The sequence below is a fragment of the Manis pentadactyla genome, chromosome 14 (genome assembly GCF_030020395.1).
Source record: "Manis pentadactyla isolate mManPen7 chromosome 14, mManPen7.hap1, whole genome shotgun sequence".
Taxonomy (NCBI): Eukaryota; Metazoa; Chordata; class Mammalia; order Pholidota; family Manidae; genus Manis; species Manis pentadactyla.
Genome location: NC_080032.1, coordinates 35,221,172 through 35,365,350, shown reverse-complemented (window position 1 = coordinate 35,365,350; position 144,179 = coordinate 35,221,172). Strand labels below are relative to the sequence as shown.

The window sequence follows — 144,179 nt, the reverse complement described above, 5'->3', positions numbered from 1 at the left end:
ATAAAGGCTGGGGTAGTGAAAGAAAAACTTGATGGGCAGCCCAATAGGATGTTGTTAGAACTTTGGCACCAATTAAAGCCAGAGCAGCAGGTCCAGCTGGTAAAGTCCAGGACATGGAAGCTGGAGGCAAAATATTGTGTCTGGCATTTGTCCCTGCAAGACTTCCTAGGGGACAGTACTCAGGCTGTGCATGGGCCCTCACCCCCACAGGATCATTGGGCATTGTGGTTTGACTGAGGGGGAGCCAAGGTCCCCACCTTGGGGGACATGGTGAGGAATGGAGGCCACATGTAGAATGAGCAATTCATTGGTCCACTGTGAATGTACAATGTGTCCTGGCACTGGTGGACACAGGAGCTGAGTGGTCTCTGATTTATGGCAGCCCTGAGCGTTTTCTTGGGACCCTTGCTGTGATAGATGGCTATGGGGGGAAGGCAATTAGAGTGAAGAAAGCCCAAATCCCATTGGGGATAGGATGTTTAGCCCCAAAGAAGTATACCATGTATATTTCTCCCATTCCTGAATATATTTTGGGGGTAGATATTGTGCAGGGCCTGATGTTACAGACCACTGCAGGTGAGTTCAGACTGAGGGTACATATGGTAAAGGCAGTTCTGAAGGGACATGATAAGCATCTGCCTGTAGCTCTGCCTGTACCTTGGCAGGTGACAAATACTAAACAGTATAAATTGCCTGGGGGTCACAAGGAAATTGCAGAAATGATAGTCCCTATCTTTATGTTTTGGACATTGCTAATGCTTTCTTCTCTATTGACATAGCACAGGAAAGTCAGAAACAGTTTGTTTTAATGTGGGAAGGTGGGTAGTGAATATTCACTGTCCTTTCACAGGGACACCTCCACAATCCTACCATTTGTCAAGGACTTGTAGCCCAGGACTTGAGCACATGGAAGAAACCTCAAACAGTTCGGCTCTATCACTACATTGATGATATCATGTTCATGTCTGATTCTCTTGCAGATTTAGAAGGGGCAGTTCCTGGACTGCTGCAACATCTATAGGAGAAAGGGTGGGCTGTGAACAGCACCAAGATTCAGGGACCTGCTTTGTCTATAAAGTTCTTGGGGGTTGTCTGGTCAGGTAAAACTAAAGTTATCCCAGAAGCAGTCATAGACAAGGTCCAGGCTTTCCCCACCCCTACCACTGTGGCAGTATTACAAGAGTTCTTGGGTCTTTTGGGCTACTGGAGAGTGTTTATCCCACACTTGGCACAAATTCTGAAGCCCTCATATTGGCTGTTATGAAAGAGTATTAGGTGGGACTGGGATGAGATATGTGTACCTGCTTTTACTGCTGCTAAATGAGCAGTCAAGGCCATACAGCCCTTGAGTGTAATGGACCCAACAAGGCCCTGTGAGCTAGATGTTCATGTAAGTGAAGATGGTTTTGGATGGGGCCTTTGGCAGTGGCTTGAATGGACACGCCAACCTACTGGATTCTGGTCACAACTACGGAAAGGAGCAGAGGTCTGGTATACTTAGAGAAGCAACTGGCTCCTGTGTACCATGCCTTGCTGGCTATGGGGCCCATCGCCCGAACAGCTCCGACCAACATAACAACCACAATATGAGCTGAAGCCCTTCAGTGGGAATTGCCATTGACCTTTGAAGAAGTCAGCAGAGCCCAGAAGGAATGCCTTGTGTGCTCTAAGAGGGACTTAGACCAAGTCCCGCAGCAACATGGGACCATACTAAAGGGGCCAATACCCCGTCAGGTGGCAGATAGACTATATTGGGCCTCTGCCCATTTCAAAAGGATATTGGTATGCCATGACTTGTGTGGACACAGCTACTGGACTGTTGATTGCTTTTCCTGCATGTCATACAGATCAGCAAACCACTAAGAGGTGCCTAGAGCATCTCTTTGTAGCCTATGGCAAGCTGCAGGTGATTGAGAGCGATCAAGGCACCCACTTTACTGGACATGTGTTACAAGGATAGGTGCAGCAATTAGGAATAAAGTGGAAGTTTCATGTACCATATAACCCTACCGGGACAGGCATGATAAAGAGGTACAATGGATTGTTGCACTCTAGCCTGAAGTCAGACACCAATAGGCTATGGGGCTGGTCACTTCCCTATGGACAGTGCTATGTTGTTTGTAAGAGAAACCCTGAAAGGGATACTTAAGCCCTGTGGATATGCTAACTCACATTGCTGCCTCTGCTATACAATATATGTACAAACTAAAGAGAAGTTATTGAAGCCAGGATATGGCCAGCAGAGCAACATCCTGCTGCCAGCCCCAAATGCGTTAAACCCTGGAGATTCTGTTGTATGGATGTGGCCCTGGAAATTTTGACACATGCACCAGTGATGGCTGGCCCTTCTTGCACCTTGGGGGAAAAGCCTGGAAGCTTGCCTCTTGTGTTTTCCTGGAGTAGCACCAGAGTGGCTCCCAAAGATAACAGTAGTGTACCCGAAACATCCAGGAGGTAAGAGCGTCTGACAGGGAAGTGGTGTTTTATCGTCATGACCAGTGCATGTACCTCCTGTAGCCCCATATATTGACCCATCTGTAATTCTCACAGGTAGGGCAGTAAAGTCTGGCATATTAGAACAGGATGAGATCCCATTCTTTCCACCGTCCTATCACAATACCACTCTCTTGCATGCATCTTACCTGATGGACAAGATTTGCCTTTGCTCGTGTCATTAAAACATGTACTTTATCACCCTTAAGGTTATTTTCTTCTACAGTCCCTGTGGCCTGGATCTGCCCCCTGGCTGCAGCTGCTGTGTAACGATTGCTCTGAACTCCCCACCCGTTATGCTACTGACCACCTGTGGAATGGCTGAGTTATGGATTAAGTCTGTGTTGGATTTTGAACCTAGCTTAATTCTCCAGTTTGAGGATTATCATGTTTGTATTGCTGTTGTTATTTTATGTTATTAGTGTGGTTACAGTGCTCCAGTTATCTCGCACAGGGGTCATTTGTGGAAAATGGGGAACAAGTAGACTGTGAGGTGAGATTTCTGGAGGGGTGGGCTGTGGGTAAAATTGCAGTATTTCCAGAATCTCTCACTTGACCTTAGTGCATCTCCATATCAATAGGTGTTTCCAAGGGGTGGAAAGTAGTCCATCTCCATATCAACAGGGATTACATGGGCGAGCAAGGGCATATCTGGACTGGAGAGACTGGGTGGGGCTTCTTTTTCTGCAGCTGGGTAGCAAGGGACATGGGAGAGCAGAAATGGATGACTCTTGTAAGTAATAAGTGGGTTTCTCCCACTTTACTTCTTCCTTTGAGTGATTTTGGTTCAAAGGTATTTTGCCCCAGTCTGGGAAATATTTTTCCCTCAGAGTTACATTCTGTTTGCTCTAACTTCATTTTTTTTTCGTCTTTGTCTTTCATGATAGACTGTTTCCTAAGTGTTTATTTAAAAGGAAGATAACAAAAATCTTTTGGAAGCTTTGCGACAATTTGAGTTTATGAGTCAGATTCCTAGGGGTGATCAGGCAAGAACCTAGATATTCGTGGCTTCACCAAATGTCAGTATCTACAGGCTTTTTTCTCTTGCTTAGTTTTCCCATAGTATAACTCTCATTCTCTTGCTTATGATGTGGTTATGGGTTGAATTGTGTTCCATAAAAATATATGTTGAAGTCCTCACCTCCAGTACCTCAAAATGTGATCTTGGAAATAAGGTCATTGCAGATGTAATCAGTTAATATAAGGCCATACTGGAATAGAGTGAGCCCTTGTCCAATATGATAGTGTCCTTATAAAGAGAGACAGAGCAACACACACAGGTGCACATACACATGTATACTTTAAATATGTATAGGTGATTGTATGTTATGTATACCTCAATAAATCTGTTACAAATTGAACTCTAGTTATTTTGGTGGGGTTTCAGGATGGAGCAGATAAATAGGTATGGTTCATCTGCTGTGTTTAACTGAAAATCCAATGACATTAAAAGAATCCTGTTCTTATTGCTAAAAGCACTTTAAAAACTTTTCCTTGATCTATTTCTCTCACTCATTGATACTCCCATTCATTTATGCTTCATCTTGTTCCCAACCCAACCAAGTTCTGGGCTGGATACTAAGGAAGGGCCCTAATGCAATGAATTACCTAAGGTAGCTGGAATGTTATGGCCTGAGGAATAATTCCTTAGTTAAATCAGGAGCAGTCTGCCCCTGAAGCAAGAGAGTATACTAAGCAATATTTCAGGTTCTTTTCTTCTCAGTAAACTCATTAAGTAGAATATTACAAGTGGTTAATCTAAAAAATGAAGGAGGCCAGTAAATTGGATAGTGGGTCTTGGCTTTTGCACTTTCAAAATGCCCTCTCCCTCCTCACTCCTTAGTCCAACTCTTATCTAAGTCTTAATAATATCTGAGAAAGACCTTGGCTCTACAGGCTCCTGAGATGGGTGGCGTGAGCATGAATGATGTACACATGTAAAGTATGTCCAGGACATGTACAGACATGTCAGAGGCACACCTAAACCTGAATGGTGGGTCTAGATTGGAATTCTTTTCCTTAGGACTGTTTTAATCATACATTACTTTGTTTAATAAAAGGAGCCTCTGGTTTTACCACTTACATTTTACTCACAACCCCAGTAGGCAAATAATGTTCTTGTTCTCATCGTGAATGGGAGAGTCCCAAAATAATCAGGAATTTTTCTTGAGTATAATTCAGAAACAGAAACTTTCAGATCTCAAAGATCTCTAAACTAGAAACCAGAAGGCTCCAGTCTGGAACAGCACCTTACAAATAAGGTAAAGCAATTTACCAAATTGTTAAAGGGGTCAGGAAGGAAAAAGGATAATGATTGTGTTTGGCAGAAGAATAGAAATGAGCGGGGTGGAGAGAGAGTTAAGGCCAGTAAAGCTCACTAAAAGGGACTCAAAGAGTTAACCAGTTAAAACTAGAGATTCAGAAAAGACTCAGAGTTAATGAGTTAATCAGTTGAAGCTACAAGGGCCAGGAGTAACTTGGAATGTCCAAATATTTCCCAGGTAAAGAAAAGTAGCTGCACACAGCCCATGTCTTCTTTGTGTCAATTAGACTGTGCCATTGTAAGATTTCCTTGAGCCTGCTAAAAGGCCCAGCTTATTCCTGAACTTAACCTATATGCTGTTTTTTCCTCCTCCAGCCTGATAAAGTAATCTGCAACCTGGGCAGGAGATAAGCACCATGATTAATTTAGCAAACAAGCCCAGGTATAAATGGAGTAGTAAAAAGAGGAAAGATTCCACCTTAAAGCTAAGATTGCATTTTGAAATCCAGGAAGTTAAGAAGATCCTTAACATATCCTTTAGCAAACAGACAGTAACTCAGCCCACCTTGGGGAAAAGGCAGGCAGTCTTGACTGATATGTTCCCAAAGGGAAGCTGCTTTCCGGGGAGAATGTGGGGAATGAGATCAGTAAATTTCTTGTGTTAGGCTAATTTTGAAGAATAACCTGGAGGACTGATAACAGAAGAAATGTAATGACTCTCATCAAAGATAAACATCTTGAGACCATTGAGAAGTCCATACCCCTAGCCCTTTGTCACATTCCTGAAAAATCCTTAAAAGGGGGACTCCCAATCTTTCACTGCACCTCTTTTCTGAGGTATCCCACACTCCCCTTTCTCTGAGTGTGCACCTTTTTGCCTTAAAACTTTTTCTCAACCTTTCGTGGCATGCCTCTCTCTGAGGTTGTCCTCACATTCTCTTTAAATAGAACTTAAACCTTTCGGGGTGCCCTCTTCCCTGAGGTCACCTGCACTTTTTATTTCTTTAAGTGTGTAACTTTAAAACTTTTACTCTGCTTCACTGCTGTGTCTCTGCCCTTCAATTCTTTGTTGTGGCAGGGACAAGAATTGAGGAAAATGAACAATGCACCTCTAACAAATGGGGAAAATGAGTCCCATGAGGGTAGCGTCCATGCTTTATTACCTCTATTCATATTGCCAAGCACAGTGGGTAGACATCTGTTGGCCATTTTGGGTGTGATTTAAGCATTCCTTTCCTCATCCTCTGATACCAGGCCACCTCTTTTCTGTGGGGCTCATTTCTTGTGGATCTGGTGTGATTCTTAATTTCACTTGCCCACAGGTGGCCAGATCTGGTCATTCATTTCCCTGGGAACAGTGATTGGTTCAGAAATAGGCATGGTAACTAAGCTGGGCCAATTAGAGTCCTCCCTGAGATTTTTTTCTTTGTTTGTTGGAGAGACTTTTCTGATATATAGATATAGCCTCTGACTGTAGGAGAACATGAGGCCCTGAAGATTGTGTTTGAGCTTCCCAAACCCAGCTGTGACTGAAAGTAGCCACAACTCTTTTCCATTTGAACTAACTTGAATTGGGTTTCTGTCATTTGCAACTAAAAAATTAACTAATGCAACCATAATGATTTAATGACATCCTTTAAAATATGATTTTAAAAATAGATATGAAGATCAGCTGTCTTTCAACTCAAAAAACAACATAGAAAAAAATAAAATTTAGCCACGTCTTGAGAGAGGATGGTTTGCAAATAGGAACAATTTTCAAATAGAAAAGTATTTTAGACAATGAATAGAGGTAGTGAGGGAGTCTAAAAATTTCTTCTTAAAATGTTTAGAGATGGTCTGCCATCAAAAGCGGTTTAGTTACACAGATCTGAACAAGTGGTGATGAGATCTGTGAGAACACAACTGTAGCCTATGTGTCTAAGTCGCAGTAAACGTGAGAATAAAATGAAGCTAGTTTCCTTGTATCTTAATTACAATGACTTGGAATCCTTGCCTACCCACGGAGGTACCCAGCCCCTGTTGGTATGTGCTCTGTGTTTTCTGAGTTCCCTAGGTGGTCTCTCAACGTGCTGGGGACAAAATTACTCTCTAACTCTTCTAATCCTGTCTTCATATCAGCTTTCTTGGCTGCCTGGGTTCTCCAAGCAAAGTCCGTGGTCAAGGAGCAGTACCCTCTCCTGACTCCTCTATGGCCTCCCACGGCTGCTAGGCCCATGTGAGTTCTCATATGCAGGAACAGAGGCTGTTTGCCCTGTACATGAATACTGCCCATTGTCAGCTGAGTCCCAAAGGAGCCCTATAGCCTCATAAAATAAAGTTGGTCATGAAAACTTGTTGGTCTTTCCTACATACCACACACACACACACACACACACACACACACACACACTGCTCTTTAGGCATAGAACACAACCATTTCTCTAAAATAAACAGTTTTTCTGCCTACAGCACAAACTACCTTTTTTCATTCTTAGTAATGTGGAACCTTTCATATTTCAAAAGTTCTTTAGTTTACTTTCTAAAATGGGACTTTGTTCTTTATAATTTTCTATACTATTATTTGAATTTTTATTTTATTTTACTTTTTTTGGTGTTGACAATTTCAGTTTGAGTGAAGTACAGAAACCCTATATCCTTTTCCCCTTTATAATTGTCTTAACTATTTATTCTACATATGCTGAGAATCATGTGACAATGTTATACTTTTTGCTTCAACCATCAAACATAATTTAGGATACTTGAGAAGAAAGGTGTTATACTTATCTATATTTTTACTCTTCCCATCATTCTTCCTTCCTTCCTAATGTTTCAAGATTCCTTCTTTATTACAAGTTTCTTTCTGCCATTCCTTTAAGCCTGGCCTGTTGGTGACAGACTTTTTTGTTTCTCTTCATGTGAGAATGTCTTATGTTCCCCTTCACTCCTGAAGGATATTTTCACTGGATAATATAATTCTGAGTTCACATTTCATGAAACACTTAAAAAATGTGCCACTTTCATTTGGCCTCCTTGGTTTCTGATGAGAAATCTGTTCTCATTCAAATTGCTTTTCCTCTAAGGTAAAGCATTGTCCTCTCTCCTGCTTTCAAGATTTTTCTCTGTCTAGTTTCACAAGTTTGATTATGATATACCTTGGCATGGATTTCTTTAGGCTTTATCCCATTTGGGGTTCAATAGCTTCTTGAATCTATAGATTTACATATTATGCCAGATTTAGGAAAGTTCTATTATTTTGCAGAACACTTTTTCAGTCTCACGTGGTTTCTCCTCTCTGCTAAGACAAGTGAAAAGGTTTTGTTATGGTCCCCCAGGTCACTGAGGCTGTGTTCATATTTTTCCTTCAGTCTTTTTTCTTCCTAGCTCAAACTGGGTAGGTTCTCTTGATCTAACTTCAAACTCACTGATTTATTCTTCGGTCCTCTTCAGTCAGCTATTGAGCCCATCCAGTGAATTTTTACATTTATTGTATTTTTCAGCTCTAAACTTTTTGTTTGGCTCTTCTTTGTAGTTTCTATTTCTTTGCTGGAACTTCCTATTTTTTTTCACTTGTTTCAAGCATGTTCAAAATTTCTCACTGAAGCATTTTTATGATGGCTGCTTTAAAATCCTTGTCAGACAGCTCCAGTGTTTGTGCCTTTTCCTTTGCCATCTGTTGATTGTCCTTCCTCATTCTAGTTGAGATTTTCCTTGTTCTTGGAACAATAACTGATTTTGAAAATTAGCTCCAGACATTTTGGTTCTTATGTTATGAGACTCTGGATCTTATTTGAATGTTCAGTCTTGGTAGGTTTCCTCTGACACTGCACCTGGGGGAAGAATGCTCCTGCCTTATCACTGCCAGGCGGGAGTGGAAGTCCAAGGTCTTTCTGTGGTCTCCACTGAAATCCAGAGGATGGGGCTTGTTCCTGACAGATTGGGGTGAAAGCGCTGGCTCCCGTGACACCTTGGACTTCTCTGACACCACCCTGGTGTGGGGTGGGGTAACGTCTCATTCCAGCTGGGTGAGGGTGGAAATCTAGGCTCCCTACTCAGCCTTCGTTGACGGGAGTAGGGTGGGGCCTCAGCGTTTCCTGTGACATTTGGCTGCAGTAGGGAGAGTATTGTCTAAAAGTTTTCAGTCTTGCTAGACTGCTACTCTCCTGTCCTTTGGCTAGAAAGAACAGGCTTTTCTTGGGCTTTTTTTCTTCTACTACATTTGTTGGCCTTTCTAGATCAGCATCTCCAGCAGCCCATTGAAAATATGAGGGAAAAGGAAAACCCTGGGAATGTAATGCATGTCCTCCCTTGGTTCCTGAGGTCCCAAGCCATTCTGTTTTCTTTGCTCCACCTTTCAGAGTCTTATGTTTGTTTTATATCATGTCCCGGGCATTAGTTGTGCTTAGTGGGAGAAATAAGGAGAAGTGTGTCTGTTTCTTCTCATCTACAACCAGAAGTCGTTTCAGTTTACTTTTCAGACCTCAAAGACCTGATTGGAAGTCATATTTCTTCTATTTAAATCCTAACTGCAATTTTAGGTAAGTCTTTACATATCTGCTTTCTCCTCTGTAAGATGGGAATTAATACTAACACTTGCCTCATGGGGTTGTAGTGAGGATTGAGTGAATATATATATTCAGATTATACTATATGTACCTCAGCTCAGTGCGAGTGACTGGCACATAGTATGTGCTCAGCAAAGCACTGAGCTATTATTATTCACAACACATCAATATACATATCTGTGGATAGACTGTCCCAACCCATGGGTTGGCAGGCTGTAGTTTCTCCCTTCTGTAACACAAGGTTTTGTGCTCTCTATTAAATTCCAGGAAACACTATCACAAATCCACCTCTGAATTAAGCTACCCTTTCAGGTCTCAATCTTCAGTACCAAAAATAGGCCCTTTTCTTCTGGTCATCATTTCCCATATCATAACTGCTCCATGGAGCAGAAGCTCTCCACTGCCTCGAGTGTTCACAGAGATCTTACCTTACTTTCCCCTAAAGCACCTTGTATATCAAGCTTACCAGAACTACCTAAGAGTATCAGTACTATGAAACTGAGATGTGAAACATAGTAAAACATCTGAGAGGCATACAAAGCAGTGTTTGGAGGAAAATGCAAAGTCCTAATACTTACATTAACTAAAAAAAAAAGGCAAGATTGACAATAAAAGAATTCAATGTTTAAATCAAGAAATTAGAAGCAGCATAAGAAGATAAGCCTAGTGATATAAAAATTAGTAAATTAACAAAGATAAAAGCAGAAATTTAAAACTGAAAAAACACACATCTGAGAAGTAAATCCAAAACCTGATTCTTTAAAGCAAGTTAAATAACCTTATTTAATTAAGGTTAAACCAGTGAAATCATAAATGCAGAAAATAAAAATGTATATGTGAGAATTAAATATAGATACAGTAGAAATTAAGAGATTCAGAAGAGACTACCTTGTATATCACTATAAAATAAATTTGAAAATGAGGTATTGAATGAGGGATTACCAAAACTGACCTCAGAATGGATAGAAAATATGGCTACTGATTACCATAGAAAAAACAGGGTAAATATTAAAGAGCTACTCCCCAAAAAGCACCCTGGCATAGACATTTTTGCTGAAGATGTCTACCAAATCTTTAAAAAATAATGACTCTGTGCTTCTATGTTCTAAAGCATACAGGGGTAAGACTTCTAAATTTCTGACAAAGTGAATATAACTGCAAAGATAATATAAAAAATTAAACAAAAAACTGTAGTTCAATGTCACTTACAAATATGTATATAAAAATCCTAAATAGCATATTAGCAACCAAAATCAAGGAGAACACTAAAAAAAATAATATGAACTAAGTGGTATTTACTCCAGGAATGCAAGGATTTTCCAATAATTCACCATTTATGAAAATCATATAATCATCTCCACAAGTGCTGTAAACCTTTTGATAAATTCAACATCCATTTTTATAGTAGCTATTAATAAAATAAAGTAATAAGATGGATTATTTAATATTGAGATGATCGGCTATTCATCTGAAAAAAGTTGGATTACTACTTCTCATTTTATACCAACAAATTACAGAAGTATTAGATTAAATGTAAAAAAGAAGAAAGAAGTAAACTCATAAAAGAATTAGAAGAAAATATGATAAAATTTCCAAAAATAATTGTGGACTGGAGAAAAATTTGCCCAGTATCATGCAAAAATCAAGAAACCATAGAACCACAGATTTATATATTCAACTACATACAAGCAAAACAGAATTGAAATTCCATAAACAAAGGAAAAGGACAAATGATCAACCTGTAAAAATATGTATAACACATCAAAGAGAGTTAATTTTCCTACACAGGGTGCCTACAAATTAATAATAAACATCCACAATCCAATATAAAAATTGGCAAATGTAAATAGTGCAGAGAAAAAAGGAAACACAAATGGCTATTAAACATACAAATACATGCATAATCCCATTCATTATGAGATTTTTTTTTATATTTCAAATATTTTATGATTAACTACAGAGAGCTTATCAATGTACATGTACATTATCATTAGGGGAAAAATATATAAAATATATATATATATTTTTAAATTTTGTTATCATTAATCTACAGTTACATGAAGAACATTATGTTCACTAGAGTACCCCCTTCACCAAGTTCCCCCCACAAACCCCATTACAGTCACTGTCCATCAGCGTAATAAGATGTTGTAGAATCACTACTTGACTTCTCTGTGTTGCACAGCCCTCCCCATGACCCCCCCACATTATACATGCTAATCATAATGCCCCCTTTCTTTTTCCCCTGCCCTTATCCCTCCCTTCCCTCCCATTCTCCCCAGTCCCTTTCGCTTTGGTAACTGTTAGTCCATTCTTGGGTTCTGTGAGTCTGCTGCTGTTTTGCTCCTTCAGTTTTTTTCTTTGTTCTTATACTCCACAGATGAGTGAAATCATTTGATACTTGTCTTTCTCCACCTGGCTTATTTCACTGAGCATAATACCCTCTAGATTCATCCATGTTGCTGCAAATGGCAGGCTTTCTCATCTTTTTATGTCTGAATAATATTCCATTGTCTATATGTACCACATCTTCTTTATATCTTCATCTATTGATGGACATTTAGGTTGCTTCCAAATGTTGGCTATTGTAAATAGTGCAGCACTAAACATAGGGGTGCACATGTCTTTTCAAATCAGGAATTTTATTTTCTTTGGGTAATTTCCTAGGTGTGGAATGACTGGGTCAAATGGTATTTCTATTAAAAAAAATTTTTTTTTTGAACATTCTAAAGCCTTTATTTAGCATCAGGTACACTGTTTCATTATAACACTTGTTAACTTCACAGCAATTAAAATAATTTACTGGCAGCTACCTAAGACTCCTTGGAGCAGCATCTCAGTCTGGGGTTGGGTGGATAAATACAAGATTAATGTGCCCCAATTAAAGGGGCAAAGCTACTGTACAGTAGGTCTCCATATATATTTTAAGTACACAGGTACCTTGCAAACTTGCAGTGCACAAGATGATCTCTTACATAGTTTGGTATTTATAATATATGAGTACAACTCAACCGCTCTGCTGGCATTTGCCACTGGAGGCATTTCAGAGGTTTGTCATGTCATGATGTTGATTAAAATCTGTATTTCTAGGACATTTTTGTGAATTGCTAGATTATATATGTATATTTTCAATTCAAACACCTTTTAGTACTAATGACATCACAAAAATTTTAAAGTAAATTCAGAGCATTAAAATAAGCAAAATATAGGTTGGTTTAGAATTTTCAAATAATGAAATATTCAGGCATTTGATTCTTTTTGGAAGTGCAGTAAAATTAAGATTAGCATGACAAAACCATCTTTTAATACAGTCTTTACAAAATGACAACCTCTCTACATTTGAGCACATAAACTTTATATAGGAGAACTATATAAACATTTCAAGGTTACATCTAAAACATTCAAGCATGACAGCATAAAAATATTCAAAATAACCTGATTTGGGATTACTATATAATTCCATAAAGCTAAAGTTACACTTAGGCATAAACCCTTGGTAAGTATGACAACAGCAGCTGTAAAAAGCATGTTCCCCAGCAGTTTCTCCTACCTCTATAAAACAGTATCCAAACAAGTATGTTGGGATGGCAAAATCACCCAAATTTACTAAGACTTTCATCACTAATACCACCTTACACCCTATTTTTAATTTTTTAATTTTTGAAGAACATCCATACTGCTTTCCACAGCAGCTGAATCAGTTTACATACCCACCAGTAGTGTAGGAGGGTTCCCTTTTCTCCGTATCCTCACCAGCATTTGTTGTTTCTTCAATTAAGTGACCTTTTAATATATTAGAACATTTTCTAATAGACTCACCTAAGAGTCATATACGTAAGGAACTGTAACTTTGTCTAGCAATTGATTAGGGCCTAGATGATTCACAACTCTGTGAAGTTAGATGTTAACTTGAGAAAATTGGTAAGGTATGATTTTTTTCTCCCGATCTGGTAAACAAGGTAACCCAAATATTATGGTTTTATTGTCTAGTAAGATATAAACCAGTTTCATATCTAACTCAATAATCTGATTTTGGCATTCCTTTTCCCATTGATATTCATATTGCAGTTTCTCTATTTTCTCTGTCTTCTGGTTCTTTCAGTAATGAGTTAAATAAAAATTTGCTTATTATAATTTATACAGGAGTCATGCTTTTAAAATAATTTGAGAAAGCATGCTTTTCAGTGTAAATTAATATAGTGTATATTAATGTCTTTAAATAACATACAATGTAGCTTGCTATAAAAACAATACATCAGTGACAGGTAATCCCAGTGGAATAAAACACTACCAGATTCAGTACACATTATTTTCTCTCTTGAGGGCAGGTTGTATATGTTCAAACCTGAGCTCGTGACTATGAGCCCAGCTGCTGAAATACGTGGCATACTGACATCAGTAGTGCTTTGAAAAATGGCTTCACCAGGAAAGAGAGTTAACATTACAAGTACGTATGTATTTTTCCTGTTTCATTTTCCCTTCAAGTCCCCTGTGTGGAGCCCTGGGGCTAGGATTTCCAAATTTAGCAAATAAAAATGTAGGCTGTCCAGTTAGATGTGAACTTCAGATAAACAACAATTTTTAGTTTAAGTATATCCTAAACATTGCAAATATTTTATCTGAAAATCCTACCTGGGGCATCTCAAAATTCAGATGGGGTTGTACGAAGCAGGTGGGGAAGCAAGGTGGGTGCCAGTAGTGCCAGCAAGGCCAAGGGTCTCAAGCAGATTTGAGTCCTGGGGACTGGGGGGATACCAAAGGCTAAAACCAAGAAATAGAATCCTGTTGTCAATTCAGGGAGTGAAAGTTGAAGTGCTGAGTCAGGAGCTGGGTAATAGAACAAACAGCTAGAGCCAGGATGGGAGAAGTCAAGGGAATTCACAGAGCTGCTCTGAAGGTTAAGGTGTTAAAGCAGGTTTTTATAGCCCAAGAACTCTGGAGAGTCTGTCCAGATGAATGAGTTGACTTGCCATTTAAAATGACAGAGTCAAAGAGGACATACTTTTTAAACTGTGGTAAAATACACATAACATAAAACTTACAACTTAACCATTTGTTGTTGTAAATTTAAGTTGTACATTTAAAAGTATACATTAAAAAAAAAGAGACACTTCCCAATTTAAATTCACCACAAAGCAACAGTAATCAAGACAGTACGGTGCAGGTGTTAAGGATAGAAATACAGGACAATGAAATAGAATTGAGATTCTAGAAATAAATCTATACATTATGGGCAACTGAAATTTGATAGGAATGCCAAGACCATTCAGTGGGGGAAGCAATAGTGTTCTCAACAATTGGTGCTGGGACAACTGGACATCGACATGCAAAAGAATGAAAGTGAACACCTATCTCACCTCACATACAAAAATTAACTCAAAGAGGATCAAGAACCTAAGTGTAAGAGTTAAAACTATAGTACTCATAGAAGAAAACAGTAGTAAATCTTCATGACCTCAGATTTGGCGGTGGCTTCTTAGATATGACAATTAAAGCATGAGCAACAAAAGAAAAAATAGGTAAATTGGATTCCATCAAAATAAAAAGCTTCTAGTATCATGTTTCAAAGACACTGTCAAGAAAGTGAAAAGACAACCCATGGAATGGGAGAATATATTTGCAAATCATATATCTGACTAGGGACTTATAGCTAGAATATATAAAGTACTCTTAAAGCTCAATAATAGAGGCATATAACTCAATTTTTAAAATGGGCAAAGGATCTGAATAGGTATTTCTACAAAGACAATATACACATGGTCAATAAGCACATAAAAAGATACTTAGTATCATTAGTCATCAGAAAATGTAAATCAAAACCACTAGATACCACTTCACATACACAAGGATGGTGATAAGAAAGTCAGGTAGTAACATGTTGGTGACAGAAAGTAGTCACAAGAGACCACATATTGTATGATTCTATTTATATGAAATGTCCTGAATAGGCAAATCTATGGAGACGGAACATAGATTCTTGGTTGCTTAGGGCTGGGAGGAATGGCAGGCTGGGGACAGCTAAAAGGTACAGAATTTCTTTTTGGGGTGATAAAAATGTTCTAAAATGAACGGTTATGATGGTTGAACATATCTGTAACTATACTAAAAACCATTGAATCGTACACTTTAAGTATGTGAATTATGTATTATTTCAATTATATGTCAATAAAACTGTTATTTTTTAAAGGTCACATATTGTATGATTCCATTTATATGAAATGTCCAGATAGGTAATCCATTGAGGTAGAAAATAGATTAGTGGTTGCCAAAGGAAAACGCAATCAGGAGCAACTGTTAAAAGGTATGGAGCTTCTTTTCAACGTGATTTAAGTATTCTGGAATTAGAGTTTGGTGATGGTTGCACATTGTAAATATACTAAAAACCACTGGACTATATACTTTATAAAATGGTGACTTTTATATTACAGGAATTTTATCTCAAAAAATAAATTGTAGCTTGTTTTGTTTGTTTTAGACATTGAAAAAGACTAAAATGGTTGCATATACTTCTATTTAAGGTAAGCCCATTAAGTAATCGATCCATTCATGAAATTGAAATGAATTATCGCAAAACATTTTTAAGTGTTCTAGTTTTTCTAGCTTTTCACTGCTCTGATTAGACTGACTATAATTTGCATCACTATATATTCTTTAAATGACCATGCTTACTTATGGGAAGAATAGGAAACCCAACCACTGTTCTAGGCTCATGTTTTAATTAATGTAATTATATCAATCTGAGACAGTTTTTAAAAAACATTTACTGGACACTGAAGTGGGCTTTGAATGGCTATAATTTTCATATTTAATTATTTGGCCTAAATACCTACTTATCTACCTATATACACAAACAAAGAAGAACAAATTAAGTCATTTTTGTTTTTGGAATCCTTTCCTGGGTTCACATTAAAACAAAGTTCTTTGGTATGTAGGACAAAGATCAATATGGAGTGATTCAATAACAAATTGATCTTGAATTACAAGTATGTCATAGTTCCACTACAGTTAAATTACAGGGTGATATATGGTGACAGTATCCATCTAAATGGATAATTGTCTTCTGCTTTGACTATGAGACATAATGCAACTAAAATTTCAATGTTACTTTTTCCTTAACTAAAGCTTATGGTCTCAGAATTGTGTCTATTAAAACTTCCATTGCTGAATATCTGATTATTACTATTTTATACATTAGAAAATCACTGCTATCGAGGGCTTAGAAGTTTTTAAAATTTTGGATAAGAAATGAATTTGTTGACTTATGAAAAGATAATGCCCAGAATTGATAAAGATGTGGAAAAATAGTGTTGATACTCTGCTGCTGGGGATATAAATTGGTATTAAACTTCTGGAGAACAATAATATATGTCAAAATTCTAAAATTTGACCCAACAATTCCAATTTTAGGATTATAGCCTAAGAAAATAATGTGCAGAGGTCTATGCTCATTGTATCACTATTTCTATATAAAAAACTGCACTGTAAGTAATCTACTTCTCTATCAGTAGGCCTTAAGTTTGACATATTTATGCAAGGAAATACTCTGTGGCCATAAGTTGATATTCTTTATCGTGGAAAGATGTCCAAAAAACATTATTGGTGAAAAAAGCAGGTTATCAATCAGTATCAATTAATCCCATTTAAATGCTATACAGAGTCTATACTTTTCTATATTTTCTGAATTTTTGCTATGAGCATGTGGTACATTTATAATCATAAAAATCAGTAAAATGATTTCCATCTGAAGAAAAAGATGCCTTTCTTTGCAGTAATCAATAGTTACCCCTCTCTGCCTTATCCTCTTTAACTTCTGTAGAGAATTCATATCCCGGGACTTTGAGCTTTCCCACTACACTGCCCTAAAAGGAAGGCAAAGTAGATAAGTATCTCCCTCCTCCATGATAGCTTAAGAGGTGCCAGAGTCAGACCAAAGGTCACACCAGAAAAGGGCAATGATGGCCAATTTCAGGGTCTTCAGCCAGTGGCCCTACTCAGGTTCCTAAGTAGATGGTTGCTACAGTGTTACAAGACCATCCCTATGATTTTGTTCTGTAGCCTTAAGGGTGGTATTTTTTAAAAGGTAGGATAGATATTCCCAAGTTTGACATTAGCTGTATTAGTCATAACTGTCCCTTCCTCCAACAATAATTTTTTTTAAAAATGAGGAGGGTATAGTAGGGAGCAGATTGGACTCAGAAATACCACTTGTCCAAGAATTGTGTGCAAATCTTATTATTACTGTTCTTATGCATTGTGGTACCCCTGCAGTTTACTTTCAATAAATGCCCATTAAATGTAAATGGAGGTGACATTGCACAGGGACTTCATATGTATCTTACATGTACAGTTGTGCACCACAGCTGATCTTGAAATGCTGAATGCTTGCAAGAAGGGCTCTATTATAACCAAATTAGATCCAAATCCATAAACAGATTGGAAAAATCTCTATTTATTAGGAGGAAAATTGCATCTTACAGAGAACAGTGAAGTCCCTAATTCTGCAAATGAAAGCAATATTTATATAAGAAAAAAAGTTTTAGTGATCAGGAGAAATGAAAAAAAGAGTAAAGTTCATTTGACTCAAAAAAGCCAAGCTGAGGCATATTTCACAAAGCTTCCACCAAGACAGGGTTTACAAAGCTGAAAATAATTGGAATTGAGACCTAGATTATGAAAGTGAGGCAAATCCCAGTTTTCACAATTATCTGTTATGAGCAGTGTCAGTGTGATTCTCACCTTTACTCTGGGGCTGGCTGCAGTTGGTCATGTCTCCCTTGGGCTCCTCTAGCTTGCCTGTCCAGATGCCTCATATTTTCTCAGGTGTCTTTAAAAATGAGGTTAGCCTCTCTGTTGGCAGACAGTGTAGAGAGTGCTGATCAGGGTACTGTTAGCTATGTTTGTTTGTAGGGGTAGCTCAGTGGACTACCATTCTTGTCAATTGTAAGATTGTCACCTTCTGTATTTTTCTGGACATGGGTTCCCTCTTGTGGTTCATAGGATATGAATTTGATGTACAAGATTTAGGAAATTATATCTGCATTTTGCAGTTCCAAATATTACTTGGGTACCAGTAGAAAGAAGAATATGGCTCCATATAGCTGAATGGATCAATAATTTTTAAGCAAACTTTGTAAAGACCTAAATTAATTAATTTAATTCAGAACAATACATATAAAAAGACCTAGTGTGTAAAAATCTGTACCATTTGAATAAAGAAAAATTTGACTTATTCATCCTTCCAAAAGCAATAACCAATATTTATTGAGTGTTACCCTGTTCCAGGTACTGTAGAAACTGCTATTTCATGTAAAGAGTTATGTTAACCTTTTGTTATGGAAAATTTCAACCTTAAGAAATAAAGCAAAGAGCATAAAAGAACCTCTGTGTATATATGCCTCACCCACTTTCAACCATTATCATCAACATATTAACAGTTTACCATATTTTAAAAATCTATTACCATCATCCTCCTCCCCCAATTTTTTTTTATTTGGAGTATTTAAAGCAAATGCCAGATGTCCTGCAATTCACTTATAAATATCTTAAATGTATTATAAACCTCTGAAATAATTAGCTACTTTAGTTCTCACAACCAAAGTAGATATTGTTATTATTTCCATTTTGCATATGATATGTGTCAACTGAGGCAAATGTTATTAAATCTGATGGCAGAACCTGTGTGTTAGCCAGCTTCAAAGATGATCCTGGTTCCTGCCTCCAGGTGTTCACACCTCATGGTGCTGTCACGCCTTATACCAGGGTTGGTCCGTGAGACCAATAGCGTATGGCAGGAGAGATGGTATGTCCTTCTGAAGTTAGACGAAGGTTTCTGTCTTCGGTGCCTGCTCTCTCTCTCTTGGATCATTCACACTGGGGGGAAGCTAGCTGCCAGGTCCAGCAGCTCCATGGACAGCACAACATCCTGAGAACGCAGGCCTCTAGCTACCAGCCAGGAGGAGCTGAGGTTTGCTAACTGCATGAGAGAGCTTGGAGGCATATTCTCAGCCCTCTGAGCCAGAGCTAACAGAAGCATCCAGCTAAGCTACTCCCAGATTTCTGACTCACAGAAATTATGAGACAATAAATATCTGTTGTTTAAGCTGCCGTATTTTGGACTAACTTGTTATGTAGCAATAGATGGCTAACACAGTGTATTTTCAATCACTGTTTTTTTCTGACCCCCAAATACCACAAGTCTGTTAACAGTTTTGCTTTGTCACTGATATGATACTTGATATGAATGCTGTGGTTGAGGCAGTTGGCAATGAACCGAAAACATTTATTTAGGGGTAATATTACACACACACTTCATTGTTACTCTAAGCTGTGAGTGGTGAATATGGCAACTCTTCTATAGTGGCGCTAGTTACTTAACCCAAATATCCCACTATTCATATCATTTCCATATCAGCACAAACTAAACTACCTCATATTTTTAAAAAATGACTGCAGAGTATTTTTATTTACTTTTTAAACATTTTATCAAATGTACATCACAGTGGTTCACAGTCCCCTCCCCCTTGGCAATCACTAGTCACTTCTCAGTGTCTGTGAGTCTAATGCTATTCTGTTCTTAATGTTTTGTTTTGTTTTTACATCCCACAAGTAAATAATATCATATGGTATTTGCTTTTTTCCACCTGGCTTATTTCCTGAGCATAATACCCTCTAGATCCATCCACATTGCTACAAATGGCAGGATTTCTTTTCTTTTCATGGCTGAATAATATTCCATTATGTATATGTACCGCTCCTTCTTTATCCACTCATCTACTGGTGGACACTTAGATTGCTTCCATATCTTGGCTATTGTAAATAGCTCTGTGATAAACATAGGGGTGCATATATCTTGTTGAATCAGGGATTTTGTTTTATTAGTGTAAAGTCCTATGAGTGGAATTACTGAGTCAAATGATATTTCTATTTTTAGTTTTTTTAGGAATCTTCATACTGTTTTCCACACCTATTGTACCAATTTGGACTGCACAGTATTTGATATTAGTTATTAAACCAATACCACTTTTGGTTTTTGCTATTAGAAATGATGTTTCACTGACCATCTTTATATATCCTATCTTGGTAAACGTTTGCAAGTATAGCCTTGGGGAGTATTTCTAGTAATGAACTTGACAGGCTATTGACAGTAATTGTAAAATCACCTACACAAAAGTCCTACTCATTCACAATACCACCAATCCTATGTGAGTTTCCCTGTCTTTCTATACTTTAACTAGAACTAGATAGCATTAAATTTCTAATTTTTGCCATCTAAAAGGTGAAAAAGTATGTTCCATTACTTGGATTTGCTTTACTTTAGATGAATTAAAACCTCTTTATAAGTTCATTGGTTTTTCAGATTTCTTTTTCCTCTGAACTGTTTGTGCTTATCCTTTGTCCAATTTTCATCTTCCTGGTTTATTAGAGTTCTTTGTAAAGGATGGAAATTGGCCTGCCAAATGTGTTGCTAATGTTTTTCTCAGTCGTTTGCACTATGACTTTATGATTTATGGGTTTGTGTACTACTCAGTTAGGCTTTCCCTATTCTTCAATCATAAATGTATGTTCCCATGTTTTCTTCGGGAAACATTTGTTTTCCACTTGTTACAGAACATTTTTGCTCCTTCTGGAACTTAGTTTGGTTTAAGGAGTAAGGTGGGGATCCAGATTTCTTTGTGGATACCTAGTTGATACCATAAATATGTAACACTCTCATTCCCGGTCAATTTGAGATGACACTGTTATCAGAAACTAACTTTCCACATATATTTGGGTCTATTTTGGATCCTTTAATCTGTTCTGTGGACTGCCTATTTCTTTGCAAGGGCTAAAGTGCTTGAATTATTATAGTTTCAATTTGTGGTAGGACAAGTCCCTGGCAACACTTTGTTTTAACTTTTCCTGCTTACCATGAATTATAGAATTATTTCCTAGTTATCATAAATTATAGAATTACTTTCAAGATAAAAAATTCCTGTTTGTATTTTAATTGGGATTAGATTGAATTTATAGGACAATTTAAGAGTAATTTATATACTTAACAAAGTTAGCCTCTTGATTCAAGAAATGGTGTGTCTTCCCATTTATTTGTCTCCTTTTATGTCCCCAAATAGAATTTTTAAGTTTTCTTCTCTTAAGTTTTATACATTTTTAAATTTGTGAATACTTAGATACTTGATACAGGTTTCAAAATAGAGTATTTATCTTCCACTAAATTTTCAAATAGTTACTGATTAGAGATATATTGCTGATTTTTATATATTAAGTTTATAAACTGCAATTTCACTGAATTCTATTATTGCTTCTAATAGTTTTTAGTAATTTTCTAGGCTTTTTTTCCTAGATACATATCATCCCCCCAGGCCCCCTATACCTGACCAGTGTGCCCATCCCCTGGTCACTGCGAATGTTGATTGGTAACAACCCACAGCTGCCTCCTCCTCTGGAGAGGTGCCTTGTTGGAATGGGAGCTGACCTGCCTGGGAGATAACATTCCCCTCCACCTGTCAAGAAGCTTATAGTCAATAATAGCTTACTGACTTGGATGTAATGAAAATATCTTGCCCCCTTGCTTCCAAGTGGTACCAACTCTGTAACTCCATTTATGCTCCAGAGCTCTCCAAGGGATCAGGCTGAGACTGGACTTCAACTGAGACCACATCCCTGTTCAGTGCCTCTGCCTTATCTTGCTTCTCTCATGCCCTTCTCCCAAGAGCTCTCCTTCCATAAGTCACATACTTTTGCATCCTTTCTCAGGCTTTGCTTCTAAGAAATCCAGCCTAAGATAATATATAATCCTATGGATTAAATGAACCTTTATTAAATAAATTATATTGGGCATCTGTAATGCGCTAGCACTTTCTACACACCGGGCATCTGACAGACCAAGTTCCCTCCCTACCTTGTGGAACTTAACTTTGTGATGGGAGACATTGACACTGAGTAAGCAAACACACACATCTATAAGAAGAAGGATAAGAGTAGTGTGTGATAGGTTTGGGGGAGTATTTGTGAAAAAGCTAAGAGAGAAGGGGTATCACTTTACTTTTGGCACAAGTGAACAGAAAACCCAACTTAATGTGGCTGAAGCAAAGAAGAAATTTATTATTTTATTTATATCATTTAACAAAAAGCCACAGGAGGGCTCCATAGTTAGGAAATAAAGATATCACCAAGGAACTAGGTTATTTCTCTTGTCCTGCTTTGTCATCCTTGCTGTATGAGTTCTGACCTCCAGACAAAAGAACCATAAAGAGTCTGAAGCAGAATAAGTGTTAAACTGCAAAGAATACTTTGGAGACAAATTCAGTGTAAAGTCTTGGGGATTTACTAATTTAAAGGTACATAAGAGAGAGTATAGCCTTCTGAAGACTGTCTTTGATCAAAGGCAGGGGTGGGACCTATAAAAAAGTAGAAGTCACAAGATTTCACAAGAAAAAATGGTTGCTTGGTTTAAACACGACCATGGAGAACTGGTTCAAAATGGGTGTGGAGCTTGATTGCTATGCCCCAAGACAGTTTGTTGAGTCCTTCACAGTCACTAGTTCACTATTAGGGAGCTTTTCTACTAGTTTTCTGAAAAGCAATTACTCTGGTTCCTTCCTCTGGAGAGTTGTTGCTCTGACTCCTTGCTATTTTATAGGCTCAGAGTCATGCAGTGAGCAAATCTGAATGCATATATTCAAGGCTTAGCAAAAATTTCTTTTAACATTTTCCTCATGGTCATAAGATGGCTACAGTAATTCCAGACACACAATACTAAAAGGCTGTCTTGTATCATTCTGTAGCATTAGTAATTTATTAAGCCTTCAATAATTCCTTTGAATAGTTAAGACTAGATATTACTAGATATAACATGCTGGATTCAAAATGTAGTACTCATTTCCCCCAAGCAGTGTAGCATTAAAATATCACTCAAGTGAAAATCACGGTGACTCGGTTTTAAAAAGAGCAGGTTGAATCATGAAAGGACAAGAGATTCTAAATAAATTGCCCAAAGAAACCAGTTCAATTTGGTTTTTTTTCTTGTCTAAAAAAATGTTGTTTAGGGGCTGATGATTACATATCTGATAATCCCTGAACTCAATGGATGTTTTATAATTACTAGACATCTTAAAGACTTGTACTTCCCTGTCCCACCTCCTTTAACCAATCCCTGTCAAATATTCTTTTAATTAAGTCATCATAGATATACAATATTATGAAGATTTCACATGAGCAACATTGTGGTTTCAACATTCATCTATACCATCAAGTCCCCTCCACCCCTTGGACTCACTGTTCATCAGCGTAGTAAGATGCTATAGAGAATTACTTGTCTTCTTGCTGTACTGCCTTCCCTGTGACCTACCTATATTGTGAGTGCTAATTATAATGCCACTTGATCTCCTTCTCCCTCCCTCCCTAACCCTTTCCCTTTGGTAACTGATAGTCCCTTCCTGGAGTCTGTGAGTCCGCTGCTGTTTTGTTCTTTCAGTTTTGCTTTGTTGTTACACTCCATAAATAAGTGAAATCATTTGGTACTTGTCTTTTTCCACCAGGCTTATTTCACTGGCATAATACCCTCTAGCTCCATCCATGTTGTTGCAAATGGTATTTGTTTTCTTCTTGTGGCTGAATAATATCCCACTGTATATATGTACCACTCCTTCTTTATCCATTCATCTACTGATGGACACTTAGGTTGCTTCCATTTCTTGGCTATTGTAGGTAGTGCTGCGATAAACATAGGGGTGCCTACATCTTTTTAAAACTGGGCTGCTGCATCCTTAGGGTAAATTTCTAGGAGTGGAATTCCTGGGTCAAATGGTATTTCTATTTTTAGTTTTTTGAGGAACCTCCATATTGTTTTTCACAATGGTTGAACTAATTTACATTCCCACCAAAAGTGTAGGAGGGTTCCCCTTTCTCCACATCCTCTCCAGCATTTGTTATTTCTTGTTTTTGGATGTTGGCCATCCTAACTGGTGTGAGATGGTATCTCATTGTGGTTTTTAATTTGTATTTCCCTGATAATTAGCGATGTGGAACATCTTTTCATGTGCCTGTTGGCCATTTGAATTTCTGCTTTGGAGAAGTGTCTGTTCAGATCCTCTGCCCATTTTTTAATCGGGCTATTTGTTTTTTAGGTGTTGAGGTGTATGAGCTCTTTATGTATGTTGGATGTTAACCTCTTATCTGATAAATTGTTTACAAATATATTCTTCCACACTGTAGGACACCTACAAAGTTCTACTGATGGTGTTCTTTGCTGTACAGAAGCTTTTTAGTTTGATGTAGTCCCACTTGTTCATTTTTGCTTTTGTTTCCCTTGCCCGAGGAGATGTGTTCAGGAAAAAGTTGCTCATGCTTACATTCAAGAGATTTTTGCCTATGTTTTCTTCTGTGAGTTTTATGGTTTCATGACTTACATTCAGGTTTTTTATTCATTTCCAGTTTACTTTGTGTACAGAGGTAGACAATAATCCAGTTTCATTCTCTTATGTGTAGCTGTCCAGTTTCCCCAATACCAGTTGTTAGGAGGCTGTCATTTCCCCATTGTATATCCATGGCTCCTTTATCGTATACTAATTGGCTATATATCTGAGGTTTATATCTGGGATCTCTATTCTGTTCCTTTGATCTATGGGTCTGTTCTTGTACCAGTACCAAATTGTTTTGATTACTTTGGCTTTGTAGTAGAGCTTGAAATTGGGAGCTTAATCCCCCCAGCTTTGTTCTTCTTTCTCAGGATTGCTTTGGCTATTCAGGGTCTTTTGTGGTTCCATATGAATTTCAGAACTATTTGCTCTAGTTTGTTGAAGAATGCTGTTGGTATTCTGATAGGGATTGCATTGAATCTGTAGATTGCTTTAGGCAGGATGGCCATTTTGACAATATTAATTCTTCCTATCCATGAGCATGAGATGTATTTCCATGTATTGGTGTCTTCTTTAATTTCTCTCAAGAGTGTCTTGTAGTTTTCAGGGTATAGCTCTTTCACCTCCTTGGTTAAGCTTATTCCAAGGTATTTTATTCTTTTTGATGCAATTGTAAATGGAGTTGTTTTCCTGATTTCTCTTTCTGCTAGTTCATCACTAGTATATAGGAATATATTTCTGTGTATTATTTTTGTATCCTGTAACTTTGCTGAATTCAGTTATTAGTTCTGGAAGTTTTTGGAATTCCTATCAAATTATAACTACAATACTTGAGGAGGAAGCTGGGTTTTCAACAAGCACACATCTGGAAGAAAGCACGAAACAAATTCCAGCCCTTTCTTCTAGGAAATAAATGGAGGCATTTATTTCAACTCAGCTGTGGTGTGCTATCTACAGTCTGAGAATTTTGCCCTGAGGCTTGGGCAATATACATATGAGGGGTATCTTGGAGATTATTTCAATCTACCACCACCATATTCTTCTTATAACATAAAAAAAGTTAGGGGGAGAGTAGAGAAAACATGAGGGGATCATTAGCTTAGAAATAGGTGAAAGAGAGAGGGAGGTCTAGGAACCACACAAACAGACTAAGCCAGTTTTGCAATTTTACCTTGGGCCGCTTGAAATGGCTTACTTCAAAGCTCCTGCAACTGGTTGAACCACATCTCTGTGCTAACTCAGTAACATCTTTGGCAATAAAGTTTATTCATTATTGCAGCGTGGCTTGTCATTAGTTAATTCTTCTTCCTAAATTAGTTTCTTGCTAAATATGCCTTCTTAGTTTGGTTCATGCTGGTCTCCTTTTCACACAAGCAACAATATATCTCTTTTAAGAGACTGAGAAGCTTCCTAGTTAAGTTTAAATTCTGGTTAACTGGTTATGAAGCTTGTACCACAGTAGCTGGTAATACAGCTGGCATAACATTTATACATTCAAGAAATGTTCTCTGAGTGTCTGCTGTGTGCCAGCAGGGCATGAGACAAGGAAGACAGTCCTTTCCTAAAGGAGTTTGGTGGCTATCCTTTATTGTTACAGGAGTTGATAAATGCTATATCATTTAGGAGACACCATTCCCATTCCTTAACAAACTGCATTATTTGGGGGCTAGAATTCCATAGAAGGAACATTGTGCCAGACTCTTCAGCTTTCCATGGAACCTCGTGCTTTCCCCACAAGGTATCCATTTCTTTCACAGACTGAGGACACAGTAGCAGGAAGCTGGGATCCTAATGGGATGCCATTATGCTGACACACTGAATAAGTCCATATTATGTAGCTTTGGTTGATTCAGTTTCCCACCAAATATTTTTAAAACCTCTATGTGGTTCACATGCTGGCACTGTAGGTCATTCATCTAAAAGTATTTACTGAGTGCCATCTGTGGAGCCCTGTCAGCATCATTCCCAGGATGGGGGCTTTTAGGAAACCCATCATTCCATTTCTGGTATCTCTGCAGGCTGACTGGCTTCCTCTTGGGATGCTTTTTGCAATAAGTATTATATCCATGAGGCTGAGATTTGGAATGGATCCCCCCAGCTTCTTGCAAATGATGACTGGGGTTGTAGAGAGGAAACAGAATGTTCCTTCTGAAATCTTGAAGGTATCCTCATCATGCATATATCACTGTTAAAAAGACATTTGTAAGGAAGAAAAGATGTGCTGGTTGCTTTATCTTTTCAGACATTATCTCTTGACTGATGTTCCAGGTCCTCTCCAAAGACCGTTTCCTTGGTTACTGTGCTCTAAGACCCAAGCTGCTAGGTGCTTTGGAGATACCATGCCCTGTCCTCCTCTATACCCCCTCAGCATGGAAGTCTAGAATGACTGGTTGTCTATTGTCCTAGGGGCCCAGATGTATAATCACCTTTCTCACTTCTGTTGACCACCTTCTCTAAAAGCAAAAATGGCCAAACCATGCAAGATAACCAATCCATGTGCAAGCTCATACCACAAAAAGGCAATGATTAATTTGCCTAATTGTTTTCTCTTTAGTTGGTAAGAATCAATCTTCATTCATTCAATAAATTGTTGAATGCCTTTATGTATATGTCAAAATACTCTTAGAATCCATTTCACTGTGAAAGGCAACGCTTCAGAATTACTCCTGTATCAGTGTGGGGTAGCCAGATTTCAGGATGTTCTCCCAGTGATGTCAACTCCCAGTATGTCCATTGTTCTGTTCCCCCCATATTGTATAGGGGCTGGTCTGTGAATATGGCAGAAGTGATGACACGTGACTTGCAAGGTGCAGTCATGAAAATGCATCACGGCTCTGCCTGGTCACCCACAGGAACTGTAATATAATTGGTGCTCACTGTTTTAAGCCACAACATTTGGGGTAATTTGCTACACAGCAATAGTTAACTACAACCTCAAAATGGTTTATGAGACCAGAATAATCCATTTAAAGCTTTAAATTGGGGTTTAATGCATCAAAATGATTTGTAACAATAAAAGCAAATTCATAGTTGTTATCATAAAATTGGTTTAGCAAGCTACATAGCTATTAAAACACGTATTTTCTCTAATAAGATACCATGAAAAAATTGTTTCTTCCTACAATAATCAACACACAGGAGGCTGTTTGGAAAATGGAAATTCCTATGGCCAGAAACTACTCACCCACTATGCACCTGTGATGATGTAATACTTAGCCTACTGTGCAGGCACATGCTTGCATACATGTAGGCAATAAGCCATAATTGCTTGTGTTGCTATATAAAGAACTCCACCCAGTTCTTGGAGCAGAAGCTGAAGGTGAAGGAAGAGTGGAGCAGAGGCAGAGCCTGGAGCAAGGCAGAGCCTGGAGTGGAATCAGAACCTGGGGCAGAGGCAGAGGAGACAGACTTGCAGACTGCCAGATGCAGATGTGATTCTAGCAATCAATCTGCCACCGTGAGAATAAAGCTTGGTATAAACTCTTTACCTCCACAATGTTCTGTTGCTCTTATTCAGTCTCATTGAATCCAGAGTGAACTTGCCTAGAGCTGGGAGTTGCCCTCCAGCCTGGAGCTACAGAAGTATGTTGTCGGTCCCTCCCTGCTTCTGACCCGCAGATACGGGAGGAGACACGATGAGATGTCGAAGATCTGAAAGGGCCAGCCAGGGGCACAAGAGTGGCGCTGAGAGGGCACTCCTCATGTTTATTGAGCAAATACAAATACATGTTAACAACAATCAAATTCTGTGTGGGGGACTTAATAGACAACCATTAACTAACTCTAAACTTAATCCTCAGCAGTCTCCAGGCTCCTGGGGCACTACGTCTTATATGGTATTGAAACAATAGCAAGGGCAATTAGGTCACAGAAACTGTTTTGGTCTTGTTTGTTCTGTTCTTGATCACTTACCAGGAATTACAGGAAAAATAATCAAATCATATATGATTATACATTTGATTTTTATACTTGATTTATATATTAATCCCACAGTATCTAATTAAGTATGGAAAATTACTTGAAGATTTTAGAAACTGTAATAAATGGAGCCTGGTTTAATGGATCTTAAGAAGCTTCTTAATATAATGACTTGTATTATGGTAAATACAAAGAATCTCAAAAAAGAAAACTGATCTTTAATTTTTCAAAATTTAAAAAATTTAGAAATCAATCTTCTTCTCTTAATTAATAGCTATCATATTAAATCCTTACAATAGCCCTGTGAGTATATTATTGTGCTCAAGTTTTAGCTGAGGACATAGAGGCCTGAATAACTGAAATAACTTATTTAAAGTCACCCAGATAGTAGGTGACTGTGTGTAAAATTGCAGTATTTCCAGAATCTCTCCTCTGGCTTTAGTCTATCTCCATATCAATAGGTGATTACATGGGTGAGCAGTGCTTATGTGGACCAGAGAGGTTGGGTGGAGCTCTCTCCTCTTCTGCAGCCAGGTCTGGAGAGATGAGGGACCACCAATTGTAATAAATAAGCAGGTTTCTCCCACTTTATTTCTCCCTTTGACTGATTTCGGTTTCAAAGGTATTTGGCCCTGGGATTTTCCCCCCAGAGTTACAGTCACCAAGCTGGAATTTTTTTTTTCTTTTTTTTTGTAGATAATTATATTTTATTGAAGGGTAGTTGACACACAGTATTACATTAGTTTCAGGTGTGCAACACAGTGATTCAACATTTATATACATGATAATTCTAGGTACCAGCTATCACCATACCAAGTTGTTACCATATTTTGACTATATTCCTTATGCTATACATTACATCCCGGTTATTTATTTATTTTACAATTGGAAGTGTGTACTTTTTTCTTTTTTCTGTGAGGGCATCTCTCATATTTATTGATCAAATGGTTGTTAACAACAATAAAATTCTGTATAGGGGAGTCAATGCTCAATGCACAATCATTAATCCACCCCAAGCCTAATTTTCATCAGTCTCCAATCTTCTGAAGCATAACGAACAAGTTCTTACATGGAGAACAAATTCTTACATAGTGAATAAGTTACATGGTGGGCAGTACAAGGGCAGTCATCACAGAAACTTTTGGTTTTGCTCATACATTATGAACTATAAACAGTTCAAATATGAATACTCATTTGATTTTTATACTTGATTTATATGTGGATACCACATTTCTCTCTTTATTATTATTATTTTTAATAAAATGCTGAAGTGGTAGGTAGATACAAGATAAAGGTAGAAAACATAGTTTAGTGTTGTAAGAGAGCAAATGTAGATGATCAGGTGTGTGCCTGTAGACTATGTGTTAATCCAAGCTAGACAAGGGCAATAAAACATCCACGTATGCAAAAGATTTCTCTCAGAACGGGGGTGGGGGTGGTGAGGTTCTAAGCCTCACCTCTGTTGATCCCCAATTTCTCACCTGATGGCCCCCCTGCAACTGTGCCTGTCTTAGGTTGTTCCTCCCTTGAGGAATCTTACCCGTCTCTGGCTAACCAGTCATCTTCCGGGGCCATACAGGGAGATGTAAAGTTGGTAAGTGAGAGAGAAGCCTTATTGTTTGAAAAGGTTAGCTTTTTACTTCTTTGCATATTTATGCCCTGTGGCTTCTATGCCCAGCATTTGTCTTGAGGTGTCTTTACCACTTGGAAGAATTATGATACTCGGTAAATTTGATATGAGGCACGAATTCTTTTTTTTTTTTTTTTTTTAAATAATTATTTTTTATTGAAGGGTAGTTGACGCACAGTATTACATTACATTAGTTTCAAGTGTACAACACAGTGGTAGAACATTTATATACATAATTCTAGGTTCCAGCTATCACCCTACCAAGCTGTTACAATATCTTGACTATATTCCTTAGGCTATACATTACATCCCGGTTACTTATTTATTTTACAATTGGAAGTGTGTACTTTTTTTTTTTGTTGTGAGGGCATCTCTCATATTTATTGATCAAATGGTTGTTAACAACAATAAAATTCTGTATAGGGGAGTCAATGCTCAATGCACAATCATTAATCCACCCCAAGCCTAATTTTCATCAGTCTCCAATCTTCTGAGGCATAACGAACAAGTTCTTACATGGAGAACAAATTCTTACATAGTGTATAAGTTACATGGTGAACAGTACAAGGGCAGTCATCACAGAAGCTTTCGGTTTTGCTCATGCATTATGAACTCTAAACAGTCAGTTCAAATATGAATACTCATTTGGTTTTTATACTTGATTTATATGTGGATACCACATTTCTCTCTTTATTATTATTATTTTTAATAAAATGCTGAAGTGGTAGGTAGATACAAGATAAAGGTAGAAAACATAGTTTAGTGTTGTAAGAGAGCAAATGTAGATGATCAGGTGTGTGCCTGTAGACTATGTGTTAATCCGAGCTAGACCAGGGCAATAAAACATCCACGTATGCAGAAGATTTCTCTCAGAACAGGGGGGGTGAGGTTCTAAGCCTCACCTCTGTTGATCCCCAATTTCTCACCTGATGGCCCCCCTGCGACTGTGCCTGTCTTAGGTTGTTCCTCCCTTGAGGAATCTTACCCGTCTCTGGCTAACCAGTCATCTTCCGGGGCCATACAGGGAAATGTGAAGTTGGTAAGTGAGAGGGAAGCCTTATTGTTTGAAAAGGTTAGCTTTTTACTTCTTTGCATATTTATGCCCTGTAGCTTCTATGCCCAGCATTTGTCTTGAGGTATCTTTACCTCTTGGAAGAATTATGATACTCGGTAAATTTGATATGAGGCACGAATTCTATTTAAGGGTTGTAATTAGGAAGGAAGAAGAAAAGCTATAGAAGTAGCAGGTGGAACAAAACATGGGAAGATTGATTATTTCTTTGACATATCTTCTTGTAGAGTAACTTCAGCATGTATAGGTTTTAAACTACTAATTAAATTGCACACACACATTAACATAATAGGAGTATAGTTACATAACCAAAGCATACCTGTAATTACCAGCCATCTCCAGTGAAACCAAGAAAACCAGTTAGGCACCTTAGGCATTTGTGAAAACTTATCTATGATATGGTGGATATTGTCCAACTGAACTTGAACAGTCTGAGAGAAATCAGACAAATTAAAACAACCCATTCCTGGGGACTTTTCACATCCCATATGTTCTTTTAACAGTAAATAGTCTGTAGTTGTAAGATTTTGGAGCACTACAATTTGCACTTCTCCTAATTCTTGGTTGAGTTCCAACAGTATAGATCCAGTCAAATTTGTTGTTTTACTGTATGCACAGGCCAGCTTAGATATCTCCTTCTTCATTCCCATTGCAAGTCCCAGAACTGGTGGGATGAGTGCATCTACAGCTGTAGCAGTGCACGGATCTTTGTTGGGGTTTTTTGATGATCATCTTCTGGCATGAGTCTTCCAGAGAGTGCTGATGTTGGTAGTTCTTTTTCATATCGTATCTTAGTTCATTTTCGGGGTAGCCCAATTAGGCTTTGATCCTCTGTATAAACACAAACAGGCCCTTTGCCTACACTTTTATATGCCCTTTATACCCTTGTGTAGAACTCACTGGAGGTCTCCACACAGGAACTGCCTTTTTTTTTTTTTGGTATCATGAATCTACACTTACATGACGAATATTATGTTTACTAGGCTCTCCCCTATACCAGGTCTCCCATATAAACCCCTAACAGTCACTGTCCATCAGCATAGCAAAATGTTGTAGAATCACTACTTGCCTTTTCTGTGTTGTACAGCCCTCCCCTTTCTCCCACCCCCCCCATGCATGCTAATCTTAATATCCCCCTTCTTCTTCCCCCCCTTATCCCTCCCTACCTACCCACCCATCCTCCCCAGTCCCTTTCCCTTTGGTACCTGTTAGTCCATTCTTGAGTTCTGTGATTCTGCTGCTGTTTTGTTCCTTCAGTTTTTTCTTTGTTCTTTTACTCCACAGATGAGTGAAATCATTTGGTACTTGTCTTTCTCCGCTTGGCTTGTTTCACTGAGCATAATACTCTCCAGCTCCATCCATGTTGCTGCAAATGGTAGGATTTGCCCTTTTCTTATGGCTGAGTAGTATTCCATTGTGTATATGTACCACATCTTCTTTATCCATTCATCTATCAATGAACATTTAGGTTGCTTCCAATTCTTGGCTATTGTAAATAGTGCTGCGAAAAACATAGGGGTGCATTTGTCTTTCTCAAAGTTGATTGCTGTATTCTTAGGGTAAATTCCTAGGAGTGCAATTCCTAGGTCAAATGGTAAGTCTGTTTTGAGCATTTTGATGTACCTCCATACTGCTTTCCACAATGGTTGAACTAATTTACATTCCCACCAGCAGTGTAGGAGGGTTCCCCTTTCTCCACAGCCTCACCAACATTTGTTTTTGTTTGTCTTTTGGATGGCAGCCATCCTTACAGGTGTGAGGTGATATCTCATTGTAGTTTTAATTTGCATTTCTCTGATAATTAGCAATGTGGAGCATCTTTTCATGTATCTTTTGGCCATCTGTATTTCTTTTTTGGAGAACTGCCTGTTCAGTTCCTCTGCCCATTTTTTGATTGGGTTATTTGTTTTTTGTTTGTTGAGGCATGTGAGCGCTTTATATATTTTTGACGTCAAGCCTTTATTGGATGTGTCATTTACAAATATATTCTCCCATACTGTAGGGTTCCTTTTTGTTCTATTGATGGTGTCTTTTGCTGTACAGAAGACATTCAGCTTAATATAGTCCCACTTGTTCATTTTTGCTGTTGTTTTCCTTCCCGGGGAGATATGTTCAAGAAGAGGTCACTCATGTTTATGTCTAAGAGGTTTTTGCCTATGTTTTCTTCCAAGAGTTTAATGGTTTCATGGCTTACATTCAGGTCTTTGATCCATTTTGAATTTACTTTTGTATATGGCGTTAGACAATGGTTCAGTTTCATTCTCCTACATGTAGCTGTCCAGTTTTGCCAGCACCATCTGCTGAAGAGACTGTCATTTTGCCATTGTATGTCCATGGCTCCTTTATCAAATATTAATTGACCATATATGTTTGGGTTAATGTCTGGAGTCTCTAGTCTGTTCCACTGGTCTGTGGCTCTGTTCTTGTGCCAGAACCAAATTGTCTTGATTACTATGGCTTTATAGTAGAGCTTGAATTTGGGGAGTGAGATCCCCCCTACTTTATTCTTCTTTCTCTGCATTGCTTTGGCTATTCGGGGTCTTTGGTGTTTCCATATGAATTTTTGAATTATTTGTTTCAGTTCATTAAAGAATGTTGCTGGTAATTTGATAGGGATTGCATCAAATCTGTATATTGCTTTGGGCAGGATGGCCATTTTGATGATATTAATTTTTCTTAGCCACGAGCATGGGATGAGTTTCCATTTGTTAGTGTCCCGTTTAATTTCTCTTAAGAGTGACTTGTAGTTTTCAGAGTATAGGTCATTCACTTCTTTGGTTAGATTTATTCCTAGGTATTTTATTCTTTTTGATGCAATTGTGAATGGAATTGTTTTCCCGATTTCTCTTTCTATTCACATACTGTATTCTTATAGTAAAGAAAATGTTTTTTCCAAACTGTCACAGATCTCCAAGAAGTTTTTCTACATATTTATGATAAAAATCCTCATGTAAGTGGACCCATGTTGTTCAAATTCATGTTGGTCAAGGTCAACTGTACCTGGAATTGAAATAAGAAGACAAGACTTTAGGGCAAGGGAAACAAAAGCAAAGATGAACAAGTGGGACTATATCAAGCTGAAAAGCTTCTGTACAGCAAAGGACATCATCAATAGAAGAAAAAGACATCCTACAGTATGGGAGAATATATTAATAAATGACATATCTGATAAAGGATTGACACCCAAAATATATAAAGAGCTCACACACCTCAACAAACAAAAAGCAAATAATCCAATTAAAAATGGGCAGAGGAGCTGAACAGACACTTCTACAAAGAAGAAATTCAGATGGCCAACAGACACATGAAAAGATGCTCCACATCGCTAATCAGCAGAGAAATGCAAATTAGTACCACAATGAGATATCACCTCACACCAGTAAGGATCGCCACCATCCAAAAGACAAACAACAACAAATGTTGGCGAGGATGTGGAGAAATGGGAACCCTCCTACACTCCTGGTGGGAATGTAAATTAGTTCAACCATTGTGGAAAGCAGTATGGAGGTTCCTCAAACATTTAAAAATAGAAATACCATTTGACCCAGGAATTCCACTCCTAGGAATTTACCCTAAGAATGCAGCAACCCAGTTTGAAAAAGACATATGCACCCTTATGTTTATTGCAGCACTATTTACAATAGCCAAGAATTGGAGGCAACCTAAGCGTTCATCAGTAGATGAATGGGTAAAGAAGATGTGGTACATATATACAATGGAATATTATTCAGCCATAAGAAGAAAACAAATCCTACCATTTGCAACAACATGGATGGAGCTAGAGGGTATTATACTCAGTAAAATAAGCCAGGCAGAGAAAGACAAGTATCAAATGATTTCACTCATCTGTGGAGTATAAGAACAAAGAAAAACTGAAGGAGCAAACCAGCAGCAGACTCAAAGAACCCAAGAATGGACTAACAGTTACCAAAGGGAAAGGGACTGGGGAGGATAGGTGGGAAGGGAGGGATAAGGGGAAAAAAGGAGCATTATGATGAGCACACATAATGTAGGTGGGGGGACACTGGAAAGGCAGTATAGCACAGAGAAGACAAGTAGTGATTCTATAGCATCTTACTATGCTGATGGACAGTGACTGTAATGGGTTATGTGGTGGGGACTTGATGATGGGGAGGGGTCTAGTGACCATAATGTTGCTCATGTAATTGTAGATTAATGATACCAAAAAAAAGAAGACAAGACTCTAGTCTACTCATGAAATTAAGTAGATGATACAGAAGTGGAACTGGGGCAAATAATCAGTTTCCCTATTTACTTAAATGAAGGTCTGTATTGGATGGCTCTTAGGGTCCCTTCCAACTAAGAAATTCAGTAAGTCCAAAGAAGCTTTTAATTAAGAAACAGATGTATTTGTTCACAAAGCAATACTCATTTTCAAATAAGGTAAAGCTGGCAGATGAATATCCACATGGGGGGAAATGGTAGACAACCTTGTCCCCCAAATTTACTACTCATTAATCCATACAACCACTACCATCACTATCACATCAAGTTTCCCAGAAGACATTGTTCACCCTTTAATCTTGGTCATGCAGAGACACACAATACTTGATTGGGAGGCATTTTTGAACTTTGTTAGTTTGGCTTGTATATAATAAAGTCAGGTCATTCATTCAATTAATAAATAGCTGAGCGAATGCTATTATTGGTCAAGTATTGTTCTGCATGCTAGGGATGCAAACATGAATCACAGAGACACAGTTCTGTTAGGCACAGAGGTAGACATAAATGGGTGGAGGGAGAATAAAGGCAGTAAAGCCCACTAAAAGGAACTCAAAGGGTTAACCAGATAAAATCAGAGAGCCAGAAAAGACTCCCAGAGTTAATTAGTTGAAGTTTCAAGGACCAGGAGTTACTTGAAATGTCCAAACACTCCCCAAATAAAGAAAATATCAGAAGACAAGCACAGTAACCATAGGAAGGCAGCCCATATCTTTTTTTTTTTTTTTTTACCAATTAGACCAGGCTTCCAAGGCCAAAGATCATCAATCAAGGACTTCTCTGTTCTGCGAAAAGCCCCATAAAAAGAAGCCTCACAGTAAGCAGCCTGTCTTTGTCTACCTTGACTCTGGCCTGTTCCTCCCTTGGAGTGTATTCAAATAAAACTTCCACTGTGCTTCGGTACTGTGTCTCTGCCTTTCAATTCTTTGTGTGGCAGGGACAAGAACACAGTAGAATAAACTCAACCCTGAACAGTTCCAGTATGTATGAAGTTCTGAGACTCCTTGAGTAGGAGACAGGATGCAGATACATGATTTAAGATCTGAATAATGCTATGACAATAACAGGGGGCTGTGTTAGAGAGGGGTGTGGGTGGGAGGTGAGATTGGACCCAAATGAGGAGGAGGAGCCTGGCAGGGAAGCCTGAAGGAAAAAGGCTCCAGAGGTAAAGTGCTTTCAGCTTTCAAATATCCATCATGCTTTAAAGGACCCATTGTGCCAGGGTCTAGCTCAGGATACTTGCTTCTCCAACCTACACTAGTTGCATTTTCTACCTAATGCTAACAATAGTAGCAGCTAACATTTATTGAGTGCTTACTATATGTTAGGCATGTTCTAAGCAATTCAAGTTGGGACCTCTTAGGTGGGTACCTCTCATTTTTGTGGCTGAATAGACTGAAACACTGAGACCTAAAAACTCTGGCCAAGGTAACAAAGTTAGTCAGTTACAGTAACCAGCAATTTATGATAAACTGTTATAGAGCGAAGAACCTATCCTTGAACTTTTGGTAACCACAAAACTAAAGTCAACAATAGATACACATACAGAGTAAAAAAATAAATAAATAAATAAAGAGAAATCCAATTACAATACTAAAGAGAACCATCAAAGAGCAAGAGCATAGTATAAGAAAGGAAGAAAGGAACAGAGAAGAACAATAAAAACATCTAGAAAACAATTAATAAAATGGCAATAAGTACCTATCTGTCAATAATCTCCTTAAATGTAAATGAATTGAATGCACCAATCAAAAGGCATAGAGTTACAGAATGGATAAAAAAAAACAAGCCCCATCTATATGCTGCCTATAAGAGACTTACTTTGAACCCAAAGACATACACATACTGAAAGTAAAAGGATGGAAAAAGATAGTTCATGCAATAGGGAGAAAAAAGCAGGAGTTGCAGTACTTGTGTCAGACAAAATAGACTTCAAAACAAAGAAAGTAAAAAGAGAAAAAGAAGAATATTACATATTGATAAAGGTGTTGGTCCAAAAAAGAGGATATAACCATTATAAATATCTGTGCACCCAACATAGGAACACTTACATATATGAAACAAATACTAGCAGAATTAAAGGGGAAAATAGAATGCAATGCATTCATTTTAGGAGACTTCAACACACTACTCACACCAAAAAACAGATCAACCAGACAGAAAGTAAGTAAGGAGACAGAGGCACTGAACAACACATTAGAACAGATGGACCTAAGAGATATGTACAGACCACTCAACCCCAAAACAGCAGGATACACATTCTTCTCAAATGCAAATGGAACATTCTCCAGAATAGACAACATACTAGGTCACAAGAAAAGTCTCAATAAATTCAAAAATATTGAAATTGTATCAAGCAGCTTCTCAGACCACAATGGTATGAAACTAGAAAAAAATTATGCAAAGAAAACAAAAAAGCCTACAAACATATGGAGGCTAAACAGTATGTTTCTAAATAATCAATGGATCAATGACCAAATTAAAACAAATCAAGCAATACATGGGAGACAAATGAAAATAAAAACTCATCAGCCCCAAATCTGTGGTATGCAATAAAGGCAGTTCTTCGAGGAAAGTATATAGCAGTACAGGCCTACCTCAAAAAAAAAACAAACCAAGAACAATCCCAAATAAAGAGTCTAAACTCACAATTAAAGAAACTAGAAAAAGAACAAATGAAGTCCAAAGTCAGTAGAAGGAGGGACATAATAAAGATCAGAGCAGAAATAAATAAAATCTAGAAGAATAAAATAGGAAAAAAAATCAGGAAACCATGAGCTTGCTCTTTGAGAAAATAAACAAAATAGATAAATCCCTAGGCAGACCTATCAAGAAAAAAAGAGAGTGTACATGCATAAACAAAACCAGAAATGAAGAAGGAATAATCACAACAGATACCACAGAAATACAAAGAATTATTAGCAAATACTATGAAAAATTGTATGCCAATAAATTGGACAACTAGAAGAAATGGACAACTTTCTTGAAAAACATAACTTTTTAAAGCTGACACAGGAAGAAACAGAAAAACTGAATAGACCAGTTATTAGCAATGAAACTGAATTGGTTATCAAAAAACTCCCAACAATCAAAATGCCAGGACCAGATGGCCTCTCAGCTGAATTGTACCAAACATTTAAAGAGGAGCTAATACCCATCCTTCTTAAAGTATTCCAAAAACTAGAAGAATAGGGAATACTTTCAAACTCATTCTATGAGGCCAGCATCACTCTAATCTAAATCAGACAAAGATACCACAAAAAAAGAAAATTACAGACCAATACCCCTGATGAATACAGGTGCAAAAATCCTCTTCAAAATATTAGCAAACTGAATCCAAAAATACATCAAAAAGATCATCCATCATGACCAAGTGGGATTTATGTCAGGGATGCAAGGATGGTACAACATTTGTAAATCAATTAATATTGTACAATAGATTAACAAAAAGAAGGATAAAAACCACATGATCTCAATAAATGCTGAAAAACATTTGACAAAATTCAACATTCATTCATGCTAAAAACTTTCAACAAAATGGGTATAGAGGGCAAGTACCTCAACATAATAAAGGCCATACATGACAAACCCACAGCCAACATCATACTTAACAGTGAAAAGCTAAAAGCTTTTCCTTTAAGATCAGGAACAAGAAAAGGATGCCCACTCTTCCCACTTTTATTCAACGTAGTTTTGGAGGTCCTGGCCATGGCAATAAGACAACACAAAGAAATGAGGCATCCAGACTGGTAAGGAAGAGGTTAAACTGGCACTGTTTGCATATGACATGATATTGTACATAAAAAACCCTAAGGAATCCACTCCAAAACTACTAGAATATCTGCATTCAGCAAAGTTGCAGAATACAAAATTAATACACAGAAACCTGTTACTTTCCTAGACACTAACGATGAACTAGCAGATAGAGAAATCAGGTAAACAATTCCATTCACAATTGCATCAAAAAGAATGAAATACCTAGGAATAAACCTAACCAAGGAAGTGAAAGACCTATACCCTGAAAACTGTAAGACACATGAGAGAAATTAAAGAAGATATCAATAAATGGAAATACATCCCATGCTCATGGATAGGAAGAACTAATATTGTCAAAATGGCCATCCTGCCTAAAGCAATCTACAGATTCAATGCAATCCCTGTGAAAATACCAACAGCATTCTTCAATGAACTAGAGCAAATCGTTCTAAAATTCATATGGAACCACAAAAGACCCCAAATAGCCAAAGCAATCCTGAGAATGAAGAATAAAGCTGGGGGATTATGCTCCCCATTTTCAAGCTCTACTACAAAACCACAGTAATCAAGACAGTTTGGTACTGGCACAAGAACATATCCATAGATCAATGGAATAGAATAGAGTGCCCAGATATAAACCCAAGCATATATGGCCAATTAATACATGATAAATGAGTCACGCATATACAGTGGGGAAATGACAGCCTCTACAACAACTGGTGTTGGCAAAACTGGATAGCTACATGTAAGGGAATGAAACTGGATTATTGTCTAACCCCATATACAAAAGTAAACTCAAAATGGACCAAAGACCTGAATGTAAGAGATGAAACCATAAAACTCTTAGAAGAAAACATAGGCAAAAATCTCTTGAATATGAGCATGAGCAACTTTTTCCTGAATGCATCTCCTTGGGCAAGGGAAACAAAAGCAAAAAATGAACAAATGGGACTACATCAAACTAAAAAACTTCTGTATAGCAAAGGACACCATTAGTAGAATAAAGAGGCATTCTACAGTATGCGAGAATATATTTGTAAATGACATATTTGACAAGGGGTTAACATCCAAAATATATAAAGAACTCACATGCCTCAACACCCAAAAAGCAAATAAGCTGATTAAAAAATGGGCAGAGGATATGAACAGATAATTCTCTAAAGAAGAAATTCAGATGGCCAACAGGCACATGAAAATATGCTCCACATCACTAATTATCAGAGAAACACAAATTAAAACCACAATGAGATAACACCTCGGACCATTTAGGAGGGCCACCATCCAAAAGATAAAAAATAACAAATGCTGGTGAGGATGAGGAGAAATGGGAACCCTCCTATACAGTTGGTGGATTTGCAAATTGGTGCAATCGCTGTGAAAAGCAGTATGGAGATTCCTTAAAAAAATAAAAATAGAAATACCATTTGACCCAGTAATTCTACTCCTAGGAATTTACCTGAAGAAAACAAAATCCCTGATTTGAAAAGATATATGCACCCCTATGCTTATCACAGGTATAACTATTTGCAATAGTAAGCATATGGAAGCACCTAAGTGTCCATCAATAGATGAATGGATAAAGATGATGTACATATACACAATGGAATATTGTTCAGCCATAAAAGGATGAGAAATCCTGGCATTTGCAACAGCATGGATTTATCTAGAGGTTATTATGCTCAGTGAAATAAGCCAGGTGGGGAAGGACAAATACCATATGATTTCATTTATTTGTGAAATATAAACACAAAGCAAAAGAGAAGGAACAAAATAGTAGTAGAATCATAGACACTGAGAAGTAACTAGTGGTTACCAAGGGGGAGGGTCTGACGTGGGTGGGGGGAAAGGTGATGGGGATAAAGGGGCACAATAATTTACTATCACTACATAAGCTGGTTACTGGGACAGTAGTACAACATGGGAAATATAGTCCATGATTCTGCAACATCTTTTTATGTTGATAGATAGTAACCACAGTAGAGGAAGTGAGGATTTAATAATGTGGGTTAACTGTGAACCACTGTGTTGTATTTTTGAAAGCAACATAAGATTGTATATCAATGATACTTAAAAAAAACCCAGAAAAACCCACAGCAATATATGTGGTAAAATCCCTTTTTTGTATATAAGAAGTTTCTAAGCAAGGTAGAATTTTTACATTTTTAGTAGCAGAGAGAGTACCGTTTAAAATTGATAGCTGCTCCTCTGGTAATGGAGATCCCCTGCTAACCCTCTGTTCCATAAGGGGGATTCCCTTTAATTAGGTGGAGGTAAGGCAAGCAGGGGGAGGGTGTAGCTGCACACTTTGGGAGTGGTCAGTGCTTCCCTTCTCTTTACGTCCTTTGATACAGTGTTTGAAGCTTGCTGGGAGAAAGTCAGCTCATTTTCTCAAAGACGGTCGAGCCCTCTGGGAAGGAAGTTACTAATCACTTCTTCCCGACAAGTCAGTGTTCCTTTGACCTCTGGTGCACCAAAGTGGGCCTGACCTGAGACTGGCCACAAAAGACTCCAGTCTACCCTGGAGACATTTACCACAAAGGAGAGGGAGCTGAGACTGCTTCCCTGGCTCAGCACTGCTGCCTGAGAGGACAGGTTTCTGACTCAGTCCTTGGAAATAGCACTCTGGTGTCATAGGTGTGTCCTGAGAAAAAGAACCCATGGTGTTTGTATCCTGGGATTGTAGATCTCGGAACACTGAAGTTTTAATAGCTCCATTTTATGAAGTCTTGAAATGGCAGATCTGTGTTTCAACAGTGACACCTTGTGGAGCAGAGGAAGGGAAGACGGAGGCCTGTGAGTTCTATAGCAATTTTCCACCTTTCATTCTTTCATATTTACAAGCTTTACTGAGGTATAACTGACAAATAAAATTGTTAACATATTTAAAGCATATAATGTGACAGTTGATATACACTGTGAAGGGATTCCCATCACTGACTTAACACATCCCATCACCCTTGCGTGTTTGTGCGTGAGAACACTTAAGTTCTACTCTCTTAGCAAATTTCAGTTACACAGTACAGCATTTTCAACTATAGTCACTGTATTATCATTGAGCCTCGGATCTTATTCATCTTCTCAGTCTGTACCCTTTGTTGAACTCTTCCTATTTTCCCTATTCCCTGACTTTAGGAACCACTATTCTACTCTGTTTCTATGAGTTTGACTTTTTCTTTTTCTTCCAGATTCTACATAATACCATTAAGTGTTTTTCTCTCTCACATAATATCATACAGTATTCGTTTTTCTCTCTCTGGCTTATTTCATTAGCATAAGGCCCTCTAGATTCATCCGTATTGCTGCAAATGGCAGGATTACCTTTCTATGGCCCAGTAATATTCCATTTTATTTATTAATTTATTTATGTGTGTATACACATACACATTTTCTTTATCCATTCATTCGTCAACACTTAGGTTGTTTCCCTATCTTGGCTTTTGTGAGTATGCTGCAATGAGCATGGGAACACAGGTATTTCTGAGAGAATAATTTCATTTACTTTGGGTTACCCACAGAAGTGGGATTGCTGGATCATATGATAGTTGTACTTTTAATTTCTTAAGAAATTTCCATACAGCTTTCCAAAGTGGCCATACCAGTTTATATTCCCATCCACCAGGCACAAGCATTCTCCTTTCCCCTCATGCTTACTGGCATTTGATTTCTAGAGCACTAGTTATTCCTGCATGGTTTCCCATCCAAGTACTAACTAGGTCCAACCCTGCTTATCTTCTGAGGTCAGGCTCACTCTGAGTGGTATAAGCAGTGACTCTCCTGTTTAATTTGAGTGTGAAAAACAGATATATACACCAAAAGACAAGTGACAAAATGGTAATACAAAATATATGACAAAAGAATGATTTTCTTAATAAACAAAGCACTTTGAAGTAAGGACAGAGCACTGAGTCCTTAGAAAAATGGAAAAGGATAAAAATAAGCAGCTAACAGAAAAAAGAAACATAAATAACACTTAAAAAGAGGTTTGATTTCATTCATAATTAATTTATTAAACCTGGAGATTAAAAGCATAGTACAATGCTACTTTTTACTTAACAGTTTAATAAATATTAAAAAGTAGCATAAAATTTAGTGTTAGTGAGGGTGTGAAGAAACTCGGTGGGAACATCACAAAATTTTGTAGGTAATTTACTAAGGTATATCCAAATTTAAAATACACATAATCCAATAATTATGCAAAATGCAATAATTATAAAAACGCAGTGATCCCTGTAATCCAGTAATTCCATTGTTAAGAATTTAGCAGTGTTTTCCAATTTTTAAAAAATATATTATTTAATTTGATGTTCTTTTCAGCTCTGGTTTGATTCAGCTTCTCAGAGATATCGTTGACCCAGTTTCCAGCTCTCATCTGTGCCTTCTGGCATGTCAGTTTTATCCAAAAGGTTCCCCATCAAGGGTACAAGATGGTTCTGATAACTCCCAAGATATAGTTGGCATATGTTTTCAAGGCACGTCTGAAAACCTTTGAAAGCCCTTCATCTTACCACTCCTTACTTCACCAATGTGGAATTCAGAAATTCTGTTTCCCAGCTGCCCTTGCAGCTCTGCCAATACCCTTCCTAGATATTCAAATGGAACTTGGGTAACATGAAGATGCAAGAAACATGCAGAAACCTGCTGGCAAGGCTGGCAGTACAATCTCTACAGGCTGCAGCTGCAGAGGTTCAGGTGGAAGCCCCCAGGGCCCAGCACCCTTTGCCAGGGGGACATGTGTGCTCAGTGAGCCAGCAGTGGTGTTTAGGATTCTGTAATAGGATATATTCTGTTGTATGCCCTGAATCCTGTTCACTGGCTTTCCCAGAGATTCTGTGAACTTCAATAAATTCTTTCTGCTTAAACCATCTACAGTTCATTTCTGTTGTGTATAAGAACTCTTGATATACAGAGGTATGTTTCCTCATGATATCTAGAGACAGAAAGGTCACATTCAGAAAATCTCTCAAAAGGAGCAAATAAGTTTGCTTCTCTGAGACCTCTGGCCAACTTCTTCTAAATCTCAATAGCCAGAATTGGGTCCTTTTTTTTTTTTTCTAACTACTGGGTTTGAGAATGGGGTTACACTAATAATCTAAGGCTTGAGCTACATCGTCAATCCTTAAGGCTTAACACAAAGAACAAAGGGAGAGAGAGGTGAGGATAGCCAGGTGAAGATCAGGATACTCAGAGAGGGAAGAATGGGTGAAAATATATGGAAGGCAGGAGGAACTACATATCTGCAAGATGGGGTAGTTATTTGTAACCCCGTGGTTGTACTCCCAACCTCACATGTATTCATCTTTGGTGCTCTCATCTCTGCCAAAACCACTGATCATGTTGATGCTCATCACCACCTGGAATTTCCGGACACAGTCACTGGGGTCACAGTCCTCCCCATGTGGTCAGCAGAGGTGTGAATGTGGGGCCAGTCACATTCTTTGCCTTGTTCCTTCATTCTCCTTTGAACCTACGCCTTCCAAATGGATTGGACCATACCCAGCAGTGCATTTCTCAAAATTTGGAGATTGTTCTGAACAGTACACTTCTCAAGAGTGAATCTCACCCTCGGTACTACTGATATTCTGGACCAGGGATGATTTTGTTGTGGGGGGCTGGCTTGTGCATTGTAGGTAGCATCTGTGGCCTTTACCAAATAGATGTCAGTAGCATCTCTCCCCTGATAACCACAAAATGTCTCCAGACATTGCTAAGTGTCCTCTTGGTGGGGGTGGGGGTAACTTTAACTATCCAGGTCCCACAAAAAGTGCAAGGTAGGTGAAGGAACTCACTTCTGTTGAGTTGTAGATAAGTCTCTTTGTTCTCCTAAAGATGCTGCTAGTGATACTGAATCATCATCTCCTGAAGACAAATACTATCAAAGAGTGCAGCCTAGCCACAAAGTGTAAGATATATATATACTTCTCCATCTGCCCTATAATTTGCAAGGCCATGTCTCTCATAATGAGGTTAGTGTTTCACATTATTATTTAGAGCAGACTTTACCTATGCTGCTTCCAAATATACCTTCTTGGGATAATCCCTGAGCAATATTCCTTTTAATTCCCATAGCTACTCATATTTTATACAAAATTTGAAATTTACTTGGAAATTTAATCTTGTTTCTTTTTTGGGATGGTGGTTGCTTTGTTATTTGGTACATAGATAGTTTGGGTTATCTGATTCATAGTTATTCAAAACTTTTAATCGTAGCTTTTAGTTGCAATTTTTTTCTGGATGATTGTATCCTTTAACATTGTCAAGTGTCCTCAGTCATATTTATGTCTTTGTGGCTTCAATTGTCTGATATGAAGATGACAACCTTTGCATTCTTACTGTTTCTGTTTGCTTGGTATATCTTTGTCTATTGCTATTTATCCTTTCTGAATCACTCTGTTTTAGGGGTATTGCTTATATGTATCACAATGTCAGTTTATTGGTTAGCTCTTGCTACCTTAACAAACCATAACAAAACTCAGTGGCTTAAAACAAGAGAGTTCATGATTCTGTTGGTTGGCTGGGCACTTGTGGTCTAGGCTGGCTCAGCTGATCCTCTGATGGGCTTGCTCATGTGTGTGACATCAGATGGGGGTTTGGTTGGTGGCTGGATGATCTAAGAGCCTCAGTCACATGTCGGACGAGCAGATGCTGGTTAGAGCTAGACTGTGAAAACAGAGATCACAGGGTTTCAAGTGCAGCAAGAAGGGACAAGTCCTGATGAATGAAGTGTCTACTTGTAACACAATTGCTAATGCCTCACTGGCTAAAGCAATCAATAGCCCAGACTTAAGGGGTAGAGAAACAGATTCCACTTCTTGATGGGAGGATCTACAAGGTCACATTGTAAAGTCACAGATGAAGGGAGGGAAAAAATGTGTACCAGTTTTATAATCTACCATATTTGGGTTTTTCTTGTCAATCTAAGTCTTTTTCTTTCAGTGGCTGATTTAAATTCAACTACATTTATTACATGATTGCTGTGCTTTGTCTCAATTTTGTCACATCATTCTGTGCTGTTTATTGAGGGTATTATTGTTTTTTAATGTTTTTCCCCATGTGGTCTGTTTGCTCTTTTTAATTTTCTTTTGGTGTTTAGAAAAGTTTACATTTTTTTTTAATGGTTAGCCTTTATACTAACGTCTTTTTCTTAATTATTTGGTCTTTTTTCTTACTTCCTTCTGCCATTTGTGTTACTTCCTTCTGCCATTTGATTTGTCAGCTTTAAATGACATTTGTTCATATCATTTAAACAATATCTTTTGACTCCGTTCTATTACTTATTCACCAAACTACTTATTCTATTTTCCTTTTCTGATGTTTGAGAAGTACTGTGAAATGGATTTTAAAAGCAAGATAAATTAATGGGTGGGAGGATAGAGGCATGATTAGAAAAGTACATGTGTGATAAAGCTAGGTATATGTGATAGTAACATGTTAATGTTAGAATCTAGGTGGGGTGCACAGATGTTCACTGTAAAATTCTATGCTGTGTTTGCAATTTTAAAAATTAAAATGTTGGGGGTAAAAGAACATAGGTGCCAGCCTGAAGGTGCTCCCATTGGCCAAATCTTGGACAAAACAGAGTACCAAAATAAGCAATGATAATAATAGATTGTAATACTGAATAAAATAAAAATCCATGAATTCGTGCTGATATTAAAAAAATATATACATGAACGAAAAATAAATGAGAAAATGGAAAACTTTTCCTTACAGAATAATGCCAACTAATAAATATAGGAGGAATGATGGATAACTAAGTTTCTATTTTGCAATCATCACAGCAATAATAGATTTAGACAAGAATCATCAAAGGATGCAAAATCTAGAGGAAAAATGTTTAATGAGAAGCAATATATTTATATAGTCTCAAAGTATATCCCTGTAAACTACTTGTTAATTACAAAGAGAAAGTAGCAATTTTTCCAGAAAGACACCTGGTGGACATGAACTTAAAAATTAGTATTTATGATGACTATCAATTTTGTTAACAGCGTATCAAGCTATGTACTACGGTTTTACTTTCTTGCTTGCTCAGTCTGTTTTTTCTTTGAGTGTCAGTGCTTCTTTTCTTCTTCCTTTTAATATTTGTTTCTGAGAGCTCCATCACGTCAGGTGTTCTATCTAATCCCTCCAAGCTTTCTTTTTTGACCTAAGGGACTATCTTCTGGAGCCCTTCATCCTCCTGCCTTAAGATGGGATGACTACTCTTTAGGCCTGCAGCTTTGCTGCCATTTTAGGACTTCCCGTGACTGCTCTCTTAGACCCGTTCTTCCCAACTATCTCCTGAACTATCTTCTAGGAGGGTAGATAAAGTCCTTTGTAAAAATATGCAACAGGTTGATAGATTGGTTATGGAATTTTCTTAATTTAAATTTTGCCTGGCATACAATGGAAGCTCAAGAGATATTTGCTGAATAAGTATGGTTGTCCAAATGTTATTGATTCTTTCCTTTGTACCATGAAGCTTACAGGGTTTGTTTTTTAATATATGGTCTTAAATATTAAAAGATAAATAAAACTACATATAATACGTGTCTATGCATAATTTTGTATTTTGTAAATTTATATTCCTTACAAGGAAGCTCAAGTGTGTTTAATATGAAGAGACATGAATAGCCATTTACTTACTGCTCCCTGAAACTGAAACAGAGCTAATGTATGCCTGAGGGAACAGACTAAAGAAACATATTTATATAGCTCTAAAAGCAAATAACAACAAAAGTCTGGATGAGAGGGTAAGGGTGCTCCTCCTTCAACTTGGAGTACTTAAACTTAAGTATTGGATTTTAGTGAAAACAGGAGTCTGACATGTGCCCTCAATATCAAGATACTCAAGAAAATTTCCAGCTCTCCAGAAATATTTGTACTCTATAAAGCAATTTTCTCACAACAATGCTGATATTTATTCTCAGAAGTTATATTATCCAAGTAAAATGACTCAACTAAGAGAACCAGTGCTGAAGGGCAGTAGTTACTCACATAGCTGTGAACGGCATTAGGGAACCGGCACCTGTTGGGAATATGACCAGCAGTACGCAGGATGAGAATGGGTTTACCTAGGGAGTAATTCTAAATAAAAGGCTTAATAATTTCCCTGTTTCCCTTTAAAAATTATGATACCATGTGGACAAAATTTACACACCTATTGTGAAAAATGGGTGGCTTTCTCTTTTTCTTTCATTTTTTATCTTTTTAAAAGCTAAATATGCAGACAGATTAAGGAGACAAGTAGTTCTCCATTTCATGTTGCAAATAACCCCACTGCCGTCACACACCATTTCTTCTTCCATTCCGTCCACAGACTGTGTATCCCCAGGTGACATAGGGTACCATCCTTGATAGTCTTTATTTGAAATCTATTTGTGTGTTTCTACTCCACACCTCCTTCCCTCCCCTGCCCATTACCCACACACACTTACCCTGAAAGTGCGGAGTAAGGAAGTGAGGACACCTCATCAATCTTTTGCTCTTCACTTTCACTCTCTTAGACGTTTGTTAGTAGTGGAAACTCATGTGTGGAATGTATTACTGGTGCTCCTTAATGTCCAATTCCCCCTTCCTTCCTGGGTGTACAGAAGTCTACCCTCCCCATCTGGAGAGGGGAGTCTTGTAGGATGGAGCCCTTACCCTGGGGAATCTGGTGCTACCTCTGGGGAGATAGCATCAGAATTGAGTTCTTGGATACCCTGCTGGTGTTCGAGAATTGCTTGGTGTTACATGTGGGAAGATCCCCTCCCACACATACACATGTATTGGAATCAGGTCTGGGAATGTGAAAGGAATTATGCTACTATTATTGCTGTGTATTGCTGTGTATAATATTATTATTGTTTTTCTATATGAATAAACAGCACAGCTTCTGACCTATTTATTTCTTTGCATTCCTTAATAGCCCCAGGGGCTTACAAATAACTTACATTCTGAAAGGGTATCTCGCCGCGACCCTCCTTACCCAGAACGACTCAGGAGACACGCGCCCACGCAAGAGACTTTATTATCTGAAGGAGAGAGTGGCTGCTCCAGAGGGAGTGGTGGGGGAGGGAGAGAGACAGAGGGAGGGAGAGAGAGCAGTGGGACAGAGAGACAGAGACAAAGAGAGGGCAGCAGAGATATGGACAGAGAGACAGACAGAGAGAGAGCAAAGAGAGACAGAGAGAGAGAGGGCAGCAGCGTGGTGCCTTTTATTGTGGATCTGCTCGGCCTGCTGCTTTGGGGGAGGGTTGGGATGTTTAGAGATAAGGCCGCGTAAGCCCAGCAAGCCCCAGGCAAGCCCAGGCATAATTCTCACCGGCTTGGGACCATGGGGCAAAAGGAGGATAAATTATATATTCTTACACATTCTGACTGTTGATCCTCAAGCTTCTCAGAGCTCTGATTATATACCGATTGTCAATTTAGTGACTTCCCTCGATGCTTGGGTGTAAACATTCCCCATTCCCTGCCTCCAGCAGTGGATTATCCAGCAATTTTCCTTAAATCAGTAAATGATTCCACTGACTACTCAGATGTTCAGGTCCCCAAACTGGGAGCCATCCTTGATCACTCTCTTTACTTCATCTTCCTATAGTGCTTATCAGTAAATGCTTCACTTTTTAACTCAAAAACTAATCACATGGCTCACTTGTGCTAACGTTAGCTTTCATGATCTCTTGCTTGGATTTCTAAAATGATCTCATGATTTACCTCCCTGCTTGTCTTGCTTTCCTCTAATGCATTCTCCATACAGCAGCAAGACTGGCTATTTTATTTATTTTAACCTAGAATATTTTAAAGTAAATTGAAAAAAATATAAATTGTTGTAAAATGAACTTTTATAACAAAAGTAGTATATATGCTGTAAAAAATCATGAAAAATGATAGACAAAAATAAAAAAATAGACATTTCTACTTCCAAAGAGTACAACTGTTAACACCTTAGGGTATAATTCTCCAGATCTTTTTTCATTGTATATAAATACACATATGTGCATTTTGTAATACAAATGAAATATAGTAACATACATACTGTTCTGTGATTTGCTGTTTTTGGTTAATGATCTCCACCTCTCCATGGCAATAAATTTTCATCTTATATTCAGTCCATCTATATGCAAATATATTCAACTGTCCTGAAAATGCATTTTATAGGTAGTCTGTTCAAACAGGATTCAATCCAGACTCTCATTTCCCTTAAATTTCTTTACACGGAGCAATGGCTTTTTGCATAACAATAAACTGTTGAAGCGATGGGTCCAGTTATCTCACAGAATGTTGTGCCTTTTGGATTTGTTTGGTCACTTACTCTGGTATCATTTCGTTTGCTCCTCTATCCCCTGTATTATAAATCGTGAGTTACATGCAAAAAATTTGATAGATACAAGTTAAACATTTTGCCTGGAATATAGCATATCCTTTGTACTCTGTACTAGATCCCTTCAAGAGACACAAAATCAGATTAATGCACACGGCCGCCTTATAAAATGTGAACCACATCATGGCGCTATTGCAAAAATGCCATTTATAGGTCCTTTTGCATTGATTCTATAATGCAAATTCTTTAACTTGGCCTACAAGATTCTGAATGATTGATGCCTGCTTACTCTTCCAACTCTATTTCATTCCCTTCCCTATTTCCTTTAAAAATTTTTGCAACAGTTTGCTTAGACTCCCTGAACATGGGAAGTGCTTGCCTCCTGGGACTTTTACACTTGCTGCCCTTCAGTCTGAGACAGGCAGAAAGAGGGCCTTGCGGCTCTTCCCTTCTAATGCATCTTCTCAAACTGCAGGTCATCTGAGTCCACTTTTGCAGAAAACCCTTCTCTAATTATCTGTTTAAATTAGGCCCTTCCAAGGGACCCTAACACCCAAGCACTCTGCTTTTTTTTTACTATGATACTTTTTTGGTTCTCCTTAGTATGTGTCCTTACCTGACCCTGTAGGCTGCTTGTGGCTTGAGGCAGGGGCCTGGGATACCAGGCTCACTGTGCACTCAGTAGTGCACACAGCCGCCCGCTAGGTCACAATACGCCTGAGACTGGTAAGGTCACCGCAAACTGGTGGGTGGCTGCAACGGGAGTACTTCACCGAGTTGTTCGAGTGGAGGAATAGTTACTTTTCATGAAAGCGCTCTGCCCACAGGCGCGGCGCCCCCGAGTAATGGCAAGTTACCACCTGTTGCGATAGCCAAGACCTGACCACACAGCGGAGGCTGATCTGGACCCAGGTGAGAGGAGCCACGGCCCCGACTCCGTCACGTGACCGCGGGCGGCACGGCAAGTGCGCCTGCGTGAGGCCTCCCGGAAGTGGCCGGACCCGAAGCACCGTAGAGCACGTCCGTCAGCCCGTTGGTCCGCCCGTTCACCAGCCCGGTCAGCCGCCCGCGTCGGCCCTTCTAGCTGTCCAGCCGTCTATTGGGCCCGAACGGCGGTTGAGGCTCTCGTCATGGCGACGTTTATCTCGGTGCAGCTGAAAAAGACCTCGGAGGTGGACCTGGCCAAGCCGCTGGTGAAGTTCATCCAGCAGATGTACCCGAGCGGTGGCGAGGAGCAGGCCCAGTACTGCCGCGCGGCGGAGGAGCTCAGCAAGCTGCGCCGCGCCGCGCTGGGCCGCCCGTTGGACAAGCACGAGGGCGCCCTTGAGACGCTTCTGAGGTGGGCTTGGGCCGGGCGGGGGAGGTCTGCAGCCCGCCGCCCCTCCCTCCCCCGCTCTGGCCGTTCCGCCCGGCCCCGGCCGCGCAGGTGTGGCCCGCATACCTTCCTGGTGAGCGGGAGAGGCCCAAGGGCCGCCGCCCACCCTGCGTCCGTGTCCTGCCGGCTCGCTCCAGCCTTTGGTCCGCCGGCCTCCGCAGACGGGATGCCTGGGGGCAACGGCGTGACACGCACCGACCTTTCCAGCCACATTAATCCAAAACTAGTTTCCTTCCCTGTTTTGGGGTCTCTGAGACTCGCCTCAACCCTTTCCCCGTTTTACATCACCTCAAAACTTTGTTGGCAAGATTTAGATTTTGTTGTTGAGGGAAGAGTAATAGAATTGGGACATTGGAACAAAAACGTATGTTATTAAATTGTCCACCCGAAATGAGCCATCTTCCTAAGTTCGTCATAATCAAATGACATGAGGAATTCCAAAGGTTAGGACCTGTAATTATTTGACATTAAATTTGAGTGACATGACAGAACGTTCTAGGTAGGTTGCTTAAGATAAGTTTGTTCTTAAGCAGGTTTACTCCATTCTTTACTTAATGGAGTAAATTTGTTAGCAAATGTTTATTGAGCTCATGCTGTAGTGAGTTTTTTTTGCGGTATATTACAGTTAGGGTGGCAGAACATTTTACTTTCTAGATAATGATCTTATTAATGATCTCCTTCCTTGTGTGTGATAGGTTTTCCTTATTTCACAGGATAAACACATGTGTTAGCGTGCAAGTAGAAGCCCAGGTTTAACTAGCTTATTCCAGGAGCTGAAGGGTCTATGAATATTGTTTCCTTAGCTTTAGGTGTCACTAGAGGTCATCTTGTCTCCATGATGATTCCTTCTTAGGTGAGTTTTGTTCCTGTACTGGGAGAGGGCCACTGGCGGCTCCACTGTAATCACAGTGGTCTGTAGCTCTCAGGAGCTTATATAAGAAGAGTGCCTTTCTCCTTATCTCTGGTGAAAGTCCATGGGAGAGGCCTCTGATTGGGTTGGCTTGTGCCCATTAAGGATGGTGGGAAATGGGCTGATTGCCCTTGTCTGAGTCACTCTGATGGCTTAACTTCTCCATCTCTCATGAATCAAAACAGTGTTAGTATGGACTAGGGAAGGAAATGAGGATACTGAATCCATAGCTCAGAGAGTGGCAGTTTTAAAGGTAAGACTGTTTGTTACCTTTAATAGTTGCAAAGATCATTAGTTTGGTACTTAGTATGAGCATTTTTTTCACTTAATTTAGGAATACTTAGCCATCCTTTAGAATTAACATAATTAAAAAAAAATCTCCAAAGCAATTTTTATGTAGACTGAAATCATTCAGTGAGGATTTTCCATTAGTGGTATTTAAAAAGCATGGGTGTGGTATAATGAACACTGTAATAACAATCTTGTTGAGTAGATTAGATGTGGTCCCAACACTTAGGGAGCTTGAAGTCTTAGAGATAAGACAGTTGGAGCTTGGGTTTAAGACTAAAAGAGGAGAGAATAGTGGATTCCTTTATTCTTTTCCCAGGCTTAAATGTGAGAACTGTTCTTAGGGTCCACAGCTGTTGCATAGATAGTCTCTTTGAAATTTACCATGTTTCTTTAGTTACCTTTGTGTTACCCTCTCTTAGCACATTGAACAGCTACATTTTTTCACTTTTTGCTGTTCTAGTGGGGTTAGGGTAAGCTAATAGAGATACTACAGTCTATTAAATTTTATAATGGAGTTGTGTACAAAAGCTCTTTGATTCTATATCCTGTAAAAATCAGTTTTGAGATGTTCATTCTATTAAGCAGAATATCTTTTTATTTATGTTTGGGTAATTGTGTAAACTGAACATTAATTTATATATTTTTACCATAACATTTTAAATAACACTTCTAAAAAAGTAGGTTTAAGCTAATTCCTAATAGAAGCTATCTTGACAAGTATTGATACACAGCCCCCTGTAGGGTCTAGTGATGAACTTCCTTTTCATTATTACTAACTTGTAGATGCGCTATTAAAATTTAAGATATATATTTATGTGTATGATACTGAGAAGGAATGTTATCCTTTATAAAGTGGCATTAACAAAAAATCAATTAGAAAAGCCTTGGTAAATGTTGAACTCTAGGGTTATCAGATGGGAAACCCAGCTATTTTTTTGGGGGGAACTCCAGATATCAGCATATGTGTCTTTTGTGGCAGTTTCTTTAGAGAGGAAACTTACGGTTTCCTTCCATGAAAATGCCCAGTTGTCAGTTTTCTGAAATTTAATAGGGGGAATGGAGGTTTGGGATATCAACAACCACAACAGTGGTGTATGCAGTCTTATAATCTGTTTTTAGCATGGCCCCTGCATTAGGCTTGGATTCAGCTGCATATAGTTGATCTCAAGTTAACAGTGAATTAAATTATGATTTTATTTCTGTGTAAAAAATTGCTAGGGAGATCTAGTAGTCTAGGACTGGTAGAGTGGTTCTGTGAAGTTGTTGGATTTAGGCTCCTTCCTGTCTGCTCTGTAAAACCAGTGTCCTTGTTCTAAAGGTCCAGATAGTCATTATACCCAGTGGTGACTTTTTTCCCCCCTACACAACAGTAATTGTTACTTCTACACTGCGGTAATAGTATACAGCAGTGTAACAGTAGTATAACTGCTTTTGGATCCCCAGATCCAATTTCAGTGTGTGTGTGAGTGAGTGTGAGGGTGTCTTACCCTTCCACACAACACCAAGCAATTCTCAACACCAGCAGGGTGTTAGAGAACTCAACTCAATTCTGACACTAACTACCTGGAGACAGCACCAGATTTCCCAGGGTAAGGGCTCCGTCTTACAAGACTGTACTCCACCCCCTGAACCCCCCAACTCCAGACACAGGTTGAAAGCCCCAAGCTGTTCCCTGTGTTTCTGACCTAATGGCTACAGATTGGAGGTTCCCATAACCTCTCCCTTAGATTTGATTAATGTGCTTCAGTGGCTCACAGAATTCAGGAACACTTAGGTTTACCAGTTTAATAAAGGATACAACAGCTAGATGAAGAGAGACATAGGGCAAGGTCCAAAATAAAGGAGCTTCTCTCTTTCTGGAGCTTGGGGCCTGGCTAGGTGGCATGTGAAAGGCGTTCTGGTTTCCCAAGTGTATAAACTCTTTCCTACTGAGAAGCAGGATCCAAGACAGTGTGATAAGTGCTTCTTAGGGGTTTTTGTGAGGGCTTCATTGTGTAGTCATGATTGACTAAATTATTGGCCATTGGCTGATTCAAACTCCAGCCCCTGCCCTTCGGTGGGGGGTCCAAAAGTCATTAACATGACAGAACACCTTTACTAAGACTGCAGTTGCCATACCTTAATTTGGCTCACTAATTTTATTCTGTGTAGATGAATAAACATGAGAATTTAAAGAAAGATTTAAAATCTGATCTGTTTTACTGTGTTCTGACTTTTCTAATGTGTAGTAAATGAAATACCTTGTTAGGACTATCTTTGGTCTGTGTATTCTTAAGAATCTGCGAGAATCTTCTGCATAAGGGAGGTTTAAGCCCCTACTGCTAACTTTGTGACGGAGTTAGACCAAGATGCTGACCTCTTGACTCCTTAACTAGTTACTTTCTGCTATACTCAGCTCAACAATGCATCATTTATGATTCTTCATGTGACAAATTAGGTGGAGAAAACTGTGTGAAAATAAGGTTCAAGAAGGCTCTGTTAACTCTGACCACTACCTGGCCCAGCTCTTCAATTCTCTCCTTTCTCTTTCTTGATTGATGGCTGGGAAGTTGCACAGCTCTAAATAGTGACTGGAGCTGTATTGTGAATTTGCATTGCAGTATCACTTTGGCTAATGTGGATTCATCATTCTTGAACTTCCCACATTCCCCCTAAAAAGATTTTTTTAAAACTACAATTTTTAATGGGAATTTGTCCTATGCCTACCTTTGGTATATTCAAAGAAATGTATTTCCTAGGTTTTTTTTTTCCAGGAGATTTTAAAAATTGAGTGATTTTATATTTGCTTCAAAGTGATCTAGCTTTATGAAATATTGGAGAACATAAAGGCACTTCTGAATATTTGCAAAAAATAATCTGTAGCTACCATTTATCCAATGTACTATGTGTCCAGGTGCTATTTTAAGCATTTAGTATATATTGTTATCATTTGTTCCTCATGTTTAAATGAGGTATTGTGCTCACATTAGGAAGGGTTTAGAGAGGTTGAATGACTTGCACAGTCACACAATTGAATTAGTGGAGTTGGGATTGAGACTCAGAGTTGTCTGACTTGAAAGCCTGAGCTCTGATGGCATCATACCTTCTTAAGTATGTTTAGGATTTTATAGTTGATAAAATTTTTTTTTACTTCTAAAGTAAAATCTTCAAAGGTACAGATTCTGTGCAGCATTATTTCCCACAGTGCACTCTTTTGGGCAGGGGGCAACTCTGGCATAGCATACTGGCTTTCCATCTTCCTACTTTTGGAAAATTTGCAGTCTACATTTGCTTTCTTAGAGTTTTATCCTGGGTTAGAATCTGCTGATAAAGTAAGGCATATTTAAGTGATAAAGAGAAGGGTGTAGTAGATTATCTTCTTTCTGCTCGTGTTCCCTCTCTAGAGAATTTTGGTACCTGAGATCTAGGCTTGACTCTGAAAGTATGTGTGGTAGAATTATAAGTAGTGGCTCATTTGGTACTGGAGGAACAGCATTTTCTCTGTGCAAACTGCAGTTAGCAATGGCTGCTTGCTTTCTTTTGAAAAGCTTGGTCTCTGTTGGAGTTTATTCCATTTACTCCATATTTGTTGGTATTTAATCCACATTGTTGATTTCCAGTGACTGCCCTCCCCTAATACTTACGTCAGATTGCATAACCTGTCCTAAGAGAGCTATTTTACTTGGAGGATAATGTCACATAGTTTCTAGTCATTTAAATATAGGATATAAATAACTTTCCTCACATAACTCAAGTTTTAAGAGTTGACCCCAAAAGCTTTGACCTGAAGAAAGTGGGTATAAAAAATTTAGTACACTTTGTTTAGCCTTTCTTTTTCTTCTGATCCATTTGCAAACCAAGTGGCTTCATCTACTACTTCCTTGCTTACTTAGAGCAAAGGTCAGCAAATGAAGTTCTCCCCAGCTACCTGTATTTGTATGGTCCAGGGGCAGCACTCTACTGGATTAGATCTAGCTGGGGCATTCTGTTCTGCCCCTTCCTTCTCTTTATTCCAAGTGCCCACCTCTCTGGCCAGTAGCCAGGCCTCCCTGCTGCCTAGGGCTCATTCTGGGGCCACCTACACATCAGTACCATGTTTGCCAATAGCTTGGCACCAAATGGTAGAATCTTAGACTGGGAATTGGTGACTCAGTAGATTGCCTTGCCTCCAGCCGGTTGTGCCAGTTGCCCAAGTTGAGATGGCTGGGCCCTGGGAGGAGAGCAGGGCATGCTAGAATTTGGGTGTCACTGAGGCAGAGAGTGAAACTGACACGTTGGCCATTACCCACCTCCCTTCCTCTGGGCCCATCTCCACCAGACTGTATACTCTTCCTTTGGAGTACATCTCCAGCTAATGGCAGTTGTCACTGTGTACTTAGTGTGCCCACCATCTTGAGATGGCCCAACTCAGGGAAAAAGGGTGCAGGGCAAACAGGCATTTTCTCTCATTAGATTATACCTTATATAATTCTTGGTATGGTAGGTATAATAATAATACCTATATATGGTTCGTGATTTTGCCTTTTGCTTGGCAAAGCCTGCAGCAGCCCTTTTCAGAAAAGATTTGTTGGTCCCTGCTGCTTCATAGCCATATTGGCCCCCTTGCAGTGCCATGCACACCCTTAGGCACACTGTTGTCTCTTACTTGCTGTTCTTTCCTCCTGGGCTGGTTTTTTGGTAGCTGCTGCTTATTCTCAAAACAGAGAATCTTAGGTTTTACTTTTCAGAGATAAGAAAAAAAGTTACTTTTTAAAAGCTTCTCATTTTATCGACTCATTTGTTTGGGGCTAGCAATAAAATGGTGGACCAACTCTGAAAATAGATTTAGTCATGTTACTTCTTTCAATCCAAACCCTGTGATGGTTCCCCATCTTACTGTATATAGTGGAAGCCAAAAGTCATACGGTTAGACTCAAGGCATCATTCCTTCTTTGGTTTCATCTCCTATTTTCTCCCGTGCTTGCTCCATGCTGGCCCTCTTGCTATGGCACGGACATTTAGGCACGCAGTTGATCTTCCCTTATTGGTAATGCTTATATCTCACATGTCTCCTTGGCCCATTCCAACACCTCCTTCATGCATACTCTATTATTCACAGTATTTTAAGCCTTCTTAACTTTTACTTTTATGTAGTTAAATGACTGTTAGTTATTTAAAGTTACATCTTCTCACCTCACTCCCTCCTCCCCACACTTTATCTCATCTTTGTTTTTCTCCACAGTACTTACCACTATCTACTATATTTTTACTTATTTATCTTGTCTTCCCCTCTTAAAGTAAGCTTTTACAAGTGTACAAATTTTTAAATGTTCATTTATTGTTGAATTCCTATGTCGTAGAACTGTTCGGTGCACAGTAAACAGTACATATTTGTTGAATGAATGAATAAGGAAAGGCTTCTTTGTGACATGTCAACCTAGACAAGAAAAGTGGGAAGTTGTGGTGGGAAAGGTTTCTAGGTACAGTGTTAAAAATGGGTAAAGACACTAGGCCAGGAGAGAACAGAGAATTCAATGACTAGAATGTGCAGTGAATATTCTGAGATGAGGCTGGAGAGTTGAGTAATGGCCAGGAAATGCCAGACCTTGTCAGAATTTTTGGGTGTAATTTTAAATGTAAAGGGAGTCCATTAAAGGTTTTGAGCACTTAATACTTCAGAGTTCATTTCCTTAGTACAAGAATACTCCTAGATAACCACAGCATCTTTTTTAAAACCAGGGTAACATTATTACCATTTAATCTATATAACTCATTAGGATTTTGCTTATTCTTCCTGGAGTTCACAGCTGAAGGATTTAATCCAGCATTGAATTTAATTGTCTCTCTAGTCTCCTTCAGTTTGGAAACAGTTTCTGTTTTCCCTTATCTTTCATGACTTGACATTTTGAAGAGTATAGGCTAGTTACTTTGTAGAATGCCCCTCAATAAGGGTTTATTTCATACTTTTTGTGATCTTTGCATTTTTGGAGCAGTAGTAACACAAAAGTGATGCTGTGTTCTTTTTCATGTGTACCAGGAAGAACTAGATGTTGATTTGTTTCATGCTGGTAACGTTTAACTTTTACCATTTGGTTATGGGGGTGTCTGCCAGGTTTCTTGACCTTACAATTTATAAAGTATGTTGTACTAATTAGTATTTTGTGGGGAGATACTTTGAGACTTTGTAATATCCTGTTTACATCAAACTTTTGTCTTTTAGCATCTATTGGTGGATCTTACCTAAGTCAGATATTATACTCTGAAAGGTGCCATTTGGTGGTTTTTCTAAGTCCTTCATTTCTTCTAAATTTGTTGTTTGTCATTGGAGAGTAGGGTAGACTTCCCTATTCACCTATTCATTTATAATCTCCAGAATGTTCTTATTTTCCTTAATTGGTTATGAGTTCTTTATTTCATATAAATTATTCTGGAGTTGGCTAGTGGGAGTCAAAGCTAGTTACTGTGCTCTTTTGACATATCCTCATTATTTTTTTTAGTACTTTCTTTACTTTCTGGCATAGGAAGATGTTTTAGGTTTTAGTCTTCAATTTTCTCAGTTTCAGCTGTGGAATCAGCTATTGCTCTTGGGGAGCTTTGGCTCCTTTTAATGCAGAGCATTATTTATCTGGGCAGTAGGTGTACTTATTGCTGGGGAGGTGTGAATGCTTCTTGGCCCTCTCAGCATATTATACACTTAGGAAATAGACACACACATATTTATACCTGTTTTTGTATCTCTCCAAAACTGATTAAAAAAAATCAGTTCACACTGATATCTCCACTTCCAATCCAAAGCAGCAGAGTTTATTCTAACCTCCTTTCTTTCCATATTTGTAACTCCTTTCTCTTATAGTTAGAAACCTGGCTTCCATTATATTTACTTAACTGCTTAAAGTCTGTTTGTAATGAAACTCATGGCCATGGCGATCAAAACTTGGTCTCAAACATGTTGCTCCTCCCCCTGAAGACTTGGCCTCTGAAATAACCATTGGAAAGATAGCCCTGATGAAGGGGTGGGGGCAGGTTGTAAGGGAAGGAGGACTGGTTAGAGACCCATCCCAGGTTCAAAGGTCAGCCTGCTGCAGCCTGCTGAAGGGGAAGACTGATGATCTTTCTGGCTGCTGTGTGGAGAATAGATAGAAAAGAATGAGAAAGGAGAACAGGAGACAGGGAGATTGGCTAGGAAACTTTTGGATTAATCTGCTTTAAAGGGAGGGTGATAGCTTTGATGAACTGTGTGGCAAGGTTGGGGATGGACAGAGGTGGACATGCCCAAAACATTTTTGAAAGTTAGTAAACCTGTTTTTAATCAGTAGTTTACCAGAGATAGTAGTTTGCCTGATGGATATAAAGTTACCTTAATGAGACATACTATATTAAATACACTGGTTTCCTGGGCAGAGGTTAGTTTGCTTTAAGTCAGTAATAGTCGATAAATATTTTTCTTTGGTGGTGAGTGTGAGTTTTTTGTTCACAGTTTTTGAAATTGCATGCATTTTAGCTCCTGTATACACGTTAAGAGGCTGTGTTAATTAACTGAAGTGGCTGCTTAAATTTTTATTTGTGGGCCACTCCAAGTAAGCATGAATAATTTTAGTATATTCTTAAACCAGTTGTGTTTACATAAATGTGTGTAATATTTAGCTTTGGTAATTTTTAATTTTGCTGTTTTTTAGATACTATGATCAGATTTGTTCCATTGAACCCAAATTCCCATTTTCTGAAAATCAGGTAAGTCATCAAGTTTAATTTGTTTCAAAGTTATATGATAATAGCAAATCACCCATTTCCTTTCACCCATGGTAGCATTTTATTAAAATAAATTGTGCCTTTTCACTATTTTTAGTCTTTTATGAGACTTTTTTATACAAATTGGAAGATTTTAAGCCCATCTGGTATGAATCTTATGTCTTTTTGAAGAGTCTCCTAGAATTCTGTTCATGTCATTCCTCAGTCACTTCTGGCTCATGGAGAACATTGGACTTCATATTTTTTTTCCTGGATTTATATCAGTATCTATTGACTGATTAATATAATCCACAGTATCCTTCCCTTTGGCTTTTACAGAATTAAGAAGGAAACTAATTCAGGAAGTATTAGTCCCAGTTTATATGCTTTAAAAATTATTGGTACAAGTTGTACTTACACATAAAGTTGCAAGTGCTGTTACGAATAGATGTTAACACTGTAAGAATGTCAGCTTTACTATCTTTTAAAGGCTAGATACTAAAAATGTCGATTTCTTACAGTTTTGTTTGGGAGACTTGTTAAAAGTTTTTGATTTGTATAACATTTCTAAATTTTAAAATAGTTATTGAAAAATATTTTAAATATTCTTGTACTAAAGTTTTTACAAGTGATTTGATACCTTGATCTGGGTGATGGTTACATGAGGGTATACACATATCAAAATTGATCAAGCTGCACACTAAGATTTCTGCATTTTATTGTATGTACCTCAGTAAAAAATGAAAAAAAGGAAATTGAAAAAAAAGGTTTACATGTGAAATAATGCACTGAGATTTACTTTAAAATACCCAGGGAAAAATGTGTGTGTGTGTGTGTTGGAGGCAGTGGAGATGGGCAGGGAAAGGGGGATGATAAATGAATCAAGAAGGATAGGAGGCTAAATGGGGATTTATTTAAATAGGGATTCATTATTATTCTCTCTAGTTTTGTGTATATTCAAAATTTCTCTAATCCAGAGTTAAAAGAACTTTTGTGTTGGATTGCAATACCCAATTTAAAAGAGGCTAAGTTCTTTTTAACCTTCATGTGTGGAGTATTACACAAGCAGTGTGAGATGCAGTTTTTTAATAAAGAAAGCTTTTTATTCATGTATAACATACATACAAAAAAGTGAATATGTGTGTATAGCTTGAGTCTTTACAAAGTGCATATACATATATAACCACCACCCAAATCAAGAAACAAAGTATTATCTCATCCCATCCCCCAAAAGGTAACCATTTTCCTCCTTTTGTCATCCTGGAATAGTTGTTAATTTTGTCTTCTGGGAAACCTGTGGCACTTACTTTGCTTCTCTTGGCTTATTTGACAGTTATTTATTAAGTGCCTTTTCTGTTCAAGCCATGTGTGTTTGTAAAGATGAGTTAAGACAGTGTTTTCTGGAGAAGACAATGATATATGTACAATTACTGAGGCAGAATGACCATTTGAAATATCCTAGTGCCAGTATTTTACTTTAGTAAATTTTATGGTTCAGGAAAAGGAAAAGGGGTTGGTTGGTTTGATAAAAATGTTTTAGGTAAGTTGTAGCTTTAGTCTCTTTCCTCATCGTGGATTTTTCTTCAAAAGTGACTTAATTTTAGTGAGATTTGGGAAGGTAACGTAATTTTCTATTTTATTTTTTATCAAGATCTGCTTGACATTCACCTGGAAGGATGCTTTTGATAAGGGTTCACTTTTTGGAGGATCTGTAAAATTGGGTATGTAATTTTTTAATAAAAATAGAAAATTTGGTCTGAACACTTTTTACTGTTTTAGGTTTTTGAAATTGGTCTCCTACTGACTCTTTGTAAATAATAAAAGTTACTACGTTTTCTTTTCTTTTTAACTTCAACTTCTAATGCAATTAAAAAATATATGTAGAGAGCCTATGCCTTGCCAGGCACTGTCCTAGTTATAAAAATGAGTAAGACATTTGTATATGTCTGAAGGATATATCACTTTATGAATAAACGAAAGGGAGCATAGATGAGGAAGAAGTTAATTCTGCCTGTTGAAAGCAAGCAATGTTTGAGTTAGGGCTTGACACATGAATATGTTTTTTTTCAGGTAGAAAATAACAGTACAGGTACAGCATTATAACCAAAGGTCAGAAGAGTGAATGCTTTTTGATCTACCAGCTTGGCAAGTTGATCTCTGTATGTGTTAAATTTTCTCATCTGTGAAATAGGGACTAGCACTGTGATACTTTTTATCTCACTGGGTGCTTGTGTGGACTGAGTGAATACATGCAGAGTCCTTATAGCAGTGTCCAATAATACTAGCTGCCATGAATAATATTAATATATGTAACTATCTGCATATATACTATATAATATTGCATAGCAATGTCAGCATGTAAATCACATATAATACATATTAATATAATTATTGTTAAGACTTGAAATCATAGGTTCATTTGGGGATTGTGGAGGGCAAAGACATTGGAAAGTAGATTGTGAAGAGTTCCAAATATACTATGAACTTGTATTCTTCCCTCATATGTTAATAGCTAACATTTACTAAGTACTTACTCCATCAAGCCACCGGGGAAGGGCTTTACATGTATCTTAGTGAATTATCTTAGTGAATTCCTCAGTAGCCAAGCCTCAGAATGCTAATTGAGCAAACTGGTTTGGGAAGATTAAGTGGCTTTCAAAGATCATATGGCAAGGATTTGGTAAAGTTGGTTATGACTCCAGAAAGCCTAACTCCAGAGACTAGAGGGAAACAGACTATGTAGGATACTGAGAATGAGAGAGAATGAGGTTAGAGGTGGTAGTGTGTGTGGGTCAGAGGAGAAAGTATGGATTTGAGAGACATTTTAGAGGTGAAACTGACTGGATCTCCTGACTACCTGTCAGAAGGAAGGGTAGGAATTGAGAATTGACTCTGAGATTTATAACTTGCTTTGACCTGTTGGATATTCCTTTCTATAGAGAGTTGAGTTCTCACTTTTCTGTGTTACATCTGGGTAGAAATTTCTCTTTGGAATTTGAAATAAAAATAACAGCTCTGAAGAAAAGAGAATTGGAAGCTTATTTTTAAAAATACTGATTTTTAGATTAGATGTAATAGAAGAAATTAAAAAAAAGGTATAATTACAAGAAAAAGTTTTGATAAAATCTCTTATACGTGAGAAATTATCAAAATAAAACGACAGTCTACAGTCTGGTGTGATAATGTTTATGGAAAATATAATAGATGGGGATATATATCTTGTATATATCTGTTTCATATTTCATTCTTCTTGAAACCCACTGATTTTCATATAGTGGATCAGTTGCTTCATATTTTAGACTACAACTTTCTTGTACTGTTCTGTGTGTGTGTGTGTGTAGAAGTTTTAGTTGCTCCACCAACATACACATCCTGTGCTTTTATCACATTCTGAAGATTTTCCAAACTCTCAGTGTTACTATTTATTTACCTTTCTTGAGAGACTCTTCTCTCCTATGGCTTCTTGTGTTTTCTTGCTTGAATCTGTGCTGTTTGCTATCTAAAGCTGCTGCTTAACTGCCATCCTGGACTGTGACTTCTCCCTTAGGTTAGAGCCATTGTTTCTGGATATTGTGTCTTCCTCTTTTGCTGGAATACATTCTTAAGTAACTTTTCTGTGTAAAGGTCAATTTCTGAATCCCTAGGAGTCATTCTTTTTTTTTTTTTTAATAATTATTTTTTATTGAAGGGTAGTTGACACACAGTATTACATTACATGAGTTTCAAGTGTACAACACACTGGTAGAACATTTATATACATAATTCTAGGTTCCAGCTATCACCCTACCAGGCTGTTACAATATCTTGACTATATTCCTTATGCTATACCTTACATCCCGGTTACTAATTTATTTTACCATTGGAAGTCTGTCCTTTTTTTTTTTTTTTTTTTTTGTGAGGGCATCTCTCATATTTATTGATCAAATGGTTGTTAACGACAATAAAATTCTGTATAGGGGAGTCAATGCTCAATGCACAATCATTATTCCACCCCAAGCCTAATTTTTGTCAGTCTCCAATCTTCTGAGGCATAACAAACAAGTTTTTACATGTAGAACAAATTCTTACATAATGAATGTTACATAGTGAACAGGACAAGGGCAGTCATCACAGAAACTTTCGGTTTTGCTCATGCATTATGAACTATAAACAGTCAGTTCAAATATGAATACTCATTTGGTTTTTATACTTGATTTATATGTGGATACCACATTTCTCTCTTTATTATTATTATTTTTAATAAAATGCTGAAGTGGTAGGTAGATACAAGATAAAGGTAGAAAACATAGTTTAGTGTTGTAAGAGAGCACATGTAGATGATCAGGTGTGTGCCTGTAGACTATGTGTTAATCGAAGCTAGACCAGGGCAATAAAACATCCACGTATGCAGAAGATTTCTCTCAGAACAGGGGGGGTGAGGTTCTAAGCCTCACCTCTGTTGATCCCCAATTTCTCACCTGATGGCCCCCCTGCGACTGTGCCTGTCTTAGGTTGTTCCTCCCTTGAGGAATCTTACCCGTCTCTGGCTAACCAGTCATCTTCCGGGGCCATACAGGGAAATGTGAAGTTGGTAAGTGAGAGAGAAGCCTTACTGTTTGAAAAAGTTAGCTTTTTACTTCTTTGCATATTTATGCCCTGTGGCTTCTATGCCCAGCATTTGTCTTGAGGTATCTTTACCACTTGGAAGAATTATGATACTCGGTAAATTTGATATGAGGCACGAATTCTATTTAAGGGTTGTAATTAGGAAGGAAGAAGAAAAGCTATAGAAGTAGCAGGCGGAAGAAAACATGGGAAGATTGATTATTTCTTTGATATATCTTCTTGTAGAGTAACTTCAGCATGTATAGGTTTTAAGCTACTACTTAAATTGCACACACACATTAACATAATAGGAGTATAGTTACATAACCAAAGCATATCTGTAATTACCAGCCATCTGCAGTGAAATCAAGAAAACCAGTTAGGCACCTTAGGCATTTGTGAAAACTTATCTATGATATGGTGGATATTGTCCAAATGAACTTGAACAGTCTGAGAGAAATCAGACAAATTAAAACAACCCATTCCTGGGGACTGTTCACATGCCATATGTTCTTTTAACAATAAATAGTTTGTAGTTGTAAGACTTTGGAGCGCTACAATTTGCACTTCTCCAAATTCTTGGTTGAGTTCCAACAGTATAGATCCAGTCCAATTTTGTTGTTTTACTGTATGCACAGGCCAGCTTAGATATCTCCTTCCTCATTCCCATGGCAGGTCCAGGAACTGGTGGGATGAGTGCATCTACAGCTGTAGCAGTGCGTGGATCTTTGTTGGGGTTTTTTGATGATCATCTTCTGGCATGAGTCTTCCAGAGGGTGCAGATGTTGGAAGTTCTTTTTCATATCGTATCTTAGTTCATTTTCGGGGTAGCCCAATTAGGCTTTGATCCTCTGTATAAACACAAACAGACCCTTTGCCTACACTTTTATATGCCCTTTATACCCTTGTGTAGAACTCGTTGGAGGTTACCACACAGGAACTGCCCTTTTTTTTTTTTTTTTTTTTTTTTTGCTATCACTAATCTACACTTACATGACGAATATTATGTTTACTAGGCTCTCCCCTATACCAGGTCTCCCCTATAAACCCCTTTACAGTCACTGTCCATCAGCATAGCAAAATGTTGTAGAATCACTACTTGCCTTCTCTGTGTTGTACAGCCCTCCCTTTTCTCCTACCCCCCCATGCATGTTAATCTTAATACCCCCCTACTTCTCCCCCCCTTATCCCTCCCTACCCACCCATCCTCCCCAGTCCCTTTCCCTTTGGTACCTGTTAGTCCATTCTTGAGTTCTGTGATTCTGCTGCTGTTTTGTTCCTTCAGTTTTTCCTTTGTTCTTATATTCCACAGATAAGTGAAATCATTTGGTATTTCTCTTTCTCCGCTTGGCTTGTTTCACTGAGCATAATACCCTCCAGCTCCATCCATGTTGCTGCAAATGATTGGATTTGCCCTTTTCTTATAGCTGAGTAGTATTCCATTGTGTATATGTACCACATCTTCTTTATCCATTCATCTATTGATGGACATTTAGGTTGCTTCCAATTCTTGGCTATTGTAAATAGTGCTGCAATAAACATAGGGGTGCATCTGTCTTTCTCAAACTTGATTGCTGCATTCTTAGGGTAAATTCCTAGGAGTGGAATTCCTGGGTCAAATGGTAAGTCTGTTTTGAGCATTTTGATGTACCTCCATACTGCTTTCCACAATGGTTGAACTAACTTACATTCCCACCAGCAGTGTAGGAGGGTTCCCCTTTCTCCACAGCCTCGCCAACATTTGTTGTTGTTTGTCTTTTGGATGGCAGCCATCCTTACTGGTGTGAGGTGATACCTCATTGTAGTTTTAATTTGCATTTCTCTGATAATTAGCGATGTGGAGCATCTTTTCATGTGTCTGTTGGCCATCTGTATTTCTTTTTTGGAGAACTGTCTGTTCAGTTCCTCTGCCCATTTTTTAATTGGGTTATTTGTTTTTTGTTTGTTGAGGCGTGAGAGCTCCTTATATATTCTGGACGTCAAGCCTTTATCGGATGTGTCATTTTCAAATATATTCTCCCATACTGTAGGGATCCTTCTTGTTCTATTGATGGTGTCTTTTGCTGTACAGAAGCTTTTCAGCTTAATATAGTCCCACTTACTCATTTTTGCTGTTGTTTTCCTTGCCCGGGGAGATATGTTCAAGAAGAGGTCACTCATGTTTATGTCTAAGAGGTTTTCGCCTATGTTTTCTTCCAAGAGTTTAATGGTTTCATGGCTTACATTCAGGTCTTTGATCCATTTTGAGTTTACTTTTGTATATGGGGTTAGACAATGGTCCAGTTTCATTCTCCTACATGTAGCTGTCCAGTTTTGCCAGCACCACCTGTTGAAGAGACTGTCATTTCGCCATTGTATGTCCATGGCTCCTTTATCAAATATTAATTGACCATATATGTCTGGGTTAATGTCTGGATTCTCTAGTCTGTTCCATTGGTCTGTGGCTCTGCTCTTGTGCCAGTACCAAATTGTCTTGATTACTATGGCTTTATAGTAGAGCTTGAAGTTGGGGAGTGAGATCCCCCCTACTTTATTCTTCTTTCTCAGGATTGCTTTGGCTATTCGGGGTCTTTGGTGTTTCCATATGAATTTTTGAATTATTTTTTCCAGTTCATTGAAGAATGTTGCTGGTAGTTTGATAGGGATTGCATCAAATCTGTATATTGCTTTGGGCAGGATGGCCATTTTAACGATATTAATTCTTCCTAGCCACGAGCATGGGATGAGTTTCCATCTGTTAGTGTCCCCTTTAATTTCTCTTAAGAGTGACTTGTAGTTTTCAGAGTATAAGTCTTTCACTTCTTTGGTTAGGTTTATTCCTAGATATTTTATTTTTTTTGATGCAATTGTGAATGGAGTTGTTTTCCTGATTTCTCTCTCTGTTGGTTCATTGTTAGTATATAGGAAAGCCACAGATTTCTGTGTGTTGATTTTGTATCCTGCAACTTTGCTGTATTCCGATATCAGTTCTAGTAGTTTTGGGGTGGAGTCTTTAGGGTTTTTTATGTACAGTATCATGTCATCTGCAAATAGTGACAGTTTAACTTCTTCTTTACCAATCTGGATTCCTTGTATTTCTTTATTTTGTCTGATTGCCGTGGCTAGGACCTCCAGTACTATGTTAAATAACAGTGGAGAGAGTGGGCATCCCTGTCTAGTTCCCGATCTCAGAGGAAATGCTTTCAGCTTCTCGCTGTTCAATATAATGTTGGCTGTGGGTTTATCATAGATGGCCTTTATTATGTTGAGGTACTTGCCCTCTATTCCCATTTTGCTGAGAGTTTTTAACATGAATGGATGTTGAACTTTGTCAAATGCTTTTTCAGCATCTATGGAGATGATCATGTGGTTTTTGTCTTTCTTTTTGTTGATGTGGTGGATGATGTTGATGGACTTTCGAATGTTGTACCATCCTTGCATCCCTGGAATGAATCCCACTTGGTCATGGTGTATGATCCTTTTGATGTATTTTTGAATTCGGTTTGCTAATATTTTGTTGAGTATTTTTGCATCTACGTTCATTAGGGATATTGGTCTGTAGTTTTCTTTTTTGGTGGGGTCTTTGCCTAGGAGTCATTCTTGACACTATTTCACTTCATTCTCCACGTTCATTTAATTCATCCATAAATCCTATCAGATTTTCATTAAAAAATATATTCAAAGCCCAATCACTTCTTCGCACCTCTGCCGCTGCCATCTGGTCAGAGCCACCGGCACCTCACTGCACCTCACTGCACCTCTCTGCACCTTACTGTGGCAGCTGCCTGTCTAGTCTGCTTCCATCTGTGTTGCTTCTCTATATGGCCTGTTTTCCACAATATGGACTCAGTGATTCTCTGTTCAAAACTTTTGACCCCTACGTCACTTAGAGTAAAAGCCAAGAGTTTTATAGCATAAGTTGACTGACTCTTTTTTACCTCCCTGACATTATTGCCTCCCATTTTTTCCCTTGCTTTCTTTTTTTCAGCCATATACTGGCTGTAATATGTATTTGTTGAATTCATTAGAGTTATGTTTCTTCAGAACTTGAGCCTTTTACTGTCTAGTGTTACTGATGACAAGTCTGTTTTTTGTTGTTTTGTAGGTGACCTGTTTTTTTTCTTGGGAAGATTTTTACAATTTTCTCTGTCCTTCATGGTTAGAAACCTCAAAAGATGCAGTTGGCTTTCATTCTTTATCACTTGTCCTTTCAGTTTGAAGACTCATATATCCTTTTAGCCCTGGGGAATTTTTTTGTATTTCTTTGATAATTTCCACTTCACTTTTTTTCTCTTTTCTCTTTGGAATGCTTTATTAGTCATATGTTTGAGCTGTTCTGAGCTACTCATAACTCTTACGTTTTTCATTTCTTTGACTTTATTGGCTGCCCTTGTGTTACTTGCTGTTTTGTTAAACCTTTTGCAGTTGTTTTTAATCCAGAATTTTTTAAATTCACAAATTGTTCTTTTTTAATAGCACCCTATTTTTGTCTGTGGATCTGTCATTTTTGAGTTTTTAAGGATGCTAATTAGGATCTTTGAAATATTGTTTTATGTTATTGAGATTGTCTTTGCTTACTCTGGGCTCAGTCTTCAGTTCACCTTAGTTTCCATTTTGCTGCAAGCTCTGCTCACATACTGGTTATTTTAGATTTTTCATGTATTTATTTAAGGAAGCAGGTTAGAGTGGCTGGTGCATATATCTGCCTCTCTTTTGGGTGAAGGGCCTAGAACTGGGTGGGAGGCAAAGTGAAAACTGGCCATTATTACAAGGGAGACTACTAGGATGCTGTAACAAGGAGGGTTTTACTTTATGGCACTGCTCTGTGCCACAGACATGTACCTGTAGTGTTCTTATTCTCCTAGGTGAGTTGTTGGGTGTTTTTTTGTAGGGAGCCTTCCGATTATTTTGTTTGGTGCTTCATGCCTGATGCATTATGTATAAGACCTTGAATGTCACTGTGATTGAATTTGTCTTTTTTTTTTTTAAATTGCGGTAAAAACACAGAGCATAACATTTACTATCTTAACCAGTTTTAGGTGTACAATTCAGTAATATTGAGCATATTCACATTGTTGAAACAGATCTTCAGAACTTCTTTACCTTATAAAACTGAAACACTACATCTGCTAAACAACAGCTCCCCTTTTCATTCTTCCCCCAGTTTCCAGTAACCACCAGTCTATTTCTATTTGGCTGAATGTGAGTGCCTTAGTTACCTCACATGAATGTGATCATATGGTTTCTTTCTGTGACTGGCTTATTTCAGTTAACGTTATGTCCCCAAGGTTCATACATGTAGAATCTGACAGGATTTCCTTCCTTTTTAAGGCTGAATAATTTTCCCTTACATGTATAGGCCAGACACTTGGGTTATTTCTGCATTTTGACTATTATGAATAATACTGCTATGGATATGGGTGTACAGATATCTCTTTGAGACCCTGCTTTCAGTTATTTTGGGTATATACCTAGATGTATAATGGTTGGATCATACGGTAATTTTATGTCTAATTTTTTGAAGTACTGCTATATTGTTTTCCACAGTGGCTGCAACATTTTACTTTCTTACCAATAGTGCACTGCAGTTCCTGTTTCTCCATATGCCTGCCAACAATTGCTGTTTTCCACTTTTTGATAGTAGTTATCCCAGTGGATGTGAGGTGTATAGATGCTTGATCAGAGTTATATTTTAACCAAATAGTCTGCTAGCCTTCTGAGAGATGTGTTGGCATAAGGCAGCAAGGCCAGCTAAGAGTACTTGCTTTGGCTTAGGTTTGCAATAGTGAGGAATTGTTTTAAATGTGGTGGGAAGACATAATTTTGAGAGAGGTGATGGAAAATGGAAAGAATTTATTTGAATTTAAGTGAGAAATGACATAAGGATGATTTTTTTAGTTTGAACCTCACTAATAGCAGTGTGGATGTAGAGGAAAGGAAAGAATAATTCACTGATCTTTGGAGTTTTAAGTGATGGGACTGTTGTGGAAATAAATGCCTGGCCTGGCAGCTGGAAATATGGGGATATATTATGGGTGAGAAAGCAGGTCTGGAAACTTGTTTTTGTGAGAATCAGTGGGATAGAGGTCATAGTATTTCTCTTCGAAACATTCATTTCCTTTACAAAAAATAATCTGATACATTTTTCCTTCTCGATTTTTTACAGCTCTTGCAAGCTTAGGATATGAAAAGAGCTGTGTGTTGTTCAATTGTGCAGCCTTAGCTAGCCAGATTGCAGCAGAACAGAACCTGGATAATGATGAAGGATTGAAAATCGCTGCTAAGCATTACCAGGTATGCAGAACAAGTAGTTACTACATAATGATCAACACTGAATTGGATTAAATTGAAGATAATTTGCATTTAGATTTATAGATGTTTCTTTACACACAGCTGTTTTCCTGAAAAGTAATGTTCTTTTAAATGAATTGATTCATATTTTTGAAGTCTTTAGGTATACTTACCTATAGACCAGCTCTGTTTGTATACCCAGCACCTAGCACAGTGCCTGGCACATAAAGGCTCAGTGAATTTTGGGAGAAAAAAATGATTAAATATTTGAGATGAAATTCTGGGTAAATCCCTTTTAAATAAATAACCACATTAAAAAAATGTATACATTATATATTTTTTTCTTAGAATGGGCACACCCAAAATTTCACCAGTATCACAAAAATTAAGACCTCTGGGCAAGAAAATTTTAACTGAGACTTGTGGAGAGGTCATATTTAAATGTCAGATATGTAATGTTCTTAAGTTAGTTAAATTTAGATTTTAGATACTGTCATTTACTAATATGGCAAATTATTTTGTGGCAATATATTATTTATTCAGCTTTTTTTTGGTTTCAACTTAGAGAGCAGTTAAGTACCATTAAGTGATAGCATTTGTAGCTGTGTTTTCAGGTTTTATATTTATGATTTACAGGGTGTGTTCATGTATATTATTTAACTCTCAGGTAAACCTTGTGATGCATGTTTTAGAATGTCATTCTCATTTTACAGACAAGGAGGCTAAAGGTCAGAAATGTTCATAAAGTGGTCCATTGGGTTTTCAGGTGTTCTGATTCCAAATTTTATGGAATTCCAAATGGTTCTTCCACTGTCTCCCATGGCTCTGGAATTTGCTTGTCTCAGAGGTGGGGGTCTGATTTTTCCCATTGTTTGATTTTAGGGGAGGGGTGAGGAATGATGTTCTAAGAAGCTGAGAGGAAAACATACTTTAGGCAAGCCGTGTGCTCCAAATTATCGTTTGCTATACAGTTGTGGATGGGCACAGATGACAGACATGATGCATTTAACTTTTCTTTTTGAGGCCATAAAAGGCATATATTTTAAAATGTGAAAATGAAGTAAAATTTTATTTAGTTTTCTATTAGCTATAATGCAGTTAGTTGGCATGGTTTCTTAGAGGGAATTCTGAATTTTTGAGGACACATTCTATTCTGTGAGTTACCTAGTGTGATGGAAAGAGAATTGGTGGTATAGAAAACCTAGATCCTTGTCTAGGCTGCTTGCCACCAAGAAGCCGTGTGCCCTTGGGTAAGTTCTACCTCTGTAGGCCTCCAGTTCCATATTTGTGAATGAGAGTCTACATCCCTTGTTGTTTTAGTCTGTGATTCTGTTAGTTTACCGAACAAGATCAGCTGATCACGCCTTGCAGGTATTCTAGTTTTGTGATAGATACTTCATGACTGCAGAAAACATGTTCACTTTAATACAGATAACCCAGAGTTATCTCTGGGTAGCTTCTCTGAATAACTCACACCTTTTAATCCCAGGATTTCTTTTCCCCAGGGTCATTTGTTTCATAAAAGCAGTTATGTTAGCATTAACCTCAGCAAAGTATAATTGGGAAGAAAAATTAGATGGGGAACATTTCATCAGGGAGCTCTAAAAGCCAAATAGGAACCCTTGGCAGTGGGTGGTCACCATGCTCCTCATAGGGGTAGGCATCTGCATGGTGTGAGATTTCCCCCCAGTATGGGGTGTTTAATTATTTGAGAGATGAATTTGTTTGGGACTCAAACAGCATTTTAATAATGTTTTATCCCTGTGTCAATTCTTAAGTTAGTCTTGAGGAAGTATATCTAAAAATAAGCCTAACCAGTTAGTCTCATTAACTTAGTTAGATTTTTGCTGCAGTTTACTTTTACTAGTTATTAAATCTCCTGTTACTTTATAGCATTTTAGAAAAACACCCTTATATTGTAGGTCAGATGTGTTAAAACCGTTTTGCGCACTATAGAAGTTAAAATATATCTACAGCTCATCGGAGTTAACATTTGAAATGAGTTGTGTGTAATTGGAAATTTAAGTCTTACTGAGTTCCTGTAGATTTTAAAGAAATCCTTTTTTTTCCTTTCTCTAGTTTGCTAGTGGTGCCTTTTTACATATTAAAGAGACAGTTTTATCTGCCTTAAATCGAGAACCTACTGTGGATATATCTCCGGATACTGTTGGGACCCTCAGTCTGATTATGCTGGCACAGGCCCAAGAAGTATTTTTTTTAAAAGCCACAAGAGGTAATTCTGATTTGTCTTCTGTTTTATTGCATATGAAAAAGAAGTGATAGGCTTTTAAAATAAGAAGGTCACTGGAATGTAATATGTTCAGTGTGGAGCTTTCCTCTTTGAAATTTTCAGGCTTCCTTTTCTGAACTTAGAGTGGTACAAATGCACATTTAAGAATGTAGGCTGATTTTGAAGTCCTTTATGGAATGGAGATTAGCTGTTATCTTAAAACACTGAACTCCAGAATAGTATTTATGTATGTTTGTAGTATGTCAACAGTTCTTTCATTCAGCAAGTACTATTGGTGGGCCAGTCACTGTTCTAGGCTCTAGATAAATAGAGCTTATTTTCAGGAAGCTTACATTTCAGTGTGAGGAGGTGATAAGCAAGATATTAAGTAGTCAAGGTAATTTTATACAGAGTCAGTTGCTGTAAAGAAAATAAGACAAGATATGTGATAATGGCTGGTGGCTGGCTGTGGGGTAAGGTGTAGGGGAGTCACACTAGTTTTAGATTCATTAGTGAAGGAGAGTTTTTCTGAGGCAGTCTCCTTTGAACCAGACCTAAGTGACAGGAAGGAGCCATTGCAGAGAGTCCTGGCCCTGTGAATAAAGAAATAAGAACAATTCTTACAAGTCATGTATGTTATACATGTTATTACTTACAAGTTAGTATGATGGGTGGGACTATGGGCTGAATGTGGAAGTGCCGGGAAATTGGAAATAAGGAAGCAATCCTCATGTGGAAGTGATCGGAACTGGGATAATTACTCCTTTTAAAATAACAGTTTTATTGAGATAAAATTCCTATGCAATAAAATTCACCATTTAAAAATAGATTCTTCTGTTTTTAGTATAGAGTTTTACAACCATCACCGCTTCCTAATTTCAGAACATTTCATCACCCCAAAAAGAAATCCCATACCCATTGGAAGTCACACCATATTTCCTCCCCCAGCCCACAACCATTAATCTGTTTTCTGACTCTTTGTATTTGCCTTTGGAATAATTAAATTTTATGCAGAGGAATTGACTTCATCAATGAGAATTTTTATAGATAAATGTACAAACTAGGATCTCAGTGTCTATACCGACTTATGATATATCAGATTATATTTATTTTATTATAATGGTCAATTTAATATTTTATTCCAGATAAAATGAAAGATGCCATCATAGTTAAATTGGCTAATCAGGCTGCAGATTATTTCGGTGATGCTTTTAAACAGTGTCAATACAAAGATACTCTCCCCAAGGTCAGTTATTATTTGTGTGAACACTTACTTATTTTGCATGTGAAGTATTTGGACATTGTTGTGGACAAGAAACAAGTTGAAAAAAATTATGTTTTATAAAGAAATCTGAAATTTTAGGAGAGGGATTTGAAGAATATATTTGTAGAAATAGTTTTCTGTTTAAGATGCATGAAAAATTCTGTTCTATTTAGGGGATGCATTTGCCGCTATTCTTTACTAAACTTGTTTTTCCAAGCTAAAACTCTTTCTGGAAATTTTTGGACATTTGTTTCCAATAATTTTATCAAATCTCAAGGCACTGTGTACCCGAGTCATTGGTAATTTGGTAAAAGCATGAATACTTGAGCATGTTGATTTTTCACACTTTTAATTACTGTCCTGTTTTCTTAAAGATGAGTCTTAAAGCGCAAAAACAGTCATAAAGACAAAAGGAAAAGAAAACTTAACAGATTCATCCAATACTTTGATTAGAATTAAGTTTTGCCAACAGAGATAGAAAATTGGGCTGCTATTGGACAGCTAAGGAAGGCCACCATCTTAAACCACATATCACAGGAAGTATTACTTGTTTTAACGTAAACTTTTCTGAAGTGGGATTTGAAAAGACTATGATGATCATTTGTAAGTGACAAAGCAGATGATTAGACTAAAAGTAAATTTGGAATGGTTAGAGAAGGAAATTTACAGATTGAGTGAAATGTAAGTTTCAACTATTCTTTCAGAAATGTTCAAGGAATTGGTTTCATCTGTATGATAGCATATAATTGTTACATATTTTTTTCTTGTAGGGGAATTTATTGATTTATCAGTTCAGGAATCTTTGTAAATTATGAAATTGCAGACAATTTTGTGATGAAGTAAAAGAGCATATAAGTACATCAACAATATACATTAGTCAGAAAATGAACATTAATGTGAAGCTTCCTGGAGATTGAAAATACACCAAGAGATCAGTAGAAATTTGCCCAGGACTCTTGGGTATTACTGTTACTCTTAAAAAGAGACTTGGTATCTCCTCTCACCTTTTTTCATCTGAAAGACCTCATGTTCAGCTGCACAGGGCACCAGTACGTCCTGTTGAGCCATTAGTTCGGTTCTGTCATGGAAAGAAGAATGTCGCCTACAAAGGCTTGGGAACTACCTCTGCAGCATTTCTGGTATTCCTTGAAAATGTCCTGTTTAAGTACCAAGTTGCTCCAGCCTCACCTTGAGAACCGACAATAAGTGCTGTTTGAGATTTAGATGTCTTTTATTTTTGCCTTTTTACTAATAAATTTTAAAAGGTATTTTCATATTATAATCATAAAACTGGAATAGCTGCAAAATAGGACATTATTCACTGGGACAGGGAAGCATGCAAGGTAGTGATCCAGTTTTTGATTCTTTAATTTTTTTGTCTAGACAGTGATTGTCTAGTATATTTCTTGATTTTTATATGGCATGTACTTCCTAAAAAACAAGCTTGCAGGGTAGGATTTGACATTTTGGAAGAGCTTTTTCTACCAGTAGAACAGCTGTTCTTGTTCATGTTTTTGGTTCTTTTAAAAATAATTTTGACTGGAATTTTTTCAAAATAAATTAGGGTAAAATAATACACTTTATCATAATAGTCATTAACTTAGTTCATTTATCTGTTTACTGTGTTTTTTTGAGTATATGGTACTGAAATGTTAGTGTTCTTACTAAATGATTTTTATATGGCTAAAAACCATCTTTATTAAGAAGTCTCTTAGGATATGAATTTAAGTGGGAACTTAATTTGCTGTCTTTTGTCTTTTGAACATGATGAAACAGTCAACTATAGAGCAATTTCATTAGTATATGTGAACAGTGGTGGTTCAGTTGCCTTTAAGGGCTGGGTAAGGGTTCATAAGAGTTTCCCAAGCTCTGTGCTTGGAGTTCCTCTGTGCTTGGAATGTCTACTCCACTTTTCTTTCTAATGCATGCTTTCCTTTTTCTCTTTGGTAAACAAAATGTTGACTTCATGGCTCTGTTGAAGAGAATTGTAAAAACTTAATTGGCTTCAGTTAACAGTTTTTAAAAAAACCTTAATTAGAGGAAAAACATTGAATTCATTGAATTCAATTCATGCAAAATCATGTGGTCTTCTCTGTTTACACCTAATAACTAACTCCCTCTAAGCCATTAATTGGGTGATTCTAATTTCTGTCTCCTTTTCCTTTTTCTTCCTGCATTCCATGTTGTCTGTGGTGGTTGTGTGGTTGGACTCTCCCCTGGTCAGTATTTTTATTTCCAGGAGGTGTTCCCTGTCTTGGCTGCAAAGCACTGTATCATGCAGGCCAATGCTGAGTACCACCAGTCTATCCTGGTAAAACAGCTGAAGAGATTTGGTGAAGAGATTGCAAGGTTACAGGTGAGTCTTTTGGGAATAAATATATAAGTAACTTGTATCTCCCTTTTTTTTTTTTTAAGTGAGATTCCCAAGTTTGCTCATGAAAACCTTCCCCACTCACCCTACTCATTGTCCCCATCAACAGAGACAAGTGATTGCTCTTATCTTTAGGCTTCACCTACTGAGTTCTCTTTGAAGCCTCATATTTTATCTATAAAAATCCACACAAAATCTGCGTTCAATTCTCTTTTATTTATCTATGTTTATTTTAATGTATTCTAAATTAATTACAATTCTCCAGAAAGCATGTGCAGTGTTCAATGTGTGGCCTAGTCTGTGTCTAAATTGGGGCATGTAATTCCACAACTTGAGCAGGACAGTGGTAATGTATATAAATAGATGTTGGAAACAGCAGAGTACCTTCTATGCAGTTGAATCCATACTTTTAGCATTGGGGTTGTCAGAAACTTTCTGGGCTGTCTGGGGCCGCTTCACAGCAGGGGCGAGGGCTGTTAAGTGAGTTCTTTTTTATTTTGAGTATTGGTAAGCATAAAGTAGGAAATGGACTTTAAGGAATTTTAAATATGGTCTAGATATTAGAAGGTACTTTGCAAGTGTCATTTAGGAATTTCAGATTAATCAGCTTTTTCAGGTGAAAAGAAACCCAACTTTTCTAAAAAATAAAATGTATGCTTGTATTTGTTGACTTACTATGGTGCTGGGTAATTTTTTTCTGATCTACTCTTTGAGGCTTGCTTCTGCCTTCATGTGAGGGGGTGGTGGATATTTCTCAGTTCTCTGTCTGATAATTCCAGGATCCCTTTCTTGGGTCTTCATGAAGGCTTTTAATGTATTTTAATTACTAGTCCTTTAGGTTACAGAAATATGCGATAGCCGGCCTTCCTCAATGTCAGTTTATACTTAATGGCCCATGGATTTCTTCTACTTTCTTGGTAATTCACTCGTGTTTAAAGGGATGTCTGCTATATATTATTATTCATTTTTGGTATTTTGTGATATGCAGATTTCTAGGTTATTCTCTTGACCCATATTGCTGGAAATTCAAGTTATCAAATTTATAAATATTTTTTAAAAACACCAATGCTTGAATGCTTGTTTGAGAAAGAAAAAACTTTTTTCTTTTTTTTTTTAACATTTTCTTTTTAGCATGCAGCAGAATTGATTAAAACAGTGGCATCTCGTTATGATGAATATGTCAATGTGAAGGATTTTTCTGACAAAATCAACCGTGCCCTTACTGCAGCAAAGAAGGATAATGACTTCATTTATCATGACCGAGTTCCAGACCTTAAAGATCTAGACCCTATTGGTAAAGCCACACTTGTGAAATCTACCCCGGTCAATGTACCCATCAGCCAGAAATTCACTGGTATGTCAAGTATTCAGATACACTTTAATTTTACTCATCTTTTCTATGATTAATTTAATCTGTTTTAAAATCACAATTAGTGTTGAGGCTTTGAATATAATTTGCATTCATGTTGTTCAAAATGAGTATGAGAATAAAAGTTAAGCATTGTATTATAGTGAAATTTTAAGATGGAAAATAAATGGTGGTAAAGCACTTGTAAAGTGTACAACAGGGTTTAAACCTTGAAACTGAGTAATGATAAAGACTAAACAAGCACTTGTTATTTTATTAACACTTGTTACATTATTGATGATTCTGTCATTAAAAATAAACATACATACCTATGCCTTTAAAGGTACTAACTCCTGGAGTCATGGTTGTATCACACAGATGTTAATAATATTGCAGATGCATGCAACCTATGGTAGCTTCTAACTGAGATTGGAGGATAGTAGTCTAAGTTATTGGGAAAAAGTGATTGTTTTACATATGTCTATTTAGCAAATAAAGTGTTTACCATGTGCCAGGGGCTCTTTTTAAGCACGATACAAATATTAGCTTTATTATTTCTAACAACTCCATGATAAAGGGACTGTTATCGGCTTTTGACTGAGGACGATCCTGATGCACAGAGTGAGTAACTTGCCCAAGGTTGCAGAACTAGAAGTCCTGGAGCTGGAAATCCAGCCATGTTACTGTGGCCCATTCAGCAATTTATTCAGCAAATGAAAGGTGTTTTTTTATGTGTAAATCTTCTTTTACCAAAGATCCTTTAAACTCAGTGGCAAATACATCTTAAAAAGTTAAGAAAATTAAGTTCAAAGAAAAAGCCTTCATTGTTATTGCCTGTAAATACAGTGCTTTAAATTTCTCTTCATCATACTTCCAATAGTGATTTAGTTTTGATCTCTGAATATTTGTAGACTTTTAACATGACTATTGGAAAGGAAATATGGTTACTTTACAGTTTGAATTTTTTTCTTAAAATTTGATTGAAATTTTCATTCCTAATTTTAGATCTGTTTGAGAAGATGGTTCCTGTGTCAGTGCAGCAGTCTTTGGCTGCCTACAATCAGAGGAAAGCTGATCTAGTTAATAGATTAATTGCTCAAATGAGAGAAGCCACCACTTTGGCAAATGGGTGGGTAGAACTTAATTTTCATGAATTCATCTCAAAAGTTCTCATATTTTCTGTTTGATTAGTTTTTAACTAAATAATTTATGAGCTTTTAAGTTTTCTGAGCCTAGAGCTGAATGTCAAGTGCACGTGAAATAGCAAATAACAGACACAAATGCATGCACACACACACACACACACTCTCTCTCTCTCTCTCTCTCTCTCTCTCTCTCTCTCTCTCTCTCTCTCTCTTCTTGGGGATGCTATATTTATTAAGTCCTAGCAAATATATTATAGTTGGAAGAAATTTAGCTACTGAAGAAATTATTTGACCACTGATTTGTATTTTAGGGGATATCTATTTGAGGGAAATGAGAAGTAGAAGTGAACTTTAAAGTCATGATGCATGGGACAGTGTATTCTGAACCAGTTTTTGTTTCTGGTAGATTGAAGACTAAGAAAACAATTTATTGGTTTTTAAAATACCTTAAGTATTATTTTCACACAATAAAAGTATACCAATTTTTCGTGTACAGTTCGATTCTTTTTGATAAATTTGTATACCCATGTATCCATCACCACCACAATCAAGATAGAGAATATTTACATCACCCTATAAAACTCCCTTATGCCTCTTTGCCTTCACTCCCTCCTCCCATAGCCCCTAAGTCACTGCTGATCTGCTCCTTGTCAGTGTAGGTTAGTTACACTTTTCATACTATTTAATAAATGTAGTCATTAGTCATGTGCAGTATGTTCATTGATGTATATGGCACATTATAGTATTGTTACTCTATGTAAAGCATGCAGTTCTTACAGAAGGTGCACCACATAGAGGATGTGCTCCAGTTATGTTGATCCCCTTTCACTTACTGTATTGTTTTTGAAATTCATCTATGTTGTATGTATTAGCTTGATACTTTTTTCTTTAAATTAATTAATTAATTCATTTTGTTGTCATTAGTCTACAATTACATGAAGAATATTATGTTTACTAGGGTCCCCCCTTCACCAAATCCCCCCCACAAACCCCATTACAGTCACTGTCCATCAGCATAGTAAGATGCTGTAGAATCACTACTTGTCTTCTCTGTGTTGCACAGCCCTTCCCGTGCCCCCCACATTATACATGCTAATAGTAATATCCCCTTTCTTTTTCCCCACCCTTATCCCTCCCTACCCTCCCTTTCTCCCCAGTCCCTTTCCCTTTGGTAACTGTTAGTCCATTCTTAGGTTCTATGATTCTGCTGCTGTTTTGTTCCTTCAGTCTTTCTTTGTTCCTATAGTCTTTGGGTTTGAGGTGAGTCTCTTGTAAGCAGCATAGAGATGGGTCTTGCTTTTTTACCCATTCTATTATTCTGTGTCTTTTGATTGGTGCATTCAGTCCATTTACATTTAGGGTGATTATTGAAAGATATTTACTTACTTCCATTGCAGGCTGTAGATTCATGGTTGCCAAAGGTTCAAGGTTAGCTTCTTTAGTATCTTAGTGTCTAACCTAACTCACTTATTGAGCTATTTTAAACACTGTCTGGTCATTCTTTATTTTTCTCCCTTCTTATTCCTCCTCCTCCATTCTTTATATGTTGGTTGTTTTATTCTGTGCTCTTTTGTGCTTCCTTTAACTGCTTTTGTGGGTAGTTGATTTTATTTTTTTGCCTTTAGTTAGTATTTGGTTGGTCTGCTTTCTTTGCTGTGATTTTTTTTCCCTGGTGACATCTGTTTAGTCTTAGGAGTGCTCCCATCTAGAACAATCCCTCTAAAATACCCTGTAGAGGTGGTTTGTGGGAGGCAAATTCCCTCAACTTTTGCTTGTCTGGGAATTGTTTAATCCCTCCTTCATATTTAAATGATAGTCATGCTGGATACAGTATTCTTGGTTCAAGGCCCTTCTCTTTCATTGCATTAAATATATCATGCCGTTCTCTTCTGGCCTGTAAGGTTTCTGTTGAGAAGTCTGATGATAGCCTGATGGGTTTTCTTTTGTAGGTGACCTTTTTCCTCTCTCTAGCTGCCTTTAAAACTCAGTCCTTGTCCTTGATCTTTGCCATTTTAATTATTATGTGTCTTGGTGTTGTCCTCCTTGGGTCCTTTCTGTTGGGTGTTCTGTACACTTCCATGGTCTGATCGTTTTATTTCCTCCCCCAGTTTGGGGAAGTTTTCAGCAATTATTTCTTCAAATACTCTTTCTATTCCTTTTTCTCTCTCTTCTTCTTCTGGTACCCCTATAATGCGGATATTGTTCCTTTTGGATTGGTCACACAGTTCTCCTAATATTGTTTCATTCCTGGAGATCCTTTTATCTCTCTCTGCGTCAGCTTGTATGCGTTCCTGTTTTCTGGTTTCTATTCCATCAATGGCCTCTTGCATCTTATCCATTCTGTTTATAAATCCTTCCAGAGATTGTTTCATTTCTATAATCTCCCTCCGGATGTCTGTAATCTCCCTCCGGACTTCATCCCTTAGCTCTTGCATATTTCTCTGCAGCTCCATCAGCATGGTTATGAGCTTTATTTTTAATTCTTTTTCAGGAAGACTGGTTAGGTCTATCTCCTTCTCAGGGTTTGCTTCTGTGATCTTGGTCTATATCAATTTCTTCTGCCTTTTCATGGTGATAGATATATTTGTGGGGAGCTGGTGTGTGTGTTGGGTAAGAGAAAGTCCCTTCTTGCCAGTCTATGGCCTTCCTCTCCTGGGAGAACAGTGGCCTCTAGCGGCTTGTGCTGGGCAGCTGCACGCACACGGGGCTTCTGATCTTGCCCGGCCGCTATGGAGTTTATTTAGCTCTGCAGTTGCTGTGGGCGTGGCCTGCCTCAGGCTGCTGCTCCAATATGGCAGAGGCGCGTCGGAGGGGGAACAGGCGGGAGACTGTTTATCTCCTTGAGGGGCCTCTGAGCTGCGCTGTGGGGGTTTGGGCGCCCAGAGGTCCCTGGGATTTGCAGCTGCTGGGCTAAGTGTCCCAGGGCACTCCTGTCCAGCTGTGGGGTCCCTGTCCCTTTAAGACTTTCAAAAAGCACTCGCTTTTCTTTGTCCCAGGGGCGCCAGTTGTGGGGATCCACTCACAGGTCTTACTGTCCTGTTTCCCTAGTTTCCAGCACCCCACGCACGCACTGTGTCTGCGCTCTGGTCCGGATGGCTGGGGCTGGATGATTAGCAGTCCTGGGCTCCCTCTCCCTCCCCGCTCCGACTCCTCTCCTCCCGCCAGGAGCTGGGGTGAGGGGTGCTCAGGTCCCGCCGGGCCGGGGATTGTATCTTACCCCCTTCACGAGGCGCTGGGTTCTCGTGGGTGTGGTTGTAGTCTGGCTGTTGTCCTGTGTCTTCTGGTCTCTCTTTTAGGATTAGTTGTATTTGTTGTATTTTCAAAAATATATATGGTGTTGGTAGGAGATTTCTGCTGCTCTACTCACGCCGCCATCTTGGTTCTCTTAGCTTGATTCTTTTTATTACTGAGCAGAATGCCATTTTATGGCCAAGTAGCAGTTTGTTAATTCTTTCAAGTGTTGATGGACATTTCAGTTGCTATGAATATTGATGTACAAATCTTGGTGTGGGCAAGTTTTATTTCTCTTGGATAAATATCTAGGATTAGAATTGCTGAGTTGTATGGTTAGTGTGTCTTCAATTTCATATGAGATTGCCAGATTGTTCTTTAAAGTAGTTGTTCTAATTTATCCTCCTGCCAGCAGTGGTTGAGAAATGCAGTTGCTGTGCATCCTCATTATCACTTAGTGTTGCCAGTCTTTTTAACCTTGGCCTTTGATTGTATCCTATAGTAGTATATCACTGTGGTTTAATTTGCATGCCCAATAAAGGTGATGTTGAGCAACTCTTCATGTGCTGTTTGGCCATTCATATACTTTTTTGTTAAGTGTATGTTGAAATCTTTTGCTCATTTTTAAGAAATTGTGTTTTTCTTCTTACTAATCTTTTTAAAAAAATTAAGGTATCATTGATATACAGTCTTTTTTTAAAATTAAAGTATAATTGATATATAATCTTACAAAGGTTTCACATGAGCAACATTGTGGTTTCAACGTTAACCCATACTATCAAGTCTCCCGCACCCCATTGTAGTCAATGCCCATCAGCTCAGTAAGAAGCTATAGAGTCATTACTTGTCTTCTCTGTGCTGTACTGCCTTCCCTGTGACCTACCTATATTGTGAGTGCTAATTATGCCACTTGATCCCCTTCTCCCTCACTCCCCACCCATCCTCCCTAAACCCTTCCCTTTGGTAACCGCTAATCCCTTTTTGGAGTCTGTGAGTCTGCTGCTGTTTTGTTCCTTCAGTTTTGCTTTGTTGTTATACTCCACAAATGAGAGAAATCATTTGGTACTTGTCTTTCTCTACCTGGCTTATTTCACTGAGCATAATACACTTTTGCTCCATCCATGTTGTTGCAAATGGGAGGGTTCTTATGGCTGAATAGTATTCCATTGTATATATTTACCACCACTTCTTTATCCTTTCACCATCTGATGGACACTTAGGTTGCTTCCATATCTTGGCTATTGTAAATAGTGCTGCAGTAAACATAGGGGTGCATATGTCTTGCATACCCTTGTCGGATATGCTGTTTACGTATATATTCTCCCATACTATAGGATGCCTTTTTGTTCTGCTGATGGTGTCCTTTGCTGTACAGAAGCTTTTTACTTTGATACAGGTTCCATTTTTGCTTTTGTTTCCCTTGCCCAGGGAGATGTGTTCAGAAAAAAGTTGCTCATGTTTATATTCAAGAGATTTTTGCCTATGTTTTCTTCTAAGAGTTTTATGGTTTCACGACTTACATTCAGGTCTTTGATCCATTTTGAGTTTACTTTTGTGTATGGAATTAGACAATAATCCAGTTTCATTCTCTTACATGTAACTGTCCAGTTTTCCCAATACTAGTTGTTGAAGAGGCCGTTGTTTCCCCATTGTTTATCCATGGCTCCTTTATCATATATTAATTTGCCATATATATGTGTGGGTTTATATCTGGACACTCTATTCAGTTCCATTGATCTATGGGTCTGTTCTTGTGTTAGTACCAAATTGTTTTGATTGCTGTGGCTTTGTAGTTCTTATTAATCTTTAAAGAATTCTTTAGATATTTTAGAGCAAGTCCTTTGTCAGATATATGTAATTGAGAATATTTTTTCCTAGTCTGGTTTACTTTCCATGTGTTTAATTTTGATGACTGCATGGATTTTGATCTCATATTCCTTTTTCTAGCAAGAAAGTAGCAAAAATTTACTCTAACATCCCTCCATTATGTAAATGAATTAACAGAATAATTGTTACTGTGCCACAATACTGAGAAAAGATTAAGATTCTGTAATTAAAACCTAGGTCAACTGTGTTCTCTTGACATTTTGCTTAGATATGACGTAATTGTTTTGTATATTATTTCTGATTTGTCAGTGACAGTATAACAATCCAGAGTATGGTAAAAGATTGTATTTTTTAAGATAGAATTTTTGACTTCTGATTACTTTGAAAGAAGTTTGAGGTGCAAACCAAAGGTTTCTAGTATATTTTAATGTATATTTCTTACTTTTTAGTTTTTAACTTTTGAACTTTGTACTTAATTCTCTAATGATTTTTTAAAATTTCACCAGTCACTGATTTTCTGTTTTTCCTTCTATCTTTGCTTTAGTTTTACATTGGTTGGGCTTATCCATGTTTTTGGGTTGCTACCTCCATTGTTACTGATTGAGATACAGGAGATTAATGTTTTAAAGGTGATTTAGACTTACAGATGATATAGCTTCTCACTTTTATTTTTTTTTAGAGTGTTAGCTTCCCTTAATCTTCCAGCAGCAATTGAAGATGTATCTGGAGATACTGTACCTCAGTCTATATTAACTAAGTCCACATCTGTGATCGAACAGGGAGGCATCCAGACTGTTGATCAGTTAATCAGAGAGCTACCTGAACTACTCCAAAGAAACAGAGAAATCCTAGATGAGGTATGTTTTAAGAAATTTATTTTTCAAGTAAAAACTCTTTACCGTTTCGGTGTTCAGCAGGGATTAGGACTGGAGGCTTCCTCCTCTTGGGGTTCAGAGGGTAGTACTCCTCATCCTGGTGAATTTACTGTGGCCCAGAGCCTGCTCTTCAGCCTCAAGAGGAATTCTGATTGAGTGTGAGAATGGGTTCAGACATGTCTTCAGGGTATATACATGCACATTAATGAAACTCATGTGACCATTGTATGAAACTAGTATACTGTGAAGAATTTTTATCACATGAACTTCTCAAAGTCTTCATAATTAATTACTTCTGTTCTGTGGAATATTGGGTTTCTTGGTGAACATGGAATCAGACTAAGGAAGTTGGGCCATCAGATGATTTATAAGCCCACTATATCCATCTTCCAATAGAGAGGGCATTTTATCAATAGTAATGGAGCACTAAAGTTTCTTGGTTAAAGCCGCTGTGTACCAATGTTACTCTTATTTTATTGTGCATTCACCTCTTTCCCCTAATTGATATGTTTCTTTCTTTAGCTATGAATATATTCACACTGGTTATATTGGCTTTTGCCAGTTAAGAAGTCACATCTCTTTGAGGTGACTTCTCTTATAAATACTTTAATTCATAATGTTTTGATCTTTCAGACAATACTGTATTTACATAATTTTCATACTTTGGGGCAGGGATAGAGTACTTAAATAGTTATGACTGTGTGAACCTTGGGAATGAGAATATTTATTGCCCAGGGTTATTGAAAGGATTAACTAAAGTAAAAGTGAGATGCCTAGGCTATAGGACATGTAGTATGTGCTTAATAAATTATAGCTGTTACTACTATTACATCACTATGATGATAATGGTATTGCAGTTAACAATGACTGATACTGTGGTGGTGATGGTGATGGCAGTCGCTTACCTTTCAGTGCAAATCAGCTATTAAAAAAGGTTAGGAAACTTAAATGGAAACTTACTGCATAATTGGCCTGGAAGATATGATTCATGAAGCACTCTACATTGATTATCTAGTCAGTATTACTGACTGTACCTATATGGAGATGTAGTTAGTTATCAAAAAAACTAAAGCTAACAGAGTTGGTGTTACATAGTTTAGTACAAGAGCCTTGCTGGTCTGAGCTTAGAAATGCAGACTTTCAGACCCCACCCTAGACCAGCTGTATCAGGATCTGTGTTCAACAAGATCCTTGGGTGATTTGTGTGCGCATTAAAATTTGTTAACACTGCTCTTAAGGTAATAGACTTTATTCATGAGAATATCTTATAGTCTCTCAATATTTGCTGATGGTCGATCAAGTTTGTTATCTGGCATTGCAACTGAAAGGACATTGAAAGAGTAGATAGATATAGAAAAAAGCGGAGTACTGTTCCAAATTGCCCATGAGTGAAAGCATCAAGAAGTAACTGACAGTTAGGAAGAAGACACACTGGAAAATGCAGGCTGAGCATGTCAAACGGCCAGCAGTTTGGGGCCGTTATTAAGTAGAGGTTATAGTAAGAAATCATTATTTAATATTTCATAGTTTACACATTTGGTCATTAAGGCCTCAGAACATGGAGTTAGATTTGGACTTTGTTCTCAGTTCTTACTCCTCACTGTGACCTAACATCTTCATGCCTCAGTTTATTCATCCAAAAAATGGGGATAATAGTATTTGCACAGAAGGTAGTTGTGAAGTAGGGTCATACATGTACCTGCTAGCTAATACATATTAAATATTGCCATATTTCCTTGATCTTAAGATGCCATTGATTGTAAGATGCATATTTGGTTTTGAAACAAGTTTAATGGAAAAAGAACATTGCTTAATGAGTTACCAGTTGTGAGGCATATCTTCACTAGAAATATTCATGGGAAAAAGCTCATCTTAATAATTAAGGATAAACTGGCATTATTAGTTTAGATGATATATGTCTGTTATCTGCCCACATTCATATGAGGTTTTTTTAATTTATCTTACTTGATGTTCCTAATAGCCTGTGAGTTAGAGTCACTGTTATTCTGTCAAGTTGTGCTTGAAGAGTCTCACTTTGAGTGAGTAGTGCTGTAAGTAGGTTGTGAAGCTTCTCCTCTCTCTGAGTGTTCATTTCTCTGGCAGCTTTAGAAATTTAGTTTTGGTCTTGATTTTCAGAATTTTTGAAGTATCTGCCAATTTGTTTTAAATAATTCATTTTTCCTGCTTGGGACCTGTTGGCCCCTTTCTACCTTAGACCCCTGTGTGTGGATTCTATTTCTTAGTTATTCCTTCTTCTCTTTCTCTTCATTATCTCCTCATAAGTTCCATTAGCTTGGTGGTGGTGCTTCTGGATCATTTCTTCCTGTCTCCTAACATGTCGTCTTCTTTTCCCCTTTGTGGTCTGGTTCTTCCTGGGTGACTGTCTCAGTCTGGCCTTCTAGCTCCTTAATTGGCTATTTGTATGGTCAGTTGTGCCTTTTGTGTTCATCAGCCATCCTATTGAGGTTTTTCTGTTTTTTGTTTTTATTTCATTCATATTTTTCCTTTCCAAGTTATCTAATTGGTTCTTTTAAAAAATCACCTTATCTCACAACTACATGATACATGTCTGTTATCTCACCACATTCATATGAGGCATTTCTTTTTTCCTGAGGTAAAATTCACTTAACATGAAATTCATCATTTTAACCTCTTTAAAGTGTACTTTTAGTACAGTTACATGTTATGTGAGCAGCAACACTATCTAATCTCAGAATATTTTCATCACCCCAAAAGAAACCCTGTACCCATTAGCAGCCCTTATTCTCTCTTTCCCCTTCTCTGATTTTTGTTTCTCTGGGCTTGCTTATTCTGGATGTTTCCTGCAAATGGAATCATAAACAATATGTGGCCTTTTGAGTTTGCCTTCTTTACTTACCACAGTGTTTTCAAGGTTCTCCATGTTGCAGCATGTGTCAGTCCTTTATTCTTCTTATGGCTAAATGATATTCCATTGTATGCATATACCTACCACATTTTGTTTGTCCATTCATCAGTGATAGATATTTGGGATGTTCCACTTTTTGGTTTTTCTGAATAATGCTGCTATTTGTGAAAAAGTTCTGTTTGAGCATCTGTTTTCACTTCTCTTGGTTCTATGCATAGGAGTAGAGTTGCTGGGTCATACAGTAATTCTATGTTTAGCTTTTTGAGGAACTGTCAACTCTTTTTCCAGAGCAGCTGCATTGTTTTACATTTTTACCAGCATTGTCTGAAGGTTCCAGTTTTTCCACATCCCCACCAACCCTTTTATATATATACACACACACACACACTTGTGTATTTTTTAATTATAGTCATACTTGTGGGTATGAAGTGGTATCTTGTGGTTTTAATTTGACCTTATACATAGAAAGTCCTAAAGTTAGAAGTTTGATAGGATTGCATTGAGTATTTGGATCATTTTGGGAGTATATTGCTGATCTTAACAATTTTAGGTCTTCTAATCCATGAATATGGGATGTCTTTCCACTTATTTAGGTCTTCTTTAATTTTTTTAGAAAAGGTTTTGTCATTTTTAGTGTACAATTCTGCACCTCCTTGGTTAAATTTATTCCTAAGTATTTTATTCTTTTTAATGCTATTGTAAATTGAGTTTTATCTTAATTTCCTTTTTGAATTGTTCATTCCTGTTGTTCATTCCTGGAGTATAGGCATATAGTTGATTTTGTGTGTTGATTTTGTATTCTGCAACTTTAGTTAATTTGCTTATTATTTCTAAGAGTTAATTTGTGGACTCCTTAGGATTTTCTATGTATAAGGTAATGTCATCTGCAAGTAGAGAGAGTTTTACTTCTTCCTTTCCAGTTTTGAGTGCCTTTTATTTCTTTTTCTTGCATAATTACCCTGGCCAGTACATTGTTGAATAGACACGGTAAGACTTGTTCTGTTCTTGATCTTGGTGGGGAAGGCTTCTAGTGTTTCACTATTAACTATGACGTTAGTTGTGGCTTTCTCATAAATGGCCTTTATCAGGTTGAGGAAGTTCCTTTTTATTTCTAGTTTATTGAGTGTTTTTATTATAAAAGGGTGGTTGGATTTTGTCAAGTATGTTTTCTGCATCTTGAGATGATCATATGGTTTTTTTCCTTCTACTAACTTTTCCCCTAATATTGATTAGTAGAATTAATATTTTACTAATAGAGAATATTATATTAATTGATTTTGATTTTTTTGATATGAACCTTCATTGCATTTTTAGGTTATCCCACTTGGTTAGGGTATATTATCCTCTTAATGTGGTGCTGGATTTGGTTTAGTAGATTTTGTTGATCATTTTGCATCTATATTCGTAGGATATTTATTGGTCTGTAGATTTCCTGTAATGTCTTTGTCTGACTTTCAACTTGTGTGTCCTTAATGTGTCTTTTATAAATAGCATCTAGCAAAATTTTTCTTCTTAATTTAGCTTGACAGTCTTCCTCTCTATCTGTGGAGTGTTAAATCCATGTATATTAACTGGGATTATTCATATATTTTGAATCACGTTCTGCATTTTGTATTTTCTACTTATTTCTTTTGGTTTCTATATTTTTCCTTTTTTTCCCTTTGTGTTTGTTTTCTGCTATAAAAAGGCATTATATACCTGACACCTCTTTAAATTTAGGAGGTTTTTTTTTTTTTTTGTGGTTAATATTTTTATCTGGAGTTCAGTTTAGGACTTTGTGGCACATGGGTAGTGAGGTTTCCAGTCCCAAGTTCAAACTTTTGATTGGGAATCTTAAGTGGTACTTCTTTTCTATTTAGAGTCAAGGCCTAGACAGACAGGTAAGGTTCCTTGTTTTGGGCAGTTTGCCTTTTAAAAAAAAAAAAAATTCATCTACTGAGAGGAAGTACCCCAGCCTGGGGGAGAAGAGTACCTCCTCTTTCAGCCCAATCTGTGTTTCTTGTCTCCTACGCATGTGAAATTCACTCTCTTAAACCAGTGATGTAGTTGGTGAACTATGGACAGTGGGCCAGTTCTGACTTGTGTCCTGTATTTGTATAGTATACTAGTTAAGGATGATTTTTGCCATTTTTAAGGGGTTATAAACAAAGAAAAGAATAATATGTCACAAAGACTGTGGCCCACAAAGCCTGAAATATTCTCAGGTGTTTGACAGAAAAGTTCATAGCCCTCTGCTCTAAACTGTCAGGGGTTATCAGATACCATTGACCCCTAGAGTTTGTTCCACTGGTAGGTTGGCACCTTCTTGTGTTTCTGGCCCCCTACTATTCTGTCTTCTCAGCTATGCATTCAAAAGGCATTTTTAATGTTAATTTTCAGTTTGTTTTACTGGGATTGAAATATAAATATTTTATGTTCATGTAGTGAAATTAATCAGTTTTTGTCTTTGTTTTGCTTGTGACTTCTAAGATTGAAAGTTTTCTATTTTAATATTAAAAAAATTGTAGTCTTGGTATATAAATATACATAATCTAGTTTTTCTTCCTTTTTAATTTTACTGATTTAGATAATGGCTAACCTAGTCTTAAGTTTTATAAGATTTTAAAATACATTATAACTTGGATTTCTTCAACAAAAATTGTATCCATTTGTGTTCTAACCAGTAAAGTTAAGAGTATTCCCATCTTACTAATTCTTAACTCTATTGAATAAGGTCATTTAAAAAATGTTTTAAATTTTTTATACCAGAAATGATATCTCATTGTTGCTTTGCCTCCTTTTAAAAAGTCATTAAGATTGTTGGATGAAGAAGAGGCAACTGACAATGATTTAAGAGCAAAATTCAAGGAACGCTGGCAAAGGACGCCATCCAATGAACTCTATAAGCCTTTAAGAGCAGGTAAAAATGTGTATAAATACTTTCACTTGAATAAATTCCCTATTTGGATCCACGATTTTGCTTGGTTAAATTAGGATCAGTTGTAAACCTGTTTTTACTGAAACTGTGTGCTATTATGAAAACTCAGGTTTTTTTCCCCTCAGTTCAGTGTAAGCTAAAAAATAAAAACGAAGGTAATCCATGTTAATTATAAGAAGTTCAGATTCTTACGAAGGTTATGAAGTGAAAATTAAATGATCTTATAACTCTCTTTTCCTCTTCCAAGTCCTGTGCATATTTAAAAAATATAAATGAGATTATATACATATATATGGTTTTATAATTCCATTTCACTTAGTATTATGTGGTAAAAGATAAGTTTTAACAGTTAATTCGAAACCAAATTATTAATTTTAAAACTTTGATTATTAAGATTTTGTGCTTGTTAAGATAAATGATGTCTTCATGTTCAGGTCAACAAAGTAGAAACTTATTTTACTTTTTTGTAAGAGGAATGAATGCTTTTGAGATTTTTATAAAAATACATGTGTTCTTTTAAGTGGAGTTGAACCAGCATTCCTTTGAGAGGGGAATACTTTATAAATAAGTTGTAACAATTTTTGGAGTGAATGATTTCTTTCTATAGTTGTGAGTTGTAGGAAAATGTTAAGACTAATGTCAGTGAGCTTTTATTTGGTGGACAGTAACCACACATGTAATCTAAGGCAAAACTGATTTTGCTTTGTGACTGATTTGTCATTTTTCCAAAAAACAAAAATGCAAGAACTGACAAGAGCTCAGATTTTATTGTTTAGTGAATTGGGGCCTGGAGAAGGGGAAAAAAAATTGAAGTTAGAGAAACAGCTAAAAAGTACAACCAGCACCCCCAGACATCACTTTAAAGTCAATGCTGTGCCCTGGTGACATTTTTGTTTTTCTATAGAGGGAACCAACTTCAGATCAGTTTTGGATAAAGCTGTGCAAGCAGATGGACAAGTGAAGGAATGTTACCAGTCTCAACGCGACACCATTGCACTTCTGTGTAAGCCAGAGCCTGAGCTCAATGCTGCCATCCCTTCTGCTAACCCAGCGAAGACCATGCAGGGCAGTGAGGTGAGGAGATGCTTTTTGATATGGGTGGTCATCTCCTTAGGAAAACTGTTCAAGCCACATTATACATCACGAAGTGCCAATTTCATTCTTGTTGCATCCATTGAAAAATGCAGACATAAATTGAAGTTGTTATATTTAAAGTAGCATAATATATACACTGTACAGTAGGCAATTACACAGATAATACTATTATGCTGTAATAATAATTCCCATTTATTGAATGCCTCCTATGAGCTGGTACTGTGTTCTGGATATGTCATTTGTTTGCAGTATTTTATTCAGGTTTTACTAAATAGGGAGAGGCTTGGGAATATAGATATTTCTTTGAAGTGGAAGGACTGGGTTTGACCAGTTGCTCTTCTGACCACAAATTCTTTGTTTCTTACATCATTTTATACTGCCTTTCACCATATTTCCCTGTGACTAACTCTGAAGGAAAATTGGCAAGGTGCGCATGTTTCTGAGTGGATAACATGATCATGGCATTTGTACTTTGACAGGAAGGAGAAAATCATTAGTGGGCCATCTGATTGGGAAAGTCCTAAAAGAGGAGGCAGTGTAAGTACTATTCATGCCTGATCACTGTGAGATAATGCATAGACTAAGGTAGTTGCCCTGAAGCACCCAGGAAAATAAGCCAAAGGCCAAGGAACAGTGCCAGAAACTTCTTGAAAAGAGTGAATTTCCAGGGGCAGTAGGTGTCAGTAGTTATCAGTGCTGTTCCATATTTGTCTTTCCACAGAAGCATTTCATGTATTTATTCAACCAAGACCTACTGGATGTCTACTCTGTATGTAGTACTATGTTAGTATATTGAAAAATTAACAAATGAATCACAGCCTTTACCCTCAGTTTGTGGTCCAGTGTGGAAGGTGAGACATATACAAGGACAGCTATAACAAAGGGGAAATTTGAAAGTGTTCTTAACTTTGCAAAATAAGCTGTGAGGATTTAGATGAAGAGCTAATTAAATTCCAGCATTTTGGAGTTGCTCTCTTAAGAGGCTTCTTAAGAAATTGGTGTCTTATGCAAACAGAGTAGACAGGCAGAGGAGGTGAACATGTTTAGGATCCAAGAAGGATTGGATGAGTGGGTGTGTTCAGAGATGCTACCAGCAGCTCAGTGGAAAACAAAGTGGAGAGAAGACTATGTAGCACAGAACTTGAATCTCTAAAGGCGGTGGGGGTTGGGGTGGGGACTTGATGGAACAAAGAGTATCAACTAAATGCTTCGAGAAGTTGGGGAGAAAAGGAAGTTAGAAGATTATTGTGTGAAGAACAGAGACTGTGGACTTTCAGAATAGTAACAAATTCTGACCCATTTTTATTATAGAAAAAATCTCCTTTTTCTATTTGGTGTTTTTTACATGACTGAGAACTTACATGGCTTTTATCCTTTAATTCTCCTGCTCTTAATAGACAAGTAAAAATGGTTTGTACTGGGCAAAATCAGAATTAGTTATTTGATTCAGTTGGTGTCATAGTTGCTTTTGTTAACCCATAGCTAGATTTTCTGGATAGATGTAGTCAAAAAGTTTTCAGTGCTGTATATATTTATTTTTCATGTACCTTTATCAAAAAAGGCAAACATCAAGCTATTTCAGATAGTTGTCCAAGTAGTTGATGACACATTTTAGCCAGAGTTTTTAATTAAAACTCATTTGAATCGCTGATTATAAAAGTGCTACAAAATATATGTTTTATTAAGAAGTTCAAGCTTAATGGTAGGGTTTTTTTTTTTTTTTCTTGTAAAAGGGTGTACTGTCTAGTATTTATCTTTGGTCTCTTTGGGCGTCTGGTTTCAGATATTGAGATGATCTGAAAAATTTTGCAGGCTAATGGTAATTTGTATTTAAAGATTAAAAAAAAATACTTAGACCACTGCATGTGATTGTGTGCCTGTGATAAGCTGGGATCTGGAATCTAGTCTACACTTGGCCAGTAAGCCTTGGACCTAGTGTAGGGCTTAGTCTGCCAGAGTAAGGGACATCTTTCCTTAGCATGGGGATGATAGCCACTTACTCAGTGTTACATCTGCCTGCAGTGGTGGAGGGGGGCCTTTGACAGAAATTTTCATCCCCCCTCAGAGGCACTGTGTAAAGTAGCACTGTTCAGGGTGGGTGCCCACCCAGGGTGCTGTTCTATGGTTCACACAAAGGCACCTTACAGGCCTGTGTGACCTGCAGGATTTGTTCTAACAAACATAACAGAAAGTTTATAAACGAATGTTGAGACTGCCTGGCACCTGCTCATTCAGTTCATCAAACACTTGTTGAAGTCCCACGTATGGCAGGAATACAGCACCATGGTTCCTAATACACAGATGGCTAACTTCTAGGTTAGCTTTAGTAGGGTGAATGCACTCAGGTTTCTGCTGTTCTGTTGCTTGGAGGTATTCTCATGTCTGCCTTTTCTGAAAATACAATGACAAGGTCTGAAAAGTAAAGTTGGAAATTTCTTATGTGCCTAAATGTGTTTGATGCTGTTAGATGCTACAGAGAGTTTTATCATTTAAAATGGGGGTTGGCAAACTATGGGCCAAATCCAGCCTGCCTCCTGTTCTTGTATGGCCCGCAAGCCAAGAATGCTTTTTACATTTATAAATGGTTGAAAAAAAAGTCAAAAGAATAATGTTTCATGATATGTGAACATTATATGAAATTCAGATTTCAGTGTCCATAAATAAATTTTTGTTGGGACTTACATTCATTCATTTACGTTTTGTCTATGGCTGCTTTTGTACTACAAAAGCAGAGTTGAATAGTCCGAACAGAGACTGGGCTCACAAAGCTGAAAGTATTTTCTGTCTGGTCCTTTCCAGGAAAACCTTGCTAGCCTTTGATCTGAAAGATGAAATACACAAAGGCTAGGTGATTTCATTCCTGCCTTTCTGTTTGACCCCATCTCCCTCCATTCGGTCTTTTGTTTACTATGCTTCAGCCAGACTGGCCTTTTTTTCTTTCCTTTGAACATGCTAAGCTTGTTCCTGCCTCAGGACTTTAATATTTGCCTCTCCTGTCATTGTCTACCATGTTACTCTGTTTTTGAGTATTTGTTTAATCGTCCTCTCCTTTTCCCTGTCCACCAAATAAAGGACTCCGCTTCTTTTAATAACTGTATTTTGGAACCCAGAGCAGTGCTCAGCATGTAAGGATTCAAAAAGTATTTGTTGACTGAATGATAACCATTGGCAGCCTCACTTAAATACAGGGATGCAATTAATTTCAGTTTAAAGTTAATTGGAACTTTGTAAAACAGATACCTCAGGATCCTAATTTTTTTTAACTTAAAAATTTTTTATTTTAATTGAGGTGTAATTAATATACATTATATTAGTTTCAGATGTACAATATAATTATTTGATTATGTGTTGAAATGATCACCATAGTAAGTATAGTTAACATTGTTACTATATAGTTACATAATTTTTTTCATGTAAGGAAAACTTTTAGGCTCTTTCAGTAACTTTCAGATATGCAATAAGTATTATTAACTAAAGTCACCATGCTGCACATGACATCCCTGTGACTTATTTATTTTATAACTGGAAATTTGTACTTTTTGATCCCCTTCACCTATTTCTCCCATCCTCTCTACCTCTGGCAACCACCAATCTGTTCTTTGTATCCATTGGCTTGTTTTTTTTTTTTTTTAGATTCCACATATAAGTGAGATCATATGGTAGTGTTCTTTCTCTGTCTCTTTCTCTGTCTTTTTCTCTTAGCGTACCCTCAGGGTCCACCCATGTTGTCAGAAATGACAAGATTTCATTCTTTTTTATGGCTGGATTGTGTGTGAGTGTGTGTGTGTGTGTGTCATGGTTTCTTTATCCCTTAATTCATCATTTAGGTTGTTTCCATATTGTGGCCATTGTAAACAATGTTGCAATGAACATGGGAGTCTACAGGGATTCAAATGATTTATGTATCTTAACTTTATAAAATGGTAAATCTCAAACTTTCATTTATAAGAAAACTTAGGCAGTGATTTCCTTTTCTTGCTATCCTGGTCATTCACTTGTGGAAACAGTTAAATTCATTTTCTACTTTATACAGTCTGTTAGAATGAGGCTAGTATACAATCTAAAATAGAGTTAAACTATTATATGTGATAGCTTAAAAAATATGTTTATCATAAAAGGAATCTCTTTCTTTGTATGGTGGTCTAAAATTTGTTCATTTATAAACTGGTGGTTTCAAATAGCAGTTTTTCCAGAGACTTAGACTCATAATATTTTGGAATAGGACTTAGTAAATAGGTATTTGGTCCTTCTTTAATCACTCTAATTAGACAACTGACTACCATAAAAGTTAGCTTTTCTTAAATGGAGCTGTTATTGGAACTTGTGGTTCCTGAATTTGATGGGATTCTCTTCCCACATTACCCTGCTGCCCTGTGAGATTAGTTCCACACTGAAGAGGAAATTGATTCCATGTGAACCCTGTTTGTCTTCTTGTTTATTTCTTAGGTAACTTGGGGTATTATTACCACAGTTTTGACCCATTATTTGATGAGAGAATCTCAGTTTCTATGCTATTTAAGAGACAGTTCAAAATAAAAATGTGGTAGTGTTCCTGTCTTTGTTTATTAGCTTTGTTTATTAGACTGTTTTTCTTTTTTTTTTTTTTTTTTTTTAATAATTATTTTTTATTGAAGGGTAGTTGACACACAGTATTACATTACATGAGTTTCAAGTGTACAACACACTGGTAGAACATTTATATACATAATTCTAGGTTCCAGCTATCACCCTACCAGGCTGTTACAATATCTTGACTATATTCCTTATGCTAACATTACATCCCGGTTACTAATTTATTTTACCATTGGAAGTCTGTCCTTTTTTTTTTTTTTTTTTTTTTTTTTTGTGAGGGCATCTCTCATATTTATTGATCAAATGGTTGTTAACGACAATAAAATTCTGTATAGGGGAGTCAATGCTCAATGCACAATCATTATTCCACCCCAAGCCTAATTTTTGTCAGTCTCCAATCTTCTGAGGCATAACAAACAAGTTTTTACATGTAGAACAAATTCTTACATAATGAATAAGTTACATAGTGAACAGTACAAGGGCAGTCATCACAGAAACTTTCGGTTTTGCTCATGCATTATGAACTCTAAACAGTCAGTTCAAATATGAATACTCATTTGGTTTTTATACTTGATTTATATGTGGATACCACATTTCTCTCTTTATTATTATTATTTTTAATAAGATGCTGAAGTGGTAGGTAGATACAAGATAAAGGTAGAAAACATAGTTTAGTGTTGTAAGAGAGCACATGTAGATGATCAGGTGTGTGCCTGTAGACTATGTGTTAATCCAAGCTAGACCAGGGCAATAAAACATCCACGTATGCAGAAGATTTCTCTCAGAACGGGGGGGTGAGGTTCTAAGCCTCACCTCTGTTGATCCCCAATTTCTCACCTGATGGCCCCCCTGCGACTGTGCCTGTCTTAGGTTGTTCCTCCCTTGAGGAATCTTACCCGTCTCTGGCTAACCAGTCATCTTCCGGGGCCATACAGGGAAATGTGAAGTTGGTAAGTGAGAGAGAAGCCTTATTGTTTGAAAAAGTTAGCTTTTTACTTCTTTGCATATTTATGCCCTGTGGCTTCTATGCCCAGCATTTGTCTTGAGGTATCTTTACCACTTGGAAGAATTATGATACTCGGTAAATTTGATATGAGGCACGAATTCTATTTAAGGGTTGTAATTAGGAAGGAAGAAGAAAAGCTATAGAAGTAGCAGGCGGAAGAAAACATGGGAAGATTGATTATTTCTTTGATATATCTTCTTGTAGAGTAACTTCAGCATGTATAGGTTTTAAGCTACTACTTAAATTGCACACACACATTAACATAATAGGAGTATAGTTACATAACCAAAGCATATCTGTAATTACCAGCCATCTGCAGTGAAACCAAGAAAACCAGTTAGGCACCTTAGGCATTTGTGAAAACTTATCTATGATATGGTGGATATTGTCCAAATGAACTTGAACAGTCTGAGGGAAATCAGACAAATTAAAACAACCCATTCCTGGGGACTGTTCACATGCCATATGTTCTTTTAACAATAAATAGTTTGTAGTTGTAAGACTTTGGAGCGCTACAATTTGCACTTCTCCAAATTCTTGGTTGAGTTCCAACAGTATAGATCCAGTCCAATTTTGTTGTTTTACTGTATGCACAGGCCAGCTTAGATATCTCCTTTCTCATTCCCATGGCAGGTCCAGGAACTGGTGGGATGAGTGCATCTACAGCTGTAGCAGTGCGTGGATCTTTGTTGGGGTTTTTTGATGATCATCTTCTGGCATGAGTCTTCCAGAGGGTGCAGATGTTGGAAGTTCTTTTTCATATCGTATCTTAGTTCATTTTCGGGGTAGCCCAATTAGGCTTTGATCCTCTGTATAAACACAAACAGACCCTTTGCCTACACTTTTATATGCCCTTTATACCCTTGTGTAGAACTCGTTGGAGGTTACCACACAGGAGCTGCCCTTTTTTTTTTTTTTTTTTTTTTTTTTGCTATCACTAATCTACACTTACATGACTAATATTATGTTTACTAGGCTCTCCCCTATACCAGGTCTCCCCTATAAACCCCTTTACAGTCACTGTCCATCAGCATAGCAAAAAGTTGTAGAATCACTACTTGCCTTCTCTGTGTTGTACAGCCCTCCCTTTTCTCCTACCCCCCCATGCATGTTAATCTTAATACCCCACTACTTCTCCCCCCCTTATCCCTCCCTACCCACCCATCCTCCCCAGTCCCTTTCCCTTTGGTACCTGTTAGTCCATTCTTGAGTTCTGTGATTCTGCTGCTGTTTTGTTCCTTCAGTTTTTCCTTTGTTCTTATATTCCACAGATAAGTGAAATCATTTGGTATTTCTCTTTCTCCGCTTGGCTTGTTTCACTGAGCATAATACCCTCCAGCTCCATCCATGTTGCTGCAAATGATTGGATTTGCCCTTTTCTTATAGCTGAGTAGTATTCCATTGTGTATATGTACCACATCTTCTTTATCCATTCATCTATTGATGGACATTTAGGTTGCTTCCAATTCTTGGCTATTGTAAATAGTGCTGCAATAAACATAGGGGTGCATCTGTCTTTCTCAAACTTGATTGCTGCATTCTTAGGGTAAATTCCTAGGAGTGGAATTCCTGGGTCAAATGGTAAGTCTGTTTTGAGCATTTTGATGTACCTCCATACTGCTTTCCACAATGGTTGAACTAACTTACATTCCCACCAGCAGTGTAGGAGGGTTCCCCTTTCTCCACAGCCTCGCCAACATTTGTTGTTGTTTGTCTTTTGGATGGCAGCCATCCTTACTGGTGTGAGGTGATACCTCATTGTAGTTTTAATTTGCATTTCTCTGATAATTAGCGATGTGGAGCATCTTTTCATGTGTCTGTTGGCCATCTGTATTTCTTTTTTGGAGAACTGTCTGTTCAGTTCCTCTGCCCATTTTTTAATTGGGTTATTTGTTTTTTGTTTGTTGAGGCGTGAGAGCTCCTTATATATTCTGGACGTCAAGCCTTTATCGGATGTGTCATTTTCAAATATATTCTCCCATACTGTAGGGATCCTTCTTGTTCTATTGTTGGTGTCTTTTGCTGTACAGAAGCTTTTCAGCTTAATATAGTCCCACTTACTCATTTTTGCTGTTGTTTTCCTTGCCCGGGGAGATATGTTCAAGAAGAGGTCACTCATGTTTATGTCTAAGAGGTTTTCGCCTATGTTTTCTTCCAAGAGTTTAATGGTTTCATGGCTTACATTCAGGTCTTTGATCCATTTTGAGTTTACTTTTGTATATGGGGTTAGACAATGGTCCAGTTTCATTCTCCTACATGTAGCTGTCCAGTTTTGCCAGCACCACCTGTTGAAGAGACTGTCATTTCGCCATTGTATGTCCATGGCTCCTTTATCAAATATTAATTGACCATATATGTCTGGGTTAATGTCTGGATTCTCTAGTCTGTTCCATTGGTCTGTGGCTCTGCTCTTGTGCCAGTACCAAATTGTCTTGATTACTATGGCTTTATAGTAGAGCTTGAAGTTGGGGAGTGAGATCCCCCCTACTTTATTCTTCTTTCTCAGGATTGCTTTGGCTATTCGGGGTCTTTGGTGTTTCCATATGAATTTTTGAATTATTTGTTCCAGTTCATTGAAGAATGTTGCTGGTAGTTTCATAGGGATTGCATCAAATCTGTATATTGCTTTGGGCAGGATGGCCATTTTAACGATATTAATTCTTCCTAGCCACGAGCATGGGATGAGTTTCCATCTGTTAGTATCCCCTTTAATTTCTCTTAAGAGTGACTTGTAGTTTTCAGAGTATAAGTCTTTCACTTCCTTGGTTAGGTTTATTCCTAGGTATTTTATTTTTTTTGATGCAATTGTGAATGGAGTTGTTTTCCTGATTTCTCTCTCTGTTGGTTCATTGTTAGTATATAGGAAAGCCACAGATTTCTGTGTGTTGATTTTGTATCCTGCAACTTTGCTGTATTCCGATATCAGTTCTAGTAGTTTTGGGGTGGAGTCTTTAGGGTTTTTTATGTACAGTATCATGTCATCTGCAAATAGTGACAGTTTAACTTCTTCTTTACCAATCTGGATTCTTTGTATTTCTTTATTTTGTCTGATTGCCGTGGCTAGGACCTCCAGTACTATGTTAAATAACAGTGGAGAGAGTGGGCATCCCTGTCTAGTTCCCGATCTCAGAGGAAATGCTTTCAGCTTCTCGCTGTTCAATATAATGTTGGCTGTGGGTTTATCATAGATGGCCTTTATTATGTTGAGGTACTTGCCCTCTATTCCCATTTTGCTGAGAGTTTTTAACATGAATGGATGTTGAACTTTGTCAAATGCTTTTTCAGCATCTATGGAGATGATCATGTGGTTTTTGTCTTTCTTTTTGTTGATGTGGTGGATGATGTTGATGGACTTTCGAATGTTGTGCCATCCTTGCATCCCTGGAATGAATCCCACTTGGTCATGGTGTATGATCCTTTTGATGTATTTTTGAATTCGGTTTGCTAATATTTTGTTGAGTATTTTTGCATCTACGTTCATCAGGGATATTGGTCTGTAGTTTTCTTTTTTGGTGGGGTCTTTGCCTGGTTTTGGTATTAGGGTGATGTTAGCTTCATAGAATGAGTTTGGGAGTATCCCCTCCTCCTCTATTTTTTGGAAGACTTTAAGGAGAATGGGTATTATGTCTTCCCTGTATGTCTGATAAAATTCCGAGGTAAATCCATCTGGCCCGGGGGTTTTGTTCTTTGGTAGTTTTTTGATTACCTCTTCAATTTCGTTGCTGGTAATTGGTCTGTTTAGATTTTCTGTTTCTTCCTGGGTCAATCTTGGAAGGTTATATTTTTCTAGGAAGTTGTCCATTTCTCCTAGGTTTCCCAGCTTGTTAGCATATAGGTTTTCATAGTATTCTCCAATAATTCTTTGCATTTCTGTGGGGTCCGTCGTGATTTTTCCTTTCTCGTTTCTGATACTGTTGATTTGTGTTGACTCTCTTTTCTTCTTAATAAGTCTGGCTAGAGGCTTATCTATTTTGTTTATTTTCTCGAAGAACCAGCTCTTGGTTTCATTGATTTTTGCTATTGTTTTATTCTTCTCAATTTTATTTATTTCTTCTCTGATCTTTATTATGTCCCTCCTTCTGCTGACCTTAGGCCTCATCTGTTCTTCTTTTTCCAATTTCGATAATTGTGACATTAGACCATTCATTTGGGATTGCTCTTCCTTTTTTAAATATGCTTGGATTGCTATATACTTTCCTCTTAAGACTGCTTTTGCTGTGTCCCACAGAAGTTGGGGCTTAGTGTTGTTGTTGTCATTTGTTTCCATATATTGCTGGATCTCCATTTTGATTTGGTCATTGATCCATTGATTATTTAGGAGCGTGTTGTTAAGCCTCCATGTGTTCGTGAGCCTCTTTGCTTTCTTTGTACAGTTTATTTCTAGTTTTATGCCTTTGTGGTCTGAAAAGTTGGTTGGTAGGATTTCAATCTTTTGGAATTTTCTGAGGCTCTTTTTGTGGCCTAGTATGTGGTCTATTCTGGAGAATGTTCCATGTGCACTTGAGAAGAATGTATATCCCGCTGCTTTTGGATGTAGAGTTCTATAGATGTCTATTAGGTCCATCTGCTCTACTGTGTTGTTCAGTGCTTCCGTGTCCTTACTTATTTTCTGCCCAGTGGATCTATCCTTTGGGGTGAGTGGTGTGTTGAAGTCTCCTAGAATGAATGCATTGCAGTCTATATCCCCCTTTAGTTCTGTTAGTATTTGTTTCACATATGCTGGTGCTCCTGTGTTGGGTGCATATATATTTAGAATGGTTATATCCTCTTGTTTGACTGAGCCCTTTATCATTATGTAGTGTCCTTCTTTATCTCTTGTTACTTTCTTTGTTTTGAAGTCTATTTTGTCTGATATTAGTACTGCAACCCCTGCTTTCTTCTCACTGTTGTTTGCTTGAAATATGTTTTTCCATCCCTTGACTTTTAGTCTGTACATGTCTTTGGGTTTGAGGTGAGTTTCTTGTAAGCAGCATATAGATGGGTCTTGCTTTTTTATCCATTCTTTTACTCTGTGTCTTTTGATTGGTGCATTCAACCCATTAACATTTAGGGTGACTATTGAAAGATATGTACTTATTGCCATTGCAGGCTTTAAATTCGTGGTTACCAAAGGTTCAAGGTTAGCCTCTTTAGTATCTTACTGCCTAACTTAGCTCGCTTATTGAGCTGTTATATACACTGTCTGGAGATTCTTTTCTTCTCTCCCTTCTTGTTCCTCCTCCTCGATTCTTCATATGTTGGGTGTTTTGTGCTGTGGTCTTTCTAGGAGTGCTCCCATCTAGAGCAGTCCCTGTAAGATGTTCTGTAGAGGTGGTTTGTGGAAAGCAAATTCCCTCAGCTTTTGTTTGTCTGGGAATTGTTTAATCCCACCGTCATATTTGAATGATAGTCGTGCTGGATACAGTATCCTTGGTTCAAGGCCCTTCTGTTTCATTGTATTAAATATATCATGCCATTCTCTTCTGGCCTGTAGGGTTTCTGTTGAGAAATCTGACGTTAGCCTGATGGGTTTCCCTTTATAGGTGACCTTTTTCTCTCTAGCTGCCTTTAACACTCTTTCCTTGTCCTTGATCTTTGCCATTTTAATTATTATGTGTCTTGGTGTTGCCCTTCTTGGATCCTTTCTGTTGGGGGTTCTGTGTATTTCCGTGGTCTGTTTGCTTACTTCCTCCCCCAGTGTGGGGAAGTTTTCAGCAATTATTTCTTCTAAGATACTTTCCATCTCTTTGCCTCTCTCTTCTTCTTCTGGGACCCCTATAATACGGATATTGCTCCTTTTAGATTGGTCACACAGTTCTCTTAATATTGTTTCATTCCTGGAGATCCTTTTGTCTCTCTCTATGTCAGCTGCCATGCGTTCCTGTTCTCTGATTTCAATTCCATCAATGGCCTCTTGCATTCTATCCATTCTGCTTATAAACCCTTCCAGAGTTTGTTTCATTTCTGCGATCTCCTTTCTGGCATCTGTGATCTCTTTCCGGACTTCATCCCATTTTTCTTGCGTATTTCTCTGCATCTCTGTCAGCATGTTTATGATTCTTATTTTGAATTCTTTGTCAGGAAGACTGGTTAGGTCTGTCTCCTTCTCTGGTGTTGTCTCTGTGATCTTTGTCTGCCTGTAGCTTTGCCTTTTCATGGTGATAGGAATAGTCTGCAGAACTGGGACGAGTGACGGCTGGAAGGACTTCCTTTCTTGTTGGTTTGTGGCTCTCCTCTCCTGGGAGAACAGCGGCCTCTAGTGGCTTCTGCTGCGCAGCTGCGCGCAGACAGGGTTTCTGCTTCCTGCCCGGCTGCTATGGAGTTAATCTCCGCTGTTGCTGTGGGCGTGGCCTGGCTCGGGCAGCTACTCCAAAATGGTGGAGTCGCGTTGGAGCAGGAGCTGCTGGGAGGCTATTTATCTCGGTAAGGGGCCTCCCTGCTCCCTGCAGCCCAGGGGTTAGGGTGCCCAGAGGTCCCGGATTCCCTACCTCTGGATTAAGTGGCCCGCCCTGCCCCTTTAAGACTTCCAAAAAGCACCCGCCAAAACAAAACAACGACCACAAAAAAAAACAAGAAAAAAAAATTTTTTTAATTAAAAAAAAAAAAATTTTTAATTAAAAAAAAAAAAGGTGGTCGTTCGTTTTTCTTTATTCTCCGGTGCCAGCCTCAGGCCTCTGCTCACCGGTCTTTCTGCCCTGTTTCCCTAATATTGGGGTCCCTGTCCCTTTAAGACTTCCAAACAGCGCTCGCCAAAACAAAGCAGCAAAAAAGCAAAAAAAAAAAAAAAAATGGTCGCGCGCTTTTCTTATGTCCTCTGTCGCCCAGCCTCCAGTGCCTGCTCACTGTTCTTGCTGCCCTGTTTTCCCAGTATCGAGGGCCCTGCACTCTGGCCCGGATGGCTGGGGCTGGGTGTTCGGCAGCCCTGGACTCCGTCTCCCTCCCGCTCTGCCTGCTCTTCTCCCGCCGGGAGCTGGGGGGAGGGGCGCTCGGCTCCCGCGGGGCCGGGGCTTGTATCTTACCCCCTTCGCGAGGCGCTGGGTTCTCTCAGGTGCGGATGTGGTCTGGATGTTGTCCTGTGTCCTCTGGTCTTTATTCTAGGAAGGGTTGTCTTTGTTATATTTTCATAGATATATGTTGTTTTGGGAGGAGATTTCCGCTGCTCTACTCACGCCGCCACCTTCCGCCCCCCCCCAGACTGTTTTTCTAAACCAGTTCTGCATATTCCTGTTTCTCCCCCAGCTTTCCTTTTCTTTTTCTGTCTACTTTTTTTTGGACATAGCTTATAGAAATAAAAAATAACATTCTTATTTTTCTGATAGCCAAACAATCTTCACATAGGGTCCAAAGTCATGGTTGAGGTTCTGTTCCGTTTAAATGTGCCAACAGATTATACTGTCACAAGCCTTTAACATTTATATCCTATTATACACCCCCAATACAAAATGTGTCACATAATTACATAAATACTTATAATTCAGCAAAGTAGGATACTTTAATTCTTATCTGTTCCTCCTCATTTTCAGTATCCTATCTGGGTGCTTAGGTTTTTTTTTTTTTGAGAGGACTTCTCTCATATTTATTGATCAGATGGTTGTTAACAACAATAAAATTCTGTATAGGGGACTCAATGCACAATCATTAATCAACCCCAAGCCTAATTCTCAACAGTCTCCAATCTTCTAAAGGATAACAAACAAGTTCTTACATGGTGAACAAGTTCTTACATAGTGAATAAGTTCTTACATGGTGAACAGTGCAAGGGCAGTCATATCACAGAAACTTTCGGTTTTGATCACGCATCATGAACTATAAACAATCAGGTCAAATATGATTATTCGTTTGATTTTTATACTTGATTTATATGTGAATCCCACATTTCTCCCTTATTATTATTATTATTATTTTTAATAAAATGCTGAAATGGTAGGTAGATGCAAGATAAAGGTAGAAAACATAGTTTAGTGCTGTAAGAGGGCAAATGTAGATGATCAGGTGTGTGCCTATAGTCTAAGTATTAATCCGAGCTAGACAAGGGCAACAAAACATCCACGGATGCAGAAGATTTCTCTCAAAACGGGGGGTGAGGTTCTAAGCCTCACCTCTGTTGATCCCCAATTTCTCACCTGATGGCCCCCCTGCGACTGTCCCTGTCTTAGGTTGTTCCTCCCTTGAGGAATCTTACCCGTCTCTGGCTAACCAGTCATCTTCCGGGGGAATGCTTAGGTTTTTAAGCCTCTTTAGGCCATAATGTATCCAAAGTGTAGGGTTAAACCATAAAGCCTGACTCCAGTTAGTAATGGCTGCTAGTGATGGAATGCTTACCTGTCTTAGAAGTTACTTAGAGTGTGTTACACGCATTATTTCAGTCTTGCGAGCAGTCCTGAGATAGGTGCCGTTATTATTACTGTTTTGTAGTTGAGCAAATTGAGTTTTTCTAGGTTTCTTGGTTACACAGTTAACTAAGTCCATTATGTCCACTAAAGGAGTATAGTCAAGAGTTGAAAATTTTTTACCATGTAATTATGTTTCATTTTGATGGAGAACTAAGTTTGTTTCTGTATTCAAGTTTTGATTTAATTTTATTTTGAATGTGTAAAAAATGTTCATTCTTGATTCCAAAGGGTCGTGCAGAGAAATGTCACTCCCATTCCCTTGTCTCACCCACCCTCTGTAAGCAACCATTTTCATTAGTTTCTGGCTTGTCCTTAGTGCTTTTCATTTTGCAAAAATATACAGGCACACATATATGTGTAATGTGTGTGTATCCTTATGTTCTCATTTCTCTTTTCATTCAAAAGGCAACATACTATATATATATGCTTTGCACCTTTCATTTAACAATATGTTATGTAAGTCATTTGGAAGCAAGGACTTTATCCGTGTTGTCTGACGTCAAATTCCACTAGATCCCTTAAACAGACTGCTGTGTCCATCCAGGTAGGAGGATTTCTCTCCTCCTCCTACAGCATCTGTGGTTTGGTGCTTCTCGGACTTCTAGGAGTCATATTTCTTTTCACTGCTCTGAATGTTAAAAGACTAATAATTTAAGATGGTACACCAGGAGATGAGTGGGGTAAACAGAGGCCAACATGTAGAAGAAACTTCAGATTTTTCCTTCGGTCTTGGGTCTGCACAAAGGAAAGTTACTCTGGAACTTGGGAAAGAGCTAACTAGGACTGTGCAGTGAAGAGTGTAGGACAGAAATTCTTAGAAACAGGCAGAAGGTGAGAAGAACCACTGGAGTTGGAAATGCTGCGGGCAAGAGGAAGGACAGGGATGGGTTCCTGGAGGTCCGCTCGTTCTGTTGTTTCCCCCGGCTCTCGCTCTCTGAGCATCATTGGGCACAAGCCGAGTAGCAGATTGGGGCGTCTCTTCCCGGTAGCCCTAGCCAAATGTGAAGCAGTGTGAGTGAGAGGGGCGGCGTGTAGGTGGCAGTAGTGGGTACGTGGGCATGATAACACTGTTACTATGAAGGGTGTTTTTATGTGTCATGTAGACGTTAGAGACCACCTGGAGTAAATTAAGACAGGCAAAACACTTAATGATATCAGGGGGTATACAAGAAACCTCGCTCCCTCTTTCTCTCCCAGGATATGAAATAAACATATGGTTTATGGCTTTCTGTCTTTATCTCTTTTTATCTAGGGTGCTCTCTCTGTATATATCTCTATCTCTATTTCTGTCTCCATGTCTGTCTATATATGTCTCTAGCTCTCAATCTCTCTTCGTTGGCAAAGGGTATCTACTTACTTGGCAAAACATACCTTCCCCTACCTTAAAGTCATGCCAGGGATGCAGTATAATATAAAGTGGCCCAGAGGTTGGTTTGGAGTTAGGCAGACCTACATCTCATATTCGCCTCTGCTTTTTTTAGTAGCTCTGTAACCTTGGGCACATTACTTAATTTTTCTGAGACCCAATTTCTTCATCTTTGGAATAGAGGTAAGAAATATATACCCTCTGGGGTATTGTAGGGAATACATTAATTATATTTATGAAGTGTTTAGGACAGTGCCTGACACATAATATATGTTCAGTAGATCATAGCTCTTGCTGCAGCTGATAAATCTGAGTGCACTTTGTCTAAACAACCTGATTTACAGTTTATACTTGGCTGTCTAAGAAATCATCTCTCCCTGACTCTGGGTGAGTCTTGAAACCCCTTCTTGAAATTGGGTTCAGGCTTTTTGGGCAATTAAACTAATGTTTTTTTTTGGTTGTTCTTTAGGTTGTAAATGTCTTAAAATCCTTACTGACAAATCTTGATGCAGTCAAGAAGGAAAGAGAGGGGCTGGAAAATGACCTGAAATCAGTGAATTTTGATATGACAAGCAAATTTCTGACTGCTCTGGCTCAAGATGGCGTGATAGATGAAGAAGCTCTTTCTGTTACTGAACTGGATCGAATCTATGGAGGTCTTATGACAAAAGTCCAAGAATCTCTAAAGAAACAGGAAGAACTTATTAAAAATATCCAGGTAAAGTTTATATTCTTTAATAAGAGTTAGGGTAAAATAGCTACAGAAAGGATAAGCCTGGACTAAATAGTCTATTTAGGATTCTGTTTTTTTGCAAGTGTTACATATTAATAGAAATTCATAATCATTATTGGTAATGGTTTGACATCCACTGAATTTGTTTTGATGCCCATTTAAATCTTTAGGAAAGACTTAAAGTACTGTGTTACCCCAAAAGAAACATTTTTTAGGGAAAATCTAGTAATTGCTGCATGTAAATATAAGTTGAAAAAGTATCAGTAGAAATGTAATGAGCTATATTAATTTGATAAATGTTAATACATAAATCTTTCTTTTAACAAGGTCTCACACCAAGAATTTTCAAAAATGAAACAGTCTAACAATGAAGCTAACTTAAGAGAAGACGTTTTGAAGAATTTAGCTACTGCATATGACAGCTTTGTTGAACTTGTAGCTAACTTGAAGGAGGGCACAAAGGTATGAAGGATAGAAGGAACAATAGCTAATAGTATAGTAGTGAAAATAGACTTTGGGAAGTTAATTGGTGTTTCCAGCTGGACCAAATTATTTTTTGCTTTGAATTTGTTAACTTTAATGACTTTTGCCTCTGAGAGGTTTGTTAAAGTCAAAGAAAGCTTAATGAAGGTGATGGTATTTCATGGGAACTTGTGAATGAATTGTATGTTTTACCAGGAAGAAAGGGATTCTAGGCACTCCAGGTAGCAGGAATTAGCAAAGAGATGTCAAAAGCCAGTGACACTTTTTTGGGGGGGATAGAAAGTTGACAAGTTTGAGTGAATTGTAAAGGAATAGGAGTAGCCAGAGGTGATCTGTGGTGGGATGGCTCTTAAGTTCTGTGCTGATGGTTTGCACGGGGATAGACTTGTGATCTGCCTGTGCTACTAAATGTGTTTTAATATTTCCTTTCCTTCCCTTTAAGTAGTTAAGGGAAATGCTTTAATTTGTTTACTTTGCTTCTGAGGGAACAAGTGATTTTTAAATTTTTCAGATGTAACACAGTTCTTTTTGGTACTGTAACTCCATAATGATCATTGAGTAAAGTTATCTTGATGTAAATACAGTAGATATAATGTAAAACCCTTCAAAAAGAGAGTAAGAAACTGCAAAGCCTTCAAATAGAGAGGATAGTGTAAAATACCATGTTAATTTGGTTTAAAATGCTTTGTTGAAACAAATAAGCTGAGAAAACTCCCGAGAGCCTTTGGAAATACTACTAAGGGTTTCTGAAATGCCTGCATTTCTGAAGTGAATACGCAGACCTAGTACTTGCACTTAGATAGGTTTAGTGTCTTTATTAAGTAGTTGATTTTTCTCTAGGAATTGGGAATATGAAACTTTTAACTTGCTGCCATCTAATTTTGGTGACAGTGTTGTCTAAAAATGATTTTACTATTTTGGTTTTTTTTCAGGAATCTTAGGTCACATTTAATATTAAGTTGTTGGACTTAAGTGACATGACTGTGTCTCATGCAGAGGATTTTAGTTTTTCAACTTTAACTGTTACTGACAAAGAGCTTTAGATTGTGTTCCTCCTTAAAAAATTGTTCTTGTTTATTGTGTATTTGTCCTTTGCTTATAGTTTTACAATGAGCTGACTGAAATCCTGGTCAGGTTCCAGAACAAATGCAGTGATATAGTATTTGCACGGAAGACAGAAAGAGATGAGCTCTTAAAGTAAGTTTATACTTAAAAGTATTTTTCTTTTAAAAAATCATATGTAGAGACTTCTGGGGTGAACCTGGCAGTATAAGATAGCAGTTTTCTTCCTTTGTTCCTGGGTATTTTATGAAGCAACAAGCAAACAACTGCATGATCTGAGAACAGAGGATAAAAAGAAGCAGAAACTCTAATTTTTGGAAGTACAGTGATGTCACAGAAATGATAACAAAACAGCTTAGGGGACCGGATCTAAGAAATGCCAGTGAACTTCAGTTTGCCCTGAAGTGGCAAATAGGTTCCTTACATAAACTAGAGGTTCAGAACATGGGGAAGACAGGTGAATAGCTCAGAAAATATCTGCAAAGTCACTTTGTGAAGGAGCCTATTGAGAAAGCTGGGTCAGCATTCCATGCTGAGTAATCAGTAGCGAACTGACACAGCACTGATTTGAAGATACTATATTTATTAAGGTGAAAAATGAATGAAATTTACAAAACTTGGATGTTTTATAGAACATTCACCAGAATAATACTGTCACTGAGAACAGATGAAAAATGTGAATGGATTCTTCACCATGAAATAAACAGAGAAGATTAGGAAGTAATCTAAGGAACAAAGCAAGCAGAAATGCCAGAACTCAAGGAAGGTGGTAGAAAACAGGAGGTGATAAAGCATGAGGTGTCAAAATTCAGAAAACAAGTAGAAGAGAAGAACAAAACCATCACAAATATAAGATCAAATGGGAGGGACAAAAAGAATAAACAGTGAAGGAAACACAAGAACCAAGTAGAAAATAAACCAAAGAAAATGAAGCCAAAATAAAGAATTTAAAAGGATTATGGAAAAGATGGGCAAAGAAGAGCCAATATATGCAAAATTGAATTCCTCCCAAAGAAGGAAAAACCAAAACAGTGAACAGACAAATATTTAATATTACTCAAGAACATATTCCTAAAATAAATGAAGGCTTGTTGAAAGGGTGTGTCTTATGCCAGGAAAAATGAACAAGAACTGTCATTGCCAAGGCATTTAATTATTAGCCTTAAAAGAAAATGGCAGAATCTTTGAGGTAGTAAGACAAAAAGATCAGTCAGTTTTTGAAAAAATTTAGGCTGGCAGCACTAAGTGGAGTGATTGCTGTCGGAACTCAAAGCAAATAGGGCCAATGATTTTATATCCAAACTCCCCTTCAGGTATACACAAAGCCATGGGTTCATTAGTAGTGAACATAAAAAACTCAGAGACTTATCTCAAGAGCCTTTCTTGAGCCCTTTAGCTAAGCTGACCACTAGTCACCTCTCTGCCCATATTTAAATTGTTTTCAATACAAGTGGGAGAAGTTGCCAGAGAGCTGCCTCCCTCCACCCCCAAGAAACAGCTGGTTTTACAGTTTTTTACTAAGACTTAAAAAAGTAAATAATTAGAATGCTTTTTAAATGGTTCTAGAGGTTTAAAAAAAAACCCTCCGAATTAGTATCATTGATAAAAAAAATCTGACAGATTTAACAAAGAAGTCTTCAGAACAGTGTCATTTATGAATAGGGATGTGATGAAAGTCCTAAACTAATCGCCATTGATACCAGTATGTTAAAAAAGAACCATGAGCAAGGGAGAGGGGCCTTTAGTCCAGTAATGCAGTGTTTGGTTCATATTTTTACATCTAAGGAGAAAAGATTCTTTTCATAGATGAGGAAAAAGCATTTGAGAAAATAATTATTCTGGTACTCAGTAAAATAGTAGATGGATACTCCCTTAACGTGAAAGTATATGAGTGTGTGTTTGTGTGTGTGTATACACACATACAGATATCTATCTGTCTATATCCGCATAATTCTCAGCATCATGGTTAATGGAGAAGTATTGTAAAATTCCCCTAAAAGCGGAGGCAGACAACAAATGCCCACTGCCAGACTGTTATTTAATATTGGCAGTACTGCCAGCACAATTAGAAAAGAAAAAGAAGATAGAAATGTAAAAGTTGGAAAAGAGGAGGTAAAACTACTACTACTTAGAGACTTTGTGGTTGTATAACTGGAAAACCCAAGAGAATCAAACTCCAAATTCTGCATACAATAAAATAATTATTACTGAAGATAGTTGATCATAAAAATAATTTGTAGAAATAAATAGCTTTCATAGAAATAAACATATAGAAGATATAATGGAAAAGAACCCATGTAAAAAAGCAGCAATAAAATACATAGGAATAAGTTTGTCATATATGAGACCTATTGTGAAGAAAACTTTGAAACATTATTCAGGGACACAAAAGATGACTTAAGTGTGTTGAAAGACAAATCATGTTCTTGGATAGGAAGACCCAGTTTGGATAGCATGACTTAACCTCAAAGATGGCAATTCTAAAATGGACGCATTCAGTGTAATTTTGATTTAAAAAAACAAGAGGTTTTCATTGAAAACTAGACAAGTTGATCCTAAAAGTCAAGTAGAAAAACAGTCAAACAAAATTAGAAAGGCAAACAATAAAAAGAACAGTAAGGGGAAACTAATTGTACCAGATATTAAAATATATAATATTGTCTCTAATTAAAATACAGTGGTACCTGGTACATGATAAGTCAAACCAAAGACAGAATAGAAAATAGTAATAGAATCAAATACGTATGTGAATTTAGTGTAAAAGGATCCTAAACCAATCAGAAGACATTAGAGATAATTGCCTAGCCATTTAGAAAACAAAAGTTACAAATTCCAAAAGGATCAAACTTGAAATACGTAAAATGAAATGTAAAATCTAAAAGAATATGGGAGAGTTCTGTAATAAAGCTGAACTGGGAAGGGTCTTTCTAACTCCAACTTAAAATCCAGAAGCCATTGAAAAAAGGGTAGTGTAATAAACTGGGGAAAATGTAATAAATATTTTTATTTATTATACAATAAAATATACTAAACTGGTGAAAATATTTGAAACTTATTCACCAACAAAGGTAGATTTGCTTAATTTATAAAGAACTCTTAGGCACTGAGGAGGAGGATAAAGAAACCTATAGAAAAAATGGCACAAGATGTAAACAGAAATTTTGGAGATGAGGAAATACAAGTGGTTCTTAAGCATATAAAGAAATGCCTATCCTCATTCAAGATAAAATAAACACAAATTAAAATTACTCTGACAGAACACTTTCCAGATTGGCAGAATCTGCCAGTTTGGTCACATGCTCTGTTGGCACATGTGGAACAGGTCTCATCCATTGTTGTGAGAGTACTCACTGGTGCAGTCCTGTGTGGGTCCAGGGCAATCTGGCTGTTCTGTTTTTGAGAATTTATTCCGAGGATATATTAGCAAATGCTGGAAATGACTATTTATGAGCTAATTCATTTCTAAGTTGCTTGTAATATTAGAAGAATAAAAACATGTCCAGGGCTGGTGAAATAAAGCTAACATCTGTACAGTGAAATACTATGCTGTTTTTTTTTAAATTAAGGTATCATTGATATATAATATGAAGGTTTCACATGAACAACATTGTGGTTACTACATTCACCCCTGTTACCAAGTCCCCCGCCCCCGACCCCATTGCAGTCACTGTCCATCAGTGTAGTAAGATGCTATAGAGTAACTTCTTGTCTTCTCTGTCTGTGCAGCTATTTTTAAAAAAGAAGATGTCTCTTACTTACTGATATGGAAAGATCTCTAAGATAAATAGTTGTGGTAAAAAAAGGTACAGAACAGTGTAAAGTATGCTTTTTGTGTCAAAAGGGTGAAAATAGAAATACACGTTTAACTTGATTTATCCTTAAGGAAGCTCTGGACAGCTTCATAATTAACAGTGGGTAACTCGGGGAGTGAATGGTGAAGTGGGAGCTTGCAGATACGGGTCTTTTACTCACTTTAAAAGGCTTTGAACCAAGTTGAATATATTACCTTTAAGAAAATTATATTAAGTTAATCTAAATAATTGATGGGACTTCATATGTTTTTGTAGTCACAACCAAGTAGTCTGATTTTAATGTTTCAGAACTGTTCCTCCCCCTACGCCCCTTTTATTAATCTGTAGAACACTTTGTTCAACTCAGTCTTACAGAAAAGCCCAGTCTGTAAAACAGATAAAAATGGATCTGGCTTAGATCCAAGCAGGGTAAAGAGTTTGGAATAGAAGCCTTTTGCCCCTCCTTTCCTTCTTCTAAGCAGCAGCCATTGAGACATCTGTACAGAACCCCTGAATTCTGTAGCTCAAAACAAGTGGGAGCAGAGAAAGGATGAAAGTGATTTCTGAGTTTAAATTGAAGATTGGCAAACTGTAGCACCCAGGCTAAGTAGTTTTTGTAAGTAAAGTTTTATTAGAACACAGCCACACTCTTCATGCCATATGTATGGTCTGTGGCCGCTTGTGCACTAATGTCGTCAGTGTCTAGTAGTTGTGATAGAGACCCTACATCTGCAAAGCATATTTACTATCTCTTTTCACAAAAAATTTGCCAGCCCATTTTGAAAACATTTTTTGTCCGTGGTAATTGAATTTTTCGAGTTGGACTGTTAGTTTCTTCATTTAAATGTTTAGTGTAAAATTGGCTTATAACATAACTACTTTTAGAATTGTATAACATAACAGAAGTTCATCGCTTAGGAAGATGTTTTTGGATATTCTCATTTTCAAATATTTCATATTTCAAATCTCTAGGTTAAAAATTAGGTTTGTTACTATTTGTTTTTCCTGCGTATACTGAAAAGAAAATCAGTTCTGAGGCAGTCAGTCATCAGTTTGTCAAGTGATTTTCAGCTTAGTGATTAAAAAGTAAATGAATGATGGGAAAGTATTCGGAGTCCTAATAGCATCTAAAAATCTGAGAGTTAATTTTGTTGAAATCACAGGGCCTAAAATCTTTGAAAAAATTATTATTAACTATAAAATAACACAAGGCAAGTGTACATAAGTGTACATCTTGTTGAATTTTCACAAACAGTGCACTCATACAGCAAGTGCTTAGATCAACATAGAACATTCTCAGCAGCCCAGAAGCATTCCCCAGGGCAAGCAGTGTCCCCTCTGTGAGAGCACAGACATTTCTCCTGTTCAGCACTGTGCATAACTGGAACTGTGTGTACTCTTTTGTGACTAGCTTTCAGTCAGCATTGTATTTGTGAGATTCAATCATGCAGTTGTATGTAGTTATATATCTTTTATTTTCATTTCTGTATTTTATTGTGTGAATATACTACAAATTACTTATTCTACTGTTACTGAGTACTTGAGTAGTTTCTAGTTTTGGCTATTGTATTATAAATAGTGTGGGTATGCATGTTCTAAAACGTAACTGTCCAGTATTGCTGGAGGCAGTAAAAGAATAGAAACAAATCAAATGTCCAGGGCTGGTAAATAAATTAAGTTATATCTGTATAGTGAAAATACTATGCAGTCATATAATAGGATTTAAAATTTCTAGTACATTAAAAAAGTTGAAAGAAACTGGAGAAATTAATTTCAGTAATACATTTTGTTTAGTCCAATGTATCCAAAAAATGTAATTTCAGTGTATAATCAATGTAAAAATCGTGAATGAGGTATTTTACATTTTTCTCCTCTGAGTCTTAGAAATCTGGGCTGTAATTCCTACTTAGAGCACATCTCGGTTCATGCATGCTAGCCACATTTAAGGTGTTTAGCAGCCATATAGGGCTAGTTCTGAATCATGCTGTTGCTGAGCATATATATGCAGTGCTGTTGGATATATGCCTGCGAGAGAAATTGCTTGGTCACAAGGGTATGTGTTTGTCTAGCTTTATTTGGTATTGCCAAACAGTTTTCCAAGTGGTTGTATTAATATATATTCTTACTAGCAGTGTAGGAGAGTTCTGCTTGCTCTGTTTTTGCATTAGCTCTTCTGGTGGGTGTGGAGCTATGGTTTTAATTTTCATTTGCCCGATGACTAGTGTGTCCTCTTTATATAGAGTGTGCAAAAAGAGTAAATGTTTTACTCTGAGCTTTTTATCTTCTTTTCACTAACGATTTAAAATTAGTGTTAATAATGATGGTTTTTAGGCATTGGAATTATGGTGGTGCTTTATTTGATACGTTTTTGCTTTTTTATATTCTTAGTGTTATGATTTAACAGCTTTGATTTATATAATTCATACATAGCTTAAGAAATTCTTAATTTGTTTATTAATGTGTTGTTTGTTGTAACCATCTCTAGAATTTATCAAAGGAAAAGTAGAATAGTATGTTAACGCTTTATAATGTAATCATTACATCTATGAATAAATATACTCAAATATCTAAATTATTATAATTATATAAAAACTATAAAGAAGTAGATACAATAAAAATTAAACATAATTAAATGTATCATATTTACTATATATATATGAGAGTACACATAGATATTTCAGAATCTGACCTTTTTGAATTTTAAGATTGATTAAAAACTTCTACTTTATGTTATAAGCATGTATGACAAACTTAACAAATGTTAGGAAGTAGTTCTGGTTTCTTAATGAATATATTTATATATGGAGAGACTAATTTATCTTCCAACTGGGACCCTTTTTGAAAGTGTGGTCTGGGAGTCAGTTAATTGTCATAGTAGGACAACAGATGCTGTCACAGATCCTATGGGACATGTCGTATATACTTCTCTGTGAATGAGACCAGTGCAGTGAGAAGTAGGTCAGTACCGTGTATTTCAGAGAATGCATTTTACCTTAGGGTTTTGTTTAGTGATATTTTTGGGGTGGATTCAAATTTACTGTTAGAGGGAACTTTATAATATTTTTCTAATTTTCAGTGCTGTATTTTAGTGGTCCTTTCAACAATCTGTAACTCTTGAATTTAGCTTAGTAAAAGATTGAGGTATCTTTTAATGTAGAGTATCTCAGTGCCACATTTCTTTGAATATCTTCAGTAAATTTTCATCAAGACACTTGCATAATGGTTGGAATAGGTTAGCTTTCTCACCTGTTGTTTTGTTTTCTGTAAACACTGATATATGGTACAGTGATTAAAATATTAGCCAGGGGACTATGAGCAACTGTAGTTTTTCTGATAACTTTCAGGTAAGTTATTATGTTAGGAGCTTCTCATGTAGAGGGACTACCTCTTACTCTAGCGTAAGTAGTCTTGTAGGACCATTTGCTCAGTTTGACATGATCCTTACTCCAGCTGTAACTGATTTCTGAAAAAGGTTACCTATTATTCTAGTTTTCAGAAATAGAATAATAAATTTAATAAAACTACATTTTATTAAATAGGAAGAAAGAAGGTATAAGTTGTAGTCAAGAATAGAAATGTATATTTAAAATATCATCTATTGTTTTGAGTCTATTTTCTGTGTTTCATATATGAAGAAAAGTAAGAAAAAGACCTGGTATTTTGTTAGTTTTTTTATTGTGTTAATTTATAACACTTTAATCTTTAATAAGGGACTTGCAACAAAGCATTGCCAGAGAACCTAGTGCTCCTTCAATTCCTACACCTGCATATCAGTCCTCTCCAGCAGGAGGACACACACCAGCACCTCCAACTCCAGCGCCAAGGACCATGCCGGTTAGTAAGCAACCACATTTTTATATTTGTACTTTGTTTGCCAGAGTTGGGACAATATATTATATTAAATGTCTAGGTTTCAATAAAAAAATTGAGATGTACAATGGTACAAGGAAGTATGACTCATACACAGGAAGAAAAAGTGACTCATAAAGTTGTAGAGTATAAAATAAATTTAAAAATCAGTTGTGTTTCTATGTATCAACAATGAATAATCACAAAACAAAGTTAAGCAAACTGTTCCATTTACAGTAATATCGAAAATAGTAAACTACTTAGAAATAAATTTAAGAAGAGCAAAAGTTGTATTCATAAAAAAATAAAAAAATACTGTTGAAAGAAATTAAGGCCTAAATAAATGGAAAGCTCCCATGTTCATGGATTGGAAGAATTAATATTGCCAAGATGGCGGTACTCCCAAGTTGATCTACAGATTCGACTTAATCCTTATCAAAATTCCAGCTGTCTTCTATGCAGAAACTGACAAGCAGATCCTAAAATTTGTATGGAAATTCAGAGGACCTAGAATAGCCAAAACAGACTTGAAATGGAAGAGCAAATTGGAGGACTCACACATTTCCAAATTTCAAGGCTTACTGTAAAGTAAGAGGAATTAAGACAGTGTGGTTTTGACCTTTGGATAGAAATAGGTCCATGAAATAGAGCTGAAAGACCAGAAAGAAGCCTTTACAGTTATGATCAAGTGATTTTTTGACAACTGTTCCAAGACCAATCAGTGGGCACAAGCATCTTTTTCAAATGGTAGTTTTATATTAATGACAGTTTGTTTGCTGTAAAAGGTAAAACAGTTTACCTTGTAGGGAACTGGTAAGTCACCACTTAGATCATGTGACCAACCTAGTGTTTTGCAGTATGAAGAACACAGCATCATTCATGAATTCTTGACCAAAAAAAATGTTTGATTTGGATTTCGTCAAGTCTTCAGAATCAACTTTCAGTTTATAGACAGTAACAGTGATAAAGCAAGAAGTTAAATTGTGCCATTAGGAAACAAGTGGACAGATCTAGAGCTGGGCCATTCTATGAGACCTCTGGCATGGTCTTCTCTAAAAGTGAATGTCCAGAAGAAAAAAATAGGCAGGGTGCATATTCTAGATTAAAAGAGGAAAGATTCATAATAATCAAAAACATTGCATGAACCTTGATTGGATCTCGGTTCATAAAAGCATCTATAAGAGGTTTTTTTGTGATAAATAGGGAAATTTGAATGTGGAGTGGATACCCTGATGTTAAGGAATAATTGTTAATTTTCTTTGGGTGAAATGGTTATTGGGATTATTATGTAGGAGAATATTAGTATTTATATGCTGCTGTCTTTCAGGCTGATGTCATGAAATTTACAACTTACTTTAAAATGGTTCTACATATATACAGATAGATAAATATGTGGATATATAACTATAGATGAAGAAAATATGGTCATTGTTAATAATTTCTGTATTTAATGGCTAAATATCTGATTTTTTTTTATTATACTATTTTCTGGTGTCTGAGAATTTTTATATAAAAACTGTTGGCCCAGGAGGAGATTACAGTAGTAAACTACCTGACCTGTTTCTTCCTCCTACTTCAGATATCTAACCATTGATGGAAACAGTAATAAGCAATAAATGATTGAATAAGAGATATCAGGGAAAGCACAATGCCTATTGAATATCCACAAATAAGGAACTTAATTAAACTCTGATAAGTTTCTAGAGTAATAAGCAATAAGTCCTCATTTAAGAATGGCAATTAGAAATATATTTGGATTCTAGAGTTTCTCATATGTCCTCATTTATTTCAGTTAATAGCAGTTTGACAAAAACATGAGAAGTTGTGTAGTCAAGGCTGACTTTTTCTTACAGACTGCTAAGCCCCAACCCCCAGCCCGGCCTCCACCTCCTGTGCTTCCAGCAAATCGAGCTCCTTCTGCTACAGTTCCAGCTCCAGCTCCAGCTCCAGCTCCAGGAGTTGCTGGGATGGCTGCAGTGGCTCCACCACAGACTCCTGGCTCAGCCTCCACTCCACAGGCCCAGGGACCCCCCTATCCCACCTATCCAGGATTTCCCGGGTAAGGCTGAAGCTTTTGATACTCCTGTGACTAGCTAATAATGTTTCTAGTTCTGGTTAACCTTTTAAAAACTTCTCCGAATGGAGGTATCCTGAGTGAATAAGCTACACTGTTAGCTTATACAGAAATAAAAATAATGTCATGTCATCTATTTGAGTAGTTGGAACAGCTATTCTTGGCATTCTGATAAATTGTTGAACAGAAATCTAATTGTGGCACATGCTGTCTTAAAGATCAGCTTTGTGATAATTTTTTAATCACATGAAAACCCAGACTCTTGGCTACTTTTTAAGATGTGTTCAAAACTTTACTTAGTAAATACATTCTGTCTTCTAAACATTAAAACTTTGTAAACAGTAGATTTATGTGAATTACAGTGAACATTGAATCTTGTGAAACAGGAAGGTACTTAAGATTGCCATGTTAAAATGAAGGGTCTCCATTTTTATTTCTTGTTAATAGTTGAATAAATAGTTTAAATTTCCTTTAACAATATTCTGGATAATATGAAATGCTTGATATTCTTTCATTTCAATTAGTAACAGGATAGGAACACTTTTCTCTAACCAGTACCTTTTAACAGCTGTTTTTTTTCTCTTTACTATTCCTTAACAGACTGAGAAATACAGAAAAAATGACTTTTTTGAAAAAACTTGGCTTTGGAATAATTACTGTATGTTTCATCTTCTGCTGTTTATTTTACCAATCCAGTTGTCTTGTTTTCTTCTCCCCACCAGGTATTGCCAAATGCCCATGCCCATGAGCTATAATCCTTACGCATACGGTCAGTATAATATGCCATATCCACCAGTGTATCATCAGAGTCCTGGACAGGCTCCGTACCCAGGACCCACGCAGCCTGCGTACCCCTTCCCTCAGCCCCCACAGCAGTCTTACTACCCACAGCAGTAATATGTCAGCACAGAAGCTCAGCTGGTTTGGTTCAAAGGGAAGGAAATACCAGCTCTGCAATAAGTGTACTAAACTCTGCGTTCTGGTTAACACAATGTACTCTACTGTACTTAATGCACTGTCTGATTTCTGTCTGTGGCTGAAAGCTAAAAAAACTGTGCCCAGCTCCAATTTGATTGCATACATGCGAATTGCTGCTGTTGCGGCATAAACAACACGTATAATAGAAATTGAAGTAGATTACAGTTCAGTTTATAAAAGTTGAAAATGAGAAATTAAACCCACAAGTGAAATGTTTGAAATTACTATACTTTTGTCTACGTAAGACGTGATTGGGACATCACATACTTAAAATGATGGTTTAAGTACTGATATTCAAGAAAACTAAATTTTCTTTCTCTCTCGTTTATCGATTTGCTTTAATTTCCATTATGCTATTTTGCATAATCAAAGCATTGTAAATCTTACAATTTAAAAATAAATTACTTCAGAACAGTTGTCATTGTTATGTTTTGTCATTGATTCTCATTACTGTCTAATTTCTTTCTGAGATTAGTCTCATATGTATGTAAGTTAAACAGATACTGTGTTCAAGTGCATAGTTAGTGCAAATTAATAGTCTCAAGCACGTTTTAATAGGAAAACCAAAAGAGTAGCACCATGACTTATTTTTTGCATGCTGATTAGGAAATCAATTTTGACATTTCTTTTGAGAAATTCTATAATGTGGAAGAAATATAATTGCTACCAAAGATTCTTCAAATACATATATGAATAAATATGTATATTTATTTAATGTTTTATTATTAGCCTCTCCAAGAAGAAGCTGATACAAATTCTGGTAATAATTTTTTTTCATAACCTGGTTAAAATAATACATGTCAGTACTGTCTAATGTAATGGAATTGTTTAAAGAAAATTTACTGTACCTTTCTATTCCTTTTTTCCACCTTACTGTCTTAACTTAGTAACATTTAATGCACAATGTATATGGATATAAATAGATCTAAGCCCTTTCATTTTTACGCTCCTAAAAGCTTGGACTATTTTATAATTCAGGGAGTGCACAAAACATTGTTGGGAGCATATGCCAATTCTGGAATAGCTGTATATTTAATACTGATCTCTGCTGTTGGATACTAATTACTGTATAAAACTCAGTAAAAATAGACACGTCATAGAATGAGAAAATGAGAGAAGAATGAATTGTCTAATATCACAGTGGGATCTGTTCTGCTTGAGGTTCATTTCTGAACACATCAGGCATATGAGCAGATTTCCAATGTATCTGTTCATGTTTATTTTCTGAGTTTTAATGCTAACCTTTTCTTGCATTGTTTCATTTAAATGATACTGTCACTTGGTCCACTGTTGTTTTCATTGACAGTTTGGATTTATATTTTAAATGTTGGACTGAGGGTGTGTATTGTAAAAGGGAGTGAATTGGTTAAAAAATACACATGTATTTAAAAAAATCTTGTATGTAGAAAACATGAAGGATGTTACTTCAATATGAGTGATCTTTACATTGAATATTGAAATTGGTGTAAAGTCCAATAGTTAAAAGATTGGCAAAAATAGTGTTTTACATATAGCTAAGTTTTATTGTGGAATCATTGAAGTGTGACATGGGCTGGTTTGACTCTTGTGTAACAGGCATTTAAGTTCTACGTTCTTATTACTCAAGGTGTCGTAACGTAAAATACTCAGTGAGAGGGGTATATCAAATTGCTAGTTTATAGTTCTTGCTCATGAAGAAAAAACAAAAACAAAATTGGCCTGAATATTCTCTTGGGGGAAGAAGGCACTAAAGAAAAGAGTAAGTGCATCAGAGGGCCAAAAGAGAAGTTGGAAGGCTGTTTAGCCCATTCCAGTGCTGAGCTCGGCCTGTTCCCAGAGAGCCAGGGGAAGATGGTTCAGAAACTGCAGGACTGGAGGCTCCACAGCCCCTCTTGATGCCTCTTCCAACCTGCCTGACTTGCTCAACTCTGTCACCGAGCTTTTGTATGCAGCAGCTGCATGCATTTCCTCTAATCAGGCCACTCATCCTTTAGGTGTTGGTCCTGTGTCTAGGTTCAGAGGACCAAGTTCCTGCTCCCTTCATTGCTGTGTGTCTGTGTAGGCCTATCTAGTTTCATTAAGGTGGCTAATGGGAAGAAGTTTCCCCTTAGGTCTGTTTTGCACTCTAGCAAACAAGAAGGAAGCCCTCACTTGGGTTGTTTTATTACAAACTTACTCATCCTTTGCTTAACTTTCTATATTCCACAAAATACCCTGAAAAGGTGTTATGGATGATGCTGTTTGAGATAGGATAGTATCCCTCTGGTTCCGTTTATTATGAGGCTTTAAAATTTTTCTTTCTAAAGAAAGGAAACCATTTGTAGACCATTTATGTTGGGCTTTGGAATACTGCTTTAAAATGGACAATGGTTCAGGTAGTAAAGCTCTGGGTGAAGAAGCTGGTCAGAAGTGGGGAACAAACTGCTGACTTTTAAAATTTCTTGTTCCTGGTTGGAGACGGATGACTTCTTGGTCTAGTGTAAAGTATTGGCCTATTCCTAGCCCCTTGGTCTTTATTCTCAGTTAAGAAAAATATTCCTGTCATGCAGCCCATTGAATCTGTGAGATAGCTCTGTACCCATATTCCCAACTTCTTTGTGATTTATAATCTTTGCCTCCCCAAATCTCACTAGTTACAGAAAAAAAGAACATTTCACAGAGCCTTCTGTCCCTAACGTTCCATCCCAGGCAGCAGCCTTTCTAGTCAAAACAGATTTTAAAAATATTTTCCATAGAGCTTTACAGTTTGCAAAAGTGCTTTGTATACATTTTCTTATTTCATGAACATGATAAAATGCAGTTTGTTTAGTAGGTTTCAGTTTGCTAACAGAATTTTTTTTTTTTAATCAGTTTATCTTGAATCTTGCCAGAACTTAGTGGCATCTCTCTCTCTCTCTCTTTTTTTTTAGCACTTCTGCAATTAGTTGATTCACAGTACAGAACAGGACACAAAGTAGGGAAAAAAAACAGTTCTATAGTGTTATAATTACTAGTTTAAAAATAGACATTAGAACTAAATGGTTGATTATAAGATTTACATGGAAGAGAAAAGAAGGAAAATTATATTTTTAAAGAAAAAGAGAATATTCAGGCTTTATTTCTGGTATGAAGTTTATATTTTTAAAGAAATTCTATATTATCACACCAGAGATTTTAGATTCTTTTCTGGTTACAAACATTGCTGGTAGTTGGGTTATATTTTTATTGTATTCATTTCTCTTAGGGGGAAAATTGTAAAGAAACAAAAAGGTTCCAGATGAATGTATCCTTAGAAATAAAAGTTGAAAGATTCTTACTTCCTTGGAGTATGAATTCTTATTTAAGTGTTTATCCTTCAGCTTTATAGTTTCTATAATTTCTTTGACAAATGGTAGGTTGGAAAATAAATACCCACTTTGACTTAATGCATGAGACTATAGAAAGAACACAGCATTGTTTAAAAGTTTTCTTAATAGCTGTCAGCTCTGTAATTTATCAAGGATGGACCATGGTTTTCATTACTTGTGATTTGCTCTATTCTTTCAGATGAGTAATCTCTTCTTCAAGTGTCATTTTTGGGGCTAAGTTTTGGAAATTGTTTGTCAAGATCACTGTATTCAGTTGATCAAGGAAGGGGGTGCTGAAAACTGTTCATCTTTTAAACATGTATGTTTTCTTGTTCCTGCTGCTCCTGTGTTTTAAGGTCAGATGTAGCTCAGAATACACAGTTGATCAGACAGTGTGTTGATTTGATTTATCTTCCAAATTTGTTGAACAAGCCAGCTCCAGGAACGAATCTATAGTTGAATCCCTTTTAGATACATTTTATGTTACATCTTTCTTTTTCATTTTCATTTACCTGGCATCTGGGTTGGAGCATCCAGGGTTCACACTGAAGGTCTTGGCCGCCCCGGTGAGTCTCATATGAGGACACCGGTGAACTATGGGACCCTCCCTGGACCTGGGGCTCTGCTGCAGCCTGAAGGAAAGTGACAATAGCTCTGTGTGTCAGGCTTGGCTGCTTCAGCATTTACTATGGCAGGGTGGGATTGGCGTAGGAACGGTGCATGAGGGGACTCAAACTTGCCTGGAGCCTGCATGCCAGAGAGCCACAGGCCATTGCCAAATGCCAATTCCTGTCTGCTCACCAGCCTTGCCTTTGTAGAAAGTCAGTCCGGAGCACATCCACTCTTTCTGCCAGGGACCCTGGCTTCTGTCAGTTCTGTGGCTCCTGATATCCTTACTTTCTGCTTAAAAGTTGCTTAAGTCCCTTTCAACTAATGAACATCACGTGACACAGATGAATAGGTTCAAGTCTATTAACCATTGTGTTTAAGTTTTCCTGTGTTTTTAACTGTTTTAGACTTGACATTTCTTGAAGCCATGTGATTCATACTCATGTCAACTATGTCTTTATTGTGAACATCAAGTGACCTTTTTGTATTTTTTAACCTTGTAATACATTGTTAATAATATCACCATTGTTTTTGGGTGCATTAGCAAATTTTCAACTTGTGTGTCTGCCTTAGTTTCAGGTGTTTATAGATTTAGTTATTTGACCCAATCAGGTTTTTTTTTGGGTAATTAATAGGAAAGTTCAATTTAGTACTTCATTAAAACTACATATATGATTGTTTGACATTTTTGTCTGTTATAAATATTTTTTATTTTTTATTTTGGTATCAATCTACAATTACATGAGGAACATTATGTTTACTAGATTCCCCCCATCACCAAGTCCCCCCCACAAGCCCCATTACAGTCAGTGTCCATCAGTGTAGTAAGATGCCACAGAATCACTACTTGTCTTCTCTGTGTTGAACAGCCCTCCCTGTGGCCTCCCCCACATTATGTGTGCTAATCATAACGCCCCCCCTTTTTTTTCCCCTTGCCCCTCCCTCCCCACCCATCCTCCCCAGTCCCTTTCCCTTTGGTAACTGTTAGTCCATTCTTGGGTTCTGTGAGTCTGCTGCTGTTTTGTTCCTTCAGTTTTTTTCTTTGTTCTTATACTCCACAGATGACTGAAATCATTTGGTACTTGTCTTTCTCTGCCTGGATTATTTCACTGAGCATAATACCCTCTAGCTCCATCCATGTTGTTGCAAATGGTAGGATTTGTTTTCTTCTTATGGCTGAATAGTATTCCATTGTGTATATGAACCACATTTTCTTTATCCATTCATCTACTGATGGACACTTAGTATTAGTCAAGTCATGTAGTGTGTAAACATGGTCTGTCGTAACCGGGCATAGCTGGGCCTCCTCTCTTCCCTTCTTGGGGTTGGCTTTGGAGCACTCAGGAGTTGTCTCCCTTACCTCTGATCCCTTAGCGCCTCCCGCCTTGCAGCTTCTTTGTTGCCAATAAGTGGCAGTGGTTCCAGATGAGGGGCCCCCTGACCGGCCAGTGTCTTTTTTCTCCACCAGCACCTGGAGGAAAGGGGGTGAAGAAAAATCACCCCTTAAACCTTCACTGCTCTCCACACAGACTGAGACACATGACAGTTCTTTTTGCAATTAGTATGTGTTTGAATAAGAATATATGCACATAGCATACATTTCAAAAGGTAAGCAGAGTGTGATACCTCTATCTTGCTTTCCTCCTTGGAGACAGTCTCTGCCACTAGTGCTCACAGAGTTGAGGTTTATCACCTCCCAGAAGCAGATGTATGTGACCTTCTGTAGAAGCGATGCAGTGAATTTTGACAGCCGAATCTAACACCAAAATCTGCTGTGGCTCTTCTTCTGTGGACTCCATGGACTATATTTATAATCTGGGAAATTTAAAGAGTTAATTCTAAGTTCAGCTACACCTGACATTATTAACACTGATGAGACATTTGAATGATTGCTAATCTAATCCCACTATGCTTTATGATTTTTCATAATTACCCAAGTATGTCTCATAATTTTTGATAAAGATTTGCATTGTAGAATGATAGTTAAATAATTTTTCAGCAAGAAAACTTTTAATATGAAGCCAGAGAGAATAGACACACCTAAGAGGACAGAGCATGACCACATTTAATTTTCTTTCGATATGTAGGCAGAAGAATGGCCTCTGGGTTTGTCTGTGTCCTATTCCTGGGGACCTGGGAGTGTAGTAGAGTGCATGGCAAAGAATTAAGGTTGCTAATCAGCTGACCATCAAATAGGTAGTTCATTCTAGATTATTCTGGTGGGCCCAATGAAATCACAGGGTTCCCTAAAAGTGGGAGAGGGAGATAGAAAAGGGAGACCCAGATGGCCGCATGAGAAGGACTGGGCTCGAAGCTGCTGGCTTTGCAGGAGGGGAAATGGGACCTTGAGCCAAAGAAAGCAGGCAGCCTCTAGAAATTGAAAAAGGAAAGGGAACAGGTTCTCCCCTAATGCCTACAGAAGGAACAGCCCTGCTGACACTTTGATTTTAGCCCAGTGGGACTCATTTTGGACTTCAGATATTCAGAACAGTGAGATCATTAATTTGTGTTGTTTTAAATCACTACGTTTGTGGTAGTTTATTACAGCAGCAATAGTAAGTAAATTATATTCAATTTGGTTCATTAACAAATCATCTCCTCACTTAGCTCCCTGGGTTATACGGACTATAGTGTATGCCTCTAGCATCTCATGAGCAGATGGGCAGAGATCTAAAGAGTGGTGACTCCCCAGAGCACATGGAGGCCCAAGTGTCTGCTTCACCATTTCCCTTCAATTAAAAAAAAAGTTGATGAGATGTATACAATGTAAGGCAGATTATTAAGCAGTGAATAGGAAGATGAAAGAAATAAGCACAGAAAATAATGGAAGATCCTTGTTTTCTATTTAATGTTCTGGTTTGGAAACAGCATGTATTGTTGAAAGGCAATGAACAACAAAGGCCGTAATGAAAGGATAGGGTTTTTTTTTTTCCTTAGCAAAATAGAGTTGATGCACAACATTCGGTTGGTTTCAGGTGGACAACTCAGTGATTTGACAGTTACCTACATTATTAAATGCTAACCCCAACTAGTGTAGTTACCAGCTGTCACCAAGCAAAATTATTACAATATTATTGACTATATTCCCTTTGCTGTATTTTCATCTCTGTGACTAACTTATAGTATAACTGGGATTTTGTGCCTTTTTATCCGCTTCACCTATTTTCACCTACTGCCCCCTGCCCCATGGCAATCACCAGCCTCTTCTCTGGTGATTTTCTTTTCTCCAAAAGGGTTAGTCCCTCTCCATATCAGTTTCCTTTATCCCTGTGTGGAGTTTTCAGATGGGAAGTACATCATAGATGGAAGTGAGGGGAACCCTGCATGAGGGATGCCGTTTTCAATCTTAAACACTGTAGTGTCATGGAGGCAATGTCTTCCTCAGAACCACTGTTTTTTCTTCTAGGAGTTAGAGTGCTGTTTCCTCTAGGTTTGTTTGTGGGTGTCTGAGGCTTCCATTTCCTCTAATGTCCTTGTTTTGCCTGTCCTATTGTCTTTGGGTTTCTCTAGTAACTCCTTAAATAGAGCCTGAACCCGCCAGCTTTCAGCTCCAGTATTTTGTTGATGTGGGTAAGGTGTAGTCCTAAGATTAGGTCTCAGCTTTTTAACAGCCTGTGGCCCTGGGCTGTAACTTTCTAATTCAGAATTCCATTTTCTGCAGCATTAAGTCTTCAAAGCATTTTTAAGCTTGGCTATCACACGTACATTTCAATGCCATCTTTACTGGCCTCACATTTCCCTGCGTAGTCAGCTGCTGCGGTTTCATTCATGTAACAGTCAGTGACTTGCTCAACATCAGCTACATGCTTCTGGTTCTGTTACCAGCAGACACTAGAACAGGGTCTTCGGTCCTTGTCTTCGAGTATTAACAGAAGTTAACACTGAGACCTAGGAGTATGCCAGCAAGCACTTTTTTAGAGACATGAGGACACAGAGGCGCCTTGACAGATCAGGGTGGGCTGCTCAAGAGAGAGTCAGCTCCGAGAAGAATCAGGGTGGCTCTGATTAAGGGGAGTGAAAGTGTCTATTATTAGTTATTAGGTCATGTAGTGTGATTGGGAGGATTTCAGCACATGTGCAATTGGATTACATACGTACACATATATGACAGTGTCATCTCATGTAACAGTGTATAAAATCTCCACCTAGGGATGGGAAATTTAGTATTACAATGAGGAAAAGGCAACTAAAGGACACCAAAGTTACCTTATGCTCATGCCACGAGTTGTTTGTGACTTGGTCCATTGATTATCTGACCAGGGGTCTCTAAACCTAGGACATGGAGGTTATAAAACTTGTTAAAACAATAGGTTGACATGGAAAACAAGATGTGTTGGAGCCTCACAGGGCCAGTGGTCTGAGTCACAAGGCACTTTGCCAGGACTTAGGTAGGAGGGGCTGGACTGGTGTCTCCATCTTTTTTTCCTACTATCTCAGTTCTAGGCACTGTACTAAGTCTGTAAGTAATTCATTTGTTTCATAAGAGCCCTCTGAAGTTGATACAGTCTAACAGAGGAGTCACCTTGTAGAGATGTCAAGCAGCTTGTCCAAGGTCACACGCTGCTGGGTAGCTGAGCCAGGCTCCTGTCTGTCTTGCCTGTTGCCTTTAATCTGAACTGTAATGACAAACTGACTTCCTCCTGAGCTATGATTATTGCTGCTAAAAAATAGCAAATATTTATTCAGTGCCCTTCACGTTCCAGGTCTTCTTGTAAGCATTTAAAATCCATTACTTTAGCTGAATGGCCATTTACGAGGTGGCCACTAATTTCATCCCATTTTACAGGATGAAAATTCCAAGGCACAGAGAGGTTGAGTACCTGGAGCTGGCATGCAATGTGGAGCTGGGATCTCACTGCAATGGAAAGTTAGAGACTGAAGTTTCTTCTGTTTCTTGGAATATTTTTTTATAGAAGGGCATTTGCCCTCATTCCTCACATCCATCTATCCATTTGCACGTTCAGTTTTTTCTTCTCAATAATTCCAAATTGTATGTTGAGAGACTGCTGATCATTCTAGATGCTGGAATACAGCTGTGTCCTCCAGGAATTTATATTCCAGGGAAGAGTGAAATTGAACCAGGAACAGCAATAGGTTTGTGATATGAAGACGTGAATTTGTGGAGGCAGTTCTCCATGTCTTTCTCCTTGTTTTTGGTTCCAGCTGGGTGGCTAACCCCTCTGCCTGCTCCAGGGACTGTTGGCTGGGTGGGGAGCAGAAGCTGAAATCTCTGGGGTCAGGGGTTGAAGAAAGAGGCAAAATCCCAGAGGGGACAGCTTTCTGCTGTGGAGGGAGCACAGCACTTCTAGGGGCATCATATTCTAAATGAGGCGAATCTTTCACATCTGCAGGGACCAGGAGGCCAGGCAGCGTGGGATGGTGACCCAGCACCTGGCACCATCCAGGTATTGGTTGGGGGGAGCCAGTACTGACTGAGACGGAATTTCTCATCGCCTGTAGGATGGGATTCAGAGTTAGAGAGGATGGCTTCAGAGAATAAAGAAATGGATATTTCTTGTGTACCTAGGTGGGTTGGCTTCAGTTCACAGCCACCTGTGATGCTCAGGCCACCATCTCTGGGATGGGAAAGGATGTTCATGCTGGGCACATCTGCACACCTGGTCCCGTGGCATCTCTGCATTCATCCTGGCTGACTGGCTGGGACCCTGCAGGAATGGCGAGCAGAAGCAAGGCCTCGAGAAGCTTCTGTTGGGTATGGATGCGACTGAGTTTAAGAGGGCAGTCCAAACGTTCCCACCACTGGTCAGATGTGGACAGGAGGGAAGTCACTTATTTGACATTGGTAGGGGGTTCGTTTTTCTCATTCCCAGCAGAAAGTGCCGTCAGTCTGGAAAGGACTTTGCTGAATCCTAAAACAGCCCCAGCCTAGTCATACCGTGCAAGGCCTAGGCCAAGGGGTTGCCCCAGTTGTGGGGACGCCTGTTTGCCAGGGCAGGAATGAACACCCTAGCAGCTGTGGGTGTTTGGGAAGATGACACTCTGACTTGGTCCCAGAAGAAGAGATTTCTGAGAGTTTCTGGGGCTCATGCCTGAGATGCAGTGAACAGTGGCCGAAGAACTGTGGAGTGCAGTGAAATCCCAGGGGTGAGGCTCCCAGGCCTCCAGCGCTCTCAGGGCAAAGTAAGCTTCAGTGGCTGAGGCTGGCTGCGCAGGGCCCCTGAGCATTTCAGGGGGGCAGCCCCCTGGAGAGCACACAGCAGGCTGAGGAAAGGTGTGCACACCCACCTGGTGGGGGGAGAGTACAGAAGCCCCACTCAGAGAGTTCTGGAGGTGATGAGCATGGCCTGGGCCTGCAGAGCATGTGTCAGCAGACCCAAGTTCTTGGTGACATGCTCACCCTCACAGCTCTCCCAGCCTGTGCTGTAAAGGCTGGGTTTAGCCCAGGCCTGCCACTCAGACTCCTGGATGTGTTATAGAAGTTTTTTTTTTTTTTGTAGATAATTATTTTTTATTGAAGGGTAGTTGACACACAGTATTACATTACATTAGTTTCAGGTGTACAACACAGTGATTCAACATTTATATACATGATAATTCTAGGTACCAGCTATCACCATACCAAGTTGTTACAATATTTTGACTATATTCCTTCTGCTATACATTACATCCCGGTTACTTATTTATTTTACAATTGGAAGTGTGTACTTTTTTTTTTTGTTGTGAGGGCATCTCTCATATTTATTGATCAAATGGTTGTTAACAACAATAAAATTCTGTATAGGGGAGTCAATGCTCAATGCACAATCATTAATCCACCCCAAGCCTAATTTTCATCAGTCTCCAATCTTCTGAAGCATAACGAACAAGTTCTTACATGGAGAACAAATTCTTACATAGTGAATAAGTTACATGGTGGGCAGTACAAGGGCAGTCATCACAGAAACTTTTGGTTTTGCTCATACATTATGAACTATACACAGTCAGTTCAAATATGAATACTCATTTGATTTTTATACTTGATTTATATGTGGATACCACATTTCTCTCTTTATTATTATTATTTTTAATAAAATGCTGAAGTGGTAGGTAGATACGAGATAAAGGTAGAAAACATAGTTTAGTGTTGTAAGAGAGCAAATGTAGATGATCAGGTGTGTGCCTGTAGACTACGTGTTAATCCAAGCTAGACAAGGGCAATAAAACATCCATGTATGCAGAAGATTTCTCTCAGAACAGGGGGGGTGAGGTTCTAAGCCTCACCTCTGTTGATCCCCAATTTCTCACCTGATGGCCCCCCTGCGACTGTGCCTGTCTTAGGTTGTTCCTCCCTTGAGGAATCTTACCCGTCTCTGGCTAACCAGTCATCTTCCGGGGCCACACAGGGAAAATGTAAAGTTGGTAAGTGAGAGAGAAGCCTTATTGTTTGAAAAGGTTATCTTTTTACTTCTTTGCATATTTATGCCCTGTGGCTTCTATGCCCAGCATTTGTCTTGAGGTATCTTTACCACTTGGAAGAATTATGATACTTGGAAAATTTGATATGAGGCACGAATTCTATTTAAGGGTTGTAATTAGGAAGGAAGAAGAAAAGCTATAGAAGTAGCAGGCGGAAGAAAACATGGGAAGATTGATTATTTCTTTGACATATCTTCTTGTAGAGTAACTTCAGCATGTATAGGTTTTAAACTACTAATTAAATTGCACACACACATTAACATAATAGGTGTATAGTTACATAACCAAAGCATACCTGTAATTACCAGCCATCTCCAGTGAAACCAAGAAAACCAGTTAGGCACCTTAGGTATTTGTGAAAACTTATCTATGATATGGTGCATATTGTCCAACTGAGCTTGAACAGTCTGAGAGAAATCAGACAAATTAAAACAACACATTCCTGGGGAATGTTCACATCCCATATGTTCTTTTAACAGTAAATAGTCTGTAGTTGTAAGATTTTGGAGCGCTACAATTTGCACTTTTCCTAATTCTTGGTTGAGTTCCAACAGTATAGATCCAGTCAAATTTGTTGTTTTACTGTATGCACAGGCCAGCTTAGATATCTCCTTCTTCATTCCCATGGCAAGTCCAGGAACTGGTGGGATGAGTGCATCTACAGCTGTAGCAGTGCGTGGATCTTTGTTGGGTTTTTTTTTTTTTATTAATTATTTTTTATTGAAGGGTAGTTGATGCACAGTATTACATTACATTAGTTTCAAGTGTACAACACAGTGATAAAACATTTATATACATAATTCTAGGTTCTAGCTATCACCCTACCAAGCTGTTACAATATCTTGACTATATTCCCTATGCTATACATTACATCCCGGTTACTTATTTATTTTACCATTGGAAGTCTGTCCCGTTTTTTTTTGTTTTTTTTTTTTGTGAGGGCATCTCTCATATTTATTGATCAAATGGTTGTTAACGACAATAAAATTCTGTATAGGGGAGTCAATGCTCAATGCACAATCATTAATCCACCCCAAGCCTAATTTTCGTCAGTCTCCAATCTTCTGAGGCATAACAAACAAGTTCTTACATGTAGAACAAATTCTTACACAATGAATAAGTTACATAGTGAACAGTACAAGGGCAGTCATCACAGAAACTTTTGGTTTTGCTCATGCATTATGAACTATAAACAGTTCAAATATGAATACTCATTTGGTTTTTATACTTGATTTATATGTGGATACCACATTTCTCTCTTTATTATTATTATTTTTAATAAAATGCTGAAGTGGTAGGTAGATACAAGATAAGGTAGAAAACATAGTTTAGTGTTGTAAGAGAGCAAATGTAGATGATCAGGTGTGTGCCTGTAGACTATGTGTTAATCCAAGCTAGACCAGGGCAATAAAACATCCACGTATGCAGAAGATTTCTCTCAGAACAGGGGGGGTGAGGTTCTAAGCCTCACCTCTGTTGATCCCCAATTTCTCACCTGATGGCCCCCCTGCGACTGTGCCTGTCTTAGGTTGTTCCTCCCTTAAGGAATCTTACCCGTCTCTGGCTAACCAGTCATCTTCCGGGGCCATACAGGGAAATGTAAAGTTGGTAAGTGAGAGGGAAGCCTTATTGTTTGAAAAGGTTAGCTTTTTACTTCTTTGCATATTTATGCCCTGTAGCTTCTATGCCCAGCATTTGTCTTGAGGTATCTTTACCACTTGGAAGAATTATGATACTCGGTAAATTTGATATGAGGCACGAATTCTATTTAAGGGTTGTAATTAGGAAGGAAGAAGAAAAGCTATAGAAGTAGCAGGCGGAAGAAAACATGGGAAGATTGATTATTTCTTTGACATATCTTCTTGTAGAGTAACTTCAGCATGGATAGGTTTTAAGCTACTACTTAAATTGCGCACACACATTAACATAATAGGAGTATAGTTACATAACCAAAGCATATCTGTAATTACCAGCCATCTCCAGTGAAACCAAGAAAACCAGTTAGGCACCTTAGGCATTTGTGAAAACTTATCTATGATATGGTGCATATTGTCCAACTGAACTTGAACAGTCTGAGAGAAATCAGACAAATTAAAACAACCCATTCCTGGGGAATGTTCACATCGCTTATGTTCTTTTAACAGTAAATAGTCTGTAGTTGTAAGATTTTGGAGCGCTACAATTTGCACTTTTCCTAATTCTTGGTTGAGTTCCAACAGTATAGATCCAGTCAAATTTGTTGTTTTACTGTATGCACAGGCCAGCTTAGATATCTCCTTCTTCATTCCCATGGCAAGTCCAGGAACTGGTGGGATGAGTGCATCTACAGCTGTAGCAGTGCGTGGATCTTTGTTGGGGTTTTTTGATGATCATCTTCTGGCATGAGTCTTCCAGAGAATGCTGATGTTGGAAGTCCTCTTTCATATCGTATCTTAGTTCATTTTCAGGGTAGCCCAATTAGGCTTTGATCCTCTGTGTAAACACAAACAGACCCTTTGCCTACACTTTTATATGCCCTTTATACCCTTGTGTAGACCTCATTGGAGGTTACCACACAGGAACTGCCCTTTTTTTTTTTTTTGGTTTTGTTTTGCTTTGTTTTTGGTATCACTAATCTACACTTACATGACGAATATTATGTTTACTAGGCTCTCCCCTATACCATGTCTCCCCTATAAACCTCTTTACAGTCACTGTCCATCAGCATAGCAAAATGTTGTAGAATCACTACTTGAATTCTCTGTGTTGTACAGCCCTCCCTTTTCTCCTACCCCCCCATGCATGTTAATCTTAATACCCCCTTACTTCTCCCCCCCTTATCCCTCCCTACCCACCCATCCTCCCCAGTAACTTTCCCTTTGGTACCTGTTAGTCCATTCTTGAGTTCTGTGATTCTGGTGCTGTTTTGTTCCTTCAGCTTTTCCTTTGTTCTTATATTCCACAGGTAAGTGAAATCATTTGGTATTTCTCTTTCTCCGCTTGGCTTGTTTCACTGAGCATAATACCCTCCAGCTCCATCCATGTTGCTGCAAATGATTGGATTTGCCGTTTTCTTATGGCTGAGTAGTATTCCATTGTGTATATGTACCACATCTTCTTTATCCATTCATCTATCGATGGACATTTAGGTTGCTTCCAATTCTTGGCTATTGTAAATAGTGCTGCGATAAACATAGGGGTGCACTGATCTTTCTCATACTTGATGGCTGCATTCTTAGGGTAAATTCCTAGGAGTGCAATTCCTGGGTCAAATGGTAAGTCTGTTTTGAGCATTTTGATGTACCTCCATACTGCTTTCCACAATGGTTGAACTTACATTCCCACCAGCAGTGTAGGAGGGTTCCCCTTTCTCCACAGCCTCGCCAACATTTGTTGTTGTTTGTCTTTTGGATGGCAGCCATCCCTACTGGTGTGAGGTGATACCTCATTGTAGTTTTTTTTTTTTTTTTTTTTTTTTTTTTAAATAATTATTTTTTATTGAAGGGTAGTTGACACACAGTATTACATTACATGAGTTTCAAGTGTACAACACAGTGGTAGAACATTTATATACATAATTCTAGGTTCCAGCTATCACCCTACCAGGCTGTTACAATATCTTGACTATATTCCTTATGCTATACATTACATCCCGGTTACTAATTTATTTTACCATTGGAAGTCTGTCCTTTTTTTTTTTTTTTTTTTTTTTTGTGAGGGCATCTCTCATATTTATTGATCAAATGGTTGTTAACGACAATAAAATTCTGTATAGGGGAGTCAATGCTCAATGCACAATCATTAATCCACCCCAAGCCTAATTTTTCTCAGTCTCCAATCTTGTGAGGCATAACAAACAAGTTTTTACATGTAGAACAAATTCTTACATAATGAATAAGTTACATAGTGAACAGTACAAGGGCAGTCATCACAGAAACTTTCGGTTTTGCTCATGCATTATGAACTCTAAACAGTCAGTTCAAATATGAATACTCATTTGGTTTTTATACTTGATTTATATGTGGATACCACATTTCTCTCTTTATTATTATTATTTTTAATAAAATGCTGAGGTGGTAGGTAGATACAAGATAAAGGTAGAAAACATAGTTTAGTGTTGTAAGAGAGCAAATGTAGATGATCAGGTGTGTGCCTGTAGACTATGTGTTAATCCAAGCTAGACCAGGGCAATAAAACATCCACGTATGCAGAAGATTTCTCTCAGAACAGGGGGGGTGAGGTTCTAAGCCTCACCTCTGTTGATCCCCAATTTCTCACCTGATGGCCCCCCTGCGACTGTGCCTGTCTTAGGTTGTTCCTCCCTTGAGGAATCTTACCCGTCTCTGGCTAACCAGTCATCTTCCGGGGCCATACAGGGAAATGTGAAGTTGGTAAGTGAGAGAGAAGCCTTATTGTTTGAAAAAGTTAGCTTTTTACTTCTTTGCATATTTATGCCCTGTGGCTTCTATGCCCAGCATTTGTCTTGAGGTATCTTTACCACTTGGAAGAATTATGATACTCGGTAAATTTGATATGAGGCACGAATTCTATTTAAGGGTTGTAATTAGGAAGGAAGAAGAAAAGCTATAGAAGTAGCAGGCGGAAGAAAACATGGGAAGATTGATTATTTCTTTGATATATCTTTTTGTAGAGTAACTTCAGCATGTACAGGATTTAAGCTACTACTTAAATTGCACACACACATTAACATAATAGGAGTATAGTTACATAACCAAAGCATATCTGTAATTACCAGCCGTCTGCAGTGAAACCAAGAAAACCAGTTAGGCACCTTAGGCATTTGTGAAAACTTATCTATGATATGGTGGATATTGTCCAACTGAACTTGAACAGTATGAGAGAAATCAGACAAATTAAAACAACCCATTCCTGGGGACTGTTCACATGCCATATGTTCTTTTAACAGTAAATAGTTTGTAGTTGTAAGACTTTGGAGTGCTACAATTTGCACTTCTCCAAATTCTTGGTTGAGTTCCAACAGTATAGATCCAGTCCAATTTTGTTGTTTTACTGTATGCACAGGCCAGCTTAGATATCTCCTTCCTCATTCCCATGGCAAGTCCAGGAACTGGTGGGATGAGTGCATCTACAGCTGTAGCAGTGCGTGGATCTTTGTTGGGGTTTTTTGATGATCATCTTCTGTCATGAGTCTTCCAGAGAGTGCTGATGTTGGAAGTTCTCTTTCATATCGTATCTTAGTTCATTTTCGGGGTAGCCCAATTAGGCTTTGATCCTCTGTATAAACACAAACAGACCCTTTGCCTACACTTTTATATGCCCTTTATACCCTTGTGTAGAACTCGTTGGAGGTTACCACACAGGAACTGCCCTTTTTTTTTTTCTATCACTAATCTACACTTACATGACGAATATTATGTTTACTAGGCTCTCCCCTATAAACCCCTTTACAGTCACTGTCGATCAGCATAGCAAAATGTTGTAGAATCACTACTTGCCTTCTCTGTGTTGTACAGCCCTCCCTTTTCTCCTACCCCCCATGCATGTTAATCTTAATACCCCCCTACTTCTCCCCCCCTTATCCCTCCCTACCCACCCATCCTCCCCAGTCCCTTTCCCTTTGGTACCTGTTAGTCCATTCTTGAGTTCTGTGATTCTGCTGCTGTTTTGTTCCTTCAGTTTTTCCTTTGTTCTTATATTCCACAGATAAGTGAAATCATTTGGTATTTTTCTTTCTCCGCTTGGCTTGTTTCACTGAGCATAATACCCTCCAGCTCCATCCATGTTGCTGCAAATGATTGGATTTGCCCTTTTCTTATGGCTGAGTAGTATTCCATTGTGTATATGTACCACATCTTCTTTATCCATTCATCTATTGATGGACATTTAGGTTGCTTCCAATTCTTGGCTATTGTAAATAGTGCTGCAATAAACATAGGGGTGCATCTGTCTTTCTCAAACTTGATTGCTGCATTCTTAGGGTAAATTCCTAGGAGTGCAATTCCTGGGTCAAATGGTAAGTCTGTTTTGAGCATTTTGATGTACCTCCATACTGCTTTCCACAATGGTTGAACTAACTTACATTCCCACCAGCAGTGTAGGAGGGTTCCCCTTTCTCCACAGCCTCGCCAACATTTGTTGTTGTTTGTCTTTTGGATGGCAGCCATCCTTACTGGTGTGAGGTGATACCTCATTGTAGTTTTAATTTGCATTTCTCTGATAATTAGCGATGTGGAGCATCTTTTCTTGTGTCTGTTGGCCATCTGTATTTCTTTTTTGGAGAACTGTCTGTTCAGTTCCTCTGCCCATTTTTTAATTGGGTTATTTGTTTTTTGTTTGTTGAGGCGTGTGAGCTCTTTATATATTCTGGATGTCAAGCCTTTATCAAATGTGTCATTTTCAAATATATTCTCCCATACTGTAGGGATCCTTTTTGTTCTATTGATGGTGTCTTTTGCTGTACAGAAGCTTTTCAGCTTAATATAGTCCCACTTACTCATTTTTGCTGTTGTTTTCCTTGCCCGGGGAGATATGTTCAAGAAGAGGTCACTCATGTTTATGTCTAAGAGGTTTTTGCCTATGTTTTCTTCCAAGAGTTTAATGGTTTAATGACTTAAATTCAGGTCTTTGATCCATTTTGAGTTTACTTTTGTATATGGGGTTAGGCAATGGTCCAGTTTCAGTCTCCTACATATAGCTGTCCAGTTTTGCCAGCACCACCTGTTGAAGAGACTGTCATTTCGCCATTGTATGACCATGGCTCCTTTATCAAATATTAATTGACCATATATGTCTGGGTTAATTTCTGGATTGTCTAGTCTGTTCCATTGGTCTGTGGCTCTGCTCTTGTGCCAGTACCAAATTGTCTTGATTACTATGGCTTTATAGTAGAGCTTGAAGTTGGGGAGTGAGATCCCCCCTACTTTATTCTTCTTTCTCAGGATTGCTTTGGCTATTCGGGGTCTTTGGTGTTTCCATATGAATTTTTGAATTATTTGTTCCAGTTCATTGAAGAATGTTGCTGGTAGTTTCATAGGGATTGCATCAAATCTGTATATTGCTTTGGGCAGGATGGCCATTTTGATGATATTAATTCTTCTTAGCCACGAGCATGGGATGAGTTTCCATCTGTTTGTGTCCCCTTTAATTTCTCTTAAGAGTGACTTGTAGTTTTCAGAGTATAAGTCTTTCACTTCTTTGGTTAGGTTTATTCCTAGGTATTTTATTTTTTTTGATGCAATTGTGAATGGAGTTGTTTTCCTGATTTCTCTTTCTGTTGGTTCATTGTTAGTATATAGGAAAGCCACAGATTTCTGTGTGTTGACTTTGTATCCTGCAACTTTGCTGTATTCCGATATCAGTTCTAGTAGTTTTGGGGTGGAGTCTTTAGGGTTTTTTATGTACAGTATCATGTCATCTGCAAATAGTGACAGTTTAACTTCTTCTTTACCAATCTGGATTCCTTGTATTTCTTTGTTTTGTCTGATTGCCGTGGCTAGGACCTCCAGTACTATGTTAAATAACAGTGGAGAGAGTGGGCATCCCTGTCTAGTTCCCGATCTCAGAGGAAATGCTTTCAGCTTCTCGCTGTTCAATATAATGTTGGCTGTGGGTTTATCATAGATGGCCTTTATTATGTTGAGGTACTTGCCCTCTATTCCCATTTTGCTGAGAGTTTTTAACATGAATGGATGTTGAACTTTGTCAAATGCTTTTTCAGCATCTATGGAGATGATCATGTGGTTTTTGTCTTTCTTTTTGTTGATGTGGTGGATGATGTTGATGGACTTTCGAATGTTGTACCATCCTTGCATCCCTGGGATGAATCCCACTTGGTCATGGTGTATGATCCTTTTGATGTAATTTTGAATTCGGTTTGCTAATATTTTGTTGAGTATTTTTGCATCTACGTTCATCAGGGATATTGGTCTGTAGTTTTCTTTTTTGGTGGGGTCTTTGCCTGGTTTTGGTATTAGGGTGATGTTAGCTTCATAGAATGAGTTTGGGAGTATCCCCTCCTCCTCTATTTTTTGGAAAACTTTAAGGAGAATGGGTATTATGTCTTCCCTGTATGTCTGATAAAATTCCAGGGTAAATCCATCTGGCCCGGGGGTTTTATTCTTTGGTAGTTTTTTGATTACCGCTTGAATTTTGTTGCTGGTAATTGGTCTGTTTAGATTTTCTGTTTCTTTCTGGGTTAGTCTTGGAAGGTTGTATTTTTCTAGGAAGTTGTCCATTTCTCCTAGGTTTCCCAGCTTGTTAGCATATAGGTTTTCATAGTATTCTCTAATAATTCTTTGTATTTCTGTGGGGTCCGTCATGATTTTTCCTTTCTCGTTTCTGATACTGTTGATTTGTGTTGACTCTCTTTTCCTCTTAATAAGTCTGGCTAGAGGCTTATCTATTTTGTTTATTTTCTCGAAGAACCAGCTCTTGGTTTCATTGATTTTTGCTATTGTTTTTTTCTTCTCAATTTTATTTATTTCTTCTCTGTTCTTTATTATATCCCTCCTTCTGCTGACCTTAGGCCTCATGTGTTCTTCTTTTTCCAATTTTGATAATTGTGATATTAGACCATTCATTTGGGATTGTTCTTCCTTTTTTAAATATGCTTGGATTGCTATACACTTTCCTCTTATGACTGCTTTTGCTGTGTCCCACAGAAGTTGGGGCTTAGTGTTGTTATTGTCATTTGTTTCCATAAATTGCTGGATCTCCATTTTGATTTGGTCATTGATCCATTGATTATTTCGGAGCGTGTTGTTAAGCCTCCATGTGTTTGTGAGCCTTTTTGCTTTCTTTGTACAGTTTATTTCTAGTTTTATGCCTTTGTGGTCTGAAAAGTTGGTTGGTAGGATTTCAATCTTTTGGAATTTACTGAGGCTCTTTTTGTGGGCTAGTATGTGGTCTATTCTGGTGAATGTTCCATGTGCACTTGAGAAGAGTGCATATTCTGTTGCTTTTGGATGTAGAGTTCTATAGATGTCTATTAGGTCCATCTGCTCTACTGTGTTGTTCAGTGCTTCCATGTCCGTACTTATTTTCTGCCCAGTGGATCTATCCTTTGGGGTGAGTGGTGTGTTGAAGTCTCCTAGAATGAATGCATTGCAGTCTATTTCCCCCTTTAGTTCTGTTAGTATTTGTTTCACATATGCTGGTGCTCCTGTGTTGGGTGCATATATATTTAGAATGGTTATATCCTCTTGTTTGACTGAGCCCTTTATCATTATGTAGTGTCCTTCTTTATCTCTTGTTACTTTCTTTGTTTTGAAGTCTATTTTGTCTGATATTAGTACTGCAATCCCTGCTTTCTTCTAGCTGTTGTTTGCCTGAAATATGTTTTTCCACCCCTTGACTTTTAGTCTGTACATGTCTTTGGGTTTGAGGTGAGTTTCTTGTAAGCAGCATATAGATGGGTCTTGCTTTTTTATCTATTCTATTACTCTGTGTCTTTTGATTGGTGCATTCAGTCCATTAACATTTAGGGTGACTATTGAAAGATATATACTTATTGCCATTGCAGGCTTTATATTTGTGGTTACCAAAGGTTCAAGGTTAGCGTCTTTAGTATCTTACTGCCTAACTTAGCTTGTTTCTTGCGCTGTTATATTCACTGTCTGGAGATTCTTTTCTTCTCTGCCTTCTTATTCCTCCTCCTCGATTCTTCATATGTTGGGTGTTTTGTGCTGTGCTCTTTCTAGGAGTGCTCCCATCTAGAGCAGTCCCTGTAAGATATCCTGTAGAGGTGGTTTGTGGGAAGCAAATTCCCTCAGCTTTTGTTTGTCTGGGAATTGTTTAATCCCACCATCATATTTGAATGATAGTCGTGCTGGGTACAGTATCCTTGGTTCAAGGCCCTTCTGTTTCATTGCATTTAATATATCATGCCATTCTCTTCTGGCCTGTAGGGTTTCTGTCGAGAAGTCTGATGTTAGCCTGATGGGTTTTCCTTTATAGGTGACCGTTTTCTCTCTAGCTGCCTTTAAAACTCTTTCCTTGTCCTTGATCTTTGCCATTTTAATTATTATGTGTCTTGGTGTTGTTCTCCTTGGATCCTTTCTGTTGGGGGTTCTGTGTATTTCCGTGGTCTGTTCGATTATTTCCTCCCCCAGTTTGGGGAAGTTTTCAGCAATTATTTCTTCTAAGATACTTTCCATCTCTTTTCCTCTCTCTTCTTCTGGGACCCCTATAATACGGATATTGTTCCTTTTGGATTGGTCACACAGTTCTCTTAATATTGTTTCATTCCTGGAGATCCTTTTGTCTCTCTCTATGTCAGCTTCTATGCGTTCCTGTTCTCTGGTTTCAATTCCATCAATGGCCTCTTGCATTCTATCCATTCTGCTTATAAACCCTTCCAGAGTTTGTTTCATTTCTGTGATCTCCTTTCTGGCATCTGTGATCTCCCTCCGGACTTCATCCCATATCTCTTGTGTATTTCTCTGCATCTCTGTCAGCATGTTTATGATTCTTATTTTGAATTCTTTGTCAGGAAGACTGGTTAGGTCTGTCTCCTCCTCTGGTGTTGTCTCTGTGATCTTTGTCTGCCTGTAGCTTTGCCTTTTCATGGTGGTAGGAATAGTTTGCAGAGCTGGAACGAGTGATAGCTGGAAGAACTTCCTTTCTTGTTGGTTTGTGGCCCTCCTCTCCTGGGAGAACAGTGACCTCTAGTGGCTTGTGCTGCGCAGCTGCGCGCAGACAGGGCTTCTGCTTCCTGCCCGGCTGCTATGGAGTTAATCTCCGCTGTTGCTGTGGGCGTGGCCTGGCTCGGGCAGCTACTCCAAAATGGTGGAGTCGCGTTGGAGCAGGAGCTGCTGGGAGGCTATTTATCTCCGTAAGGGGCCTCCCTGCTCCCTGCAGCCCAGGGGTTAGGGTGCCCAGAGATCCCTGGATTCTCTACCTCTGGATTAAGTGTCCTGCCCTGCCCCTTTAAGACTTCCAAAAAGTACCCGCCAAAACAAAACAACGACCACAAAAAAAAAAATTTTTTTCAATTAAAAAAAAAAAAATATATATATATATAATGGCCTCTCGTTTTTCTTCATTCTCCGGCGCCAGCCTCAGGCATCTGCTCACCGGTCTTGCTGCCCTGTTTCCCTAGTATTGGGGTCCCTATCTCTTTAAGACTTCCAAAAATGGCTCACCAAATCTAAACAGAAAAAAAAAAAAAACGGCCGCTCGCTTTTCTTATGTCCTCCTGCGCCAGGCCTCCAGTGCCCGCTCACTGTTCTTGCTGCTCTGTTTCCCTAGCATCCAGGGTCCCCTGGGCACGTACTGTGTCTGTGCTCTGGCCCGGATGGCGGGGGCTGGGTGTTCGGCAGTCCTGGGCTCCGTCTCCCTCCCGCTCTGCCTGCTCTTCTCCCGCCGGGAGCTGGGGGGAGGGGCGCTCGGCTCCCGCGGGTCCGGGGCTTGTATCTTACCCCCTTTACGAGGCGCTGGGTTCTCGCAGGTGTGGATGTGGTCTGGATGTTGTCCTGTGTCCTCTGGTCTTTATTCTAGGAAGAGTTGTCTTTGTTATATTTTCATAGATATATGTGGTATTGGGAGGAGATTTCCGCTGCTCTACTCATGCCGCTCTCTTGGTTCCCTCCCCGTGTTATAGAAGTTTTATAGATGTTTTCCTGGGAAATGGTCATGGAGCCTGGGTCCCATGGGTGGGGCCTGGGGTGCCCTGGGGAGAGACCTGCCCAGAGGGACAGTGAGTGTGTGCCCTGCCTCAGAAAGCGTGGTCCCCAGTA

General features: G+C 37.9%; 1 protein-coding gene across 3 annotated transcripts; it reads left to right on the top strand.

Annotated features, from left to right (window-relative positions):
- Positions 1 to 51,546: 51,546 nt before the first annotated feature.
- PDCD6IP (programmed cell death 6 interacting protein) lies at positions 51,547 to 124,427 on the top strand. Of its 3 annotated transcripts, none has more exons than XM_057492321.1 (18): positions 51,547 to 51,900; positions 60,772 to 60,826; positions 62,475 to 62,544; positions 71,553 to 71,680; positions 73,757 to 73,910; positions 75,053 to 75,153; positions 77,396 to 77,527; positions 78,674 to 78,896; positions 79,896 to 80,019; positions 85,773 to 85,950; positions 91,643 to 91,754; positions 92,677 to 92,846; positions 108,653 to 108,901; positions 109,244 to 109,378; positions 110,502 to 110,596; positions 117,963 to 118,086; positions 120,034 to 120,160; positions 120,898 to 124,427. In XM_057492321.1, exons 1-18 carry the CDS (start codon positions 51,692 to 51,694, stop codon positions 120,921 to 120,923), a joined length of 2,412 nt encoding a protein of 803 aa, XP_057348304.1. In that variant the 5' UTR covers positions 51,547 to 51,691; the 3' UTR covers positions 120,924 to 124,427. The 3 variants fall into 3 exon arrangements, with proteins under 3 accessions (XP_057348304.1, XP_036748458.2, XP_036748451.2); XM_036892563.2 differs by having other exon boundaries at positions 51,552 to 51,900; positions 77,411 to 77,527; positions 119,955 to 120,160; XM_036892556.2 differs by having other exon boundaries at positions 51,552 to 51,900; positions 119,955 to 120,160.
- The last annotated feature ends 19,752 nt before the right edge of the window (positions 124,428 to 144,179 follow it).

Bases quoted from the DNA above. Each gene is read 5' to 3' on its own strand.
- PDCD6IP (XM_036892556.2), top strand. From the start codon at position 51,692: ATGGCGACGTTTATCTCGGTGCAGCTGAAAAAGACCTCGGAGGTGGAC. The intron at 109,379-110,501 runs GTATGAAGGATA...CTTTGCTTATAG, and splicing joins ACTTGAAGGAGGGCACAAAG to TTTTACAATGAGCTGACTGA. The intron at 110,597-117,962 runs GTAAGTTTATAC...ATCTTTAATAAG, and splicing joins GAAAGAGATGAGCTCTTAAA to GGACTTGCAACAAAGCATTG.